This window comes from Trachemys scripta, chromosome 3, assembly GCF_013100865.1.
Source record: "Trachemys scripta elegans isolate TJP31775 chromosome 3, CAS_Tse_1.0, whole genome shotgun sequence".
Taxonomy (NCBI): domain Eukaryota; kingdom Metazoa; phylum Chordata; order Testudines; family Emydidae; genus Trachemys; species Trachemys scripta.
The window spans coordinates 148,869,720-149,013,898 of NC_048300.1; the positions used below are offsets into that span (position 1 = coordinate 148,869,720).

General features: G+C 42.4%; 1 protein-coding gene and 2 long non-coding RNA genes across 9 annotated transcripts; all 3 read left to right on the plus strand.

Moving 5' to 3' along the window:
- Positions 1 to 8,337: 8,337 nt before the first annotated feature.
- Positions 8,338 to 94,877, plus strand: LOC117875185. Of its 6 annotated transcripts, XR_004645201.1 has the most exons (6): positions 8,338 to 8,476; positions 9,167 to 9,361; positions 18,648 to 18,816; positions 19,302 to 19,403; positions 87,965 to 88,443; positions 94,748 to 94,877. It is a non-coding gene; the product is annotated as an uncharacterized LOC117875185 (long non-coding RNA). The 6 variants fall into 6 exon arrangements; XR_004645199.1 differs by lacking the exons at positions 87,965 to 88,443; positions 94,748 to 94,877 and adding an exon at positions 70,862 to 71,513; XR_004645204.1 differs by lacking the exons at positions 87,965 to 88,443; positions 94,748 to 94,877 and adding an exon at positions 31,500 to 31,534.
- Positions 9,368 to 10,011, plus strand: LOC117875186. Its single transcript, XR_004645205.1, has 2 exons — positions 9,368 to 9,644; positions 9,933 to 10,011. It is a non-coding gene; the product is annotated as an uncharacterized LOC117875186 (long non-coding RNA).
- A 24,707-nt stretch (positions 94,878 to 119,584) lies between the features above and the next one.
- Positions 119,585 to 139,959, plus strand: OGFRL1 (opioid growth factor receptor like 1). 2 transcript variants are annotated; one of them, XM_034766213.1, is made up of 7 exons: positions 119,585 to 120,055; positions 125,844 to 125,930; positions 126,348 to 126,429; positions 130,509 to 130,587; positions 130,684 to 130,750; positions 130,894 to 131,039; positions 133,067 to 139,959. In XM_034766213.1, the coding sequence occupies exons 1-7, from the start codon at positions 119,795 to 119,797 to the stop codon at positions 133,830 to 133,832; spliced, it is 1,488 nt and encodes a 495-aa protein (XP_034622104.1). In that variant the 5' UTR covers positions 119,585 to 119,794; the 3' UTR covers positions 133,833 to 139,959. The 2 variants fall into 2 exon arrangements, with proteins under 2 accessions (XP_034622104.1, XP_034622105.1); XM_034766214.1 differs by having other exon boundaries at positions 126,351 to 126,429.
- The last annotated feature ends 4,220 nt before the right edge of the window (positions 139,960 to 144,179 follow it).

The following is a 144,179-nucleotide window of genomic DNA, read 5'->3' on the forward strand; positions in this document are numbered from 1 at the left end:
TAGTCCTGACCTCCCAAGTTATCTCAGTGCCCTCAGTCCATAATCCTGATTGGCAGGAATGCATGTGTTCTTCCCTTTTGGTGTTTGTGATGGTCTGGCCTGTCCATGCGCTGTTGGGTGCCCTCCAAGCCTGGGACCAGAACTTTTGGAGTAGTCGCTGTTGCTCTATTCACCAGTCTGGGAGTTCAGACATCTCACATCCAAGGATAGTGTAGGCACATATCTGCATTCTCATCCCTCCTTAATGGGAGGGTGTTCATAAGTCCCTATTCAGGCACCATATGTAAAGGCATTTACAGTTCTTTTGCACCCCCTTGTGGCCCTGTGTGTGTGTTCGCCACCTTAATTTCACCCAGTTGGGGCAACAATGAGTTCATTTTAACAGCCTGGGGGCTGGGGCAAGGAGAAGTCAACATTCACTAACAAATGGAACATTCCCTTTTAATACAGTTTAAGGACAGGAGAAAGCACAATACACAGTTCATAAAGTCCTCACATCAGGGCCCTAGTTCAACACCCAAACTTAATGTTCACTAACAAGGTTTCTAGAGCCTGAGAGGAAACGACCCATGTATTCTGCATAGCTTCCATTCCCTTCTCCCTTGGTTAGCTTCCTCTTCCTGTTTATACAGCCCAGCCCTAAGGCAGGGCACGGCAGGGCCTCCTTGATTACATTCTCGGCTCCAGTATGTCCCTTAAATGGATAGTACACTCCTTCACACTCCCACATAGCAACCCTTATATAGGGTAGCTCTTATTTCCCAAAAATCTTGTTTAAATTCCTTCTTCCATTTAGTTCTGATGTCTTTTACAGCACAGTAACCCAAGCTTGGCAGCATGAGTTTTATCCACCAATCTGTGAGCAAAGATTAGATCTACTACCTTGTTTGGATTTTTAATGAGCTCTGTGGAGAATTATCACTTTCATCTTACAAGAAAAGTGAGTAAAAACACAATTGTTGTATCATCAAATCCACAGCCCAAAGATAAAGTTCTCTTGTTAATTAATAAAACCCCAAAGACTCTGAATGACTTCCCTGTGTGGATCACCATATGGATATTGTTGATTTCACTCATGACATATACCTATAATATAGAAAAATCCCTGTCTTCTAACACAAAGAGCAGTTCAGCAGACTGATTGTGAGCTCTCAGCTTCTGTTAACTATGCTGACATATTACCATAAGAGACAGCGATTACAAACTTTAGTAAATATAACCTTATACCTTTTAAATTTATATACATATAAAGTTGGCCCTTTTTTAAAACCAAAAGCATTTCATATATATATTTATTTTGAAAACAAATATATTCCATTGTTAAACACTTTGGTTGTTCCGGCTGATAAAGGGTTAATTGGGTTCTGGTGACACACTGAAGCAGTGGCTTAATCTCACCCAGATATAAAGGAGGTGAGCGTGGCTGACTAGAGAGAGGCTCTAGAGTATAGTTTGAGCAACACTGATGCAGGAACCCTAGAAGCAGCCAAGCCTTGGGAGAAAGTTTGAGCTGAACTTTCAGCTCAGGCCCAAGGCCTGGCTGGTTCTAGAGTTCCTACATCACTATTCAATGTCTGATAATTTGCTTTCTTTACTGTTCCCTCATCCTTCCTCCTCCCGCTGCCTCCCCCCATCAATCTATTGTATCTACATCTAATTAAGATTGTGACTTCTGGGATGGGGGAAGACTATCTTTTGTTGGGTGTCTGCAAACCAACTGGGACAGTGGGCTCTGCTGACAGATTGGTGCAGTCATGGCTGCAATACCAATAATAAATGAAATAATGATGTTTGTTACAGTTAAACTGTGCTAATAAACCAAACCACAGAAAGAGGTGAATTTGGAATCTGCTTAAGGGGCCAGAGATGTTCAGACTAAAGTACACTTAAGTCCACGCACAAGCTGAGGTTCTGGCCCAGCATGAGGACTGCTTTAGAGCTGGTTGGTAATGACATTTACTCATGTAATTCTCTATCAATTTGTTTATGGAAAAACATGTTAATGTAAGCCTCAGAACTAGAAGGCTTAGAGGGATAGGAAAACTCTGCTCTGGCCAGTCTCATTTACATAAACTATAATGTTGGTTGCCTACAGTTCCACATACTGTGTTTTGTTGCTTTAGTGGGAATTAATCTTTGTTCTGATTGTATAAATTATAACATATTGTTACAGTAACTGTACTCATAAAAGGTATTGTGTAAGACATGCTTGGAGTATGTGGGTCACCATGACCGTACAGGTCATGGACTCCAGTTTGGGAACAGGATTCAAGCTCACAACATTGACAGTTTAAAGGTTAATAAATCACGAGTCAGACCCTCAAAAATCATGAGATTAAAAAAAATCTTATGTTTTTTCGGCCAAAGATTATATTGTGTTTTAGGATCTGTCTTTTGAATTCCCTGTGTCCATCCCCTGTGAGCGCGTGAGTGTGCCCACTCTTCCAAACACATTAAATAAGATGATTTGGGCCCTTGTTGCAGGAGTTCTCACTCCCATATCTTCCTGCCCAGCAACTAATTCTGCCCCCAACCTCCAAATCAATCTTGCCCCCCGTCAGTTCTGCCTGCCTAGCCCTCCATCAGTTCTATCTGTCCCCCATCCCCCACATTTGCCCAGCTTCCCATCAGTTCTGCCCTCTAGCCTCACCTCTGTTCCTCCTGGGGTTTTTCACTCCCTGCTCCCAGGCCTGGGGGACAGCTGCAGTGGGGTCCCCTCTATCCCTTTCAGGCTGGGGGAACACTTCCAGGAGCTCTTCAACCCCCTCTGCCCCTTCTCAGGGGGGATGTTGCAGCAAGGGAGGGGAGAGAAAGAGGAGCTGTCTTGTTGTTCACAAGAGGGGGGTGAAGGAGGAGGGAGGGGAGCCGCCTTGAGCTTACCAAGTTCTTTCTGCTCCCTCCTTCCCTCTCTCCTCACTGAGAGAAGAGGATAGAGAGAGCACTGCAGCAGCCCAGATTGGCTACTCTTCCTCAGAAGATGCCCAAAGGGGAAAAGCAGCCAATCAGAGGCATGGTTTCTCCCAGGCCAGGCTGAAATTTGCTAGAGGTCTGGAGCGTGTCCGGTCATCAGCAGATGGGCTCCAGCCCATCCAAAATTCCATCACTTGCCAAAAAAGGAAGCTGGCAAGACTGAGCTCAGCAAGAAGAGGGCTCTGTTCCAGGGACCAAGCGCTCCTCTCCAAAGGCCCTGTTTTGTGCAGTCTCCCAGCTAGAGATTGGCAGGAGGAGTGGATCAGAGCTGACTTCACAGTGGTGGCAGTGCAGAGCTGACGTCACAACAGGGCCTGACTGGACTGGAAGCAGCACAGAGCTGACTTCACATTGAGGCCAGACCAACAGCAGCAGAGCCAATGTCTGGAACTCGACCAGATAGCTGCAAATCAGAACAGACTATGCTGGGGTGGACTTCACTGAAGTGGAGTAGAGAAACAGAAAAGAGCCAATCCTGATGCCCCTGACTACCAGTGAGTCTAACTAGAACTGTGAGTAAGATTTTTGGATAATGAGTAAGGCTACAATTTAGTCATGGAGGTCACTGGAAGTTATGGATTCCATGACTTCCAGTGACCTCCGTGACTTCAATGGTGGGGAGCTGCAGGTCCCCCACAGCCCATGGGGGCCAGGAGTTGCGGGTACCCCACCACCTCTGGTGGCCCTTGGAGCTCCCCTGCCACTTGTGGCAGAGTTCCCTGAAGCTTCTGGCCGCTGCAGGGGGTGACGGGTGGATCCTGAGCTTCACAGCTGTGGAGGAATCCCCGAGCTCCCAGCTGTCGTGGGTCCCTAAGCTGAGGGTGGTGGGGGTACCCTGCAGTTCCTGGCTGACATGGGAGCCAGGGGCACCCAACAGCTTCCTGCCCCCATGGGCAGCGGGGGACCCCTGGAGCTGCAGGCAGCAGGGGTATCTGCAGACCCCAGCTGCTGCAGGTGGCTCCTAGCCCCTGTGCAGCTGCCCCACTTCAGGTGATGTGAGGATCCGCAGATCCCCATTTTGTCCCAGGTATTTTTAGTAGAAGTCAGGGACAGGTCACGGCTTCCATAATTTTTTCTGTTTTTGCCTGTGACCTGTCCCTGACTTCTACTAAAAATATCCGGGACAAAACCCTAGCCTTAACCACGAGGTCTAACTGGACCCACGAGGTAGGTGGAGATTGTTTTGTGACTGGACCTCAACAATTCAAATTTGAACTGTGGGATGACCATACTCCTGACCGGTTTTTGTTCATTTGTGTGGGGGACAGGGACACGACAGGGTGTTTCTTTTGTTTCATGTATCCCTCTTCCCCCAAATAAACAGTATTTGTGATTCCATATTCCCAAACACTCCTTAGGACCTGTAGGTGGGGATGAACCACTTTCAAAAGTGACCAGGGAAATTAATTTTTAGTTTCCCTGGCCTGGAAGGATTACAACTCGGGGTAAGGGAGGTTCAAGACATTATTTGATTTACTTTAGAAAAGGACCCCTAGATGGACTGAACCCAGCCCTTGTTGCTGCTCTTGGCATCTGGCAAAAGGGGTACATCAGGGATTCTCAAACTGGGGGTCATGATCCCTCAGGAGGTCACAAGCTTATTACATGGGGATTCACGAGCTGTCAGCCTCCACCCCAAACACTGCTTCACCTCCAGCATTTATAATAGTGTTAAATATATTTTAAAAAGTGTTTTTAATGTATAAGTGGAGATCACACTCAGAGGCTTGCTGTGTGAAAGGGGTAACCAGTACAAAAGTTTGAGAACCACTGTTATATTAAGCTACCACTGACTTTAAATTAAGCACACAAATAAGTTCAGAGCTGGTAACACATGGAGCAGTAGAGATGAGAGGTGCAAAAGCTGGCATAACTCCTGGGGAGGTGTTCAATATGGTGAAAACAAACATAGCAGGATGCTGGCAGAAAGGCTGAAGGGACATGTCTTCGCTACAGGGAGTGTAGGAAATGTGGCCAGCTAGGATGCATTTCGTGATGATATAAGAACATAAGAATACAGGAACTGACATTCTGGATCAGACCCAAGATTGAGGCAAAGAAATCATTTAGCTTCTCAGAAATGTTCTTATCTTTCTTAATTGCTCCTTTTAAATTCTGTGGTGATCCAGAAGACCCAGCGACTCTTCTGCAGACTTCGGTTTCTAATATACTTAAAAAATTTTTGCTGTCTCTTCTTATACCTTTAGCTATTTGCTCTTTGAAATCCATCTGAGCCCTCCTTATTTCTCTCTTACATGTTGCCTGGTTTTTGCTCCTTTTTCTTGACCTCACTAGGGTTAGATTTCTAAACTTAAGTCTCTCTCTTTGGCTTATGTAACCTTTCAACCCCTGCCATTTAGCCATACTGGTTTACTTATTGCCTTCTTGGTTCCTTTCTTCTTGTGAGGTATATGTGCCTTTTGAGATCTATCATTGTTGGCTTAAGTAGCATCTCTGCCATGCTTTCCTTTACTTTTGAATTTAGGACTAATCTCTTCATTTTATCAAAGTCTTTCTAAAGTTCTGTATCACTTTTTGTAACTCACCACCAGATTGAACATACTTATAGTCCTATTGGCTACTCTCCAAGTGATTGTGTTGAAGACTGGGATAACTCATAGGATCGTAATACAAATCCCCAAAGTAACAAATTATAGGTTTAACAACCCCACTGATCACACACACACAAAACCCTACAGTGTTTAATTGTTTGTGTTAAGTTTCAGAATCAAATGCTTTGCCAGCTTGGTTTTAAAACAGTATATTTTGATTTATTCTGAAATCATTAATTTAAATTTGTATTTTCATCTAACAAGTCTGCAGTAATTACTTATAAATAACGGAAAATATAGTAAGTCTTTATGTGGAAACTAGTAGCTGAAAGCCTGTGCAACAGGCAGTTGGGCCACAAAATCCATTTGTGCAGTCTTCCTCATACAACTAATGAAGTTATTGCCTGTAAATTACCTGTAGAGTAAGGGTGGTGATTGGTTGAGTTACTGCCAACAGTTATCACAATAGTCTAGGACTCTTGGCATGCCTTACTATAGCTGTACAACTTACATCTGGGTGGTGTAAAGTCAAACTGTTTGAAAGCTTAAAAATTAATGAGAGTTTAAAAAATGATTGAACCTTGTGATATTCTGAACAAAGAGAACTCTCAACCATGTTTGTAGCTACTTCTATCACTTCACAGTGAATCAACAGACATTTTAGGCTTCAGCATAATACATGGAGTGATGTTCCAGGAATCTTATTATATAGATTATTGTGCAGTCCAATGAATGGCTTCCATAGGACTGCTCACAACGTGTAACTCTCTGCAGGCTTGGGACCAAGATTTGTTTATTATCAGGTTAATCCAAAACCATTTGTGTCACAAACCCATAATTACTAAGTACACCTCTACCCAGATATAACGTGACCCGATATAACACAAATTTCGATACAACGCGGTAAAGCAGTGCTCCGGGGGGGGGGGGGGGGGCGGGGAGGCTGCGCACTCCAGCAGATCAAAGGAAGTTCAATATAACGTGGTTTCACCTATAACGCGGTAAGATTTTTTGGCTCCCAAGGACAGTGTTATATCAGAGTAGAGGTGTGTGTGTATGTGTATATATATATATATATATATATATAGTAAATTTCATGTATTTTCTAAGAAATATAAAAAGAAAAGCTATAAAGTAGAATGAAAAGCATGTAATGAATCTAGTGGCTTGTTACTAGGTACCTCCCCCTGACTCTGGCTGACTTGGAGGGTTTAGCGCTAGTCAGTGGAGGCTACTGTTACCTGTTCAACGTCCAGCTAGTACAGACATCTATGGTCCGTAGAGTACCAAAGAAGGAAGTAACATCCTGAGACCAGTGGGGACCTGATTCAGGAAAGAGCCAGAGGCTGAGTGGAAACAGGAGCACCAGGGGGAAGACAAGGCAGTAAGGAGCTTAAGAGCTTGGTCTGGAAAGCTAAAAGTCAGGCAAAAACTCAGGTTGTTAGCACAGTAGTGGCCATAGCAGGAAGATACAAGGCAGTGGCCAGAAGCCAGGAAAATGGTGTAGAGGGATCCCAGTAATATCCTTATCTAACTTTGTATTCCTGTAGGATGCTGCCACTGCCCTTAGAGGATAAAGTTAGGAACTTAGTTTGATCCTTATTGTAGTTGGAGTTCTACCTTGGCTACTTGCATCTTCTATTTTTGCTAATTCTAGGTTTTTTTGTGTTACTTATTTGAAACATGAGTATTTATGGGAACCCTCACCAAGGGCTACAGCCTATACAATCTAGTGCATGGAGGACTCACAGAGCTAGTCTCCAAATTTATGGTAAAATGAGCATTTAGAAGGGACTACTACCACAGCATATCCTGCAATAAGGTTGCCAATTATTTTCTGCAATTTGGCTGTATAACTTTCTTTGTGAAGGCTCAATCATAGTTTCCATTATTTATCAGTAACTTCTGCAAACTTGTTAGATGAAAATAAAAATTGAGATGAACTATTTCAAAAAAACAAAAATAGTAGATTTTTAAACAGAATTGGAAAACTTGATTTTGAATTTTAACAAAACACAATGCTAAAGACTTCAGGGCTTTTTAATTATAAAATGTTTCTTCATTTTCTGCAAATTTCTATTACTTGTTTTTGTAAGTGAACAACATACAATCAAATCAGAATCTCTTAATAAAGAATGTATACAAAATGCATTTTAGTACAACTCCTTACCTAAAAAGCAACCTCAGATGCACAAAAGCTTATGTTCCAATACATCTGTTAGTCTTAAAGGTGCCACAGGACTTTCTGTTGCTTTTTACAGATCCAGACTAACAGGGCTACCCCTCTGACACTCCTTACCTAATTGGCTATTACATTCCAGAAAAGTTGCTTTACAACCCCGCCCCCATTACCCCTCTACGCAGAAAGGTTTGCAAATCGACAGCTTACTGCGAATATCTTAATCGACTTCCTCCCAGCTGTTCTGCGCATCTGGCCACAGCTGTTTTATTTCAGAATGGAGCTGTGTGGGGGCGGAGCTGCAGCCTCTTCTCTCCCTTCTATTGGCTCATCCTTATGGAATTCTCCGGGCTTGCTGGCATTTCATTGGCCTGGCTTCCCCCCTTCCCCCTGAGCTAATTGGAGGAGCCGGGATGGAGGGGACGGAATCCCCTTTGGTTTATTGGGAGGGGGAGCGGAGTGGAGTCATACCCGGTCACCTGCAGCTCGGGCAGCTGTTGTGTCTCCGGCGCCTCACCCCCACCTCTCGCTGCTACTGTGGGGGAGCTGGAGCTGCTGGGGCCGCCGCTGTCAGGGGAAATGGCCAAAGAAAAGCGACACACACAAAGAACATGGCGAGGGAAGGAGGAGTCTGAGCCGACGGCAGCTGCACTCCCCCGCCCGAAGGACGCTCCGGGGAGGGAGGACAATGCCCAGCCCACTCTGGCCCAGCTGCCGCCCGGCTCCCGGGGGAGGGGGGCTGTTTTCCCAGGGCTGGGCGCCCCTGGTGTCTCCGGTAAGTGGCTCCCACTCCTCTCCTTCCCCCAGGAGGGGGGGACTCGCCGCAGTGCGCCCCAAAGCCGAGCAGCCCCCCTGCCTGCGGGAACTTTGCCGGAGCCGGGAACTTTGCCGGGGGCTTGGGCTGCAGCCCGCTGGGAGCTGGCCCAGGTAGGGAGAGGGGGCGCTGCTCGCTCCTCTAGACCTGTCCCGGACGTGCCGCTGCTCTGGGAGGGCGGGCAGGCGCGCCCCGGACCTGCCCTGGCCGGGAGCAGGCACCAGTCCCGCCAGCCCGCGCTGGGACTCGCCCTGAGAGGCGTTTCCTGGGGGCGGCGGCGGCCTCTTCCCCCGCCCTTGGCTGGTGCTCTCCCACCTGAGGCGGGCGGCTCTGACCGTGAGAGCTCCGCTTGGGTGACCAGCCTCTCTCGGGGAGGGGGCAGCGGAGCCGCCGCTCGCGAAGCTGCACCCGGGAACGCGGCGGCGCTTGGGAACTTTTCTACAGGGTGTTCGCAACTTGTCTGAAATGCGGCTGAGCTCGGGGGCGGCTGGGCTCCTCGGATCCCCCTCTCGGGTCTGGACTGCCGGTGGCCCGGGCTGCTTCCCTGCCGGGCCGCTTCTCTGCAGCCCCGCCGGGCAGAGCAGCGGGGGCGAATCCCAGAGGTAGGAGCAACCTGTCTGCTGGGTCTCACCTGTTGTGTTTTGGTTCCAGCCTGCCCCACGCTGTAACAAACTACTCGCAAGTGCTACTGAACAGGACGAGCTGGAGTGAGATCTGCAGCGACTGGTACTTTAACCCACCCTCGCCTGCTTTTTGCCCCCAGCCCTGGTTTACTCTGCACTGCATACAGGAATTTTCAGTTTTCTGGCAGGAACAAAACCGGCAGCAGGTAGAAAGAAATTACAGGTAGCAACTATATTTTGAATTCCAATGTCCTTTGATGCCTGACACATCGACATTACTATATCGTTATAATTAGCTGAACCTGAGCTTAAGGAAGGCTTGAAAACAATTTGAAGAGGTGCTTAAAATGATTGCATAATTTCAGTCTTAAGGATATCTGACATCTGCATACTTGTGTTTTGTAACTTTAATTATGTGCATTAAACATAGCTTTACTAAAATATGACCAAACTTTAAATCATCTGTGGCTTTGATCCTCTGGCATACCATAGTAACATAGTCTTAGGTCTGGTCTATACTACCCGCCTGAATCGGCGGGTAGAAATCGACCTCTCGGGGATCGATTTATCGCGTCCCGTCGGGACGCGACAATCGATCCCCAAATCGGCGCTCTAACTCCACCAGCGGAGGTGGTAGTAAGCGCCGCCGACAAAAAGCGGCAGAAGTCGATTTTGCGGCCGTCCTCACAACGGGGTAAGTCGGCTGCAATACGTCGAATTCAGCTACGCAAATTCAGCTACGTGAATAGCGTATCTTAAATCGACTCCCCGCTGTAGTGTAGATGTACCCTTAGATGTTAGTTTGTGTGGATAACTATCCAGAAGAAAAATATTCTAACCATGCCTCATTTAGAACAATTAAAAGTTAGATTTAAAAAAAAAAAAAAATTGAGTGGGCATGCGCAGTCAACATCAGTGTGCAAAAAAAAAATCTCAAAATAAACAACATCAGATCTCTAACTCTGGAAAGTCTTTTCTTACATTTTCAGAGTAATTCTACTTGTATATATTTACTTCTATCATGTGATTGTTGACCATGTAAAGTAATCTTGACTGTTCTCAAGCCCTCTGGAATGTTTTTTTTTTGTCAGATTAATGTGTGCAGCAACATCCTTTCTTCAAATCCATTATTCATATTTGGAGTTAAAACATGCCTGTGGAGGAATGTGTAATGCATCACTATGTAGTTCTATCAAGTACCATTACAGAAACTGTATCCCTTTTTAATTACAGAAAAAGTGAATCTGCATTGTCTCCCTCTGTCCTCCCCTCACTCTCAAAAATCTTTAATATATTTTAACTTTATTTTGAAGGTCTTGCTGATGAAAACTGGTATTGATATGATTGTTTGTTTTTTGTGACAGTAGTTTCCTGAGATTAATCAGGGTTTGTGTCCCATTATGCTTATATAAATATATAAAGACCTACAATTTCAAAAATTACCAGTGATTTTGGGTATCCAATTTGAGCTGCCATTAGAGGCCTGATTTTCAGAAAGTGTTGAACTGGTATCCACTGAAAATCCTACTTCAAGATGTTCCCAGAATCTCTAGCCACTAAAAACTTACCTATGAAGATAAGTGACAGTGAAGAGGCAAAATAAAATACATATGTTATCTTTTAAAATCATTATTATTATTATTATTATTATTATTTATAATTGTGGTCACAGTCTCTTTTGACAAAGTTATATTCAAGTGTTACAGCCCTGTAATGTACTCAGTTGTGTTTATCAGAAAACCTCTTCATTCTAATGTTGTAATGTACTAGGCTTTCATCCTGTGAAACAAACTGTTTTTCCCTTGTGGGTTAGAATGAAATGAAAAAAGGGTGTCTCAGTATACTTGATTAAACCCAACTAATAAAAGACAGCTTAGACATATTAAAGCCAACAATATAAATACTAATTAATTTATAGAAAATAAGTTATCTATCCTGTATGTGCATACATAAATTTAGGTTGTGTACAATTTAAATGTAAAGATGACATTACTGATTTAGAGGGTGCCATTACACATTGACTAAACTTAAGAAGAATATCTCTTTAAAATGTGTTGACATTTAATTGACCTTTTAAAGTTCATTCTGTTAATCATACTCAAAGCGTTAAAGCTATGGTTGACTGCTCTGGTGTTCTTGCATTCAGTCGTGCTCAGCATATAAATTCTACAGCATAATTGCTACTTATTGAGTAAGAGTTTCTTTTCTTCTCTGAAAATGAGAAAGTTTTACTTTGCCTCAGGCTGGGTACTTGTTGTAGAGTTTTGATTCAAAATTCTTTCATGTCATTAATTGTTGTGTGGGGTGTGGCCTCTAGTTAGAGAGTAATGGAATTTCTTGTCTCCTTAAACTGCATTTTTTTCTCTTTCCTGAAGCATTTTCAAATAGGGAAAGGTAACCTTGAAAGGTTTGAAGGTTATATTTGTCTAGCACAAATCAAAATATGGTGCTTCAATATTTTCTCTATGAACCTTTACCTTAGTATCTTTTTTAAAGTAAAATCTAGTTGTCTTAATACTAACATTCTGAATATAAAAGATTGTTTTTGGAAAAAAAATTAGATCTAAATGCTAATAGTTGTATATGGGAGAAAACACTTACTACTGCATTATGGCTCTTAGTCACAGGACTCTTTTTAACCAAAAATTGTATAGATACTCAAAATAGCAATATTATTGAGAGGCTGCTAGTAAGGGATCTAATTAACGATTAATTTCTGTTACAAATCTGGCCTTTAGAACATAGATGTAACCGAGGTAATATCTTCTGCTGTATATCTTAGCGTTTCTGGGATTTTTGTTTGTAGATTAGAATTAAATTTTGTTTTCTTGTGTATCAGTTTTACAAGTAACCTTTCTTTATGGAAAGTAAGGAAAGCATTTAAATGCAGACAATGAAATCTAATACCTGTAGGTCCTAATATCAATAGCCCTTCATCTCTTGGACGCTACCATTGAAAATTAATTGATTCGTTAGTTTTCTTTTTAAATAGTCATACATTTAATTATTTTCTTGATGCTGAAAAAAGCAAAACCTAGAACACTCAATCCTGAATAGAATGCGTGCAAAATCAGAAATTGGTTTTTTTTTTTTTTTTTTCAAGCTCATTCTTAAGTCTTGATCTTGCTACTGCATGGATGCAGTCAGACTCCTGCCTACTTCGCTTTGTGCGGGGACTCTCCTTGGAAAAGAGGATCAAACACATGAGATGTATTTAAAAAAAAAAAAACCTTACAGATCAGAAAATTCTGATAGGTAATTAATTTACCACATCGCTAGTGATCTAGGTCAAACACTACAATTTAACTATACTGTGTCTATATATTGGTGAAGTTGATGAAATAAATTGAGAAAATCCCCAAGTAACTTAGTTTAATCGTGTTGGTGTCTATGGAAAGATGAGCTAAAATTCTCTGTGTATTCCATAGCTGATATACTTTCATTTTGTAGTACTCCTGGATTATACAAATGCAGCTAAGGAGGATGATCCTGCAGTCCTCACTGTGAGCCTGATGTGAGCTTTGGCAGAATAAGGACTGTAGTATCAGGCCAAAACTAATATTAATTTCACTGAAGTATGTAAGGTTGTGTAATTGGAGTAAAGTCATATTTCTCAGGAGGGCCTCCTGTTGAATAAACGGTTTAAAAATAATTCCTAACACTTCATGCTCTGCCTGGGTTAAAAAGTTTCTAGTACAAGATGGAAAATGGCAATATGTACCACATTTTCCTATGCCTGAGGATAGTATTCTTTCCATGCAGGCGGCAGGAGATTTGCAAGATATGCAAGTGATAAAATCTTGACTGACGGACAGGAATTTCCTCAAAATAGAAGTGAATATGTCTTAGTGCCCTGTTCTGTGTTTGTTTTTTGTTTGTTTTTTAACCAAAACACCAATCAGACCTATGTTGATTATGTGTCTAACAAATCTTTTTAAATCATTTACTATCAAAGCCTCTGATTACTATTGTTGGGAGATAATATTATGGGGTGATTTTATGAGCTACCTTTTGGAAATTAGGCGAAACTAACAAACACCTCTCTCTAGAATTCACACCCTGATAATCCTGACTGCAGGGCTGTGCAGACAAGCGCTTAATGAGGAAAATCCTCTATAAATTACTTACCAGTATATATTAACAGTTACATTAGAAAAGGGTTTCATTGGCTTTTTAAGTGGTACTAATTTTTTTGCATTTAGAACACCCTTTCAACCAAGGCTCTGGAAGCACTCTTATCAAGTGAGCATTATTGACTTGGACTTAAGAAACTTGGGTTCAATTCTTGATTCAGGCACAGATTCTTTCTGTGTCCTAGGAGAAGTCTCACTTAACACAGTGGTTCTCAACCTTTCCAGACTACTGTACCCCTTTCAGGAGTCTGATTTGGCTTGTGTACCCCAAGTTTCACCTCATTTAAAAACTACTTGCTTACAAAATCAGACATAAAACTATAAAAGTGTCACTGCACACTATTACTGGAAAATTACTTACTTTATCATTTTGCCTGTATGAAATATTTGAGTTGATGTACACCATGGAAGACCTCTGTGTACCCCGGTGGCGAACCACTGACTTAACCTACCCTGTACCTCCATTTCATGTCTGTAAAATGGAGACGATACTTTACTACACCATTGCGGTGTTTGGAGGACAAATCCATTAATAACATCAGGTACTCAGATACTATTGTGATGAGGGCCATATATAGATCGTAAGCACTTTGGGGAAGGGAACAGGGTCAAGGTTTTCAAAGCCAACTGGTACACTCCAACACACAATTTCAAAGTGAGGCCAAATCCCTTAGTTGGCTTTGGAAATCTCCACACTTCTTATGCATTTGTATGGCATTTAGAGCTCAAAGGGCCCCTTTTGTATTGTTATAATATTAACTCATTGGCAAAGTCAGGAAAAGAACATGGGTCTCTTGACCCTGCCTTTCCCAGCTCTAATCATTGAGCCATTGTTCTGCTATTCAACAACAAAACACTGTTCTTATGTCATCCTTCATAATTCTTTATCATGTTACTATAATAGATCTAAAATAGCATGTTATAACTAGGGGGGAAAGGGTTGGAGTAATAAGAGAAGAAATAAACAAGATAATTCTGACCTCCAGTGACTGGCTAAGAACATGACATAAAAAAAAATGGAGGCTCACTTGATCTTTTCACTCACCCCTTCCTGGTTTAAAACTCCGATGTGTCGGAACTGGGGGAAATGTGAGAGATGCATACTAGCTAGTGCCCAACTATGGCTTATTTAAGTGGCCCATTTAAATAGCTAACCCCCTTTACCTAAGTTACTTGATCTAATAGGGATTTTTTAACTGGTGCATTTTTTTTTTTAAACAGATAACTTTGACTCAGTTACAGCTTTTCTAGAGGTAGAAGAAAATGTAAGAAGTAACTCTTTAATCAGTAATTGCACTGGAGGTAATAGGAACTTAAAAGTATAACATTAACAGGATTTCAGGTCCATGACCCTGGCAATAAATGTCAACACTTTATCCCCAGGGTCACGGTATTTAATTACCAACCATGGGAACATACAGTTGTTAACTGGCTTATAGGTGTTCTCCTCTTCACCCTGCTCGCCTCAATGCAATATTGATACCCAGGAACAGGGAATCCTTCGTAAATCAACTGCAGGCTAGAATTCAAGCAGGTTTGGCCTGCAGTGAATACACCACTCTATATATTTGATAATTAGAGTTCATTTACTATGCTTTGTGCTTCTTTAAGGACAAGAATGTTTCCTTATTTTAGCTATACACTTCCCTATGAACAAGCCTCTTATAAAACCATTTTAATATGTGGTGTTAATGATTATAGTTTGTGCAGAACACTCAGGAAATCTTGGGCACTGCACTGACAAAGCAATTCAGCTATTTTCTATTATGTGTGGCACAGACTGGTACATAAATACCATGGATGTGAAGTTAGCAACCAGCTAATACATTGCACTACTTTTTTAGTGAGAGAACTTTGACTAAAGGCATTAGTTCAAAATCCTGCTCTTACAAAAGTGCTATGGGATCTGTGAAATCTCCACAGATCTCTGCTTGTTAAGATCTTGACTAAAAAACCTCTGTACAGTAAAAGAGTGGAAGTCAGCTTATCAACACCTAGTTATTTGAGACTATGTAGACCCTGCCATGATTTGAGCTAATTGTTCCTAGGTGTCTACGCATTCCTGTTCTCTGTTTCTGCACAGGAAGAGTGGCAAGGGAGAGGAAAAGGTGCTTTACACCACTTTGTATTCTCTCTGTCTTCATGGGGCAGCCAGGGGCCTGCCTGATGTAAATTTAGAGCTGTCTCCAGGCAGTGGGAAGCCAAAACTAGTTTAAGCATGGGTCACTCTGTAGTTGCCCACTCCCTACCCTGGAATGCTACTAAGCGGGGGCTGACATCATTGTGGCAGCTTTACGCCATCTAGAGAGTTCATGGAGTACACCTAGGAGCTACCTTTTGCCTCATTAAAGGCTCTTATCTTATGGCCCCCATTACTGGAGTATCTGAACACTTCACAATCTTAAATATATTTAGCCTCCCAACAACCCTGTGAGGTAGGGATGTACCATCCCCAGTCTGAAGATAGGCTTCTGTGCTTCGCTTAATTCCCCAAATGACTTGCCCTCCGTCACACAAAGTCTGGTGGAATGATGACTTGCACCAGTATCTCTCCAATCATAAATTAGTGCTCTAGCCACTAGATCTTTTTCTCTGGCAGAGTGGCGTAAAGGAGTCTTAGGCCTCGGTTTTCTTCTACACTAGGTATGTCAATATTTAACCATACCTAGGGCTTGAAATAGTCACTTGACACTTACCTGCCAGAGTGAAAAATATCTGCACCCCACCCCCATCCCTGAAATTTAAAAGAATAAAACAATTTTGTACTGTTCGTGTGTTCTGTAATGAACTGTAGACATTGCCAATCAAATTTACTATTTAATTTTAACTTACTGATAGGGCTGATCAAATAGCAGAAAAAATATTTATTGAATATATTCAGTGAATTTCATCTATATTCATCTAATGCAGGGGTTCACGGCTTGTTCAGGGCAAGCCCCTGCCGGGCCGCGAGAGACTTTGTTTACCTGAGCGTCCACAGGTACAGCCGCTTGCAATTCCCAGTGGCCGCGATTCGCTGTTCACGGCCAATGGGAGCTGTGGGAAGCGGTGCAGACCGGTAAACAAAGTGTCTCGCGGCCGTCAGGGGCTTACCCTGAACAAGCTGTGAACCAAGTTTGGGAACCCCTGATCTAATGTATTTTCTGTATAGCATTTGCTCACCTAGAGCTGCCTGTGTTTTACAAAAAGTGTTTGTTGTATAAAGTATTCACTGAATATTGGTGAAATTTGTAAAATATATTTCAGTGCTATTTAACAGTCATACTTCCTGCATTTCTCTTGCTTTTGTTGTATGGTTCACAGTGGATAATCCTGAGTGGTCTTATTTCTCCCTTTTCTTCTTTCTTTCTATCACCTTTTTTATTCTTTGTCCCTATACTTTGTTTTCTCTGCTGTCACCTTTTCCTAAAAACTCTCTCCTCCTCCTTCCCTTGCTCCCATACTTTTCTGTTCTAATTTCCTCCCTCATATGTCTATCTAGGCTCCTGTAGGACCTGGAAATTTTTACCTGACCCTAATAACCAGAGAAAAAACTTACTGGTCACTCCCTAGGGACAAATACCTATATAGGAGGGAGTTGAGATTCTTCTGACCAGAGATCTTGAACTCCCCTTGGGTGGCTCCATCTTTTGTATGAAACTCTTGCTAGTAGGTGTCTGAAACTCCAAGTAGCTCTCTCTGCCTCTTCTCTGGCTTTTAGAAGAAATAAGCAATATTCCAGCTGACCCCACCCCCAGTTTCCGTGCTCCCATCTCAGAGCCTCTCAGCGGTTTCAACAGTTGTTGGGGCTTCTCTGCTACTCTACCCCTTCCCCAGGTTCCTGGTTAGAGCTGGTCAGGAATTTTTGGATGAAACTTTTTCACTATAGAAAAATGCCAGTTCATTGAAGCAAAACCTTTTCATGGGAAGATTTGGTTTTGACAAAAAAAAAACTTACATTTTTTTTTATACTTGAAATGTAAATTTTTTTTTTTTTTTTTTTTTTTGGTTAGGAATTACTTTTCTTTTTTTTTAATGTTTTTACACTGTCGAGTAACTTAAATTTTGAAACAAAAAAGTTTAAAATCAAAACATGTTTTGAAATTCATAATGTTTCACTTGACCCGAACCAGTTCTTTTCCATGTGTGAAAATTTGAAATTTCAGCTCTTCATCTGATGAAGACGTTTTGAAATTGTGAAAACTGTTTCCTGCCCCACTGTACTCATATTTGCTGCAATAGAGGCATGTATCTTTGCTACTCTTGCCTTCCTCAAGTGTCTGGTTTTTGGATCTGCCTCCTCTTGTTGCTGCTCCAGGCTGTCTCGAACAGCAGTAGAATGAAATGGACTTGGTTCTTGTCACTTTAAATGCTGCTCTTAGGAATCTGGAAAAAACAACTCTGAAACTATAGCGGTCAGTTTTCACTCACTGCAGCCAGGGAAAGCTCTGAGCAGCAGGAGAAGCTCTGGAACTACGTGTCTGCAAGCTTAGTAACAAAGCATTTCATTAATTTATCCCAGGTTTGCATTTGGAAGGCTTTATTTTCAATCATAAGGGCTAGAAACTTAATTCTTCAAAAATCAAAGCTTAATTTCTGCAGAAAATAACATTGGGAAAGCTTTCTATTTGCTGTGGGCCAGTGGGGTTTTTTCCATCCCTGGCTATGCTTCTCAACTGTCTGAAGCCCAAATGTGGGATGCTGTGGGCTGAAGACACAGAAGGAGGGATGTAAGAAAAGTAGAAAGGAAAGCTTAAAATAAAATGAGCTCAATTCTCAAAGATATTTTCCATAACTTCAGTATCATGGTTAGTGCTTCTGATGTAAATAATTTACATTAATGAAATTAGTTTAATGTGGAAAAAGAAATAAACTTAACGTATATAATCCTGCAGTGCCTGTACTTTTTTTTTTTTTTTTCTCACTGCTTCTCTGTTCAGTTTTAGGCTCTGTCTATGCTGCAAACAAAGGGGGTGTGATTTCCCCTGCTTGTGTACGCATATTCACAGTAGCGCTCATTGAACTAGTGCAAGTGTAAAGAGCAATGTAGCAGTTGTACTGCTGTTGGCTGATGTCAAGGTACGGCTGAGCCTAAAACTGGTAGGTATGTACTTGGCACAGCTTAGCCACCACTGCTGCCAACGGTGCTACCACAGCGACACTGCTGTTTATACTCCCGCTGGCTCGATGAGAGCTAATGTGAGTATGTGTACACAGATGGGGTGTCACACCTCTAGCTTACAGTGTAGACAGATTTCAAAGCAAAAGACTACAAGTTACTGGGGCAGTTGGCAAATCTGGGAAACCCGTATCTATCTTTAGTTGATTTACAAAAAAAGCTATGCAAGGTACTCAGTACTGGCATTTCAGTAATTGTGTTCTTTCTCTTTGTAACAGTTCCACCAGAAGTACTGAAGATAGGATCCAGCTGTTGAGTGTGCAACTTCAGGAATAACCTTTTCCCCACTCCAAACTACTAGCCACAGCAACTTGCTATTTCACATTACCACATGAAAATTGCATCCACTTCATTGTTGATACTTCTGTCACAGATCATAGATGCAGAGTGAGTTACCTGGAAACCTCTTGAGTGTCTAGGAAACTTTATGTATAAATTTCCTAAAAATATGAATTGATAGGTTTTCTTAGCAGGTATTGGCACTAGGTCTGTGTGGTATTATCACTTACTTTAGTCCTGTGCCCCATAGGGTCTTGTAAGCTTTCTGAAATGGTCCCAAAAACTGTTTCTACACAAGCAGTTAACTTTTTTCAACACCTGCTGAAGGAGGCCAGGGGAGGCAGTTTCGGACAGCCATTATCTGCCAATAAGTCATATTCCTAGTGTAGTTTTCTAAAATGTAGAACAGTAAAGTGACACTTGCTCTCCAATCCAACTATTTGAATAGAAACTGTTTTTAATTTACTTCTAGAAAACAGTGTTAATGATGGGAGCCAAATGATATGAAATGCTAACTGAGCTTCTTTAATTACAATAATCCATTCAACTAATTTTTGTAAATGTATAATACAGTTCATGTCTTGAATTTCCAGGAATCTTCTCTTAATGGCCAGGCAGTGTGGTGGTCCCTGGTTGAGTGTGCAGCTTTCATAAATTATAATGGAAGTTGAAATAGGAAGAATTGGGCCCAACAAGTAAGTTCCTGGGTTCCCCCCCCCCAAATATTTCCACATGGAGACTGTTTTTAATACTTGTATATAACTCAATATATTATTCATCCTCCTAAATAAACCACATTTAAAAATGAAACTTACATCAGACAGTATGGGGAGGCATCTGACATAAAGCACTAAGTGTTGTTCAAACTGATAAATCTTTCCTATTAAGATGTCCGAACTGTCACTTTACCAAAGTGAGATGGAAAATACTGACAAGTTTCAGAGTAACAGCCGTGTTAGTCTGTATCCGCAAAAAGAAGAACAGGAGTACTTGTGGCACCTTAGAGACTAACAAATTTATTAGAGCATAAGCTTTCGTGGACTACAGCCCACTTCTTCGGATGCATATAGAATGGAACATATAATGAGGAGATATATATACACACATACAGAGAGCATAAACAGGTGGGAGTTGTCTTACCAACTCTGAGAGGCCAATTAATTAAGAGAAAAAAAACTTTTGAAGTGATAATCAAGCTAGCCGAGTACAGACAGTGTGATAAGAAGTGTGAGAGTACTTACAAGGGGAGATAGAGTCAACGTTTGTAATGGCTCAGCCATTCCCAGTCCTTATTCAAACCGGAGGTTTATGCTCTCTGTATGTGTGTATATATATCTCCTCATTATATGTTCCATTCTATATGCATCCGAAGAAGTGGGCTGTAGTCCACGAAAGCTTATGCTCTAATAAATTTGTTAGTCTCTAAGGTGCCACAAGTACTCCTGTTCTTCTTTTTATGGAAAATACTGTGCTGAATTTCACCTGTCTGTCTGCAACTGCACTCATGTTTGCTCAATGAATTGGAATCTGCATATCAACTCACAGCTCTAAAATATTGAGTCAAAGGCTTTGCAGAACAGGCACAAACAGCTTTTATTCCCAACTCCTGAGATATCAACAAATAGTGCAGCTCTTAGTCCAATATATTATAGAAAAAGTGAACGCCAAATTAAGTTGTAATTTCTCACTTATCCCTGCCTGTACTCTGTGATAGAAATGGAAAGATGAAGAATTTTGGATTAATGTTAAATATGAGAACCCAGTCTCTGCCCAGATAAGTTGTAATAAGTAGACAATGTACAGTTGGGGACTGGGTCGCAACATGCAAAGGAGTGACTTTTTTTTATCATGGGTCTTGTAAATTTCCCATGTTTTGGTTTGTATTATTTATTTTGTTAGCATTTTGACATTAGATTAATTTAACTGAAGGACTAGAATTTACCTTTACGCATTTGCCTGTGTCATTCTATCGATGTTTCAGGTGGTGGAAAAGTGGAGCCATTTTAGTTGCCCAGCTAACTTTCAATTGTAGCATGAGTTTAATTTGAGTGACAGTTTTGTCGCCCTTTTTAAATACCGATTCTCTCTCTTGCCCTTCTATAGTGCCTTCACCAGATAATTCATATAATTTTTATTTGACATTCTGTGAAAAACTCAATGGGCTTATGACCAAAATTTGCTTAGTTACACTACCACTGATAACATGGAAAGTTATCATGCTAAGATGTGAACATAAAGGCAAAAACAACAAGGAGTCTGGTGGCACCTTAAAGACTAACAGATTTATTTGGGCATAAGCTTTCGTGAGTAAAAACCTCACTTCTTCGGATGCATAGAGGCTCACGAAAGCTTATGCCCAAATAAATCTGTTAGTCTTTAAGGTGCCACCAGACTCCTTGTTGTTTTTTGTAGATACAGACTAACATGGCTACCCCCTGATACTTAACATAAAGGCACAAGTTTATGAAAACCATCCCAAAAGTGTATTAGCCTGTTGGAACACTCTTTAATTTCTCAAGTCCTAGTCGTTCAAAATCTCTGCATCTACACCACTAATACATAAAAAGCTTTAATTACCTGATACTTCTGTCTTTAACACATTTTATTTAACGTTTTAATTGTTACATTATCCTGCTAAATGAATTACTTTACAGTATACAAATTGTGCACAATACAAATTGGAAAATCATCATATAGTGGAAACACCTAATCTTAAATTGTCTTGTATAAATGGCCCTTACCTTACTGGTAAAACTGTCTAGCATTTTAGATGTGACCTTGCTTTGACTTTCATATAGAACTAATCTGTTTATCTTGCAATAGCTGAAAGGGAACCATACATGAGGAAAATGATATAGTGTATTGTTGTGACAGTGTCCTTCATCTAATAAATTCAAACAAAAGATCTTGTTAGTCTCTCTTCTCTTCCCCCACACTTTTTCTATTAATGAATTGTAGATATTAGATTAGCCTTTCATCTGTCAATTTATTAATCTTCAGTTTGTGACAAGGTATAATTAAACTGAAATCTTTGCCCTCTGCTATCACTGAATTATATCTAGTTCTGCACTCAGTGTGCATTGTGTTGTACGGTGTGTTCACTTGTTTTCTGCTTGGATTACGTTTTACAAGGGTTTTAAGAGTCGATAATCAAGGAAATATTTTCTTAACCTTTGTTTTGCTGTATAGACTCTACAAAGGGATTTATTAAGTAATTCTATCTGTAACTCGCTGAAGTGGGCATCTTAGTGAGAATTTCACAAAGTTAGTCTCAGTCATTCTGCTATGTTGAGGGAGGATCAATCTCTCTGGTCTGGAGTGTACGGCTGCCAAGTGCTAAGAATTCCTGGAATGTAGAATTGCCACAGCGCTAATAAAGTTTGCTTTGTTCCCTTAGTGACTTGACCCATTGAGGAAAATGTGGTTCCCTAGCAAGTTTTAATAGCTCAAAGTTGGTAGTGAATAAAGGGAAAGACCTCAACATAATTGTGCTTGTTTTCACCTGCTGCCTGGAAGATTAACTTTCTTAACCTTAGTGTAGAAAATATAACCTCCGTGTCTTTGAAATAATGATTTATGAGGATTCTTCACATTTTTTATAAATACCATAGATTTCTGCATTCCAAGCAGCTATATTCTTCCCATAAACTAGTTAGTTTGCTATATGGTAACTTCATTAAGGCAAGTTCCAAGGAAAATCATTTTCTACTTATGCCACTTTAATCACTTAACTGATTCTCTATGGTTTTGAATTAATTTGGAAAAATAGTTGAATTCTTAATCTTCAATTTTCCCCTTCATTATCTTCATAAGAAAACAGGAGTTAGGATGAAGAAACAACTGCACCACTGAGACGCATTATGTCAGATATTGTGTTTTTTGTTCTGTGGTAAATACTGTAATTCTAATAACTCTGTGTGATGTAGTGGCAACTGGTTATCCAAAACAGAAAATTAGTAAAGGTTTATTACTCATTTAAACTTTACATAAGCTTTCACAGAGCATGTTAACGCCCTCCCCCACGCCCAGTTATCTTCTGCAGTCATTCTGGAGCAAAGGTTGGATAAGTTAATTTTAAGATCACATAACTTCCCCCATTCCTCTTTGCAGAAAGGAAGAAAGCCAATCCAATCACTGTATTAAAACAGTCTTAAAATTAAATCTTCTGTTTCAGTGGATAATAAAAGATCTGTCACTATGTTTACTGATAAGTTTGTTATTGATAAGTGAATTTAGTAGATTGCATAGTAATGCAATAATAAACACCACCATGACTGTTCTAGTAGTGTCTTGGAGGCACAAATAAGTTGCAACAGAGCATGCAAGTCACTTCTTCCATAAATCTTTATTGTAATTCTACACCATAAGTAACACAGACATATTTCAATTATATAACATTTGAGTATTAACTATATCTATGTTTCAAACTATTCCACTAGAAGTCATACATTCTTATTAATAAAAATGTGTGAAAACAGGCTGCGTTATACACTTGCATTAGCAAGATGGCAACATGGAGAGAGTTTGTACCAGTCTTCTTAAGCAACTTGCTTGGATCCTCCTGTTGGTTAATAATGTGACGTAAACAGCTAAAGAATGTGTATTGCTGTTGACAGTGAGCGACTGTAAACATCCTCGACTGGAAGCTGTGAAGCAGCAGATGGGGCTTTCAGTCGGATGTTTGCAGCTGCCAACTGCCACAGACTTCAAGAAATGTTTGACACCTAAGCATAGTAGTCTTTTAAAACTTCTAGTGTGCTAGGTTTCTGTCTGTTTCAGAGACATGGAATTAAAACAGTAAGAGTGGAAATGTTTGACTTCTAATGTATCTTGAAATGTCTCTATATTAAATATCTAGTAATAGTTCATAGGGTTTTTTTTGAGGGAATGATGTGAAATGTAAACAAGTAAAATCTTGGATGAAACAGGAATTCCTGGAACATTGAACTATTATAGTGAAGGTGAGATCTTTGACTTGGAAAAGTGCTTGCTCAACTTTGTGTTCAGCTAAAAGGAGGCTTCCTACAGCTAAGTGTTTATACTGTATGGCTCATATATCAGGTCCCACTAAGCTTTATAAGAGGAGTCTGTGTATTTAGCTTATCTTTGATAGTTCATATAGAATTTCAAATGACGCCTTTTAGGAAACTAAGTGAAGCCTGCAAGATTTCAAAAGGGAAAAATATACCAGCTGTAACAGTAAAGTAAGAATTCAAAACTCAGCATTCTTGAAGACAACACTTTTAACAAAATAGGGGGGAAATGGCAGCATTTCACTGGACTGTTTTTTGTGGCTCATATACCATGTTGTGTCTCATATATCGATATTTTAAAAAAATAAAATCTAATGATATTTCTTCCCCTTCCCCCAAAACAAACAAGTCAACTAATTGGACTCCCCAAAACAAACTGGCTTTTAAGACCATTGTAGCCCCCGATCTTGCAGACTTCTCTGTGCTTGTGGATCCCTGTGTTTGCATAAAGCTCCAGAGGTTCATCTGCACAAAACAGTTTGCAGAATTGGGGTTATAGTCAGCGAAGTCATAACTTCATCATAGGCAAGAAAGGAAAAATAAAACTGGGTCAGAAGCTCATTCTTAATTGAAATTGATAGGAAAAGCACTTAAATTTTAAGATGAGAGATGCAAAATATATCTGTGCATAAAATTAGTTTAGATAAACATAGTTCGGTTTTAACGCATCTTCCTTTTGTCAGTTTCCTTTCTCAGAAGAAAATATGTATGTTTTAGTATACTTCACTATATATTTATATAAAAATAAATGACCAAGAAGACATTTGAACCCTACTATAGCTCTGTGTTATAAAGGAGTTAATATTTCTGGATGCGATACTCATATTGACATACTTATTCAAACCAGAAGCAGTGCTAGCCTTTTGGGGGCCCTAAGCAGGAATACATATGACACACATTAAAAAAGCAAATAGGGGGCCCCCACACAATTGCTTTGTCTGCTTATGCCTAGCACCAACACTGATTCAAAGCCATATCTCTGAGGTCAAGGAAGTGTGATCTATATTTGACACAACGTCACTAATCCATGCTTTAGCACACAGCTTTAATGTAGATTTGCAGGCTTGCTGTTCATTCAGTTTGTTTTATTTTGTATTTCAGTAGTGCTTGGAGGCTCCAATCAGGATCAGTGCTATACAGTGTACAGGGAGCTCTTCAGGACTGAGATTCCAATCTAATTTTAAGACAAACTGCAACAAAGATAATTGGAGGGAGAGAGAGAAAGAGGTTAACCATAAGAACACATTGCATAAATTAGCTATCTGCATTACATTAGATGGCTTTGAGTTGTCCGTCTTTTCGTTCTCTTATTATTAATTATCCCTGCTAGCCATCTACCTAGCCATTGAGTTAAGTTTCCCATTAAATATTATGCTAGAAGTAGGCCTTGAGTTGAATGAGGGCAGGGTAGAGGCTTTGGTTCCATGGATATGGGATGGCATGGAAGCATATGCTTGTGAAAACTGGAAGAGAAACTGACCGATGGCTGATTTGTGGCTGACTTCATTAGTAGAGCAGAGGAGACATGTGGCAATGTGTGTGGATAAGCAGAGAGAGGCACTGTTGTAAAGGGCCTTAAATATGAGTATAAGAACCTTGACATTTTTGCAATGGGTTCAAAGAGGTAGGTGGGGCCACAACAACAGAGCAATCAACCAAGGAGATAACAGCACAACTTTGAATAGATTGAAGGGGGCAAGATGGATATCAGAAATGGCAGAGAAGAGGAAATTGTGGGACTCAAGAGGGGAAACGAGGGCCTGGATTACAGTTTAAGTGATATGTCCAGATAAAAGGTTAGATCTTGAATATGTTAGGGAGGAAGAAGCAGCAAGACTTGGGTTGCAGCCTGGATGCCCAGGGAAAAGGCAGAGTTAAAGATAACTGCTATGCTATGATTCTGAGTGACTTGGAGGATGATGATATTGTCAATAGAATTGGCAAGTGGGGAGACTTGTAGAGGAATGATGAGTTCAGTTTTAGTTAATATAATTGTTGAATTGACAATGAGCCACATCAGAGATCCAAACTGTGATGCAAGATTGGATGTAGGAGACTCTCTGGAAGAGAAGGGAGAGATCTATGAGTAATCCATGTGAAAAATTAAGATCTACTGAAGTGGGGGTGGAGGTGGGGGACGGGGGGAGGCGAGAGAGAGAGAAAGTGGGGCCCAAAGGGCTAGGTCACAAGAGACTCCACAGATAGTGGAAGTTGGGGGTGGAGGGGAAGGAGAGTCCACTGAAAGAAATGCTGAGGAAATAACTAGAGACATAAGAGAACCAGATGTAGATGGTCACAGAAGCTGGAAGTACGGTGCAGGAGAAGGAGAGGGGTACAACAGGATTTCAAGAAGTCTCTGATCATTGGTATTTAAAGCAGCCAAGAGATTAAGGACAATGACAATAGAGTAGAAGCCTTGAGACTTGCAAGAAGAGATTGTTAGAGACCTTGGTGGGAGCAGTGTTAAGTGGAGAAGTGAATCTGAGTTGGAGAGCAAGAGAAGAATGAAGGAAAATGTAGGCCCTCTACTTAGTGGGGAAGGAGAGCTAATAATGGACAACACCCGAAGGCTAAGGTGTGTAATGCCTATTTTGCTTCAGTCCTCCTTCAAAGATTAACTCTGACCAGATGCTTCACGCAATTAATATTAACAATAATGGGAAAGGAACACAAGCCAGAACAGGGAAAAACAGGTTAGGCGGTAATATTGCTGACAAGAATCTGTGGGTTAATAGTAGATCACAAACTGAATATGAGCCAACAATGTGATGCAGTTGGGACATATTATTATTATTATTAACAGGGGTGGCATATTAAGACATGGGAGGTAATTGTCCCATTCTGCTGAGTGCTGGTAAGACCTCCGCTTGAGTTCCATGTCCAGTTTTGGGCACAGCACTTTAAGAAAGATGAGGACAAATCGGAGAGTCCAGAGAAGAGAAAAAAATTATTAAAGGTTTAGAAAACCTGACTTATGAGGAAAGATTTTTAAAAGGGAAAAAAGAGCATGTTTAGTGTTGGGAAAAGAAGACTCAAGGGGAGCCAGATAAGTCTTCAAATATGTTAAGAGTTATTATAAAGAATACTGTGATCAATTGTTCTCCATGGCCACCAAAGGTAGGACAAGAAGTAATGGGCTTAATCTGTAGCAGGGGAGACTTAGCTTAGATATTAGGAAAAACTTTCTAACCATCAGGATAGTTAAGAGCTGGAATTGGTTTCCAAGGCAGGTTGTAGAATCCTTATCATTGGAGGTTTTTAAGAGGAGGTTAGACAAACACCTGTCAGGGATGATCTAGGTTTACTTGATGCTGTCTCAGCATGGGATGCTGAACTGTATGACCTCCCAAAGTCCCTTCCAGCCCTACATTTCTGTGGGCATTTGTTGAATTTAGAGGTGAAGAAGGGGAAAAGAGAGATGAGGTAGTAATTGGAGAGGTAGGTGAGGCCACGTTGGGATCTTTTTATGGAAGGGGGAGACAAAAGCATGCTTGTACTGGGAAAGCAGGGAAGGATTGAGGAGAGTAAGGAAAAGGGGAATAAGAGACGTAGTTATGACCTCTGGCTTTGAGGTAGGGGAAAGTTGGGGTTACTGGGGTAGGCAGAAGAATTAGAGGAGAAATGTCGACAAAATCAGCATTAGTGACAGCAGATGAGAAAGGGTGATAAGGGAGGTTATGGGATGGGCTTTCAAAAGAGAAGTCTGGCTTTCATCAGTCAGGAAGACCATGTGTGTCCTAGGAGAGCAACAAATGTGGTGAACAGGTATTTGGGATTATGGGCATAGGAGTCGGTCAGAGTAGAGAAGTAGTGCGGCTTGACCTGGAACAGAGATGGCAGTACTGAAGGAGGAGAGGACAAACTTGTAGTGGAAGGAGTCTGTAGGTCATGAGACTTCCTAAAAAGTCATTTGGCAACATGGGGCCAGAGGCAGCAGATGTGGGAGATGAACCTATGCTGAGGATTAGTGAAGTAGGTAGGATAGTGAAGTAGTAGAAAGTGGAGGGGAGAATGGAATGGGTGTGTCAGTGGATGAGAGGGTAAGGGGCCTGAGAGTGGTAGTGAACTAAAGAATTGTGGAATTAGAGATCCTGGAAGAAGCACTAGGAGACAGATTTCGGGGAGGGGACAGGTGAATGATGCTGAAGGAAATGTGGAGACTGGTGGCAGGATTCCAAGGGCAGGGCCAGTAAGGGTTACGGTTTGCTTTTCAAACCAATGAGGGAGTACTACCTCCACTTCTGGCCCTAACACCTTAAAGAGCTAGAACGATTGCTGTGTTCCTCCCACTGTGGCTGATGGTGAGAGGCTTAAGTTCTGATGCCAAATTAAAGTAGGACAAGGGAGGCTTTTAGCAAAATCGCACTATGGGTATGGCTACGCTTGCAACTGTACAGCGCTGAGAGTTAAACCTGTCTTCGTATAGCTGAGTAGGGAAAGCGCTGCAGTCTGTCCACACTGACAGCTGCCAGCGCACTGTCGTGGCCACATGTGCGGCACTTGCAGCGACATTGGGAGCTGTGCATAATGGACAGCTATCCCACAGAGCACCCCTTCCCATTCTGGCACTGTGGGTTGTGGGAAGGGGGCGGGGCATTCTGGGTCCTGTCCCAAAACCCTGTGATGCATCGCTTTGCATCCCAGCAATCCCTGTGTTTCCATCCACATTTGGCACCATCTTTCAATGCCATCTTTCAACAGTTTCTGTGCAGCGCGATCTGTGTTCCGTTTCAGTCTGCGGGAAATGGAGCCCGAACTGTTGAGGAGTATTCTGATGAGTCTCTCCAGCATGTCATGTTTGGCAGTCGAGCTATTCCTTAAGATCCAAAGTGACAGTGAGGAGTCTGACGATGATAGCGAGTCACATAACTGGTACGACACGAAATTGCTTGTGGCATTCACGGACATGCTCAGCACCGTGGAACGCCGCTTTTAGGCTCGGGAAACAAGCACTGAGTGGTGGAATCACATCGTCATGCAAGTCTGGGATGACGAGCAGTGGCTGCAGAACTTTTGGATGAGAAAAGCCACTTTCATGGGACTGTGAGAGGAGCTCACCCCCACCCTGCGGGGAAAGGAGACTAGAGGAACTCGGTTTGTTTACCTTAACCAAAAGAAGGCTGAGGGGGGATATGATTGCTCTCTTTAAATATATCAGAGGGATAAATACCAGGGAGGGAAGAGGAATTATTTCAGCTCAGTACTAATGTGGACACGAGAACGAATGGATATAAACTGGCCGTCGGGAAGTTTAAGCTTGAAATTAGACGAAGGTTTCTAACCATCAGAGGGGTGAAGTTTTGGAACAGCCTTCCAAGGGAAACAGTGGGGGTGAAAGACCTCTCTGGCTTTAAGATTAAGCTTGATAAGTTTATGGAGGGGATGGTTTGATGGGATAAAGTGATTTTAGTCAAAAGGTCAATAATATGCCATCGCTGGTAATTAGTAACAATGGTCAATGATGGGATATTAAAAGTTACTACACAGAACTTTTCCAGAGGGTCTGGCTAGAGAATCTTGCCCACATGCTCAGGGTTCAGCTGATCGCCATATTTGGGGTCGGGAAGGAATTTTCCTCCAGGGTAGATTGGCAGAAGCCTGGGAGGTTTTTCGCCTTCCTCCGCAGCATGGGGCAGGGGTCGCTTGCTGGAGGATTCTCAGCAATTTGAAGTCTTTAAATCATGATTTGGGGACTTCTCTCCCTTGACTCAGCTGTTGAATTCTTCCAGGAGTGGGTGGGTCAGCTTTTGTGGCCCGCATCATGCGGGAGGTCAGACTAGATGATCATAATGGTTCCTTCTGACCTTAAAGTCTATGAGTCTGAGTCTATGACACGAGATTGAGAGCTGCCCTGCTGGTGGAGAAGCGGGTGGCTATTGCAATCTGGAAGCTGGCAATTCCAGACAGCTACCGATCGGTCGCGAACCAGTTTGGAGTGGGAAAGTCGACCGTTGGAATTGTGTTGATGCAAGTTTGTAGGGCCATTAATCTCATCCTGCTCAGAAGAACCGTGACTCCGGGTAACGTGCAGGACATTGTGGATGGCTTTGCACAAATGGGATTCCCTAACTGTGGAGAGGCGATAGATTGGACGCACATTCCCATTCTGGCACCATCCCACCTAGCATCTGAGTACGTTAATCAGAAGGGGTATTTCTCCATGGTTCTCCAGGCGCTTGTGGATCACCGTTTCATTGACATTAACACAGGCTGGCCCGGAAAGGTGCATGATGCATGCATCTTTCAGAACACTGGCCTGTTCAGGAAGCTGCAGGCCGGGACTTTTTTCCCAGAGCGGAAGATCACCAGAGGGGAAGTTGAAATGCCCATTGTGATCCTTGGAGATCCTGCTTACCCGTTAATGCCGTGGCTCATGAAACCCTACACAGGGATCCTTGACAGCAGCAAGGAATGGTTCAACTACAGGCTGAGCTGGTGCCGAATGACTGTGGAGTGTGCTTTTGGCCGTTTAAAGTGCCGCTGGCGATCTCTGTATGGGAAGCTGGACTTGGCCAAAAACAGCATCCCTGCAGTTATATCCACGTACTGTACCCTCCATAATATTTGTGAAGGGAAGGGTGAAAGATTCAGTCAGGCATGGACCTCTGATGTTCAACACCTGGAGGCTGAATTTGCACAGCCAGAGAGCCGGGCTATTAGAGGGGCCCAGCACAGGGCTGCAAGGATTAGGGATGCCTTGAGGGAGCAAATTGAGGCTGAAAACCAGCAGTAATGTCTGGTGCCCTGCACAGGACTGAAGTGCAGTGGTTCCAATGTTAGTAGGAATCTGTGTTTGCTAAGCTGATTTGCGGTGCCTTTTACTTTATGCAATAATAAAGAATGTTTTCAAAGCCAAAAAATCCATTTATTGACAAGAAAATTTTTTTACTGAAAAGAAACACAACTGTTTGGGAATCAGAAAGGGCAAGGGGATGGGGTGGGGAACGGTACAATCACAGATTTGCGTATGTTCTGTCTGGAGTGCTGTGCAATGAGTGCTGCACTTCAGAATGGCTATACTGCATGGTGATGGGGGTTGAGTGCAGAGGGTAAGGGTCGTAGATCTCAGGGCTGCTTGGTGAAGATACAAGTGTTAGAGGCAGCTGGTGGCGGTAAGAACCCAGATAGGGAAAGTGGGTTGGAGGTGACATGAGGGCACAAGGGAAAGAGTTTTGGGACCAGGGCTGCAGGGGGGGGGTCGGGCGCGGTAGTGCTCCGCCTGCATGGCTACGAGCGCCTGGATAGAGTCCACTTGGCGCTCCATGATGCTTATCAGCCGATCCATGCTTTGCTTCCGGTGCGCTGCATTTTCCTTGCAGATCCTGCTTTCGCTCTCCCTCCACTCCTGCGCTTTTTGATTCTCTGTAAGAGATTGATGCATCACTTCGTGCAGCATGTCTTCTTTTCTTTTTCGTGGTCTCTTCTGGAGTTTTTGCAGTCTCTCAGCCGGTGATAACACAGACGGCTGAGATCTCAAGGTTGCATCTGTAACGTCAAAATGCAACACTTAACAGAGGCAGCATTGTTTATACCAGACAGAGTAAGATTCACCCGCACTTAAGGAGGGCGCACACAGTCTACACAATAGCATACTTTTCCCGTCCCAAAGAGAGTGCACATAACCCATGGGAGCCCCAAAATAAGTAAGGGGGACTGATTGTTTCAGGGCTGTAGTGTCCTCTGGGTTTCTGTGCCTTGGGGAGAGCCAACAGCTGCAGGGGGCACCTACACTGAACACTGTCCCAACATTTTCCACAGGAGTTCATCCTGGAAGAGATCTCGCTGCTGAGGGTGACCTGGGAAGCAAGGGAGGGTCTTCTACTGCAATGCGGCTTCCGCCCTGGCCCATATGCAGCTTGCCTGTGTGCAGCAATGGTCTCCCCGCCCCTCGCAGCACAGTGGCACGGACACGTTAGCCTGACTGGGACAAGCACCACGGTGGCTCTCCCAATAAACTTGCACAAGCGCATTGCCCACGTTCTGGATGAGACTTTTGAAGAGATTACCGAGACTGATTACCGCGATGTGATAGACTACATCAATGCGCTATTCCGCATCTAGGCATGCATGCAGCACTAACCCTCCTCTCCCAAAGAGCCCGCACCGAAAAAATTCCTTCCCGAAAAAAAAAAAAAACGCTTACCGGGAACCTGTTCTTCTGATTGTCCTCCACCAAGTTCCGGCCACTGCAACTGGCTACCTTACTCCTGGCTCAAGAAGAGCTCCTGGCTGCATGCCTCCAGGGATTCCGGGGTGTCTCCCCTCTCCCCAGCACCCTCACTCCTGCTTTCATCCTCCTCCCCCTCCCCCCGCTCTGAAGTGTCCATGGTGATGCTTGGAGTGGAGGTGGGGTCACCCCCAAGTATCGCGTCCAGCTCTTTGTAGAATCGTCAGGTCGTGGGGGAAGCACCCGAGCGGCCGTTTGCCTCGCAGGCTTTGCGGTAGGCACTTTAACCCTGCACTGCAGTGCGTCCCGGTCATGGCCCCTTTCCATCATGGCCCTTGATATGTGCCCAAAAGTATCGTAATTCCTATGGCTGTAGTGGAGCTGGAACTGGACAGCTTCCTCCCCCCAAACACTGAGGTCCAGCAACTCACCATTGCTCCATACTGGGGCTTGCTTGGCACTTGGAGACATGGTCACCTGGTAAGATTCGCTGATAGCACTCCATGGCGGGCTGAGCAAACAGGAAGGGGATTTTTAAAATTCCTGGGGAATATAAAGGGCGGGTCTGACGGTTGGTCACCTTAGGCCAGGGCATTAGAGTTTGAACTGATGACCAAAGTGGCTAGAACAGGCATTGTGGGATACTGCCGAATACTTCTAGAGGCCAGTCAGAGTGCATTGGGCGGCCACACTGGCACCGCAGTGCAGCAGCGGCAGCACAATACTCTTTATTCCTCTCGGGGAGGTGGAGTACCAGCAGTGCTGTAGCTGTGGAGATACAGCGCTGTACGTGTCTTGCCAGTGTGGACAGGGAGTGAGATACAGCGCTCTGGGAGGCTTTATTGCGCTGTAACTCACAAGTGTAGCCAAGACCTATGTATGTGTCCTTTGACCAGTTGAAAAAAGTGAGTCTGAAGACTTCTGCCATCACTCTTATATGAGTGAGGGAGGATTGTCTCTAACTCTGCCATTACTCTTCAGCAAGCAAGCAGCAGTCACTCTTACAATGACTGTATTCCTGCAGCTGGTCTGAGTGCCATGAACAGCACAGACAAGAGGAAATGTACGAGCAAATTTAACTCCATGTTAATTGAAGCCCACCAGTGTGTTGGCTTGGAGGTAGAGCTCAAAATGCATGGCCCTGTCAGATTCTTAGGCAGGTGGTATCGCACTCTTGCTATGTTTCAGGACATGTAATAGAATGCATATGTGACTTTACAATTAGGTTATGAAGATTTAACATGCTTAAGCAACACTTTATTTAAATAAGAATTAGCATAACACAACCTGCTTATCTGGAAGTTTTACTATATTTGAAGACTGGGCAACTGGGGAAAAAACCTATAAAGTCAAAGTATTTGATATCATGATTATTAAGTACTGCCTGTGAAGGTTTACATATTGATAATTCTTGTGCTTTGGCATGAAATTCTTTCAATACTCATTCCATAACTCCTCTTCCGGAATTTCATAGTGTCTCAAAATTAAAAGTGCCCTTCCTCTGGGAAAATTACATAATATGTGGGGATTGAATTTCTCAATCTCAAATCTTACCATGTTCAAATGTGTGTTTAGTAGAAAATCTTTTTTTAGCTCAGTAGAGGCTCCCTAATACCTGACATCCTTTCAGTCTCCTAAAAACCTATTTCTGCATCTACCAGCAGGCAAGTGTTATCAAGCTAGACACATAGGCAATGATTTTCAAGGCTGGTTGCCTAAAGTTAGGCTCTGAAAGCCTTATTTAGGCACCTGAAGAAATGGCCTGATTTTCAAAAAAGCTGAGTACCCAGTAACTCCTACTAAAATTATGGGTATTGTATCTAAGGACTACTAGATTTGACCCTGCAGAGTCTTGCATACTGTTACTAAATGAACCAGCACCACTTAACCATGACTATTCTTTGTGGAAATTATTTGTAAAATGACCGGGCAATTGCCAGAAATAGCATTATAGTCCTGCCTACATATGCGTTTGCTATGAAGATAATACAGTTGATGATGTGAAAGGCAAGCTTTCAGTACTGGACTTTTGTCCTAACTCAAGCCTCACTAAAACAAAATGCATTTTAACTTTTTTTTTAAAAAGAAAGCCATGTTATTGTTATGCACAGCTAAACTCCATACTTCTTAAATCTATTAGTGATGTGAGGACTAGATCTTCTAGAACTAAAATATGTACTTTGCATATTAACACAAAACATACAACATATCCTTTAGAAGTATAACAAAACCCACCAGAAGTATGTTCTATCTAGGAATTGTGCAGTTATGGAAATTTTCTCAAGGTGTGCCTTTCTCATAAAGATTGTGGACTGGAGTAGGCTTTTTTCCCCTCCGTAAACAATATTTTTGTAGATTAAGATGAGTAAAATCTTAGGGCTAGGGGCCTTCCTTTTACCAATACATAATATCAAAACTATAGGCACATATTTCTGACTTCCTATTGCTTTAAACAGTTAAATTATTTAAACTGACAAAGGGTATGGGGAGAAAACCATATACCTTGCAATTAGTGGCTTTCCAGATAATGGCCGTAAGCATTTCTTTAGCTTCAGGTATTAAAGTAACTTCCTTAATTGAAATCTCTCAAATTAAATAGCAAGCATAACAGTCACTCTTGCATAAATTCAACTTTGTTGTGTAGCTGCTAATTCCTATTATCCATAGTATATTACACTGAATTTTATTTTCTCTTTTAAAAAATTAAAAATAATGTTGTGATCCACCTCTTCCTTGCACTTGTTTTTGAAAACGTTTGATAGCATCTTACTCAACATGCACTTCAATGATATTGCCAGTAAAGAAGATACTGACTGAGCAGCCCAATGCTCACATTTGGTAGAGCATGAGTGTGTGTGGTAGGGAAGGAATTTGCAAGGAAACTATTCAATTTCAAGGAGTGGCTCTAAAGAGGAGTTGGTGTGTCTGGGCATTCTCCTTTATTCTGCTTTCTTGGAGTTTAAATTACAAAAGCAAAAGTTATCTTTATTATGTAAAACTCTTGAAGAAAATTACTCTGATCTCTAAGAATTTTGGCTGGCACTTAGAGATTTCTCCCCCAGCCTCCTTTGCATAGCCCGCTTAAGGGCCGGGCACACTTGCCGTCTTCGGCTGCCATTGCCCTCCATATAACTGGAATTAGTAACTTCTTACCAGAATTTCAATTATACTGTGATGTGATGGTTAGATTTTTTTCAATGTATGCTGCCATTGTTAGCAAAATTGTCTACCTCTCCTGTTTTTATGAGAGGTGGTGAAAACACTAATTACAAAAAATGGCAGCATAGCTATAACAGTATTTTTATAAACTCCTAACAATTCTTTGGTCCCTTAATTTTTTTTATAATGCTACTCCATTTCATCTTGTGTTAAAATTGTTTATTCCAAACTCAGGGTGTAGAGTTATGAATGAGATATTAGTTACAGTAACAATTAAAAAGAAGTATCAGAGGGGTAGCCGTGTTAGTCTGAATCTGTAAAAAGCAACAGAGGGTCCTGTGGCACCTTTGAGACTAACAGAAGTACTGGGAGCATAAGCTTTCGTGGGTAAGAACCTCACTTCTTCAGATGCAAGTGTCTTGCATCTGAAGAAGTGAGGTTCTTACCCACGAAAGCTTATGCTCCCAGTACTTCTGTTAGTCTCAAAGGTGCCACAGGACCCTCTGTTGCAATTAAAAAAAAGTCATTTGTTAATGATGCAATGCATGCCTAACAACAACAACTTCAGGTGTATTTGGAAAATTTAACTGGTATATCTAGTTTGTCTACATGAAGAACAGTATAACACTTTCTGTTTCTCTGGAACAAGATAACTTACCAATGTGCCAACAGCATAATACAGAGGCTGGAGTGTATTACAGATCAAAAATTCTGGCATATAAGGGATTTTATAGAATGAGCTATCTTGATTAGTGGATATTATGTAATTGTAAAGCTTCCTTGCATATCTGATGTGATTAAGATTTATAGGCGTGAATAAGATTACAGAAATATTAGGTGCTGAACATTAAAATGTAAAAAGTGTCACACTTTCTAAAGATTTTCAGATCTCACCCTAACCATAATGTAGACTTACAACCATGTCATATAATTCTCATATATAGCCATCAAACATACAAAAAAGAAATTATACTTTGACAAATTTACTGATTTCTTAATTCTCCTTCCTAACTATAGTGAGTTGAGCAGTTAATGCTATAATGTAAGTAGTAACCTTTAAAAGATTCCCTTGAATGGGTATGGCTCCACAGAATTACAAAGGAAATAGTGGAAGGCGGGTAAGTGATGAACAGATTAGTCTACTTTGGAGCTTGACAAATGCATTTACCTTGTCTTTCCTTGACAAGTGGGTGGGCTTGCTCATCAGTTTCTGCACATTTAACAAACAAACAAACCCCTTCCATTAATGTAAATGAATGCAATACTGTCTGCCTGAATCTGAGAAATACTAGAGATGTGAACTCTCCATTCCTCTCAGTGGAATGTGCGCTCTCCATTTTGACTCCTGAACACTTCTGAGGGGCTTCCACTGTTTCCCTTCCCATAAAACCCAGCATGTATTTAAAGCACTGGCAGCGAAGAGGATAAAACTTCATGGCCTAGTGGGCCACTTGTCATGGATTATATAGGTGTCCCTTTTCTAGCAAGAAAGTAACGCACCGATTTTTCTAAGATTATTTTCTTCTTCCTAAATTCATTTCCTTCCCCCACTTCTTAATTGTGGCAGGTCAGTTTTCCCAGTCCTCCACTCTTCTTCAGTGTGATATAAATGGGTTGAAAAATTGTTGAAGAGGTGAGATTGAGGGTCCAATTGGGAGGAGGGATGGAACGTTTACATGTATAACAAGAATTTCCAGGGTTATAGTAAAAGTTTTAGTTCAGGGTTTAATCAAATCTCTAACTATATTAGGAATTAGGAGGAAACTCCCACTTCTACCTACAATGGCTATTTTTTTTCTCCCATCTTCCTCAAAAACATTTGGTACTGGCTACTGTCATGGACAGGATACAGGACTAGGTGGGCCAGAGCTTTGATCCAATATGGTAACGCCTATGATTAAAGATCAAGGGGGTTGGGGGGAAGGAAGAGAGGATTGTTGAAGAGCATGGAGATAGAAGAAGTTGGATTGGAGGGAGAAGGATTGACTTATTGTACAACACTACAAGTTGTCCTCTGCACTTATTGCAGTATCAGTAAGGCTGTTTAAACATTTTGACTCTAACCTACTATTTCTGAGTTGCTCATTACTTTCATCTATCATGCTTAAAATTTTGTGGGTTGACCTCTGCCTAAAAATTAGGTTTGTTTCTAAAGTTTTTGAGCAAAAGCAGTTTGAGTTTTTGAGTATGGTGGTGAAAATTGAGACTTGAATAGCCTAGGACTGAAAAACACAGGCCAAGATCTTAAAAAGTAACCGATGATTTTGGGTGTCCAACTAGAGACCTCTTAAAGGCTTCTACTTTTTCAAAGGCTGGGTGCTCAATGTTTTCTGAAAATCAGGCCTATTTAAGGTATTTCCAGTTGAGCACCCAAAATCATGTCAGTCTTGAAAATCTTAACCATATTCTGGGGTTTCCAGAAGCCATTCTTGAGGTTGTCTCATGAGCCTATCCTGGGAAAACCAGTCTTTTTAAGATGTCAGAACTGTTGTCTGCTTCTAACAATTAGATACAGTTCTGGTAAAATGACCCTTACTTGACTTGAGCTTGATCATAATTCTGAAAAAAGCTGTATTTATTCATATAAAATCAATACTTTTTTTCAAAAAGTCTCATTTAGAGATTGCGGACTAGTCTAGTTTGAACTCTCAAGTTCTGACATAGTTTAACTTATTTGTATAACCTCCAATGCGTCCAGATATTGGTAATGGAACAGTGAGGTCAGAGTAGGTAGATCAAATTTCTAAATCAATGTGTTTCTGATTCATCTTTGAAGCACAGTTCCAGATCTTCAGAGTAAGCCAAGTTCTCTGCAGCAACAAATGTTTCTATTTCCATGGGTGTATTGAAAAAGTAGGTATGTCCAGTGAAATCCAAATGCAGTTTGGCAAGCTAGAATATGGAGATGATGCTGCCTGCCAAAATTTAACCTTCATGAAAGCTCTTCTCTGTTTTCAGTAGACCTGGAATATATGCATACAGGGTCTCAGTCACCTACACATGGAAACATAGCAGATGTCTTAAAATATTCATATTAAGTGACTTATGTGTAATAAACAGCTGTAGAGACACTTTTTTTAAACCCTGGGTAGTTTCCTTGCTTGCAATTTCTGTTCAGGCTCTAAGAATTGTATTATAGATGTGAGAGTAATTCAAACAATTGTTAAATGAGCAGCAAAGAACACCAAATCTCTGGTTAGATCTGTGTGTGTGTGTGTGTGTGTGTACAGTCTTTTTGTAAAACTGTTTTATATAGCACCAAAAGTGTGCTAGCTGCTTTGTTGTTCTGGCCTTGGAGAATAACTGGTGGGCCTACAGACTGAATCCAGCAAGCAGACATACTGTGTGTGACAGACAGAAGACCTGTGGGCAGCCAGAACTTAAACATTTCTCTGGGAGTCCAGCCTCAGAACGTAGGCAGTGGGAGAATCCAGAGAGAGGTGCAAAGAACATATAGGATGTGTCTTCCTGTAAAATTTCCTGTGGTTGGAACTGTACTGGTGGTAGCACAAGTGTAGACTAGCCACTGATACAGGAGGGCCAGGGAGCAGTGGGAAGTGGTAGAAGGGAGGTATATAAACCCTAGGTTAATTCAGGTGTGGTTCCCTGTAGACAAGGGAGGGTTGCTACAGGTTAATTGGAGCACCTGTAATCAATTAAGGCCTTGATAGGAACCTAATAAAACCCCCTGCTTCAGGCGATCAGGAGGAAGGAGAGAGGACTGGAGCTTGGAGGTATGCTGTGAGACTTGGAGGAACAGAAAACCGGAGTAAGGGAGACCTTGCCCCAGCAGGGGAGGGACATTCCCTCCCCCAGCGTTTAAGGACTGAAGGTAGCCCACCCAAGGGGGAAGAGGGTAAGAACCTGCAGGGGTTGAGAGGGGCTGGGACTCAGAGTGAGGAGCAAAGCCAGACCCCTCCCCCGCTTCCCTCCTTTACCACCTTCCTGGGCCACTAGTGGGGCCCTCGGTGCCCTAAGAGCAGGGGTAAGGGGTGATATTTTAGCCCCCCCACCAAGAAAAGTGCAGGACCCACCATACTATACCAACCATCTTGTCACATGTGGTGTCAGAAGTGGGATTTCTGCACCGTGAACATAATCCAGAGTGGGGCACAACCACCCTACCTCAAGATGGAGGATCTGGTCAAAGCACTGGTGCAAGCCACTGCTGCCCAGCAGGAGGCTACCCGGGTCCGGGCAGCTGCCCAACAGGAGGCCATGTGGCTGCAGCAAGAGACCAATCACCTGCTGATGACCCAGGCCACCCAAGATCGGGCCGTGCTGCAGGAACTAGTGAACCAAGTGAAGGCCCTTACGGAGCTGAGCCGCGGGTATGATGGGACACAGACCATATGGGCCAGCTACTGTCTACAGAAAATGACCCGGGAGGATGATGTGGCGGCATACCTCCTGGCTTTTGAGAGGACAGCTCTGAGGGAGGCGTGGCCCCGAGACCAGTGGTCAGGTATCCTTGCCCCATTTTTGTGCGGGGAGGCCCAGAAGACCTACTATGATATGACCACAGAGGAGGCAGCAGATTACCCCCGACTGAAGGCGGAGATCCTAGCCAGGGCAGGGGTAACAACGGCCTTGAGAGCCCAGAGGTTCCATGAATGGCAGTACTGTGAAGACAAGACACTGCGCTCACAACTATTTGACCTAATCCACCTAGCCTGGAAGCCAGAGGCTCTCAGCTCAGAGAAAATGATGGAGCTCCTGGTACTGGACCACTATACGAGGGGACTACCCTCGGGCCTCCGAGCCTGGGTAGGCCAGAATGACCCCTCCACCTATGACGAACTAATCACCCTTGTAGAGAGACAACTGGCAACACGTGAAGTGTTCGAAACCCCTGGAGGTGAAACACGGCATTTTAGGAAACCAGTCCCAACCCCGAGGCCCCAGATCATCGAGAACTCCGGGAAAGCCATAGCTGGAAGAACAGGCACCAAGGAGCAGCCTGAGGCCCCAAAGGGACCTGAGGGTCCGGGGGGAGAGGGTTGGGGAAGCGAGTCAGAGGGCCCAAGACAGAGGGCAACCTCCGGAATGAGATATCGCTGTTATGAGGGTGGGGAGTTGGGGCATATTGCAGCCCAGTGCCCCAACAGGGACGAGCCCATGCAGTGTAATCTGGGAGAGCCCGGGGATCAGTGTGGCCTAATCAGCCTGGTAGGGATTGCGATGGCCCAATATGAGTACACCAGGCCCGTAAAGATGAATAGCATCCAGACCATAGCTTTGGTGGACTCTGGGAGTGCTGTTACATTGGTCTCAGGGAAATTAGTGGGGCAAGACCAACTGAGCTGGGCCAGGTGGATTGGAGTGACGTGTCCATGGCACAGTAAATTTCTACCCCACAATTCCAATACGGATTGAGATCCAGGGAAGTACTACCAAGATGACTGCAGGAGTGGTCCCCAAACTCACCTACCCAGTCTTAATTGGCAGGGACTTCCTGGGTTCGAGAGCCTACTCCCCCGCTTTGAGTTAGGGAAGGGAAGTAAACCCCGAGCAGAATGTGAGGTGCCCATGGATGATCCTACCACAATTTTTGCTGGGTTTTCCCCAGAGTTATTTTCACCCCCTGGGAAGTCCCGGAAATCCAGACTGGAAAGGAGAGGAGACAAAAGATTAGGAACCAGGATCTTGGCAGCAAACCAGAAAGCTGCCCTGGTTGTGAGGAACGCTCGGGGAGACCCAGAGATGGCCCCCAGCACGAGCAGAAGCACCCCAAAAGAAGGAGGGGAACCCAAGTCAATAGAATCAGGCCAGATTGGTCCCACACGGCAATGTTTTGGGCAGGACCAAGCCGATGACCCACTATCTGCAAACGTGAGGGAGGAGGTGGTAGAGGTAAATGGCGTGCCAGTAGAAGGGAAAACCAAAGGCACAGGGCCATACTATATAATCAAGCAGGATCTGTTGTACTGGGTAGTGCCAATACAGGGGGAAGTAGTAGAACAGCTCTTGGTGCCATGGAAGCACACAAGGGCTGTATTAGAATTAGCTCACAGTCATCTGTTTGGGGGACATTTAGGAGCAGACAAGACCCTGGATAGAGTTCTAAGAAGGTTCTACTGGCCGGGGGTACGGGCAGAAGTCCAACACTATTGCACCTCCTGCCCAGAGTGCCAGCTGCATAGTCCCTGACCTCAGTTAAGGGCCCTGTTGGTACCCTTGCCCATAATTGAAGTTCCTTTTGAAAGAATAGCAATGGATCTAGTGGGCCCACTAGAAAGAACAGCCTGGGGCCACCGAAGCATACTTGTCATCCTGGACTATGCTACACAGTACCCCGAAGCCATTCCCCTAAGGAACCCCACGTCCAAGGCAATCACAAAAGAACTGGTGCAGGTTTTTGCTAGGGTAGGCATCCCTAAGGAGATCCTGACAGATCAAGGGACTCCCTTCATGTCGAGAGTAATGAAAGACTTATGTACCCTGCTCCGCATCCAAGCCTTGTGGACCTCGGTCTATCATCCCCAAACAGATGGTCTAGTTGAGCGATTTAACCGTACTCTCAAGAGTATGAGCTGAAAGGTGGTGGCCCAAGATGGAAAAGATTGGGATACCCTCCTACCATATCTGATGTTTGCAATACGAGAAGTTCCCCAAGCCTCTACTGGTTTCTCCCCCTTCGAGCTACTGTATGGACGCCACCCACGTGGCATATTAGACATCGCAAAGGAAGAATGGGAGGAACAACCCAACCCAGGGAAGAATGTCATTGCACATGTAGCCCAGATGAGAGAACAAATAGCCCAAGTGACCCCCATAGTATGAGAGCATTTGGAGAAAGCACAAGAGGCCCAACGAACTTACTACAATCGTCGGGCAAAAACACGGAAATTTCAACCAGGAGAACGGGTGCTAGTGCTGATACCAACAGCAGAAAGTAAGCTCCTGGCCAGTTGGCATGGATCCCATGAGATCGTGGAAGCTGTTGGGGAGGTGACTTATAAAGTAAAGCAGCCAGACCGCCGAAGGCCAGAGCAGATCTATCATGTCAACTTACTGAAACCCTGGCACGATTGGGAGACGTGCCTGGCCAGCCTGCCGGCCACACCCCAGGCAGATGGCCTGTAAGGGCAGGTAAGGATATCCCCCGAATTAGCCCCAGAACAACGAACAGAGGTCATCGAAATGATCCAGCGGAACCAAGATGTGTTCTCCATACAACCAGGCCATACGATGCTGATCCAACACCACATTGTCACCTGTCCCAGAGCAAGGGTGACCATAAACCATATCGCATACCGGAGGCAAAAAGAGAAGAAATTAGGGCAGAAGTAAGGAAGATGCTGGAACTTGGGGTGATTGAGGAATCCCACATCCAGTGGTCCAGCCCTATTGTCTTGGTCCCCAAGCCTGGTGGCACCCTGAGATTTTGTAATGACTTTCGGAAGTTAAATGAGGTATCCCAATTCGATGCCTACCCGATACCACGTGTTGATGAGCTGGTGGATCAGTTAGACAAGACCCGATACTTGACCACCTTGGACTTGACAAAAGGCTACTGGCAGATCCCCCTGGCTGAGGACGCCAAGGAAAAAAACGCTTTCTCTACACCTGATGGCCTCTTCCAATATACCGTCCTCCCTTTTGGGCTCCATGGGCCCCCGCAACTTTCCAACGATTGATGGACAGATTACTTCGACCCCATGCCAAATATGCTTCTGCCTATTTAGATGACGTGGTAATCCATAGTCCTGATTGGGAGACACACCTGGGGAAAGTGGAAGCGGTACTAGATACTCTTAGACAGGGGTATGTCTACACTATGAAATTAGGTCGAATTTATAGAAGCTGGTTTTATAGATATCGGTTTTATACAATCGATTGTGTGTGTCCCCACAAAAAATGCTTTAAGTGCATAAAGTTGGCGGACCGCGTCCACAATACCGAGGCTAGCGTTCACTTCTGGAGCGTTGCGCTGTGGGTAGCTATCCCACAGTTCCCGCAGTCTCCGCCGCCCATTGGAATTCTGGGTTGAGATCCCAATGCCTGATGATGCAAAACAGTGTCGCGGGGGGTTCTGGGTACATGTCGTCCGGCCCCTCCTCCTCCGTCAGAGCAACAGCAGACAATCGATTTGCGCCTTTTTACCTGGGCTACCTGTGCAGACAACATACAAGCATGGAGCCCGCTCAGCTCACGGTCACCATATGTCATCTGGGTGCCGGCAGACGTGGTACTGCATTGCTACACAGCAGCAGCCCCTTGCCTTTTGGCAGTAGATGGTGTATTACGACTGGTACCCGTCATCGTCGTATTCCAGTTCCATCAGAGGCACCTGGGCAGACGTGCTTTGTCTCCTGGAGACTCAGTCCTGCCGGCAGTCCTGTTGAACTGTCTTGACGATGATGGCTAGCAGTCGTAGTACAGTATCTTCTGCCAAGCACCCAGAAGATTCCGAGGGCTATCAGTCATGCTGCACCGTCTGCTGCCAGCTTCAGATGTAAAAAATAGATGGACCAGATTTGTTCTGTATTCATTTGCTTCCCCCTCCCTCCATGAAATCAACGGCCTGCTAAACCCAGGGTTTTGAGTTCAGTCTTTGGGGGGGCCATTCTGTGTGACAGTTGTTTGTGTTTCTCCCTGATTCACAGCCACCTTTGATTTTAATTCCCTGTACCTGTACACCATGTCGTCAGTCGCCCCTCCCTCCGTCAGTTTCGCACCTTTTTTCAGACCAGACACCATAGTACTGGGATCATGGAACCCGCTCAGATCACCACGGCAATTATGAGCACTATGAACACCACGTGCATTGTCCTGGAGTATATGCAGAGCCAGGACATGCCAAAGCAAAACCAGGACCAGCCGAGGAGGCGATTGCAGCGCGGCGGCGAGAGTGATGAGGAAATTGACGTGGACGTAGACCTCTCACAAAGTACGGGCCCCAGCAATGCCCAAATCATGGTGTTACTGGGGCAGGTTCATGGCGTGGAACGCCGATTCTGGGTCCGGGAAACAAGCACAGACTGGTGGGACCGCATCGTGTTGCAGGTGTGGGATGATTCCCAGTGGCTGCAAAACTTTCGCATGCGTAAGGGCACTTTCATGGAACTTTGACTTGCTTTCCCCTGCCCTGAAGCGCCAGAATACCAGGATGAGAGAAGCCCTCACAGTTGAGAAGCGAGTGGCAATAGCCCTGTGGAAGCTTGCTACGCCAGACAGCTACCGGTCAGTCGGGAATCAATTTGGAGTGAGCAAATCTACTGTGGGGGCTGCTGTGATCCAAGTTGCCAGGGTAATCAAAGACCTGGCGATATCAAGGGTAGTGACTCTGGGAAACGTGCAGGTCATAGTGGATGGCTTTGCTGCAATGGGATTCCCAAACTGTGGTGGGGCGATAGACGGAACCCATATCCCTATCTTGGCACCAGAGTACCAAGCCACCGAGTACATAAACCGCAAGGGGTACTTTTCAATGTTGCTGCAAGCCCTGGTGGATCACCAGGGACGTTTCACCAATATCAACGTGGAATGGCCGGGAAAGGTACATGATGCTCGCGTCTTCAGGCACTCTGGTCTGTTTCGAAAGCTGGAGGAAGGGACTTTCTTCCCAGACCAGAAAATAACCGTTGGGGATGTTGAAATGCCTATCATTATCCTTGGGGACCCAGCTTACCCCTTAATGCCATGGCTCATGAAGCCGTACACAGGCAGCCTGGACAGTAGTCAGGACCTGTTCAACTATAGGCTGAGCAAGTGCCGAATGGTGGTGGAATGTGCATTTGGACATTTAAAAGCGCGCTGGCGCAGCTAACTGACTCAGATAGACCTCAGCGAAACCAATATCCCCATTGTTATTGCTGCTTGCTGTGTGCTCCACAATATCTGTGAGAGTAAGGGGGAGACATTTATGGTGGGGTGGGAGGTTGAGGAAAATCGCCTGGCTGCTGATTACGCGCAGCCAGACACCAGGGCGGTTAGAAGAGTACAGCAGGGCACGGTGTGCATCAGAGAAGCTTTGAAAACCAGTTTTGTGACTGGCCAGGCTACGGTGTGAAACTTCTGTTTGTTTCTCCTTGTTGAACCCCTCCCCCCACTCCCCCGGTTCACTCTACTTCCCTGTAAACTAACCACCCTCCCCTCCCCCCTTCGAGCACCGCTTGCAGAGGCAATAAAGTCATTGTTACTTCACATTCATGCATTCTTTATTAATTCATCACACAACTAGGGGGATAATTGCCAAGGTAGCCCGGGATGGGTGGGGGAGAAGGGAAGGAAAAGGACACACTGCAGTTTAAAACTTTAACACTTATTGAGGGCCAGCCTTCCGATGCTCGGGCAATCATGTGGGGTGGAGTGACTGGGTGGCCAGAGGCCCCCCCACCGTGTTCTTGGGCGTCTGGGTGAGGAGGCTATGGAACTTGGGGAGGAGGGCTGTTGGTTACACAGGGGCTGTTGCGGCGGTCTCTGCTCCTGCTGCCTTTCCTGCAGCTCAACCATACGCTGGAGCATATCATTTTGATGCCCCAGCAGCCGGAGCATCGACTCTTGCCTTCTGTCTGCAAGCTGACGCCACCTATCATCTTCAGCCCTCTACTTGCTCTGTTCAGCCCACGATTCATCCCGCCACCTCTCCTCTCGTTCATATGGTGTTTTTTTGCACTCTGACATAGACTGCCTCCACGCATTCTGCTGTGCTCTTTCAGAGTGGGAGGACATCTGGAGCTCCGTGAACATATCATCCCGAGTCCATTTTCTCCTTCTAATGTTCACTAGCCTCTGCGAAGGAGAAACATTTGCAGCTGGTGGAGGAGAAGGGAGAGGTGGTTAAAAAAGACACATTTTAGAGAACAATGGGTACACTCTTTCACGTTAAATTTTGCTGTTCACATTACACAGTACATGTGCTTTCGTTTCAAGGTCGCATTTTCCCTCTTATATTGAGGGCCTGCCGGTTTGGTGTGAGAGATCACTCATGCAGTGCCAGGCAACAGAATTTGGATTGCAGGCAGCCATGGTAAGCCACACTCTTTTGGCTTTTTTAACCTTCATAACATGTGGGAATGGTTTCAAACAGCAGTGCCCTCATTTCCCATACCAAGGACCCGTTGGGTTGGCCATTTAAAATGGGTTTGCAATGTAAAAGGAGAGGCTGGGGTTTCCGGGTTAACATGCAGCACAAACCCAATTACCCCCCGACACACACACACACACACACAATTCTCTGAGATGATCACTTTCCCCCCCCCCCCCACTGCATGGCTAACAGCGGGGAACATTTCTGTTCAGCCGAGCAGGAATGGGCACCTCTGACTGTCCCCTTAATAAAATCAGCCCATTTCAACCAGGTGACGGTGAATGATATCACTCTCCTGAGGATAACGAAGAGAGATAAGGAATGGATGTTGTCTGCATGCCAGCAAACACCGGGACCATACGCTACCATGCTTTTTTATGCAATGATTCCAGACTACGTGCTACTGGCCTGGCGTGGTAAAGTGTCCTACCATGGCAGATGGGATAAGGCAGCTCTCCCCAGAAACCTTTTGCAAAGGCTTTGGGAGTACATGAAGGAGAGCTTTCTGGAGATGTCCCTGGAGGATTTCCGCTCCATCTCCATACATGTTAACAGACTTTTCCAGTAGCTGTACTGGCCACGATTGCCAGGGCAAATTATTCATTAATCATTAAACACGCTTGCTTTTAATATTACTATGTGTAATATTTACAAAGGTACACTCACCAGAGATCCCTTGTGTGCCCTCAGGGTCTGGGAGCACGCCTTGGGTGAGTTTGGGAGTTACTGGTTCCAGGTCCAGGGTGATAAACATATCCTGGCTGTTGGGGAAACCGGTTTCTCCGCTTCCTTGCTGTGAGCTGTCTTCATCATCATCATCATCATCATCTTCCGCGTACCCCGAATCCACTTCCCTGTTGCGTATTTCTCCATTGACGGAGTCAAAGCACACGGTTGGGGTAGTGGTGGCTGCACCCCCTAGAATGGCATGCAGCTCTGCGTAGAAGCGGCATGTTTGCAGCTCTGCCCCAGACCTTCCATTTGCCTCTCTGGCTTTGTGGTAGGCTTGCCTTAGCTCCTTAATTTTCATGCATCACTGCTGTGCGTCCCTGTTATGGCCTCTGTCCTTCATGGCCTTTGAGACTTTTTCTAATATTTTGCCATTTCGTTTACTGCTATGGAGTTCAGCTAGCACTGATTCGTCTCCCCATATGGTGAGCAGATCCCGTACCTCCCATTCTGTCCATGCTGAAGCTCTTTTGCGATCCTGGGACTCCATCATGGTTACCTGCGCTGATGAGCTCTGCATGGTCACCTGTGCTCTCCACGCTGGGCAAACAGGAAATGAAATTCAAAAGTTCGCGGGGCTTTTCCTGTCTACTTGGTCAGTGCATCTGAGTTGAGTGCTGTCCAGAGCGGTCACAATGAAGCACTGTGGGATAGCTCCCAGAGGCCAATAACGTCGAATTCCGTCCACACTACCCCAAATCCGACCCGCAAAGGCTGATATTCGCGCTAATCCCTTCGTCGGAGGTGGAGTAAAGAAACCGGTTTAAAGGACCCTTTAAGTCAAAAGAAAGGGCTTCGTCGTGTGGACGTGTCCAGGCTTAATTCGATTTAACGCTGCTAAAGTCGACCTAAACTCGTAGTGTAGACCAGGCCTTAGGCAGGCTGGCCTCACCACTACCCCATCCAAATGTGCAATAGGGCTGGCCGAGGCCAGATATCTCGGGTATGTAGTCGGAAGGGGCCTGGTGAAGCCCCAGGGGAACAAAGTGGAGGCAATACAGAAATGGCCCCACCCAATCCGCAAAAAACAAGTTAGAGCATTCTTAGGGATAGTAGGGTACTATGGCCGGTTCATCCCTCACTTCGCCACAAGGGCAGCACCTCTGACAAACCTGATAAGAGCTAGGGGCCCGGAGATAGTTAAGTGGACCGAGGAAGCAGAGGAAGCTTTCACAGACCTAAGGACAGCCCTTTGCAGCTATCCAGTGCTCATAGCCTCAGATTTCACAAAGGAATTCATCCTACAGACACCTCGGAGGTAGGACTTGGGACCGTCCTTTCACAGATGGTGGGAGATGAGGAGCACTCAATCCTTTACCTCAGCCTAAAGCTCCTGCCCAGGGGGCAACGGTATGCGGTAGTAGAAAAGGAATGCCTAGCAATTAAATGGGCCATGGAGATTCTACGGTACTACCTATTGGGCGGCAGTTCACCCTTGTGACGGACCACGCCCCACTCCAATGGATGCACACAAATAAGGAGAGGAATTCACGAGTGACTAGATGGTTCCTGTCCCTACAACCTTTTCACTTCCGGATCCAGCATAGAGCCGGCAGCCAACACAGCAACGCGGATGGCCTATCACAACAACACTGTCTTTCGTCCCAAGTAGCCCAACCCCATGGTGTTGAGCAGGGGAGGGGGATATGTGATATAGGAGGGCCAGGGAGCAGTTGTAAGTGGTAGAAGGGAGTATATAAATCCTAGGTTAATTAAGGTGTGGTTCCCTGTAGCCTAGGGAGGGTTGCTACAGGTTAATTAGAGCACCTGTAATCAATTAAGGCCCTGATAGAAACCTAATTACACCCTCTGCTTCAGGGAGTCAGGAGGAAGGAGAGAGGACTGGAGCTTGGAGGTGTGCTGTGAGACTTGGAGGAACAGAAAACCGGAGTAAGGGAGACCCTGCCCCAGCAGGGGAGGGACATTCCCTCCCCCAGCATTTAAGGACTGAAGATACCCCACCCAAGGGGGAAGAGGGTAAGAACCTGCAGGGGTTGAGAGGGGCTGGGACTCAGAGTGAGGAGCAAACCCAGACCCCTTCCCCGCTTCCCTCCTTTACCACCTTCCTGGGCCACTAGTGGGGTCCTCGGTGCCCCAAGAGCAGGGGTAAGGGGTGGTATTTTAGCCCCCCCACAAGAAAAGCGCAGGACCCACCATACTATATCGACCATCTTGTCACACCACCAGTATTCTAACTATTATCATCTAGACCGATATTTGCACTGGTAGAGCTGTGCCAGAGTTAACAATGGGAAACTTGAGGGGAGAAAAGCTAATAAAGACAAGATCTGAGATTGGAGATCAAGACAAGAAGAAAGGAAGGGAAGTTAAAGGCAAAAAAGAATGAGAAAATGCTTTCAAAGTGAGGAGAGAGATAAATAGAATGAAAGTGGGGAAAGTAAGGAGACAGGACTAAAGAGAGAAAGAAAAGCAGTATGTAGCTTGAAACTTAGTACAGGTCCTGTTTCTTCATTCTATTGCATTTCCCTAACAGCTATGATCAAGCCCTAAAACTATAGCAAGCTGGTGTGGCCCTCGATGCTGCATCAGTTAGACACACTTTCTCTAAATGCATCCAGTGTAGAAGAAAGATCTATTCTTCTAGATTAACACTTCAAACCACAGAGCAAGGAAGGTGTTCAACACACTGAATTCTGCGAGACACTTTCACCCTGTCTCTCTGCTACTGAAAGTCACCTTTGACCCCTAAATGCCATCCAAAGATCCACTTAATTTAGGCACCCTTAATTTAGACCCTCCTTGTCAATGGAAAGCTGAATGGTAAAGCCACCGACTTTAAGTTGCTGAGCTACATTGGGAGGGAAGTGTATTTTTCATAGATTATAGAGAAAGGAGTGACTGTTCTGATCTAGTTTGACTTCCTGTACATCCAAGGTCCTAGGACTTGTCTGAATTAACTCCTGTTTTCTTAGAGCAGGTTTCCTTTCTAGTGGTCTGACTGAATACAGTTCCCTCAGGCTGGGTATTGGTACGGGAAACCCAATCTGGATCACTATCCAGTAACAGCAGAAATAGGAGAAAAAACTAAGTACCAAATTACACACACACACAGTTTCCAAGACTGCAGGCCACACATAATTTAGAATAAGAACTCTTCCCCACTGAGTATATTTGAGTTGTGCAGAGAACTTACTTCTCATGTAACACAAAATTAGAATGTGGTGATGGTTTACACTTAATCTACCTGTTGCAATGGCACTACGTATATGTCATGACTAAAGTCATTTCAGTGCCAAATGACATTGTAGCTGTACAATGAACTACCTGAAGAATGTATGGTGACTGAAGGTCACAACTATGGATATCCTGAATTCCATAGAATCCCTGGTTCAAACACTGGTGTCCTCCTTGGAATGATGCTATTGTGTATAGACTTACACGAGGCCCTTCAAAATGTCCTCCTTTTGTTACCCACATACACGCTATCCAACTCAGCTGTCCAGATTAAAATACCACAGAGAGTGATGGATGAAGGACAGTTGGTATCTGAGAAGGGCATCAGATTGTTAAGCCACAAAGACTGTGACAGATGCCAATCTAAGCAGCTGTGGAGAACCTGCAAAAGGGAGATATGTACAGAGAACCTCTTCAGGAGATGGGAGAAGATGGCATACATTGGCCGGAACTCAGAGGAGTGTGAAATGGCCTTGGAGTATAGCTGTTCCCACATTGCATAACAACGGTATCCCAATAATGATGGATGACACATCTACCATGCTTTAAATCAAAAAAGCCTGGAGGAACCACTTCTTCAACCCTACCGCAAAAAGCTGCTCTCTTGAGAAAACAGTCTCTCATTGCTTCATGGCTTCCATGTAGAGGGGAAGCTCAATGTCAAGACAGTTTGGCTCAAACAGGTGATTGATCAAGCCAAATGGAGTCTCCATCACAAAGTGGTCAGACTTCTAGTCAACTCTTGGCAATGCAACAATTGATTTAGCTATAATGTTCAGGTTCTTCTCCAGAAGACAGGACCAAAAGAAAATGGTAACAGATGCTCTCTCCCAGAGTTGACCAAAATCTCTTATAAATATCTATACATTCTGAAGATCAGGAAGGAGAGTGATGTTGATAGCTCCTTGCTGACTGAGGAGAACCTAATTCTGACCTGAAGAAGTTGGCAGCTTGACTGCCCATGCAGGAATTGTGCTCACTTGCTCTCTGTCTCTCCCATAGGATTTGATCCTGCATCATGGCTGCATGCTGACCCCAGCTGCATGGTATTTGAAAGGAGAACGTTCAAATGAAGGGGGACTTAGCAAACTCGTCACCTAAGAGCATCTGTAAAGAAGTTGTTCCACATCACATACTCTTGGACCTTACCAAACATCAGGATCATCGGTCAGGTACATAATGTAGTCTCAAGTAAGTCCAATGTCTGACATGTCCTGGAATTCTTGCAATACAATCTGACCACAGATATTAAATTTTGGACCTTTAAAGTGAAAGTGGCAGCTTTATCCACCATACTGTTGACAACTGTCAGAAGAGGATGAATCTCGCTATACCCAGACACAAAGAAGTTCCTTGTGGGAGGGGGAGTTTCCAATCAGTCCTCCTTTGGTGCATATAACACAACCCTGAGGCTTGTCTACTCCCTTCTCAGGGTGTCTCCCGTGAGTAGCACAAAGTGAAATGAAAATGGATGAAAATAGAAGTGTGGAACAAATGCTCCCATTCTAAGTGACATTGAACCCGGAAGAGACCCCCTCGAAGGGGACTCCTTTCAGGACTAGCGCTGGTGGTGGTTCTCAAGATGCTACATTTTAATATTGAGGGGAAATCAGTGGTGAAAGTGGGATATCTATTTCCACATAACTACAAACCTTGAAGCACATGAAATCTTGCTCCAGGAAATGCACTCCACCACCAGTGCATAACTTCCAGTTCTAAGCTATGCTGTCGTGGCTCATCACCATCACAAGCCATTTGGGATGTCATCTTACAATGGACAACCTTTCTCTAATATCACTGAATTGACATCTATTCATAACATCAATCCAGAGAAATCAGTCTGGCCACTTTTCCAAGTATCTTTCCTCATAATCATGATTTCAGCCAGAAGGATGTCAGACTCGGGGTTCTGTCCATAGATCTATAGTACTGACACTTCACAAAGAGAAAGTAGTGCTCAGAACTAATTTGGCCTTAATTCCCAAGTTGATCATCTTTATACAAGAGTTAATGCTGTATTCTCGGAAACTATTACATTGCTCAAAAAGTCTCTGCCGTATGCTAAATGTCCACAGGGTTCTCAAGATCCATATAGAACACACAAACTTGCCGAAGTGTCCTGTACAATCCAGCAGCTAAAAGCAAGAAGCCCGGGGCCGGCTCTAGGCACCAACGTTCCAAGCATGTGCTTGGGCGGCACTTTTCAAGGGGTGGCATTTTGGCCCTTTGGGGGCAGCACTCTGGCTTTTTTTTTTTTTCTTTCTTTGCTTGGGGCGGCAAAAAACCTGGAGCCGGCCCTGAAGAAGCCTCAAGGGTTTTCAGTTTCAAGATGGATCAAATGGAGCACACTGGAAGCCTGTAAAACAAGACGTCTGACCCCCTGCTTCAAAGTCAGAGCCATGGCAACTATCTGTGTGGAAAGACTTTTATGCATTATGCGAGGAAACATGGAAGGAAGATGTTTCATGCTTTGTCCATGCTTCTCACAAAACAAAGATTTGCAACATAGGTGTGTGTATGTGATGCTGTTTTGGGAAGAAGAGTGCTACACTCTGGAACTTCCATGATCAGAGAGACCAATTGTAAATAGCAATGCATAATATAATATGTAGGAATTTTTTTTCTTATCTAACACTTGCCTCCCTGGCTATACACTGCTGATAAAATCCTATGATAAAGGATCTGTACACCTTCCTGCACAGAAAACATGAAAATTTATCCCTGCTTACCTGCACATTTCCTTTCTTTCTTGTAGGAAGGGTCACAAATCTGCCTCACCTTACATAACTTCTTATAATGTGGGACAATATTGGTAGAACCAAGAGGAAGAGGACACATGCTTTGACAATTTTTTTTTTTTAAATAAAAACAATTTTTAGTATCTCTGATCTCTTCCACACTGCTGCTTATAGAAGTAACTTATTTCATAATGGCTGGGTTGTCAGTAACTGGGTCACTGCTGCTCTGTTGCTGACTTACAGGGCTTGTTCTGCCCCTAAATAGCAAGCAGGTTGAAAACCTATTGCAGAGGAGCCAATTTTTTTTAGCTAACGGTGGAGGCAGAAAACTATGGTAAGTGCTCAAATCTTTTTGTTCTTGTATGGTGTTAATTGGGTTCAATTTCTAAAAAGCTACACACATCTTACAGCTTTTCAAGCCACTATTTTGTGGGGCTCTTGTTCCATTTATCTTGGTTACATTGATTAGAATGTTTTCCACCATAGGCTCCTTGTTTAATATTGCAAAATTCGCTAATGCCATAACTTTCAAAAGTGTCTACTCCTTTTGTGTGCCCTACTCCCATTCTCACACATGACTCTCAGATGGTGCTGAGTGTCTGCAGCTCCATTGGCTTCAGTGCTAGATGTACTGATTAAACTGAATTAAAATGTACTATTTTTGAAAGGTTTGTGATTGTGGGTATGGTATTTGGTGCTTAAAGTCCTCGTACAGATACTTAGCACGCAATTTGACATTTAGCACTATTGTAACTACTGTTCTGCACTAGATTTTAAGGGTTTCTTTTACAGAAGAAAACCTTTCTAAACAGATGGCAGACTACACTTGTTAGATGTGTTGAATTACCGGATAAGGTGATTGTACACAGAGATGCTTTCTTTTCCATGAAAGCTGTAAAACAAGCAAGCACTCTAACTGGATCTGTAAATAGGTTGTCTGCTGTCTGTTTTCATTGGTGAAGTCTCTTTGCTTCTAGTGTCCTTAATGAGATTCAGCAGCTGCTAATGGGATTATATAGTTCAGCTTCTAATGTATGAATACAGTGATTTTTTTCTTTCATTTTAAAAGATGCAAGCGGTTTTGCTTTTTAAACTTATTTTATTAACCACAATTTCTAAATATCCTTTTCTACTCTTTTTTTAAAAGTTTGATATTGCAGGGTATGAGCAGAAACAGTGTGGGCTAATGTTATCATGAGCCATATCAGGCTGTGACATCATATTCTAGAAAACACATTGTGCCAGTACTGAATTGCAGTCACTTACTGAAAAGGTTGTCTAAAGGTATAAATCTCACAGCCTTGTATCAGTATAATGTAAATCCTCTCTCTGATTAGACTGAAATTTGCATTTTACTAACTCTTATGGAGGAATGACAGGTTCAGAGACCTAATTAGCTGGCCTTAGAGCAACATATCAGGGTATATCTTCAGAATGAGCAGCTGCTGGGCAGGATTTTCTGCATTGTAGAGGGTGAGTATAGGTAAGCTATTGTGCCTCTTGGATTTGAGTCTGAGCCTCTGCTAACAATGGTGCTAATTGTTGCGACCGCTTATTTTTTGTATGTCCTCTTATCCTAGTCTCCAATAATTCCAATGCAGCATGTTGTAGCCCTGTCCTACCAAGAGGCAAAAGTGTCAGTCATGGGAGACTCTAAATATCCATTCCCCATTCTTCATTTTAGGGTTATTTTTCTCCTTCATTAAAGCTAGAGAGATAGAGTCCTCGGTCTTCTGTTCCAACAAATTGCAGCTTTTTTTCCCGTTTCTCTCTTATTAGACTCACTAAGAGGAAAAGGAGGATGGGAGTAGAGGGGAAAGGGAGGGGACAGAAGAGAAACAAAGATGAGAAGTCCACTGTGGAAACTACACTTAGTCTACAGACTTCCTACTGATACCTTCTGTCAATGCCTCCTCTAATTTGTATGCCAGTATAGTGGCTTTAAATTAGTGTATTGTTGACCCTTTGATACAACCCAGCAGTTGGGTCCTGGTAAGAACTCTGGAACTGCAGCACTGATGAAAAAATCCTCTGTATAGGAAGTACCTGTCTGCATCCCTACAACCTTTGGCAGGCTTCTTTCTTTGCTTGCTCAGGAGGTTAATACAGTGAAGTAGTTGGATAGGTTAGTTGCATCAAGTAATGGCTTTTGAATACTAGCTGGATGCTCTCAATTCTAGCCAGGAAGAGCATGAAACAGAGTTGCAGTTAGTCGTTTGATTGTCCTGCAGTGCTTCTGAGATGTTCTGATGTTGTGAAATGGCCCAAACTGAGAGAGGAAGATGTTGTATTATCAGGCCTAAATCCATGGTATGGTATTTGATACCTTAAAAGGCTTTCTTGGGTGCAGGTTACTTATCAGCTCAATTAATTGTTTTAATGGGACATGCCAGATTCTGGAGGTGAAGGGAATCGTTCCATTTTAACAAGATGACTCATAGTCCAGAATAGTACAGCAATATGTGATTTAGCAATTACTATGGTGGAGGAGACGTGATTTTTTTTTTTTCTGGCTGTTTCCATTGCTATGGCATCTGCTCACAAAAATTCCTTGTGCCAGAGCCTGTCCCTGTCTGCCCTTATCTTCCACAGTTAACACTTGGTTTCTTCCTTTCTGCTTCTTGGGTGAAGCTGGGAATTTATATTGTCCATGACTGGCGGTTCTTTGCTGCATGCTTTGTAGTAGACAGAACTGCTAGAGAAGATGACAAATAGAATTACAGTATAACAGATATCTGCTAAGAATACTAGACCAACTTATTTTATGTGAGCAATCAAAATATGAATTGATAACTTTCTACCACTAATGTCTTGGATTCAATTCAGTAGCCACATGATCAAAACAGCACCTGGCTTTAAGAGTTGACCATTGGACTTGCTTTTTCAAAAGTTGCTATTCAAGTAAATTTTGCAGCACTGAAAGAGTTAATTTGAAATGTCCTATTCCAGGATTATAATTTTATTTATTTATTTGCCTAAGCTTGGGGTACAGCATATACTATCATGATGTGAACAATCTTTAGCAGTTCACTAAATGTTAAAGGATTGATTGCTCATTAAATAAATAGAATTGTCAAAGCATATGTAGGAAGAATTGTAACTGATGCAGTATTTTATTACCCCTGCCTCCCACTGCCAAAACTTTCAGTCCATGAAAATATTAAGTGTCTCGGTCTCATTTCAAAAAATTCTCCCTTGTTTTATGTTGCCATCATGTGGGCTTGTTCTATTGTGTGTTTTCAAAAGCAGGCAGGAGGAAAAGGGAGGGTGGGGACAAGGAGGCAGAACTGGAGCCAAATCCAGACTTTTTAAATTTCTCTGCTTGAATAAACACTACCAGAGTCAAGGAGATAGATTTTTTATATAGGTATTTATTTAAGTAACTAAAATATATACATCTTTGATCTAATGTATGGTATGCTCTTTAAATGGTGACTCTTTTTTTTTTTTTTTTTTTTTTTTTTGCTACAAGTCCCTTGTTATCAAGTATTAGTTCTCCGAAACTGTCGTATCAGTGATATTGCTGTCTCTGTAAACATAGTATATATGAGCTGGCTCCATGGCTCTGTTTGTGCAGAGATTTAGTTGGGAGACTCCCTTCCAGCAGAGGAAATGAGCTGATGAGTATAAGCTCTTGCTCAAGATTGTTCACATCTACAGAAGCTGTACTCTCTACAGGGGAAAAAAGGACTTGGAATCTTGCCACAATGTGTCTGATGTTAATGAGTGGGAGAAGCCACATGTTCTTTGCCTGCTTCAGCACTAATCTGCTAATTTGGTGAAGGAGTGAGAAAACTAAAAAAATGGAATTTGATTAAATGTAATGATAAATTAGATGTATTGCTGTTAAAACAGACTGGGTTGTGAAAAGTACTGTCAGTGCATGCATGCTAAAACCGGAACTAGAGAATTCACCTGAACCCTTTACATTGGGAGGGGTCAGATAAAATGGGACTGGGATCTAAGCCTCCCTTTCTTTCAGCTGAAATGGCACTTACTTGTGTCCCTTAACAACTGTTGTTTTACACAGATGAATAACTTGATCTTTTAGGCAATCAGATACCATGGTGATGGATATCATAGAAATACCTGTAAAGAAACTTTAATTGGAATGTCTGATCAGGAGAATGAGAGTATGTACTGGAGAGTTATTTTTTGAAAATCGTTTTACAGATATATCATTTTAACTCTTAATAATTTGTAAAAATTCTCTCAATTTCAAGTTTGAAATTTTCAAAAAAATTCTGTATTTGTTGCTTATTAGATCTTGCTTGTTTGGAAGCCTGAGGTTCTTCAGTAGCAATTTAGAACAGAAACACTTTTGCTTAGCTTATCACTAAAATTAAGCTCTTAAAAGTCCAAAGCTCTGATAAAATAATGTTAAATAATCTTTCCTTCAAAGTGCAGTTTCAAACCTTTTATTAAAGTGACCCTATGAACTTAAAAATCACTCCTGTCTTAAAATGTTTAATTATTATTGCTAAAAATATGATCTTATAAATGAAATATTAGATAAATGTTTCTGTATTTTTTCATCTTGTTTGCTTTGCATCTTTGATAGTACTTTGTTTATTTTTTTTATTGTCCATTTCACTTTGTCCTATTAGAGTCTTTCAGGAAGCAACACGGGGACTGGAAACAGGTGTATTATTTGAATCTACTTGTAACTTTTTTAACAGATGAGATTTCAAGCTGACAATGTCCCTTTCTTAAGTGCCTCTTTATCTAGAAGAACTAGGTCAGTGGGAAAAAGATGCATCCCTGACATCACTCCCCAGCTGTTCTGTCACACCAGTGGTGCAGTGTTGAAGTGCAACCACACACAAAGCTTTATAGGCTTGACTGTGGCAAAATGGCATTCATTCAATAGCCTAGCTAGTTTGGTTAGTGTGTGTAGTACAGTGTTAATAGCATCTGAGGGTGGGGGCTAGATGGTGAGGAGAAGAGTGGGAATAACTGGCCTAATCCTTCCAAGAAGGTGAACTTTGATTTAAAGGTAAACTGCTAAAGTTATTTTAAGAAATAAAATTGAGTAGCTGTAAACCTGCACATATTATGTTATTAAACAGCTAATGCACTTGTTTTGTTTAAATGCTTGAAAAAAATCTATTTTTTCTTTGCTCACCTGTCAGTTTATTCAGAGTTTGGTCTGCCCTGAAATGTTTGATTTACATCACCACAACATATCAAAACATATCGGTGCGTTCATGGTTTGCAATGTTGTTTGTAGGGTAAGTTTGGAATGCTACTGGCTTTTGCCAATCTTAAAAGAAAAGCTGCCGTTTTAAATTCTGAGACTAAACAAGTCAGCACTAATTCTGTTACTGATGCAAGGTCTTCAGCAGGCTTTTTTTTTTTTTTTAATTTAAATAAGCTTTGCCATTTACCTTTTATAGAAGCTAAAATTCCTTTATTACCGTGTAATAAAAGATCTTTGAGCTCAACGATACAGAATAGTCTATACAGCAAAAAAAGTGGACTGCATGTTAACTATTCCATTATCGCCTTTTGATTCACATACTCTAGATACTAGTAATGTTCTTAGTACTTTCTGAAGAGAGGTTTGACAGTCTGAAGTTGTGTGATGTGCACCTCAGACTTTCAATATGCAGAAGGAATGCTTAAACTTTTGAAGAGTTTATTTTTGTTACATATTTTGAATGCATCAAAAGCCATTTCAGATTTTTTTTTAAAGGGGTGGGCAGGACCTGCAGTACTTAGCTAAATGTTTGTAGAGGACATATGGTAGACACAAGTGTTTGGATATGGCAAATTTGAGATCCTCAAAGAAAAGTTAGTGTAGAGAGGGGGGGAAGCTTGAGTTTCAAGGGTCCTTGTTCATTTAGGAACAAGACTGAAGAACCAGCAATTCCAGTTTGCAATCTCAAAACACGAGTTAACCTAGGTAAACATGACAAAAATTAACAGTTCTATGGCATAATAAGAAATAAAGATGTGCAAAAGTTTCACAATTAATCCCCAAACAAGGTGAAAGTCCCTTGTGGACCTTTTACCATATTTAATAATCATTCAGTCGAGTTTGTCAGTAGAAATTCAGTCTTCCTTCCTAACTTTGTGAGCAAGCACCTTGGACGGACTCTTTTGAAAACATCTTGTTCCCACTAGGCATGCTCAGACACTTAATACAAGCCTTAGCATAGTTGTTCCCATTCTGTGAACAGGACACTTATCCTTGGTTATGGCAGCATAACAGCCTGCGAATTGTCTGAAGATCAGTGAACACTTGGGGCTACTGAGTTTCAGTTTGGGGTACATTTGGCCCAGCCTGGCTGGGTTCCTCTCTTTCATCAGGTCCCTAGGGTGCTGTTAGTCCCCTCTTCTCCTCTATAGAATGGTACGACAAGGTGAGATTGAACAACCATGGAATCTTCTGGGTGATGGTCATTTGTCCCTTCTCCTAATTTCTCTCCCACTCCTGTTTCTGAACTAGCTAGCAGGATCCAGTTTGATCCACCAGTGTTTCTTTTACCTCATTTTAGATGGTAGAGATGCTCCAGACTGAATTTCTGTGTATTTATCTGATTTGGTTTATAGATTCTATCTATGTTGCCTCCCAAAAAAGGTAAGGCAAAACTTAGGAGTCATGGAAAATATGCACAATAAATATACCAATGAGGTATATTTGAAACTCCAGTGCATTGAAACTCTTGGCTTTCGCACAACCCCAAATATGAAACTAAATATTCTTAGACATTTGCCCAAAGAGACCTCTTTCCTATTTATACAAAATCTAACCTTGACATTGATAAATCATTAATGCTTTTCATTTCCCAAGTCCTTTACCAACACAAATGAATTCTCACAATATCACTACATTAAGTATTACCTTTTTTACACGTGGCAAGAGAAGATAAGTGTATAGCCCCAGGGAAGTCAGTGTTGGAGCTCTGTCTAATCTAGTTCTTTATATGGCTACTATCACTGTAATATCGGAGCCCTGGTTAGAACTCAAAAGTTCATGGCGCTCATTCTTGTGTCATTAAACAAACCATATGTTAACATACACTATCTGCCACTTTGATTACCTGAATATTGTTTGACATTGTAAATGACACCTTTTATCTGAAATTGATAAACACCTTGCATGCTTTGCTCTAGTTCAGTAGAAACCTTTAGCCTGTATTTTTGAGTCACTGACCAGTTATCTTTATTTGATGTGTACTGTTCTATTAGTCTCTTAACTCATACTTTTACTTTTGAGGAAGATTTTCTATTTATAAACAAACAAACAAAACCCATACACACAGTGTGAACCACCGAATCTGCAAATTCTTGCAAAAACTGACCAACTAACTATAGATTAAGCATTTTGTTTTGTTTTTAATGTGTGCATTAAAGTTCTAGGTAGGCCATATGATCTTTGTAAGTGCCCTGTGAAACAAACTGAATATAATTATTTTAGGTTGCAAGATAAGAGCTATGTAGTCATAAGAAACTACTGACAATAGATTATATGTAGCAAAATATTTTGCTGCAGTTTGCCTGGCTGAATTATAATGATAGTTGTATAGAATGGTTGGATGCCCATTTGAGTGAATTAGCTGAAGCTAAGCTCTGCTACTGGAACTTTCCAAGTACACTGATCCGATCTTAACCCGAAAGTCCTGTCAAGCCATTTCCTGCAACTCTTCTGGAAAGCCAGGGGCGTGTGGGAAACAGAGCTGCTACAATAGTTAGTATGTGTCCATCTGAATAATGCAATGCTCCTTTCAGAGGGAAGCTATATTTAGTTATCATTGTAAACACCCACAGGCAAGTAACAGTATAGTCTGAGGAGCTTCAGGGGGTATTTGTGAAAGAAGAGTTGCTGCAAAAACATTTGGGGCTTTGGGCAGCGGGGGAGGGGAACAGGGGAAGAGGACTGTAATAGGTTGTCATAGTGAAGAGATCTATGATAACCAGTGAGGGGGAGAAAAGGATAATTTACCCAGAAGTGAGCCCTAATGCTGATTCCTGATGCCTTCAATAATGGTGAAGGAGGAGGAGGATGGAATGAAACTTGAGCCATTTAACTAGCTTTGTTTTAAAATATATATATATATATATATATATTATATTTCCCTTTAACATCTAGAAAATGTGCAAAACCTTTTCATACGGTATTGAAGTGCAGACCTTGAGGAATCATCTACTCTTCCAAGAGTTTAACTTTCTAATTGATCGTAGGCTCCTAACTTGTGCCAAACCTATTATATTTGTGCATGCTAAGAAATAGGTAAAAAGCCTTAGTAACCAGTTAAAGGGGCGACAAATAGCAATTTTTTAGGTTGTACTGACACCTGGTGGTAGTCAGTGTACTAATGTTTAAAACAGGTTGTTCCACTCAAAGATGGGGAAATAACTTTATAAATTTTCAGCTCTTGGTCTTTCCTTCACTGAGCCAAGAAACCGTTTGGCTTTTCTGCTAGCTATCCTTCCCTACTTCAGACTCCTGCAAAGTTATTTCAGAGTGTTTGTCAGGGCTGGCTCTCGGTTTTTTGCTGCCCCAAGCTCTCCCCCCCCCCACCCGAACCCCCTGCTGCCCCAGCACTGGGCTTCCAGAGAGCGGGACGCGGGCCCCGCACAGCAGCACCCCGGGCACCGATCCCCACTATGGTGCTCCTGGCCGCCCTGCTGCAGTCCCTGGGTGGCTTGGCCGCTTCGCCCAGCCCCGGCTGCATTGCTGGGGGGCGGCTGCCCTGCGGCACCTGCAGGCGGCTCTGCCCTAGTGTCCCCCGCTCGTATTCCGCCCAGCCATAAGGTGCGGTCGCTGCTCCCCAACGTGCACTGCAGCACCCCCAGGGCACCCCCCATGCAGGATGCACTGCTGCTGCCAGGGTCGGCTCTAGGCTTTTGCCGCCCCAAGCGCCAAAAAAAAAGGCTGGCTGGAATGCTGCCCCTGAAAATATGCCGCCCCAAGCACGTGCTTGGTTTGCTGGTGCCTGGAGCCAGCCCTGGTGTTTGTACAAAACTTAACTATAGCTGTTCCTTTCACACAAGCTTGTGCAACCATCTGCTGAACCTTTATTTCATAAATTTGTCTTATGTAGTTTGTCCTCCCAGCAGTTAGTGTTAAGAGGTGTTTTATGTCTGGAGCCATTTTTTTTTTAAGTGCTCTAAAATCCACAAACTTAGTGAAACTGGCCTGAAAATGAGCATGCCAGATTAGGGTATGAAATAGTTTGTGGTGCAAATTTAGGATTACTTGGTCAAAGGTTTTCTACAGGCCCAACTCCAAAATGTCCTGTTTTTAAAATGACTGGTGCATGCCATTGTCACGCAGTGCTGGGATTCGTGTGTGCAGCAGAGAATAACCATGCTGATTTCATGATGGTTACACAGTGTAGTTAAGTCAGTCTGGGTCCATTCCATGGGTAGACTGCTGTGATACTGGGAGGGGCAAGGAGATGTATGAACTACCCCCAGGCATCTGCATGCCACCAGAAGGTGGGTGCACAGCTGCCTGGGGGTGCCTCCCAGGGCTTTGGAGACACGTGAGGCATTCTGGAACTTCCATTTCCCTTTCTCCTGAGCTCCTTCCCTAATCAGGGGAAGAGATTCTGGCCTTCCTCATAACCACCTCAGGAGCCAAGGGGTGTGCAGAGCTCCCTGCCCCCATCTAGGTCCCAATGTAAAGCAAAAACTCAGCAGCTCTTCACTGATGCTGCCTCCACCTAGAAGATACACCCCTTATCCTGTCAGCTACCAGGTTCACTCCTTAGCTTGATCCTTCCATTCCTGCCCAGAACGTGGAGGGGGCAGGGTGGAGCTGATGGGTGGTGAGATCTGACTAGGAAGCCACATCGTGCCCCCAGCCCAGGATGCCTCCTAGTCATACCTTCCTCAGTACTAGCACTCTCTCATTATTTAAAAGAAGGCAGCAGCTCAGTAACAAAAGTCTCTGTTAATGGGGAATTAGGGTTGCTTAGCAATGCCATGCACCCTTCCAGAAGCTGGCAACCAAAAGCAGACCTATCTGAGAACCAAAAAAACCACTCAGCCACACAATAAAAGCATTAGAAGAAAAGAGGAAATGCAGTTAAGGTCGTGCTTCCCACCCAGCCCAAAAGCCTTAATGGTGGCTCTAAGGGTGTGGCCATGTACACTGGGAGTACACTGCACCCACACCCATCCCTAACAGCACCTGCCATTTTCTCTGTGCCCGCACACAACTCCAAATCTGCACTCTTATTCATATACTCTCAGAGACCTTCACCGTGCTCCCAAGACATACTGTTGATCTAGGGGGTGCTAGCAAGGTGTTTGGAAACATCTACCTGGATGTGAGGACCATGTCAGGACTAAGGTAACGCCATCTCCCAGAGGGACTACTTAGAGCAGGGAACAGATTTGAAATATTTCAGGGTTTCCTTGAGACTGTTGCTCTTCGCTCTCCCTGCTGACCTCTAAATGTCTTGGGGAGGGCTACAGCACTGAATCTGCCTGATAGAGCTGATCACTTGCCTCTACTCTATTCTACCATCCATACACCTATGGTAGAGGTGAGTTTTTTTCAGGGGGGGGGACTTGAAAGTGGGCAAGCTGTCAACTTCACAGATTTTAATGGGGAGCTTTCCCATTCTTAAAATACAGCATGTGGGAGCTTAAAGTCTAACTAGTGCTGCCTCTGCCAGTGCCAGACTATCCAAATGAGTCAGTGCCTCCCCTTTCCATTTGAATGGTGGAGTGTGAGGGAAGCAGAAGTATGGGTGGGATATGACAGGGAGTGTAAGGGAGCATGTAAATGAACTGTGATCTCAAATAGTTGTGAGAATGTCACATATTTCAGGTGTGTATGTACTTGGGTAATATACAGTTGTCCCCATGTTTGCAAGCTCAGGCCTAAATTTCCTCAGATACTTGATTTAAATTCCCACTATCAGGATACAGTTTGGCCCAAAGATTAGGAAAAACTGCTGTGTGTATTAATATACTAAGTGTTAGGTTATTAAATATACCAAACACGTAACAGAATTGTGAAAACATTGTATAAGAGCGCACCTAACTTTAGATTTTTGTGATGTCTTAACTTACCTAAAAGAGAGGAAGAACTAGAGACTGGGATTTTTTTTAAGTGCTTCCCTTTAATGCTTAATGTGGAATAAAAGCTCATGAAAAGACCACAGTCTCTTTAGATACAGGCTGTCTGTATCTTGCAAATTGGGGTCTGTGCTGGGTGGCCGTGGTTCACTGATTTGATTTGGTTTTGTTTTCTGCTTTCTTCAAATCACTCTGTAGTCTTTCTCTTTGATTCAAATCTAGTGACGGATAGTGGGTTGGTGGGGTAAATGGAAGGGTAAACGTAATGAGAACAGACAGTTTGGGGCTAACCCAGGCTCAGGCCCACCAGTACTGTGCTACTTTAAGTATTGAGGAACAAGCTTTTCTTCCAGCAGCCTACCTTCACCCTCCCCACTTCCCCAGACCTTAATTTCTTCTGCTAAGCTGTAGTCCTATACAGTTGCTGCCTTACTTTAACCCCAATAGGTCCAGCCGTGTCAGTACTAGGAATTCCTATTTCTGCTGCTCTTTGAGTTCACCATGTTGTCATGCTGGGCATTGAGGCATCCTGGATAACACTGCATAGGTTATAGTGAAGTAAAACATTGAATTCAAACAGCAGTTGGCCTGGATAGTGACCTTTTTGAAGGTCCTGGGCCTCCATTCCACCTTCACATCTCTGCTCCCTCCCCCATAAAAGCACACAGATACTCTGCCAATCCACAGTTTTAGCATGTGAGGCTCCAAGATGTAGATTAATAAATCTGCCCTTAATCTCCTCCCTTCCCACTGCGTGCTATCTTGAAAATACTGTGGATTTCTTGACTCTTCCAGAAGCACATAAGTGTGACTTAAAAATACATCTTTCTACCTCTAGACACTTGTCCATTATTTACATTTTAAAACAAAAGTCTATACCACATTCTGGTGCATTGATATCCAGAATTCCAAGATACCATAAATTCTCCTTTATTTCTCACTTCTACAGTAGTTGGTGAAAAGCTGAAAGAATGGGCATTTTGGGGAATCTGGATCTTTCTGACAGTGGAGGTGGAATTAAGCTCCAAAATAGAGGACTCTCCACTGCAAATGGCCTGCCACCCTTCCTTTCCAGTTAAAATGAGGACTGTTGGTTCAGGTGTCCCAGCTGATTCCAACTTTGTAGTATTTCTGTAAGTTATGAGACAGTCTCTCTACTAGTTGGAGCAATCACCCTTGAGGCCTTTATAGGTCAAAAGCAACACCTTTAAACATCACTCTGAAGCCAAATGAAAGTGTGCGTATCGCAGAGCATAGTAGTGTAATGTGGCACAGCACTTATATGCAACTTATAAGCAACATCTGCAATCTCTAAAATTTCAGATAGGGCTTAAAGGTGTGCAGCCCTAGGTAGCATCTGCTCCAGTAATCGAACGTTGGGGTGAGATTGTTATGAATAATAGCGGTGAACTCTGCATGTAAAAGGAAAGGTTGCAGTATTCTTACCAGACAGATGGGGGGAGAAATACCCTTAGCTACTGCTGCTACCTGGACATGTAGTAGTAGATGAGGAGCCAACATAACCTCCATTTGCAAACCTATCTAACAAATGGTAGTCATGCTACTTCAATTAGGAGGGATGATACAATCTCTATTATTTCTCCTTTGTCTTTCCCCCAGCCCACAAACACTACCTCCATTTTCGTAGGTATTAGATAAAATATCTGATAATATGCCAGGGGTAAACACTGATTATAATAAAACCAAAATTAATGGCATACCCTACAGGCAGTAATAGGTGCCTTTTCCAATAGAGTACCCGTTCCCTTGCTATCCATCTCAATCAACTCCTATGTAATATAAAGAAGAATGAAGGTTGAAGGGAGATGTGGTAAATAGATAGAAAAGTAATAAAAATACAAAATATATGCTCAGTGCAATCATTTCACTGCTACCTTGTCCTCTACCTGTTGTCTCTTGTCACTTGTGTTGATTGTAAGCTCTTTGAAATGGATTGTCGTTCATTATGTGTGTGCAGTGTGTAGCACAGAAGGTTTGATAGTGATTGCAACTGGGGCTTCTAAGTGCTACTGTGATATAAATACAGTGAAACCCCACTATAACACGATAATTGGGTCCAAAAAATTTGATTGCGATAAATGCAGGGTCGCTTTATAGCGGGGTTATGAAAATTTACCATTTCAAGCCGGTCAGTTTAAGTCTTGTAAAAAAAAAATGGTTATCCCAGCGTGTTTTAAACACAAAAGTAGTAATTTAATTACATGTACATGAAAGAAACGTGAAATCAACTATACTAATCATTGCGCAGAGTGCCAAGTCAATCTGGTTGCATGACTCCATAATTTTAAATTTCATCACTTTTTAATAAAGCTATCTAGTGTGGTCTGCTTATTTGCCGCAGACTGTTGACTTCTAGCAAAGTCAAGAATGCTTTTGAGTTGGAGGATTTTGATGCTGTCCACGTCTTGAGTTTCAGCCACCTAAAACTGGCTTCTAGGTGCTTTACTGCCTCGGACACTTTTGGTGGGGGAGTTGAGGTGCCATCATCGTTGTCATCACTAGCGCCACTGGTTTCGGGCTCTGGTGGTGCAACTTCATTCTTCCTGCTGACATTTGCAACAATTTCGTCATCTGAGATGTGTTCATTTATGGGGCAAATGTCATCTGCTGAAAACCAGTTGGGGATATCATGACTGTGCTTATATTCTCTGAGTGCTTCTTCGGCTAAACATACATCTATTCAGCGAATCTTGTAAATTCAGGCTCGTCATCATTACCATCATCGTGTGTAGTTGATGGAAAAGCTGGACCGAGACCCTTTATCCAGCATCATTCAATCCAACGTGCAGAGATAGCATCCCAGGCTTTCCCACTGAGGTGACAGACTTCTTTCAAGTTGAGTGATGTGTCGATGGAGGAGTTGTTATCCGCTACCATCTGCTTGATCATTTCGCGACAATAGTTTTGCTTAAATACCGATATGATGCCTTGGTCCAGTGGCTGGATTTCTGACGTAGTGTTCTTTGGTAGATGAGACTTTAATCTTGCCATCATGACTGACAAGATTTTCCACTTGAGGGGTGGGCAGAGCAATTATCCATCAGGAGGAGAGCTTTTTCCTCCCGCTTGAGTTTTCGCAAATGAGCCCGAATGGCTGGAACGAAAGTTTTAGGGAACTAGTCTTTAAATATGGAGCTATTCATCCGTGCATTCTTGCTGTTGGTGTATTCAAAGAGAAGGGCCTTCATATTAACATGATGAAAACATCTGGGAGACCTCGCTTTTCCGATCATCAGAGTTCTAACTTTGTGGCTGCCAGACTTGTTGATGCAAAACAAGAGAATGACTCGGTCCTTCCTTTGCTTAAAGCCTTCTCATTTGTGACTATCAGTCCTGGTTGTGAAGGTGCGATCGGGTAACATTTTAAAGCATAAACTAGTCTCGTTGCAGTTGTAAACTTGATCAGGTGTGTAGCAACCTTCCTCCAGCAACTTTTTAAGCTCAATTGGGTAGGAATCGGCAGCCTCTTTATCAGCTGAGCGGATTTCCCCAGACACAAGAACTTGGCTTATAGTGTGCCTTTTCTTGAATCTGTCCAGCCAGCCGTTACTCGCCTTAAATTTGGGTTCATTTCCATTGATAAGGCGATCAAATTTCTCTGCTTGAGCTTTCAGAATAGGGCCAGAAATGGGAAGCCCTTCTCAGTGAGCCTGGACAAACCATTGGTACAAGGCTGAATCTAGGCTTTTGTCATTAGCAAACTTGACCTTTTAATGCTGTAAACCAGTTTCCTCTTGAAGAATGCAGGGTAGGCTACAGAGCTTTTCTCCTTCTTTTTTCCATCCTCGCAGAGTGGACTCGCTAATTCCTAGATCTCTAGCAAGCTGAGTTTGTTGTTTGCCCTTCTTTAGTTGATCCAAGGCGTACAATTTTTCTTGGGCAGAAAACGACTTGCGTTTGCGAACTGGCGTATCCATAACGATAAAATATTTTTAAAAATATAGGAAATTAATAATAAGTTCATAGGCAAACACCATACACATGTACAACCCGAGAACTAAGTGCAATGGGCCTGCAATGGCCACGAGTCACTTTATCCTATAAGACCGGAAGAATGCAGTTTATTTATAAATGTCGTAAAAAAAGTATTCTGGCAAAACGCGAACAGTATTATGTCCTTAAAGGGGAGCCAACTTATGATCACGTTATATCCGAATTCGCGTTATCGTGGGGCGCGTTATTGCGTGGTTTGACTGTAATAAATAAATAAGATTCTGATGGGATGCTGTTAGGTAGCCAGAACATGCCTAACTTTAGGCACCCAACTTTGAAACTATTCTCCATGTAGAATTCACTATTAGGGCTGTCAATTAATCACAGTTAATTCACGCAATTAATTAATTGAGATTAAAAACATTAATCGTGATTAATTGCACTGTTAATAGAATACCATTTGATTTTTATTAAATATTTTGGATGTTTTTCTACATTTTCAAATATATTTATTTCAATTACAAGGCAGAATACAAAGTGTACAGAATTGAATATCTCCTGCTCTGTTTTACCTGCATTCTGCCATATATTTCATGTTATAACAATCTCGGATGATGATCCAGCACATGTTGTTAGTTTTAAGAACACTTTCACTGCAGATCTGACAAAATGCAAAGAAGGTACCAATCTGAGATTTCTAAAGATAGCTACAGCACTCGACCCAAGATTTAAGGATCTGAAGTGCCTTCCAAAATTTGAGGGATCAGGTGTGGAGCATGCTTTCAGAAGTCTTAAAAGAGCAACACTCCCATGCGGAATCTACAGAACCCAAACCACCAAAAGAGAAAATCAAGCTTCTGCTGGTGGCATCTGACTCAGATGATGAAAATGAACATGCATTGGTCTGCACTGCTTTGGATCATTATCGAGCAGAACCCATCATCAGCATGAATGCATGTCCTCTGGAATGGTGGTTGAAGCTGAATCTTTAGTGCCTGTTCTCACTTTCAGGTGACATTTTAAACAAGAAGTGGGCAGCATTATCTCTTGTAACTTGTTTGTCTGAGCGATTGGCTGAACAAGAAGTAGGATTGAGTGGACTCATAGGCTCTAAAGTTTTACATTGTTTTATTTTTGAATGCAGTTATTTTTTTTACACAATTCTACATTTGTAAGTTCAACTGTCATGATAAAGAGATTGCACTACAGTACTTGTATTAGGTAAATTGAAAAATACACTTTTTTTTACAGTGCAAATATTTATAATAATAAATATAAAGTGCGCACTGTACACTTTGTATTCTGTGTTGTATTTAAAAATGTGGAAAACATCCAAAAATATTTATATAAGTGATAATCTATTATTGTTTAACAGCGCGATTAATCACGATTAATTTTTTTTAATCGCTTGACAGCCCTATTCACAATGGATATGTGAAAATAGTCATAACGGAGCTGTCAGACTATACCTATTGAGGTAATGTCATGATACGTAATCTGATGATTTGGGGTTTTTTCTTTGTTTGGTCGGAGCCGTTGGAAGAACTAACAATGTTGTCCTCTAAAGTTATAATGAAACCCCATCAGAGATGTATCGACAAAAGGGTTGTGTTCAAACTACCATGGGAATCTTCAGCTGAATTTCCTGACTTCTTTCTTTCTCCATTTAATAGAAGTGTGGTCCCTTCTGACATACTGATAATTTAATTCTGAGAAAAGTCTCATCTTTTTACCTAGCAACCGATTACACATTTTATTCCCTTTCTTCTTTCCTTTTTCTGAGCTTATGTCTATTAATTTTCTCGTTTAACTTGTATCTGGTCCAGCACCAGGCCATCCTGTCTCTTGAAAGGTGGCTGGCACACCCAAAAGATTGGCTTCCCAGCTGCGGATCAATGGTTTCTCTTTTCACCAAGTGTCTCTGACGGGCACTCAACCCCTGACCTTATTAAACAATTAAAATGAAAATTTTAGGAATTGATATATTCTGTGAGTTAAAAATTGAAAAGTTGCATGGTAGCTTATTTAGAATTCGTGTTATTAGTTGCTAATTAGAGATGACTTACTCCTCATGGAGAGCTTAAGATGAGCAGTAAACCTTTTAATTCTTTATGTACCTCCACATTTGCCAGCTGGTTGCAAGTGTGGCACCTAATCCCATCTGGAGGCAGTTCACCTGGCCTTGTGGACATGATCTAAATGTTGGACGTGATCTAAATGTTCAAGTCCCTTTGAACTTTTCAGACTTGCACAATTTTGTGACCCTTCTACATATGCCAAAGTATCAGTCTGCTACTTCATAGCCACTTTCTCTCTCTCTCAATGATATAGTCACCTCTGTCTTAACTGGGGTCAAGAGTTCTAAAAATGAGTGGGAAAAATCAGGCTGCCAAATAACTGGCCTGATTTTTCAAAAGTGATGTAATTGATGATATAGGAGTTATGCATGAATGGTAAACTCTGGTCCAAATAAAACGTAGTTCCTGCCCTTATGCTGATGCTTCAAATTTCGTCCAGTCTTCTCTGCTACAAGTGAACAGCTTGATTAGAACAGTGCCAGAGCCAGTCCTGAAATGAGTTCAAACCTTCTGTTGAATAAGCAGAGTATTGTAAAGCCCTCTCTTGCCTCTTCAGCAACAGGCAAATTTTTCTCTTCTGCAGGTTGGTTTAAAATGAATCCATAAAATTCCCCATATTGCATCTCTTTGGCAGTAGCAGTGTTATGAGTATGAATGAATACTCTTTGTTTACATCATCTAGCACACAGTGGGTGCTTCCAGAAATAAAACATTACAGATAATACAGTATGGCCTGTTCTGCAACTTCATATGTGCACTACGGGCCTTGATGGCAAACAACACTTAACACTATATATTTTTCCCATCCCGCTTCCTGGCAGGTAGGCTGAGTACTTAGACTCACTGGGTGGCTATTTCTAGTAGATAAAGTAGTTTTCCACTAACCCATCACTCTAGGTCTTTTTATTACTACTAATTAAAAACTTTGAATCCTGTTTGGACAGCATATTGTGTTCTGTATTTTCCTTTTGTTAACATGCTTTTGTGCACTCTAATTAAAATGGTGAAATATCTTCTGTCTGCAGGCACAGCTTCGTCAGAAGTTGAGCTGGCATGAAGTCTTGAAACACAACTGTCAAACTGATGGTGGATATCCTCTGAAGATGCCAAGCTAAATGTTCTTGTGGACTTTCCTCTACTATTCCTCCCCTTTCACACACCAAGAAAGGACAAATCTTGAATTTAAAAAAAAAAGTGTACGAATTTTGTGGTATAAAAATGTAGTGGATATTTTTCTTCCATTGACTTGATGTCTGTATATTTCCTGCAGTTTTAGTTATGAAGGCTTTACTTGGCCAGCTGATTTGTGATTCATTCTTGAGAGCTCTGAGTGGCAGGTACTGTAAACATCCTACACTCTCAGCTGTGGAAAGTAAGGAAGCTGGGAGAAGGCTGTTTACTCTCTCTGCCTTGGAAAGCAGCTGGAGGGAAGAGGATGGAGAGTATTGCAAGTTCAAATATGTCTCTGCTCTGATTGTGTTGATTGTAATTCTGAAAACTTGCATTTTGTATTTTACATTTTGGTGTCAGTATACAAGTAATGGAATTATGTAGTGATGTGAAATTTTAATGAGAAAGGAACGTGAAAGGAGGGATGTGTTATTAATATGCTTCTGTGGTGTTGCTGGTATATGAGAGTGCTGACTGGTAGCAATTAAAACAGCATGGCACTTACAACCTGATGTGTGGGGTGTTGTTTTTTTTTTTTTTAAATAGAATGACTCCAAGACAGTAGTTTTACTTTTTGCTTATAAGTATAATGAAAATTAAAAGTACTAGTGTAGCCATCCTCTAGTACAGCGGTTCTCAACCCAAAGTGGGGCAGTCCTTGGGGCAGCTCCACCCTTCCTCTCCTCCTCTTCCTTCTCTCGCCCCAGCCCCCTTCAGGCCCCGCCCTCTGGCCAGGTCCTAGGTGGGAAGCCAGATCCAGGCAGCACAGGGCAGCTGCTCCTCTGGCTGGGGGTGTCATGGAGCAGGCAGCTGTGGCATTCCCCGTTCTGCTGCTGGTGCCCGGGGTTGTGGTTGCTCCTCAGCTCCCAGCCCCCTTGGACTGCTCACGCAGCTGGTCAGAGCTACCCGGGCGGCTCTGGGTCCAGCAGAGCCCTCAGGGAATAGCCACTGGCACACAGCCCCAGATGGGTGGGTGGCCTGTTGCGGTGGGTCAGAGGGTAGAGGTGGTGCTCATGCATATGCCCAAGGATTCTCACCCCTGGCCCGGAGCCCCGAGTTCACTCCCTGCTGGGCCCTGGAGTTTTTCTAGCATGTTGAGGGAGGCTTCAGAAAGAAAAAGGTTGAGAACCCCTGCTCTAGTGTTCAAAAATGAATAAGGCTCCCAAAAATCATGCTTTTTTTTCCAAAAAGCAACAAAGAGTCTTGTGGCACCTTATAGACTAACAGACGTATTGGAGATAAGCTTTCGTGGGTGAATACCCACTTCATCAGATGAATGTAGGTATTCATCTGACGAAGTGGGTATTCACCCACGAAAGCTTATGCTCCAATTCGTCTGTTAGTCTGTAAGGTGCCACAGGACTCTTTGTAGCTTTTTACAGATTCAGACTAACACGACTATCCCTCTGATACTTTTTTTTCCAAAAGAACTTAGGATACTTTTTGTCTTCTGTTTAATGAGCCTTTGGGGTTCACTTTCAAGCTTTCATGGTTGTGGAGCTTGAACTTTTTTTTTGAAAAACGGGAAGTTAAGATTTTTGTCAGGGTCTCACTAAGGGTATTGAACAAATACCAGTGTTTGCTACCTCACAACCCACCCCCATTCCTTCCTTTTTCCATCATTGACCACACCCCTAGATTGCACATGTGGACACCTACTTATGGCTTTTTGTCCAATCATGGTTTGGAAAAAATGTATTTTGAAATGAATTTAAAGTTAGATTGACTTGAATTTCGCTTCCTGTTCTCAGTGTCTGCCTACAGGTTTGAGTTTGTGTTTTAGGTACATTTTACAATAAAAACACATGTACTGAGTGTTTCTCTCTCTGCTGCCTCCCCTGCTCCACTCTCCTCACTTCATCACAACCCCTCAGCTGTTTTATGTTTAATTTTATATTTAGTAAAGCTAAAATGGGAGTCTTGTTTATCCAGCCCCAGCTGTCATGATGGGAGATGTGAGGTAGTCTTAGGATTCTGCTGCATCATGAAGAATTTCTTGGCGGCAGCTCAGGGGTTATTCCCCTACCCCTGTGAAATATTTCCTTCTGTCCCGGCTTCGGCAAGTGCCACTGCTCTGTTCCAGAAGAGCTGCAGTCTGCTCTCCATCAGGATTGAGATCATGCCTGCAGGATATTGGATTTGGGAGAAACAATGCCTTCAGCTTCTTCTAAATTTAAAATGATAAAGTCTTTGCCCTTGGCTAAAGCACAGAGTGGAAGAAATATGGGGAGGGAGAAGTGTTGGCAGGCCGGAGTCCAAAGAAGAGTACAACCTGGAGGGCAAGTGACACAGACAGAAAGTAAGTTTCAGTAGAAAGAGTATAAGCTAAAATGGTATGTTCAACTTTTAAAAATAATTCAGTCAATGTAGATACATGGGACTGATCACTACTGATACTCACAATTTAAATTGCAAGTCTTGTTTCCTCAAACACCTCCTGCTGGACTCAAGATATTGTATGAGCATGTAGGATATCCTAATGCATGTGGTATTATAAAAATAACTATATTTAAGTGACTACTTCAAGTATAATGTAGATTCAGCTGTCACCATTCTCTGCTCTATGAATGTATTTTTGTGGGTTATACTGTAAAACTTTGTGTATCATAATCCCCAGTTTACATATGGGGAAACTGAGGCACAAGGAGGTCAGTGACTTGCCCAAGGCCACCCAGGAGGCTAGTGGTAGAGCTAGGAATAGAAAGCAGCTCCTGAGTCCTAATTCAGTGCTCCACTGGGCAATACTGGCCCTCAAATTTGATTCCTTTGAAACTCAGATTTGCCTTAAAAAGCCTCTAGACCCAAGCACTTTGGTTTCTGTCTCAGGTGGAAGAACTTCAGTAGTGCTACAACCAGAGATGTATCCATTCAGCGTGAGACACTGAGTATTACCTTACTCTTCCAGAAGCCATAGTCGTTTCAGGGAGATTATTGACAGAATAAAGACTCAGTGCAAGTAACAGAGGCAGAATCTGGCCATAAAAAGCTAGTGTTTTAAGTCTGACCTTTCTCCAGGAGGGGCACAGTCGTGGCTGCTAGGGATGTTACATTCTGACTAGTGGATGGAATCCTTATTTAATAAAGGGGGGGAAATTAGGGGGGTTTTGCATATTAGTATTACTGGTATTCTAACATTGCCTGTGCTAACCACAATTAGGAATGAACCCCTGCCAAACCTACCCAAAAGACTTGGATTCATTTGTCCTGGAAAAAGGCATTTCAATTAATGTTGCCTACTTATCTCAGTTGTTACGTGTGCTTATTGAAAAGCCAGGTCTCCTCGCTGTCTAGTGCCTCTCTTAGCGACACTTCACAGATCTGACAAACTGTGAGACACTTGACGGTTTGGTAATCTGGGTCTTCCAGCAGTTTCACCCTCTGCAGGCCTTCAATTTAAAGCATTAACTGAAGGGCTTTTATCTGACTGAATGCTGCATGAATTATGGTATCTGCAGGTCACCGATTTCTTGTAGGGATCGCTCTCCCAGGCAAAATCCTACTTCCTTTTCTCCAGTTCATCTCCACTTGCCTTCAAACACTGAAACTTCTTCCAAGACCATCAACCTATTGTAAAACTTCCCCTTCATAAAAACATATAGGCTCTGATCCAAAGACCAGTGAAGTCGTTCAGTGGTCCGTAAAGAGGCAATCTGGATAGCTATTGCAGCAGCTTCACCCGGAGAATGCCTTAAACTGCAGTGACCAGCTTTTATTACTGACCCACATTCCTGAGATAACCCAAAACACCTTGCTGCTGTCAATCCATTGTACCACCTGTGACCGAATTATTCTCATTTGTTATATAACATTGCTGGGCATGATTAGAAATTGTTTATTACAGTATTTCCTAATTCCTAAATTTAGGATAAGTGTGAAAATTTACAATACTTACATTGCAGGTGTAAGTGGCTTCAGAAGTCAATTGAACCAATACCCTTATTTGGGGTTTCATATTTGTTTATGTAAACCCAGTTGGGAAATTATCATCAAAGCTGGTTGTTGGGTAAAGGAGATGCCTGTGGGCAGAAAAAAGGCTTGTGAGTCCTTGGAAGGAATTGGTGGTGGTTCAAATATTACTGCCTGCCCTTGGAGGTTCACAAATGGAATGTAAGAAAAACACGGGATGTTTTTTCCTATAAAATGTCAGCTGTGAGTGAGGGAAAGGTGGTAGTGTAATCATAGAATCATAGATTATCAAGGTTGGAAGGAACCTCAGGAGGTCATCTAGTCCAACCCCCTGCTCAAAGCAGGACCAATCCCCAGACAGATTTTTGCCCCAGATCCTTAAGTGGCCCCCTCAAGGATTGAACTCACAACCCTGGGTTTAGCAGGCCAATATAGTGGAGGTGGAATGATGGCTTAGTTGTCATATCCCAGAAAAGAAGTCTTCTATTGACTTTGTAAGTATAAACATTCCTAATGATAAAACTTAAGAGGGGCATTCTTTCACTAAGACTCAGACTTTAAGGTCAGAAGGGACCATTATGATTTTCTAATCTGACCTCCTGCACAACACAGGCCACATAATCTCACCCACCCACTCCTGTAACAAGCCCTGACCTATGTCTCAGCTATTGAAGTCCTCAACTTGTGGTTTAAAGACTTCAAGGTGCAGAGAATCCGCCAGCACTGTTGATGATGCCTATGTGCAAAAGTCAAATTTTATTTATTACAGTAAATTTAATCACAGATGGTTTAAATTTTGGTATTTGTGAATTTAGAGCTCCTGAAAGGTCTCTGACAGAATCTTGTACTTCGAGGTCTTGGAATGAAAGCAAAATAATAAATACTATGGATTTCAGTCATGATTTCCAATTAAATGTTATACTGGAAATAAGGCAATGGCCCATTCATATTGCATGTCCTAGGTCAGGAGTCGGCAACCTATGGCACTCATGCCGATTTTTAATGTCATGCTCTTCTCCACCCTCCGCTCCTCCCCCCCATCCCCTCCCGTGGGGGCAAAGGACACGGGGCAGAAGCTTGGTCCTGCCAGCTCCCATGCCTCTTCCCACAGTGTGCTGGGTTCCTGCCCCTCCCCTCTTCTCCGTCCCTCCCTCCCTGCCGGCCGATCAGCTGATGGCCCTTGCAAGGGTGGGGGAGGAGCGGAGTCAGCGTGCTCGCTGCTCCCGGCAGAGGCAGAGAAGAAGTGGGGGCAAGGCCTTGGGGGAGGGGGTGGTGGAATAGGGGCATATCCCCTTCAGCCCCCTGCTGTGAGCACCCCACGACCCCAGCCCACACCCCCAGCCCTCTGCCCTGATCCCCCCTCACACACACCTAGCCCTGAGCCCTGCAGCCCCACACTCACCCTAGGCGCCTGCCCTGAGCCCTGTATCCCCCTCACACACACCCAGCCCTCTGCCCTGAGTCCTGCGCCCCGCACATCCCCCAGGCCTGTGCTCTGAGCCCAGCACCCCCCTCACACACAGCCAGCCCTCTGTTTGACTCCTTCACCACCACCACCATGACCTCAGCCCTGACTCTGGCACCCCCACACATACCCAGGCTCCCCACACCCAATGCCCTGACACCTGCACCCCCCTCACATGCCCCTAGCTCTCTGCCCTGACTCTTGCACACACACCCACATCCTGAATCTTGCACCCCCACATCCCCACTCCCACCCTGAGCACCAAACGGGAGCTCCTGCACCCCTCACACCAAATGGGAGCTGCCCAGGTAAGCGCTCCACACCCAAACCTCCTGCCCCAACCTTGAGCCCCATTCCTCATTCTAGCTCCTGGCCAGACCCTACACCCCAACCCCCAGCCTGCTCCTTCAGCCCCAGCCCTGTGCTCAGTGCACTCCCACCCTCAGCTCAGTGCAGAAAGAGAGGAAGAGAATGGGCCAGAACCAGGGAGAAGATAGGTACCCACCAGGGCCGGCTCCAGGCACCAGCTTGGCAAGCTGGTGCTTGGGGCGGCCACTCCGGACAGGGGCGGCAGGTCCAACTATTCGGCGGCAATTCGGCAGACAGTCCCTCACTCCCGCTAGGAGCGAAGGACCTTCCGCTGAATTGCCGCCGCAGATCGCGATCGCAGCTTTTTTTTTTTTTTTTTTTTTTTGTGTGGCTGCTTGGGGCGGCCAAAACCCTGGAGCTGGCCCTGGTACCCACTGTATGTGCGCAGGGCCGGGATCCCAGACCGGCAGCGAGCTGAGTGGGTCGGGCAGCCGGGATCCCAGCTGGCAGGAGCTGGTGAATGGAACCCCTGAGCAGCAGTGGGCTGAGCCGCTCAGCCCATTGCTGGTCTGGGGTCCCGGCCGCCGGCCCCGCACAGCCTGCTGCCAGTCTGGGTTTCTGGCTGCTGGTCTGGGGTTCTGGCTGCCGGCCCCTTGCCAGCCGGAGTCCCGGCCGCAGGCCCCACTCAGCCCACTGCTGACCTAGGTGAACAGAACCCCAGACCGGCAGCGGGCTGAGTGGGCCAGCGGCGTAAGATCAACATTTTAATTTAATTTTAAATGAAGCTTCTTAAACATTTTGAAAACCTTGTTTATTTTACAATACAACAATAGTTTAGTTATATAATATATAGACTTATAGAGAGAGACCTTCTAAAAACATTAAAATGAATTACCGGCATGTGAAACTTAAATTAAAGTGAATAAAGACTCGGCACATCACTTCTGAAAGGTTGCTGACCCCTGTCCTAGGTGTTTGAGTCCAGCTGGAAACATGTAAAAACTATTCTCTGTTGGATCGTACATGAACTTGTTTGGAACATCAAGTACAATACGGACAATTACTCATGCAAAAAATTCCAATTCGGAAAGCTTAAATGCAATGCTCCTTTAAAAGCCAGAACTAACTATGCCAGTGTTAGTAACTTCAACATAAAGCAAACTTTTCTTAGTATATTTTTCATATTTCCTGAATATCTTTAAAAATTGCCTCCTAAAGAACTGTTAATTAAAAGAGGAGGGAAAAGCTGAACCGTCTCATACTCTTGTGTGAAATTTGGTTCCAGTTGGCTCTCAGCTTCATCCAAGACCTACTTAGCTACCAGTAGGCCTTTGTTTCCTTCTTTTGCTTTGGTTATAAGGATGTTATTGTGAATTAAATGGAGATAGTTTTGTCCAACATCATTTGAGACTTGTTTTGTAGCAATGATATATAGATAGATTAGATGTACTAAGTAAGCTTAACTAACCACTACAGTCTATGACTGCAGAGTGCCTCAAAGAAAATTATCAGTCTTGTTTATCTTAATGAGTAATCTGAAAGTCATCACATCTTGTTTATCTCTGCAGGGAAAGGTGGCTGTGCAACTTGTGCTTACATCTTATATATGAAATAACCTATACGTTTTACAGTAGTCCAGTCCTGCTCCGATTGGAGTTAATAGGAAACTTGTCAACGACTTTAATGGAAGCAGGATTCAGCCCAGCTGATGTTGATGTGAGGCACTGAACTGATACTCTAGGTGTAAGAGATCTACTCATAGCTTTGCCACGGACACTTTTTTTGTGACCTAGGGCACGCACTCTGTGCTTCAGTTCCCACCTGCAAAAGGAGTAATACTACTTTTCTTCACAGGGCACAGTGAACACAGACCCCCATGCTACTTTAACAAGTGTCACTTTTCATACTAGAACCACACATCTTAACATCCTGTCATAAACTTGCTCTCCCCATCGCCCTCCAGTTCTACTGTGATTTACGTGTCAGTGCCTTCTACACTCAACACTACTAGGAAAAAGAGCAGTTACTGCAAGTCTCAGCGAGGGGTTGCAAAGATGATTATAAGACACTTTTGTGTTTGATGCCATTCTGACATGGGTCCAGTCCCAGGCAAAAGCTAGAGCACCCTTTGTAGTAACTCTAATTTACAACTACTGCCAACAGCTCCCAGAGGCCTTTAGGGCAGCAGAGGTTGCCAGGACAAACAGGTTCCCTGGCAGCAACTTCTTTACTATGCCTTCTATGCCAGACGCTAGGCAACTGGTATGAATGAAATAGCTGGCCTCCACTTTTGCCTGGAGTTCTAGATAAACAGGCTGTGGAGTCCAAAAACAGTGGTGCTCATTTTTATACAATTGTTATTGGTTCCTTGTGGCACTTCCTGGTTCCTGCCAAAATAGCTACCCCAAAGAGAAGTGGTCTTAATGGCATTTCTTCCCTAGCTGGAAGTGAAAAGTAAGGGAAGTATTATGAGAGCCTGTTTTTGTGACAAATCCAGTCCAAGTCTGCAGACTCCAAAAAGTTGGATAAGCATCGAAACTTAGGGGCACCACCTGCTGGTACTGAACCTTTGGAGAGTCTAATTGCTAATGAAGAGCTCTTGCTTGTCATTAGAAGTGATAGACTTTATTTATTATGACAGTTCATTTTACATGTGTGCATCACTAAATATTCACTACCCTATAAATTCTTTCCTCGGGCAGGTGGGAAAAGGGTTTAAATGGCATTCAGCTTTGTTGCTGTTTAGTTTGAGGAGACCATCAGTTAGAGCTACACAAGCTTATGCTTCCTAGAGTCTTCATCAAGGGACTTTCCCGTTAGAATAGAAAGAAAATAGGAGAGTGAAACCTCTGGGGCAAGAGGAGAAAAGAAAAACATTTCTGGCAGGATTATTTTTTTTAAAACTTGCTGAGCGCTTTCAAGTGGCGGAGGAAAGGATTAAAAGTGAAGAATGTTAAAGACAAATTGAAGTTGATGCTTGAATTGTCAGTCTCCAGAGTTTCCTGAACTGACTGAATGAAAAGTTTTTTTCAGTTAAAATCCACAAAGAATTTAAGAAGTGCCCAAATGGAGAACAGCAAGGATTTACATCCATGAACTGAATAATTACTGTCAGACAGGAAAGAAATTCAAGATTCTTGGCAGTAAAAGAAAGTGGTCCAGCACAATGTACAGGCCTTTGACTGAGAGAGACTTTAAAGGAACTATCTAAGATGCTGGACATGTAAAATATAATGAATGGTATGGAAAAGGGGCTCATGTGAAAGCTGGAGGTGTGGGGGGCAGACTGACTGACTTTGGTTTCGCTGAAAGCATACTAAAGATTGGAGAAATGTTTGATCATTTGTCTACAATTCATTTACTACAATTAATTTACAGCCAGCAAATTAATTGCATAGAAATGAGCACATTATTTCCTGCATTAGATTAAAACCCTGTCATTTCATTTGAAAAAAGCAAAACTTCCTTTTTGTGGATGATTAAACAATCTTCCAGGTTTTCTCACATTTTGTTTTTTTCAGGTGGGGGGAGAGGGAAGGTAGGTTAATCTTAAATGCTAGGAAAGACATTTGATATTGTAATTATATTCTCATATGGTACAATTTGACCAGTTTGAGGAATTTGTCTAGATTTTATATTCAGCGTTGTACTGAAACAACATTGCTCAAAAGTTTATGGTGCTCATGTAGATGGGGTGTTTCTTTTCTTTATTGGTTTCCTTGCGCCTTTTGGCAGCATTTGGTATGGTCAAACCTGACATTCTTTTGTTCTTTTTGAAATAACTGGTATAATTGTCTGAGACAGCCTTGGGCTGGTTTTATTCCTCTCTCCCCAGTGATCTGTAATTATGTCAGGGATGAAAAACAGTGTGGGGAGGAGAGGAAGGATTTAGGTGCGATCCATTTTGACTTGCATTCAGGTCTCCTGTGGAGGTTTATTCTGAGACCTTCACAGTTGCTATTGGGATTTTTTTTTTTTTTTTGGAAGTTGAGTTCTTACCATTAAGCAAATGATGCACAGATTTATTTAGCGCTGCAATCTAATTCTGAGTGTTCACAGGCCTGGATGGTAGAGACTTGTGATAAGCTAACATCTCATATGAGCAAGTGTTGCTGAATTGGTCCTAGATATCTTCTAGGCATCAATCCCTCCTCTGGACCAGTCCTCTACAGTGTTTTGGACAGACCAGTGGAGTTTCTCCAGGCCTCTTCCGCCACCTGCATTTTTCTGTGGAAGAGAAGAATCTGTCATTTCCTAAAGGGCTGGTCCAAGTGGTTTACCATCTCTGAGATATTTTTCCAAAGCTGCTCCCTCTGCAGGGGGAATTAATACAATAGGCTAAATAAATTTGTTAGTCTCTAAGGTGCCACAAGTACTCCTGAGCTTTTTACGGATACAGACTAATACGGCTGCTACTCTGAAACCTACAATAGGCTAGAGGGCTGAGAGAAATGAAAAGCCAATGGGGAAGCAGCGTTCAGAAAGCTAACTGCTTTCTGTAGGAGGGAGATCCAGCTGTCTGAGGAAGCTCACCATGGGCTGGGCTAATGTGATTGCCAGCAGAGCTGGGAGTGGAGCTTGCAAGGCATTTGGCTGTCAAGGCCTGAGGGAGCTGTAACCAGAAAGAGGCATCGCATGAGGTGGCTTTGGGAAACAGAGGAAAAAGGCAGTCTTGGGTTGGGGCAGACATTGCCTTGTGATATTGGATCTCATAGTAGAGGGGGAGAGCACATTCCCTTCTCCCCATAATGCCCCCTAGGATGTAGGTACAGAAACCCATGCGCCAAAGGTTAAAAGGACAGTTAAGGCCAGGGAGATTGAAGGACTACCAAACCGTGCAATACAGACTGTAGTTAGCCCCTGATTGACCATTGCATAGACGAGTGAAAGATTATTCAGCATAGGAAGTGCAAAAATGGTTGTTGGGTTCCAGAAGGGCCAACTACAAGGATTGTTCACCTAGGGAGGGCCAATGACTATTGAGCCAAAGGATCTGATTTGTGCTTTCATTTGGACTCTGATTTTGCCCTGGAACAGGGAGGAGCCTCTGCTTTGCCAAAAGGGCAAATGGTCAACATCACCTTACCATCAGGGAGACAGCAGAGCAGGGGAAATTAAGGCCTACATACATCCAGATTCTGGGGGGAGGAGTAAATCAAACCCTTGCATCACTCTGTTCTCAGCGATCCTGAACAGAGGGAAAATAAAAAGCAGCAGAACCCTTAACTTTGTTCTGTGCAAGCAGTGCTCCAAACTGAGCTACTCTGTGAACTGATTTCTTCCCCTTAATAAAGAAAGACCACAGGAGGCTTCCTTTTCATACACTGCAATAGTTCAGAGCAACGTTTTTTAAGATAGCTTTATAACTTTTCCTACAGCATTCCTTAAGCAAAGAAATTCTAAAAGGAAACTGTATTCATTCCTTCTGATTCCCATGAAATCTGAAATTGGTGTCTAAGGCAAGACTAGAAGCTCCTGGAAAATGTAGTAGAAGGTACCTTTTAATAATGTGGATTTTTGGTTTTGTGGGTTTTTTTTGTTTGTTTTTTACATAATACCTATCACTTGTGTTGGCCTTAGAATGTAATGATCAATATGTTTAATGCAAGACTATACCCAGTCCTGCATGAGGGCGCAAATATTAGCAGGGGACCGGAGGAGGATAAAAGGAGCATTTCCTTTCTCTTCCCTGTGCAGGGGGAGGCACAACTGCAGCCTCTGCTCCCCTGCGTGTAACAACTGCATTAGGCGGCTGGTGCTAGCAATGTTCTGTCCCTGCACCAGTACTGACAATGGAACTGACTCTCAGCAGAGGGAGGGCAAGTGCATTCTGCACTCTGTCAAGGACAGAGGTGCAGCAGTCCCACACCCCTTGCTCTCCAGGAGCCCCTTTGCTTGGTTGAGGCCTAACACCTCCTGGAGCTGGAGCAAAGTACATGCACCATCCCCACTGACCATGGGCTGAACCTTAAAACTGTTCCACAAAAGATTTTTTTAAATTGGATTTGTGCCTTTTTATTTAGCTTCTTTATTATGTGTAAGAAGAGCTAAAAAGTGGTTATTTTAAACTGTGGGTGAAAGGTTTGGGAAGAGGAAGGTGGGATTTCCTGGCTCTCTTTACTAAAAGGTCAAGTCTGGTCTTTGTAAATGTCACAGAGAACGTGTTGCAGATGCTTTGTGCATCTGAATTGAAGATTCAGGGGTGTTGAATGTGTAACAGAGGCTTCCTTTCTCCAAAATATTAATCGGTCATTAAAAAAATCGAAATGGTTGGACTGGGAAGCTAATCTCCTCTCAAAGGATCAGCTTTGTCTTTTATCTCTTGATGTTTGTTTACCTCACAAGTTCCCTAGGTACCCATTTATCTTTTGAGCTGGTCTACACCCAGTTTCCTTGCCTACAAGCTCCTATATCCATTGAGTACCTAACGGGGGGCTTCCATAGATGGAGGGAGTGGGTCCCCTTTTGCCTTACCCTCGTCTCTCTTCAAATTTGCTGCTGTTTTGTTCCGCTGTGCCTGCAGAAGTATGTTGGAGAATCAGGCCCTCTGACATCATCACAAATAATTAATTACCATGGGCACCAGTAGCACTGTGTAAATAACAGTCAGACCATACAGTAATTTTGCTGTCAAACTGAGCCCATTCCTTCTGCTCTACCCTGGAGATTGTAGTAAGTATAATAAACTTGAATTTGTTTTCCAAGCACTGAGTGTTAGCTATAAAATGCATATTAGCTAAATGACCAGAGATTCATGTCCTCAATATATTGTTTTAAGAGGGTTTGGGACTTTTTTTTAACCCTTAGAAGTGTTTTATAATATGAACCTCTAAAATGGACTCAAATTCATAGCCATTAAAGACATTAAATGTATTTATATTTCATATTTCTTCAAACAATGATTGTCAAATGAATGTTTTACTCAGGTTGAAATGCCACGAGAGGGCACTATAGTTCTTGTACAAAATCCTAAAGTATGTGGTTCCAAGAATGATAATGCCGGGGGGGGGGGGGGGGACGACAAACCAAACAGCTAGATCTAAAGAGTGTGAGACTAAAGGAATGGGTGGGTGGTTGGCTTGACTTGGCAAAGTGACTGAAAACCAGTGTAAGGAATGGACAGAATATTCCCTTTCACAAACACAAGAATATCTACTTTGCCTTGAGAGATGTAGGTTGTCTGCAGCCTGTTTGTGGGGAAAATGTTTATCTTGATTTAAATGTGGTAAAATTCACCCAGATAATACAGTGAACAATAATATGTCAACTACCTTGTTATTTTAAATCTTCTGACATGTATTCACATATACCTTGATGTTGTTATGTTTGTTACAAATATTGGCATAATCTTCAGGAAAATAAAATACTGGCATCCATTTTGTATGGGTAACCTCTCCTTTCGTTGCTGAGTTACCCAAACGAGGGGTCTCGAGGGTAAAAGAAACAGGTTTTGAGGAAGTATGATCATTGCAATTAATTTTTTTTTTAAACTTTGTAGAGGCAGGGGAAAGAATACAACCAATAAATCGTTTCAGAGAGAGGGAGATGGTTTCTGTTTGTTTGGGGGATGAATTGATTCTTATATAGTTAGGGAAAGGGTAAAATTGTCTCTTCGATTTTAGCCACACTGTGCACAGTTTTGGATTTTTGAAATGTGTAGGTTGGTAACAATTAATAAAAGAATAACATTCCAAACAGCACCATGGATTGAAAAAAATAGAATGCCACCTATGTAAAGTTACAAGAAAATGCAAGCAATGAAATCCTTTTGCAATGTCAAAGAGGCACATTTAACATAATGGGGCAAATTTTTAAACATGCCTTTAGTCAGCAAATGTAATGAGGTGCAGACACAATTTATAACATTTTGATGTCTAACAACAGGCATGATCAGTTAGACATCTAATGCTACAGTCCCTTTCCCCCTGCCACCCTTGTGTTAGTATCTGCAGATGATTGTGGATGCCAAAATGTAAATGTAAAAATTAAGGCTGGTTTTTAAAAACTTGGCCCAATATTCCTTGTGACTAGTGCTTCTTATCACATCATTCTCATCACTTTGCGTCCTAGGCTCAAAGAAAATATCTAAATATAAATCAAATGCACAAGCATAATTGGGAAGAGCTCATTATAAGCACAATCTTCCTCACACCTTAGGTAGTTGTATTTTTTCACTTGCTCATGTGGCATATTGGTTACGCACAAGGTGCTCTAGGTGCAAAACAAACAAAATCTCATATGGGTTGGGGGAAGATACTGGACTGCTTTGGAACTCTTCCATGTTGAAAGCATGTTAACTGCCCACAGTGGCTGTATACTATTATACATGTGTCTCTAACTGTATGCGGAGTAGCTTTCATATATTCCTGATGGTGATGACTAACCCGCCACTGGGGTAGCACTGCATTTGGGAGTAGGAATTGGTTAGAACAAGGAGGCAGAGAGGGAGGAGGAGTCTACCACTAGCGTTCAGATAGAGGAAAGAACAGAATTATTGGGGAACATCAGAGCCAGCTAAAGTGCTACTGTTATGTCCAACAATGTAAAAAAAATGATAAAGTGAGGCTTCAGAATTGCATGTGGGATCTCTTTTTATGAGCTAAGAGGCCTATTACGCAGAGATTTGTGTTGGAGGTAATTTCACTGCCAGGAAAGAAGGGAGAATGGGTGATGGGTGAGTTTTACATCACGTGCAGGATTCATAGGCTTATATCCATCTAAGAGTTGATACTTTCTAGCCCACCCTACTTCCCTCCCACATCAACGCAAGCAAATGTGTATTGTGCCTCTGCAAGGATGAATGGGGAGTATGTGTGAGCAGTAGTTTCTCTATTCATTATTCTGACAGATGTCGTCAGGCTTTTAATTTTTGTGCATCACCTGTGCACATCATTCTCTCTGAGAAAGCACTCTGTCATGACACCCAGTTCAATTCCATACTACAGCAGTTTCCTAGGTAACCAACACACAGACTTCACACAATGGAAGGAAACCAAGAGATGTGCAACATTTCCCATTCTTTCTTGGTATCTTTGAATGTTAGAAATACAAAAAGTTTCAAAGATACCAGTCTTAAAAAACATTGTGGTAGAAAGAACATAAAGAGCAGGTGGCCAGGGGATACTCTCCCCAGTGACAATGGCTCACTCTAAAGATGGTGGACTATTCCTGCTGTGCAAAAAAAAGAAAGAAAGAAAGACACTTTGTGCCCCCCCCCATTTTTTTAAGCAGGATGAAAACTTGCCCTTTCCACCTCTGCACTGTCTTCTGCAATATCTAGCTGAAAAAATGACACAAGATCCCAGCCCAAAGATTAGGTTTTTTTAAATCCATTCACATCAGACCTTCCTGATTTGCTGCTCCTAGATTCTGCTCTTCCCTGGCTCACGGTGTATTAATACCTTCAGACTGACTTGCTGCCTGAGATGGAGTTTTAAGCTTAGGCACACGGCAAGGAGCTAGCAAGCTATGCTGGTGAGAGAGGTTGAGGTTTGTAATCTTCCCAAACTGGCTATATCCATGGCAAAGAATTTACAAGCTCACTGAACACATTTATAAGCTTCTCGAGCCAGATAGCCCTGAATATTTTTTTCTTAAAAAAAAAAACAGTTTAAATATGGGGGGGGGGGAAGCCAACAGCCCCTTAATATTAACAATAAGGATGATAAATCAAGTACACAAAATTCAGGAAATTCCAAAATGTATGTCAATTCAGTTGTGCTTTACATGGGTAGTATTTGCTGTTTGTATTTGTTAAATGTAAATATTAGTCTTATTGTTTGTAATTGCGGTGAGCCATACAATATATAAACCTATGTAACGTGGTTTATATCATGGGTCATATGTGTAAGAAACATTTTACAAGTCAAATTAGGCCCTCTATGATACATGTGCAATCCTGTTGCTTTCAATGGGAGTTCAGGACACTTAGCAGCTTACTGATCAAGGTGCTAAGGCTCCAAGCAGCAAAACTCTTGAAGTTGTCTTTAAATTTAAGATATTAACCCCACACCCAGATTAGATCCCAGAACTCCTGTGCACCAACCTCCAGTCACACTTCCTCCCTGTGGTAGTGATTGATAATCATCAAGTGCACAGTGCCTTAGTTTACGCCAAGAAAGTCGACTCTAACTTGTCTATCTGGAATGCTTATCACTTCAGACAGAATAGATATAACGTTGTGTTGAAAGAATTTTATATGGCAGATGTTCACCTTATCCAGTACTCCTCAGTGTAGGATTATTAAATAGTCTGAAAAGAAAACAGTGAAACCAGAAAGGATGCATTTTTGTCTTTTATATGTTTACATCTGTAACATAACTAAGTTTCAGTAGAAGATGCTACAGCACTTCGGCACAGCCAGCACTTGGGATTTACTCCACGGGAGGTGGAGGGGGAGAGGGTGTGCAAATTAGCAGGCAACAGCAGCTGTTCTTAAGGAGAAGGTTTATGTCAGCAGAACTTACACAGCCTCTGTTCAGAAAGTTTGTGTCAGCAGCCATAAATACTAGCCTGTCAGCATTTCTATTTTATTTCATACACAAAATGCACATTACTTAACAATTATGCCAAAGGCAGTGAATGGGTTTTTGATAACTCAACTTGGAAGGTAATGTCTTCCTATGGGAGCAATTCCTGTCATACGCCACAGAAATCTAGTGTTTATGAATGCAAATCCTTAGTGTCCATATGAGATAGACGCTCATTGACTTCAATGTACTTTCAATAGGCCCTTAAAGTGTTTTATATGGGGGATGATGAGGTGTAATGTTTGGACCTTTCCGATTCTTTTTCACCCCATGGAGTTCAGTAAATACTTAATTTCAATCCAGCAATTGTAACAGGTAGGGCAGAGAGCACTTGAAGATAAGAGGACATGGAATATAGATTAAGTCCTGGTCTTCACTACGAAGGTAGGTCAGTGGAAGTAGCATTGCAACAACCTATTTGTGCACATGTCTGCACTTATATTTGTCCCCATCTGATTTGAGCGCCTTATTATAGTCATGCAGTAAAACTAACTCCCTTAGCAGCATAGCACCATGACTTGTGTTGACCCTAGCAGTCCTCCAGCAGCTGTCCCACAATGCCCCATTCCCTGTGACAGTGATCATTCTGCTCATAATTTTAAACTCCATTGCCCAGGGGTTACAGAGACTGGAAGCCAGCCCCCCTCCCTTAAAGCACTTCATGTGGTTTTTGAAATGCCCTTTTTTGATGGCCTAGCTTGGTAAAAACACCTAGCAGCTCATCTTTGTTGTGTGCAACTGTCCAACAGATCTCCAACTGCTGCTACCTGGAGTAGACAGGGAGTATTGGATCTCCTGGGCCTGTGGGGAAAAAAGGCTGTGCAGGCACAGCTATGGACCAGTTGCAGAAATGTGAACATATATGAACAGATTCCATCGGGATACGACAGGAATTAGCAGCAGTGACTCGTAAAAACGAAGGAACTTTGCGCTCCCTGGCCTTGTGGTATCCCTGGCAATCTAGTGCTGTGCTGCAGACCTGGTGATTTTACAACAATTGGCATACTATGCTTGGTGGAGACCTCTCCCCAGAACCCCTCATAGCACTGTGGATACCTCAAAGGAGCCAAGACAGAGACCCGGGCCGAGAACTGGGAGGAGAAGGAGGGAGACGGAGTGGGAGACTGCAACCAAGCCACTAGCTAGGACCAGTTTGAGACTCCTCCACAGTCTAGCCCGTCCCACCAGGCAAGCACAGATGAGCCTGATGAAGGGGAAAAGACATCGGGTAAGTGTGCACATGCGTTTTTCTTTACAGTGTTTAAATTTTAAAATGGCCCAGTCCATCCGCATGTTAATGCAAAGGTATCAACTTTTCATTGGTCTACTCATGCGAGAAGAGGTAGAAGGTACCACAAACAGAGGTAGAGTTGGCAGCAGCTTTTTATTCCCATGTTGTTAGGTGGGGATGGGGCATGAGGAGCACTTTGTTTGTGTGAATAGGGATGGCTCCTTTACCCTCTTGAGAGATCGCGATGAAACTTTCATGGAGATACTCTACCATCCTCCCAAAGTTTTTTGGGGATGGCAGCCTTATTTCTTCCTTCGCAGTAGGACACTTACCCACGCCACTCTGTGATGAGTTCAGCTGCCACCATTGCAATAAACAACCTAGCAGCATACGGTCCTGGCAGTCTCAGGACACCAGCAGCAGCTGTTGTCTCTGTATCTTTGTGACCTTCAGAAGTGAGATATCACTAAAATCACTGATGCCTGTGGAGAGTAGTGCCAGTGTTCTGTGCCATTTCCCTATACCTACGCCCATGAAATAAGGACCAACATTTTACAGCTTCAGACAAGAGGAAATCCTGCCTCTCCCCTTTCTCCCCCCGCCCCGCCCCCCCATCCATACTCATGATGGCTGGGGCTGGAGAGCAGTGCTGTGCCAAGGCACTCCAAAACTGATGTGTCAATAAGTATTTCTTATTAAAAGCATTTATGGGAATAAGGGAAGGGATTCTTGAAATGTATGTTTCTCTTTCTGTTGTGATATGTGAGATCGCGCAAGCCCATGCTGCATCCAGGCCATGGACAAAGGGCTTGGAGGACCAATATAACCAACACCACGGAGAAAGAAGCAGTTAAAAAGGCCTAGGAGTCCCAGCATGATAAAGAGCAGGAAATGCACTGGAACATAATGGGTCTTCTCAGGCAACAAACCCAAATGCTGCAGACCCTGGTTGACCTACAGCTCTAAAAATCCCAGATTCCTCACTCTTTGCAGCCCTTGGAGATCTCTATGGTCACAACTCCCTACATGACCACAACATATCATGTGACGCATCATTACCCCTACCATTCCATACCAGGGGACATTAAGGAAAACCACAGCTTCACACACAATGACCTGTGAGAACCACGATGAGTGTATGTGTAGCCATAATGGGTTACATTTGTTTACTCAAATGGGCATAAATATTTACTTCCTTTCTATTTTTTTCATTTCACCCCATTAAATTACATTAAAACTTCGTATGACAGTGCTGGTGGGGTTTTTTGCACATTGATTTTTTTGCACTGCTTTTTTTTTCTGTTCAGTTAAGTTCTCTTTTTGGAGAATCAAATAATTTTTATTAGTTCACGACAAATATTGCATAATGCCTAGTGGTAGTCAAAGAAAATAGTACTTGTAAATGCACATCAACCACCACAGAATTCATCGCTTCAGGAAAACATCCAGCCATATTTATAAGTGTACAGCAAACACTACACAATTGTTAGCAGCACCAAAAGTTCCAGGCCCAGAGAACATTCCAGCAAAGAACACAACTGTGGCTGACCAATAAAGTGCTCTTTCAAAGCCTCTCTCAGCCACCTAGCTCAGCAGTGGTCTCTTGTAATAGCCCATGTGTCTGGCTATTCAAAGTCAACTGATAGCTACTCCCACCACGCTGGTGGCAGCTTTTCCTCCTTTGCTTCACAGATATTATTCATGGGGTAATTCTGCACTACTGCACAAGCACAGAATTAATGTCCCCTGCACATTTTTTCTTTGCAGATTCTGATAGAAAGGCAAAGGAAAGCTGCAATTACACCTTTCATCCGCCAGGTAGTGCCAGAAGAGAGCAGTAGGCTCATTGGCTAGAGCAGTCAGCCAGGGAGAGGGAGAAGGAGAGGTAGGCTGCCTTCCTCACAGCACCCTGCTGGCAGGGCCAAGTGAGGAGGCATGGGATATGGGGGGATGGACAGAGTAGGGCACATAGGGTTGCTGGGGGATCACACAGACTGGGGTTCAGAAGGGCTAGTTGGGAACAGACTGGAGCAGGGGCACAGGAGCTAGTGGGGTGATAGCATTGAACCAGGGGCTGAATGGGAGTGGGGGTGCGGGGACACATGGGAGTTGGGGGAGAGGAGGTGCAGAGGCACATGGGATGGGGAAGTGGGGGGTGGCTGAGTTGGGGTGCAAGGATAAATGGGGTTGAGGCAGCTATGCCTGGCAGAATGGGGAGTGCGGGTGCAGGGGCACATGGGGACGGGGCAGATTTGCCTGACCAAATTGGAAAGGCTAGGGGTCAGCCAGGGTCTGCATGGGCGAGGCTCTACAACTTCCTAAGAATCCCTCCCGCACCCCCCAAAAAACCTGGTTCCATATTTCTCCAGGTTCACTCCCAGGCTCCATCCCAGATTACTTCCCTCTCCTTCAGCTCCTCCATTACCCCTGACTCTCCCAAACCTTTGCATTGCTTCTGAGGGGAGCAGGAAATACATTTCTGTATTGTAGTTTAAATGAATTATTACTCAAAGTTCCGTATTAATATGCCTAGTAAGGAATCTATTCGTCAAAAAACATTTCATGGATCTGTTGTCTGTATTGTTGCAGACATACAAACTTTATGGTGTATAGACAAATCTCTAGATGTAATGAGATGGGTTACCAAAGGGTGTTTGAGTTGAGCGGAAACTGGTTTTCAACACAAATAATGAGAAATGTGTCAGTATTGCCATCTCCAAATGTTCATGAAACATGAGATTGTCTTAAAAATCATGAATGTTGAGTATGTTTTATTTGCCTTCTGGCTTTTGAGCCGTTTGGGTGCACTTGCATCATGTTTTGAAGCTTTTCTCTGCAAGCATAAGGGCTAGAAAATTATTTTTTTAAAAAAAACCCTGGAAGCTGATTTTTTCCATGTAATATGATTCCAGCAGCTGGGGTTTAAGAACCGCCCCCCCCCCACACACACACACACACACACTAAAAATCACAAGAATTGACAACACTGTTTTGTTTCAAACACATACACACAAGTTTAACTTCTTGTTGTTTAATCAGCCATATTTGATAGCACTATAATTATTCCATAGCTTAATTTATTTTGTCTTTTGTGCATGCTTGTGTGTGTTTTAACGTGCAATCCTAGAAGCATGAAAACCTGTTTTCCTTTAATAGTTTGGAAGTTTTTCCATTGATTTTAAAGGGATGGTCTTTATTTCCCTCCTCCCTCCACCCCATTTAGGGGATCATTGATCTTTCCTTGTGTTTTAGATAGAGCTGATATTGACACACTCATTTTAATAAACAAAATACACCAGCCCCTCATGACTACAACTCTTACCAAACTCATCTTTGTTCAGCATCATCTAGCCATTAATGCTTTGGGAATAGTATTCATTTAGCTGGTGCTGTTACAGATGCATTGGGGAAGAGCACAATTTTGCTTTTCTGAGAATGATAAAATAGCTGCAGTTGATTTTTTAGATGTTCTTGGTGGTGAAGTGGCTGAACTATTTTTTTGACTAAACAAATAGGGCAAAATTCTGATTTCCTCATGAAGTCCAAGTAAATAGTCTTATGATTGGGTGGGGTGGTGTTTTGTACAGCAACTGGGTAAAGAAATTCTTAAACCACAGAGCCACTCTATGGCTAATACTGAATTTCTCAGGCTAGGTTATCTATCACAGCAGGTGACTCTTCCCTCCAACCAGATATTTAGGTGATGGATTCATATTCAGTAGTTCTAGATCAGCCAGGCCCCCCTCCCCCGAACAAAACATCTTGTGCAGTGGTGGAGAGAAGCGCACAAGGAGCATAGCACCATTGATGGGCAAGCGGTGATGGAGCTTTTCCTTTGTGAGCTCATTATAACCTGCTTTACCCCTATATGACAGTACCACACAGGTTTCATTGCCTTCCATGCCCATAGCAGGGGGAGGCGCAGGCAGGGGTTTTACTTCCTAGAATCTGGAAGATGCTCTCCATTGTATGATAGCAGTTTTAAGATAGGTGAAGTTGTGTGCCTTCAATTCTTGACAGTCTCTCTTAAAATGTAGTCTTTTGACAATCCTAATTATCTTAATGACTTTTAAAAAGATAGGTTGACTATTTTACTAACAAGGTTTTTTTTTTTATTTAATTTAAAGGCAGAGACTACCAAAACCAACAAATTATAGCTGGAAGGGTTGAAAGAGCCCTATTTAGTTGTCCAGAAACAATCAAAGATGATATTTTCTAAATGCTGTGCTGTACTTATCTAGCTTGGGTGGCTTATATTCGTTTAATGATTGTGACTCAAGGAAAACATCCTTTCTGTCCAATTGTCCTTACCTCCCTCAGAAACTTTTTTTCTCTAATATACAAGTTAAATTTATCCTTTTTCAACTTTAATCCTTTACTGTTATATTTGTGGCTTTTCAATGCAAATTATTTTCTTCCTTTTATTATTTTCTATGAATATTTATATTGTTATTCTGTTCCTCCCTTTAATTCTTGTTCCTTAGGTTAAATAAATTGAATTCTTGTCATCTTCCTTTCTAAGTCATATTGTTAAATAATAAGTCAGAGTTAAATGCAGTTAAAAACAAAGACAGCAGACAACATAATGGGTGTGTGATTTTAGAATAATTTCAGGCATTTAAAGACAATGATGCCTAATTTGCTAAAACCAACAATCCAGAGTTCAAGAATACTCCCCTCTATGAACAAACTGTGAAATGTATTTGAATATTTTAAAAAAATAAGTGTTTTTAAATAATTTCTGGTGGTGGCAACGGGAAGCTCATTGTCTGACACTGTAAAAAGTCCCCATCCTATTTTAATACTAACTTGAACAATCATAAAGAGAATTTCAGTGTTTAATTTTTTAACATTAAATTAAGTTTTCCTTCTGCTTGTTAAACCACTATTAAAACAGCCTGAAGACTCTTTGCAGTGTGTGGCACAGGACTCCCATGCTGCCAGATGGAAATTGGCTTATTTTCTCTCCCATTGGGCTCCCATACTGTCAATGCTACTGATTTTTCAGCAAGATGATTCCTATTAGGAATCCCAGCTGTATCAATATTTTCCCATGGGAGCTGTATTGCTCATGGGATTAGTAATGGAATATGGAGTCTTTTGCTTCTAAATCACTTGTTTAAATCCAGCCTAGCTAGATAGTAACTGAAAAGCTTTATAATACTACATATATATATATATATATATTATAGCCTCTTTGATACAAATTGTATCCCAAAATGATTTACCAACTAATGATACCATGTAATAAGCTATTTATTAATGTATATTTTATGGACAAATCCTATAAAAATTACTAGAGAAGTAATCACTAGGATTCTAGAGCCATTATTCTTTAAAAGTCTGTAAGATATAATTTTCTATTACGTTTTTCTATACAAATTTTAAACTAACCTATAAATACTAAGTGTAGGTAGCTGATCACCCCAGTAGCATATGAATGTCTTTTGTTTGTTATCCAATTCTGCTGTTTGTTTCATAACTCAAAGCCACTCAAAAAGTGCTTCTTAAGCGATGTCATGAGTGTAGGAGATTTGTACTTGATCCCTATATTAAGAACTTGACTCCTACTGATTAAAAATTGAGTTCTAATGAACTTCAAGGCAGAGCTATTCAGTGAATTACACCAAGACCAAAAATACTTAAAGCTGGAGCTTTTCAGTTGCTTGTCCAGAAATAACCTTGAAAATCTATATATTTGATTCCAAACGCTGGATATTTTGGAACTGGCCCCAAAAGAGTGAAAGTTGTCCTTTCTGAGTGACACTTGGGACACTTAGCCAATATGACTAGTTTAAATGTACTAAGGAAGGTAAGGAGTGAAGTAAGTCCTGTGGAGTATATAATATTCCAACTTCTTAAATTTATTATAAATAGATACATGACTAAGAGATACTTTACACTGACTTTCTGATAACTCTGTGCCAAGATCTGTATTCCAGAGAGTTCTGTAGCTTTTATTGTTAGTTTCTAATTTTAGTCTAAACATTTTATTAAGTATGATATTGTTCCTTTTGGGGATTTTAAGATGTATACATTTCTCTAACTCACAGGTTTCTCTGATTCATTTTCTGAGGCTCCAGTAATTAAGATGAAATTCTTTGTCTGTATATACAGAAAGTGTTGTCTTGTCTCAAGTCTTCAGGTGATTTGATAATGTTCTCTGAATGGAAAAAATGTTTAATTTTTGCACAAGTTCAGGAAGCCTGTACTGTGCATTCCATGTTGGAATAAAAGGAGTCTTACTGTAATTTTTGGAGAGAACTGAGTTTGACTTCCCATTATTTTATATTTATTATAGTAGGACCTAGAGACCCCAACAGAGATCAGCACCCCATTGCACTAGTTGCTGAATCACATGTGCAAGAAGAAGTCCCGGCTCTGAAGAGCATACAGTCAAAATAGAGAAGACCAAAGACTGAAGGAAGTATTAATATTCCCATTTTTGCAGATGAGTGAATGAGACAGAGAGAAATTAAAGCTATACATCTTTAAAGATATTCACCTCTTGCCTGTAGACTAAAAGCATTTTCTTTAGACAAAAAAATAAACTCCTATAAAAACATTAAAGAAGAAAAACCACACACTTTTATGTCAAAGGAACTTCATAAGTGTGCAATTATAATAGCAAATAATTTCAAGTGACCTCTAATCAAAGCAAAACAGCAAAGCAGGGTTAAGCACTAACTCAAAGATGTGTAGCCCAATTATCTTTTTGTTGTTGTTCCTGTCATGTCTCAGAAGAAATTACTACCTGATGCCTTTCTCCACTCTTCGATGGTAGAATGGGGATAATAGCAGAGACAAACAGCTGCACATTGCAACTTACTTTCAGGTGTCTTTTTTGGTACTTGGCACTCTTTCCAAGGTTAAATTTTGCAAAGAAAACTTTCCAGCTGAGAACCATACCAAAGCTTGTGCTAATTTGAAATTTTGGCTCGTTAGTAGAACTGCTGCCAGGACCACAAGGATCCCAGTTCTAACTTTGGCTCTGGTAATATCTGGGGACAATGAGTTTAAATGTTCAACCCCTCATCTCCTTAGTGATGTCTGCAAACAATGCACAGCTAGTTGAAAGAAAGGAAATCCTATAATTTGATATGTATGTTAGCTAATTGGGTGCATTACTGAGTATTTGTATACATAAATACCAACAGTAGCGTGTGAATGTGTGGGGTTGCTGCTGAGCACAACTTAAGTTATGAGGTATGAAACGTTTTTGTTCTATGAGTCCAGCCATCAGGTTTACTCTGCGAGTTAAGTCTGCTCTGGTTTTTATCCACAGACCGATACATAATCCACATCTACCTCATCAGCAAGCTGACACACACACAGAGTCATGGCACTGCCTCTTTTTATCCTTTCTTTTCCTTACTGCTTAAGCATTTCTTACTACTCCCAATGCCCTTCATTTTTATTTTGTTTAAATGTCTTGGGAATTTAATGGTATTTAGTACAAAAATTAAGAAACAAGTGAAAAATCAGTGCAAAAAATTAACTTCACAAGTTTCTAGATAAATATCATGGTTAATATTGGGGGATGGGAGGACAGGAAAAAAGGCAACAAATACTGATTGTTAAGAAAATCTAGTACATTATATTAGGCAGGTGTGTTTATATTAATAAATTAAGTGTAAATGTGAGGCTGTCTGCTGAAGTAAGGCAATGTAGTGGAAGATGCATACACATTCATGTGTACAACAGTGCTCAAGCCCTAAAAAAAGAAGTGCCAGAATTACCTGGACTTGACTCCCTACTTCTGGCTGCTCAGGTTACCAAGGATAAAAAGCTGCATCTCTCACTCCAGAGTTGCTCACGGTCCCCCACCTACAGATAGTCGAGTTCACTGCTGTCCTCCTTTCCCTTTGGCAGCAGGGATCCTAGGGAATCCCTGCTGGCAGCCTGCCTCTCCTTCACGGAAACTAAAGACAGTTAGGTGGAGACTGCTGTGGCCAGTTCCTTCCACTGGCAGCAGAGCTCTCAGAGGAGGACAAAGCCTTTTTTGGCAGCGGAAGTACTTGGTGAAAGTTATGAAAACATCAGGCTCCTGACTACCTAATCAAACATGTAAGTATCTATGAACTGGCATTGCACTTCAACCTGACTTGAATTCTGACTATTCTTAGCTGTCTCTGTCTCCCTCATCCTACTGCATATACTCAGTCTGCAGTTGGGAGTGTGGGTGGCTGTTCTTGTGGGCATACTTTGAAATGCTAAAATGGAACTTTGATGTTAAAAAGTGTGTACAGTGCCTAGAGCCTGGGTTCAGTACTGCTTCCTCTCTCTCAGTTTATTATTCTAATCCTAGATATTGTATTTTCATTATTGTTAGCTTACTCCTAAAAGATTCCCTTGTGTAGAATTACTGTATGTAGTTACTTACAAATACCAATACAATGCTTATAAAATGAAAGTGCTGTTTATTTTATTTGCCTTAGGCAGTTTCTTGGCCTACTTGCTCAACCTGTGAATGAAACTTTCCCACCAGCTTGTTCCAGGCTCTGCTCACTCTCCATGTAGTTGTCACTGGTTACCTTTACTGTTTTTCAGTTGACTCGAATATTTGAAAACACCTGTTGCTAATCTAAAGAAATAACTGGTGTCTCTGGTTCCTGCCAAGTACATCAAGTTTGTAGTGCAGTGATAAAGCTTACAGGTTTGATTAGAGAGTTAGGAGCCTGGTGTTTTCATTACTTTCACCAAGCACAAGAGGTATAGGTGGTACAAAAGTACACATGTTCATAAAAGCAATACTAGGATTCCAGGACTCTATTACTTTGGTTCCTCCAATAATGGTGTATAAGTCATAATTATTTTTTTGCAGGAAGAGACTATGAAATAATGAATAAAGGAGCACGTGTGATTGTACATCATTCTATCAGGGTTTAGGAGTGACCCTGTATTTGATGGTATGCTCTACTGGTACCTTTCTGATGGCCTTATCAGTATCTATTGGTGTGACGTTATTGACATGAACTGTGACCGTATAGACCATTGTTGCAACCAAGGTCCTATAGTTGCACCAAATCTTGTACAAAGGAGGTCCAGTAAGGTGTCTAAGGAAAGGTTGTAATTTGCTAGTTATGATTATGCTGTCTGTATGTGTGTATCATTTTTGTATTTGAAGTTATGAATATTGACTATGTATTTATATCTCAGTGTGCTTGATTCTAAGTAACAACAGTGAAGCATTTGGTCAGCTTCTTGAGAAAGAACTATTCTGAGTAAGTGCCCAATCAAGAAACACTTAACTGCCAATGGATTTTGGGAGACACCAATCCATATCTGAGCTTTCCTGGGAACGTTCAAACTAACATGTAAACAATGGCATCGGCCTGCAAAAAGGTGAATCATTCATGGACGTGGTGTCCTGCCCAGGTGGCTACAAACTCCATCTTGTTGCTGTGATTTTGCACAGAAGAACAAAGGGGTTTCCACCCACAAGAGAGAGAATATAAAAGGCCCTGGAAGCCCCTCCATTTTGTCTTCAGCTGGCTCAAGAGATGGCCTCTCCACCCCAAAGAGATGCCTGAAAGAAACTGGGACAAAGGACTGTAACTACGGGGGTGTGAGTGATTGCTGGACCCAGGTCATAAATCACAACATTGCTCTGAAAAGGATTGGGCCTAAACTAGGAAGGAGTCTAGTCTGTGAAAGAAGCTTATTGGAACATCTCTGAGAGTGAGATTTACCTGTATTCAGTTTCCTACTATATTAGCCTTAGACTTCTGTGTTTTGTTTTATTTTGCTTGGTAACTTACTTTATTCTGTCTGTTATTACTTGAAACCACTTAAATCCTACTCTTTAGTCATAATAAAATCACTTTTGCTTATTAATTAACCCAGAGTAAGTAATTAATACCTGGGGGAACAAACAGCTGTGCATATGTCTCTATAAGTGTTATAGAGGGTGGACAATTTATGAGTTTACCCTGTATAAACTCTATAGAGAGTAAAACTGATTCATTTGGGGGTTTAGGCTCCCAGAAAGACTGAATACTGGGTGCTGGGAAAGTCCCTGTTAACTGAGAAGCCCCTGGGCTAAGTGAATCTTAGTTTATGTGCACTGCAGGGGGGCGTGGTCTGTGCTGTAGCTGACTGGAGTGTCTAACTCAGCAAGACGGGAGTGGAGGGAAGCCTTCTCTGGCAGGGGGGGTTTGTTCTCAGTGGTATCCCAGCACATCTAGTGACAGTCTTGAGGGAGTTTCTGTGACCCGACCCCATCACAGTATGCTCTACTGGTACCTTTCTGATGGCCTTACCAGTATCTATTGAATTAAAGTGTTAATTTTAAGAGTTTCTTTCTCTTATGAACATGCCCTTGTGAAACTTCAATTTCAGTAATCTAACTGATGGAGCTTTAAAAGTGTTGTGTTAGGTTGTCTGCAGCTACGGAAAAACCTACAAACAAACCTACAAAATCTTTTAAAAAGAAGTGTATATATATTTATGCAAACAGGTAAATTAAACTAATAATGCCAAATTAACAAAACAAGTATACGTATAAAATGATGGGGTCTAAATTAGCTGTTACCACTCAAGAGATCTTGGAGTCATTGTGGATAGTTCTCTGAAAACATCCACTCAATGTGCAGCGGTACTCAAAAAAGCTACCAGAATGTTGGGAATAATTAAGAAAGAAGGGATAGATAATAAGACAGAAAATATCATATTGCCTCTGTATAGATCCATGGTATGCCCACATCTTGAATACTGCATGCAGTTCTGGTCACCCAACCTCAAAAAAGAGATATTAGAATTGGGAAAAGTACAAAGAAGGGCAACAAAAATTATTAGTGGTATGGAACAACTTCCATATGAGGAGAGCTTAAAAGCCTGGGACAGTTCAGCTTAGAAAAGAGGTGATGGGGGAGGGGAGATAAAATATAAAATCATGACTGGTGTGAAGAAAGTGAATAAGGCAGTGTTATTTACCCCTTCATATAACACAAGAACATGGGGTTACCCAATGAAATTAATAGGCAGCAGGTTTAAAACAAATGTAAGGAAGTGCTTCTTCACAGAGTAAACCAGTGGAACTTGTTGCCTGGGGATGTTGTGAAGACCAAAAGTATAACTGGGTTCAGTAAAGAATTAGATTAGATAACCAAGATGGTCACTACACGACTGACTGCCAGAAGCTGGGACTGGATCACTTGATAAATTGCCCTGTTCTGTTCATTCCCTGTGAAGCATCTGGCACGGGCCACAGTTGGAAGACAGGATACTGGATACTGGGCTAGATGGACCGTTGCCCTGACCCAATATGGCTGTTCTTATGTTCTTAACCAATGTTATTGTGCACTGTAATAAAGGAGAAGGAAGAATGTTTGATGAAGTGAAACATAAGTAGGAAAAACTGTTTTACTTTAGTGTGATACCCATTTACAGTGAGTGGTTCTGCTGTAAAAGACCCACTTACTATAGATGTCACAGACAATCAATTAGATGGACTATTCTAAAAGTAAAGTTTACACAATCATATTATTTTTCCTTTTAAAATAATTTTAATAAGGGTTATTCTGATTAGATGGGTCAAAAAGTGGAGAGCCCCAGATGTCCTATATATGTATTCTGATAAGCCAAAGTGATAGTTGAATAGAAGTAATTAAAAGGACCATGTTATGAATATCTCTAGCCTCAGATTTGGAGGAGGGAAGAACAGGTGGCCGGCAGGAGGTGGTGGTCTCATGTGACAGTGGCCCTGGATCACAGTTTTCTGTGAATTTGTCCCTGGCTCAGGGGTCCCTCATGGATGCAGTCCTCTTAGTGTGGCACTCTGTCCCTGTCTACTGATGGCTGGGCCACAGAGAGATGTTGATGAGTCTACTACAGCTTTTACTAACAAAGGTGCATCATTTAGCTCAAGCAGTAGAAAATTGTGCTTTAAGAGCTAAATCTCCAGGTTCAATTCCCACAACCCAACCAAGGGTATGACACACTACTTATAACTATAATATATGAAGGTGACCACTAGAGCCTACCGATATCATGAATATCTCTGATGTATTTATGTTTTTTAAAAAAATCCAAAAAACCTACCCCTGAAGCCTGCAAATTGTGCACATAGTTTAAGTAAAAACATGGCATCTTATGTTACCCATACCCATTCTGCTTGTTTGTTACACATACTTGTTGCAGTTTATCTTAATTTAGACCCACACGTGTGAGCAACTTTAATGGGACTTTCATGTATATAAAATGATTCTTTTTGCATAAGTGTTTATAGGCTCAGGGTCTTAGTGGATGGTCTCTTGCTGTGGGTTTAAACGGTGTCCAACACAATGGGGTACTTTCTGATTAGTGATCCTGGATGTTACTTTTAATATAAATAATAATGAATTCATTAATAAAAAGAATTAGGATGATGAATACTGTTGTGCCTGGTAGGCCTAGAGGAGGGTGCAACTTTTTGTTTAGGATCTGAGGATGCATAAGAGTTGATACAAATGTACATGGGCATGTCCCTCCTCTTTGCCTGGCTTCTCCATTCTTGGGGGGAAAATGCATCAGAGAGCAGGATTCTTGTTTATTTTAACGGACTGCCTTTTTACAAAGAACAAAGCAGCTATGCAGAATGAAGGTGCAACATGACAATCAGGTCTGCAATCATGTGGGAGGTGTGGAATCTCAATCACTGGAGATTTTTAAGAGCAAGTTAGATAATCACCTGTCAGGGACTGGACTAAAAGACCTCTTGAGGTCCTTTCCAGTCCTACGATTCTATCAGTCACACAGGGACACCCATAGAGAAACAGAGCTCCCTGTAGTTGTTGTTCCATTACCAGTCAAAGAAACTGTAATTTTTTTCCTCATTTGATTTGAGTGGAAATAGAAATAGTTTTAAAATAAGATCATATGGATTATTTTACACTGCATTTTAAAAGTAGATTAAACTATTACTGCATTTACCTAACTCTGCCCCTCTAGATATTCTTAGAGCTTTTGTATAGAGCATCTAAAAAAAGATCCCAACCCTGCAGTTCTTTATACAGGACATGTATTTAAAGAAGCAGTAAAAAAAGTAACTATAAAGTGTAATCTCAGAAAGTTCAGCACAACAAAGTTTTAAACTTTTATAACTAAATAATTCAAACAGTTCTATAAAAAGGATTTTTTTCGGCTTGACACCTCTTTGCCAGTGTAAACAACAGATGAGATATCTTGGTTCCAATATAAGACACTTTTTTTAAAAAGTAGTAGATACTTCATTGTGTAACAGTAGGTATGGTAAAAGATTAGGCAGAACAGCCTTCCTTAAAAATCTAAACACAAAACACTTTCAGCATGTTTTTCTTCTGTCTTCCCTTGTATGATAAGGCTATCTATTGATCTTAAATTCTATTCTCCTACCACTGAGTGATAGTATCACAGACCATCAGACATCATTGTCTTCTTCATGTGTATCAGTCCTAAAAAGAATGTTCTTTGTCTTCTGCCTCTAGTTTGTTACATTTCCTGCATTTATTTATTTATTTATTCATTCAGTGCTGGGCAATTTTCCTTTTGGTTGTCATTATGACTCCAGCAGGTATATTTCTGACATACTCTTATGCTAGTTCCTTGCTTTTTGATCATATTCCATTTCTTCTCTGTCTTTGACTCTGCAGGCTGACCCAGGAGCTCACTCAGCTCCTTAGCGGTTCCCTCATCTGCATTTTGCTTCTTAATGAGCTTTGAGTGACAAGCTATTTGGATAGCTTTCTCCACTGTCACTTCTGACTCCATATGTAATTGAGGTGACACTGCTTTTTTTTTACAGCATTGCAGTTATAAATGCATATCTCATTTGTGCTTCTTTGTCTGCTCCAAAGTTAGAGTGTTTGCCAGTTCACACAGGATTCTTCTACCGAATGCTTCTGTGAGTGCTCCAACAATCATGGTGCAAGCAAGGACTCTCCTATGTGAAGTTGTCTGGGGAGAAGGTATCATTTGGTCATTTATTAGTTGCATAGCCTAATCATAGATCAGGACCCCACTGTGCAAACATAGAACTAAAAAGACGTCCCTGCTCCAAGGAGTTTACAATCTAAACATAAGACAAGAGAGAACAGGTGGATACAGAGCGATTGACAAGGGGGTACAAGGAAACAATGAGATTCAGCATGATAAGCCGGGGTATCTGCACATCAGCAGCCTAACCATTGTCAAGTTGTATGTAGGCATCATGGCAAGGGAGAGTTTTCAGGAGGGATTTGAAGATGGATAATGAGGTAGCTTTGTGACACAGCATTATAAATATTTCCAGCTCTATTTTCTCACATTAAAAAAAAAGTATAAATATGTTCAGTCTCTTTCCCCTTTGAAAAGGAGTTAACTCGTATGTCACTGGTTCATCCAGCTTTGTCAAAATATAGACCTGAGAGGATAACTGTCTTTTCAGGGCACAGTGACAGCTGTCAAGTGGATTGTAATAAGGCATATTGCACAGCTAGGATGTGCTAATTCTGGAATGCTTCATATGTCACACAGGGCTCAGATAATTCGTGATATTATGTCACCTGACAGATGAAACATAGTAACATTTTTAAGATTCTTTATTTGCTAGCATATATAATTCAGCTCCTCTGGCAAGGAAAAGATTTTCCATGTACTTGCATGATGGTATATCTCTGTTCAGTACCCTAGTAGCTGTACCCTTAAGTGGCACCTACTGTAGAATGTTACTCCCTCAGTTTGCAATCTTATTTACTCAGCACAGATGACAAGTGCAGTAAGGCAATGAAGATTTGGGGAAAACAAATTGGAAGTCTTTACAGAATCTATTTGTGATGGGTTGGACCCCCCTTCTGGGAAGCCACCTCATGCACTGGGATGTCACTCAGCCCGCCTGCTCCACTAGCCTGGGCTCCCTCTCCCTGTTTTGCTGAATTCGGCTCTCCAGCCTCTGGCAGCACACACACACACAGACTGGTAGGGATGGACCAGCTGTAGAATCACACAGAGTCTGCAAACAGCTCTCTATAAGAAGACTCAGCTAAGAAATCGCCCAGCACTCAAGTGCAGTTCCCCTCTGGAAAGTACACCCAAAATAATATTGTCTTGCATTGTAGAGAAATCTATACAACGTAAGCTCATAAATTCGCCCCCTCCCTCAAGGTGGACAAAGATATGCACAACTTCTTGTCTTCCCCCCCCCCGTTATAAATTGCACAAATTGTTTTTTATAACAAACAAAACAAGTTTATTAACTATAAAAGGTATTTTAAGTGATTATAAGGGATAGTAAACAGAACAAAACAGATTACCAAGCAAATAAAACAAAACACGCATACTAAGCTTAAGATTTTAAAGAAACTGGTTACAAAATATAATTTCTCACCCTAAATGTTGACTTAGGCGGGATGCAGAGTTTCTGTAGCTTAGAATTCCAGTTATTTCTCTTTACAGACTAGATCCTCTGTCTCGGGCTAGGTCTACACTACCCACCTGAATCGGTGGGTAGAAATCGACCTCTCGGGGATCGATTTATTGCGTCCCGTTGGGACGCGACAATTGATCCCCGAATTGACGCTCTTACTCCACCAGCGGAGGTGCGAGTAAGTGCCATCGATGGGAAGCTGCAGAGGTCGATTTTGCCGCCGTCCTGACAGCGGGGTAAGTCGGCTGCAATACGTCGAATTCAGCTACACTATTCGTGTAGCTGAATGTGCAAATCTTAAATCGACCCCCCCCCCCGTAGTGAAGACCTGCCTTCAGTCTGGATTCAGACCTTGCCTTCCCTCAGCTTAGTTCCTTTGTCTCTTCAGGTACTTTTAGCAGTCTTTCTTCTTGTGTGGGAAGGCAGTGAAAGGGAGAGTCCTGTTTGCCTTATTCCCCAGCCTTAATAAGATTTACATAAGGCAGGAATCTTTTGTTTCCCAGACTTGACCTCCCTCTCCATTTTGTGGAAAATTACTAGAAGTCCAAGATGGTGTTTAGTACCAGGTGACAGGACCATCTGACCGAGTAGTGTCACAGCTACATCCCAGGATGCCTTTCAGGAAGGAGAGAGATTAGTATCTTCAAAGTCTTATTGTTTCTTCCTAATAGCCCATTGAGGCTGATGGCCTGTTGTCTAGTTGGTGTCTCACAAATACACACACAGTTGTAATTGTTACATAGTCAATATTCCTAACTTTAGATACAGAAATGATACACGCATACAAATTGGATAATCACATTCAGTAAATTATAATCTTTCCAGTGATACCTTACAAGACCCATCTTACATAAAATATATCTCAGTTATGCCATATCCATATCATAAGCATATTTCCATAAAGAATATGGGGTGTAACATCACACTATTAAGTCTTTTTTTTTTCCAGAACAGAAAGAGTTGCTATGGCTATGGTCCTACAGTGGTCTGAAGGAGCCTGTGACAATGAATATAATATGGGAAACAAAAGAGAAATGAAATTCAAATTAATGTTTAAATATTTCATAGAGGAAGTTGTGTGAAGCTGGGTGAAATATCTTGTGCTACTAGTTTTTTCAACCAAAATTGTAAGTCCAGGTCATCCAAAACTATTTGTGAATTTGGGTCAAATTCAGCAAATTAGTTTTGGCTATAAAAAAAAAGGAAAAACCTGGAATTGTCAAATTATTTTGTTTTGGCTTTTCTGAAATGAAACATTTTGACTTTTTGTTTCAGAAAATTTAATTTTAAACAAATTTAAATCCTCCACCTCCAGAAAACAAAACAAAACAAAAAAAATTGTTTTTGATCCAACAAAATATTGATTTGATCCAAAACAATACTTTTTGGTTTTTGTTTCAAGGAAAACTGAAAAACCATCATTTTGGTTTGATCCTAAATGATTTTTCCCGCCAATTCAACCACTGATCTGAAAAATCTGTTATTTGCCCAGTCTAGCCAAGACATCAATTGTTTCCAATAGTCCCACCAAGACTTGCATTTATGAAGAACAAAAGGCGTTTGAAATGAGATCTACTCACAGTTTGATCAGTTTACTAATATCAGCTATGGGCTGGATACTCCGCCCCTTCTCAGTCTTCTTTGCACCACTCCAGTGTAGGAAAATTCTTAGTTTGTTTAGGGCTAGTGTAGCTCCGCCCCCCACTCCCACCTCACCTAGCACTGGAAGGATCCTAGAGCAGGCTGGGTGTAGGATTATGTTGGGGGTGGCACTGGAGCGTGATGTGCTCCTCCAAACCTGGTAGCACAGCAACTCCTTGCATGAGCTCTGCATTAGTGCACTTGGCGATCTTGCCCTATATTTTTTATTCCATGCTTAACATTTAAACAAACTAGTCCAAATTCCTGTAAAATCATTGGGCCTGAGATGAGTGTATCGCAAAGCAGAAGTTAGTATTAAGTCTGATGCAGTGGGTTTTTCTCCTTAATCTCATTAAACTAACAAATTCACCAACTAAAAGCATCGTAGAACACCTGTGACCTAATTAAAGAAATGGCTTCATTGAATTTACTCCCAAATATTTGTAATGTATTTATTTTTTGCTACAGATGACATATCAAGCATGATGTAGAAAAGGTAGAGAAAAGCAGGTGGTGTTACAGATGTTGCCGACAATTATCCCAGTCATGCATCTTGGCACTGTGCCAACTATAGACTGGAACTAACTGTTGCAGAGTTTGTCAGAAAGATTGATGGGGTTAAGCCTTTTAAAATTGTCCTTAATCAATTATATAAAATCCACAGTTCTCCTCCAAAGACAAACCACAAATTGCAAGAATGTGCATCAAACTTAGTGCACACTTTTTTACTTGTAGGAATTCTGTGAACTCAATGAGTCACATCCAGCATGAAGTCAATTAGATCTTAGAAGTAGCTTTGCTGCACTCCAGTATAATTCATACAAGCAGACAAAAAGCAAGTCAAGAAGGAACAGGCAGAATTTGCTGGTTTAAAATAATTATTTACTAACTTTTTTTCCCCATACGCACTGAAGGTGTTTGTTTCTGCAAAACTTCCATTGATAAAGTATGATTCATTTAAGTATGGGCCAGATTCTCAGCTATGACTTCAATGGAGCTACATCAATTTACCCTAGCTGAGAATCAGACCTAATGAGTACAATTGTAACATGACAGGATTCCCTACAGCCTCCACATTTTAATTAATCAGCAAATGATGGATGGTCACTCAATAGAGTTTCTTGACGTGTCAGAAGAGAAAATAAAACACTGTGTAATTAAATATCAAGGAGTTAAGTGGCACAATGGAACACACAAATCAATCAATTCAGTAGTGTTCCAAGGCTTTTCCTTTTACTACAGAGGCTTAATATTTGGCCAAATATTTGACATGCTTCAACCTTTGCCCATCAAATAGCAAATTAATAATGTTCGGATTTGGCCACAATGGTCTTCTCCAAAGGGCACATATGGATAATTTTGTATGGATGAGCCATGGACAGTTGACTAGATGTACATCTCCCATTATTGTTAAAGGGAGCTGAGAACATCATAAATATGTAGCACGCAGCATTGTATTATCCCATTGCATTATCCCATTGTATTCTGTGTGGAATATCTAAAGATGATGGCTGCAATGCAGGGAAAGGAGAGTAGTACCTGTTTGGTGGGTGGGACCAGGTACTATATTTTTATATCCACACATCACATATACTACTATAGGCCATATTAAAGGCTCATAAATAAAATTATAAATAGGCTAATGTTTATGATATCTCTTTGCATTGATTCATATTTAGCTACTGGCTCATATTAATTCAGTTCTTTTTCAGGCTTTATCCAATTAAAGTTACCTTCTTTGACGCTACATTGGATCCATTTCTTATTCAGCCGAGCAGTGGAGAAAATGTGAGTAAACCACTTGCTTAGCCTACTTGTACTTTGGGTCCAGGTACGGTGCAGAGCAGAATCCCTGATCTCCGGATACTCCCCACTGTCAGTTGTCAGCAGGGAATGGTGGAGTGGCTGACAAGTGGGTGGAGCCTTGACTTTGATTTTATTACTCACTGGCTACAGTAGCTGACCATGTGCAAAGAAATAACTTGCACCCTTCCAAGGGCTGCAGTAGTTACTTTCCCCCATTCTGGAGCAACAGGGAAGCTGGGTGTTAGTATATAGGCTTGTTAGTCAGCCTGAGAGAGAATTTTGAGTTTGACTTTTTGATACTCTTATATCTTATACTAATATGTGTGAATAAAGGACAAAGACACTGTGTATGTTGCTTCTGCCTAGCCAGACGGGTTTGTTAGTACAGTGGGAATAGATAAGAGCAGTTAGTGTTATTGGAGCTCACACTTTAAGATTGTCTCAACCCCTATCTCAAGACAAGGTCAAGCAACCAGTCGGGAGAGGCAAAGGGAGATTGGGGAAGGTACAAAACACTAAAAGTCCAAAGAAATGCCTGTCCCTGACCATAGCACAACTCATTCTTCACCCCTCCCATGGAGTACAAAAGAGGTGGGATGAAGACCCCAGACTCACAACCCCCCAAAATGGAACATAACCATAAATTGTAAGGGGTGGGACTGTGGGCATGCATTGCAGGTATATTTTGGCCTGCTAAGAAGGAGGCAGTGGGAATGGGGAATAGGGACACAGGCAAGGCTCTGCGGCATCAGAGCTGGGAAGGGGGACCCTGGGAAACAGACTCTGCTGGCTTATAGAGCTATGGATATGCTTGCTTGGAATTAACCACAATAAACATCACATTGCCTGCATTTTGGACTTCTGGTCATCTGCTTTCTGTCTGCGTGACGAGAACCATGGGAGAGGGTGAAGGGAAAGCCCTCTAATGCTGGGGAAGCCTGTGAGACCCAGTGCCCCCCTGGGCTACTTTGGGTGGTGCAGTTTATACACTATGCTTTGCTCAGGTCCAGAGTGGCTCAAGGAGGAACCGGTCAAGTAAATCTTCACTTTGAAAGACAGAGAAAGAGAGAGAGAAATATAGAAGAAAATGTTAGAAGCTTGTGTGCGTGTGTGTGTGTGTGTGTGTGTGAGAGAGAGAGAGAAAACAGCAGCAGCACTGGCATACGTGAAAGTGGAAAAAAGAAAAAGCAGGGAAACTGGAAGGTGGACTGAATTAGGAATGTATCCTGAGCAAGAGGGTTTGATCGTCAGATTTGATTACATCATTTTCTGTATATATCTTTTATTGTCTTTTTATATTATCATCTATTCTCCATGATAATTATGGCACCTGTTAGTAACAATTACCATATTGATCTTACCATTATACTTTGTTATTTCAGGTATGCTTTCTGCTGTTCTCTGGTTAGAGATTGCTATTTGATCATTTGAATGTGATCATCCCTTGAATGTGCATAACATCCCAGTGAATGAAAAGATGTAGGTTGCACTGTTCTGCAGAAGATGACTGGCAAATTACAATGCTGTTAAGCTGCCCTTGAGTACATAACTGAGAGTAGAAAACTGTATCAGCAGCACTCACAAGTGAAGAATGGCAAAAAGCTGGGCATGGCCCAGCAAAGGCAGGTACAAACAGATGAAAAAAATACTTTGTTGTTTCCCTGCTGCGTCCAGAGTTGGCTTCCTGAGACTGGGCTGTGCTAAGGTATGCTTTAGTGTGGATAGTACTCTGTTTTCTTCAAAGATGATGTTGACACTTTGTCAGCTGTGGCCCTTGGTGCTCCCAGGCATTTTTATTTTAACTCACACACCAGCCACGGTAAATATAAGTTCAAATCAGAAGAGGGAAGTATTTTCCTTCAGCACTTGTAGGATGTCTTGATCTGTGAATTCTTGAGGATGGGCATGTGAGGGGAGAAGATGTGTACTACATGTTAATTTCAGTCTACAGAGGCTACTGTGCAGACAGTGTGTCCTGGATGCTAGTGACCGTCTGTGATGAGTGTTTTGATAGTTGCTCATATCTTTCAGAGCTGGCTTGTGGGATGGCATGGAGACAATCTGGGTTGACAAAGCAATTTACAATCTGAAAAAGTTGTTCAGGGTAGGAGTTAGATTCTGTGATGGCAGAAGAGATGGCTCATTTAACTTTATCATGGCTGCAGCATAGGACTTTAGGAAAATCCTGTGGTTGCTATCAGTACTGGCCTTTTAACCAAGTGTCACAGAGCGCATCACTCATCACCGGACTGGCGCCTCCTCCAGGTCACTCTGGGATTAGCTCAAGGCTGATACCTCCATCCACAGTCTGCACACTGTCACTCCTTCTCCATAGTCCTGCAGCCCGTCTCACAGTGTCAGGAACCACAGTGTCCTTTCTGTGTCACTGTCTGTGTTCCCTCCTTCCAGGGGAAGTTTAGCTTCTCAATAGACCTGCACCTCAGTGGCGACCGCAGTAAATTGTCCTGCTACTTCCCAAGTGGCGAGTGGGGGGACCTAGGCCCACCTACTACTCCAGGTCCCAGCCCAGGGACCCTGTGGATTTCAGCATCCTGCTGCACCTCTCCTATTGCTGCATTTCCCGGGGCCACTTCCCCATGGCCACAGAACCCTCCTCAGTCTCAGCAGCCTGTCAGGAGCACCCTCTCTTGCTCCCTGGGTTCCTGCTAGTACTGCTCTGTCCAAGGTGCTACCGGATTCCAGCCCACTCCACACACAGTCCTCAAGCTCCAGGCAACTACTGACTCTGCTCTGCCCTAAGGCTCTTTTTATATGGGCCTGCTGGGCCCTGATTGGCTGCTTCCCACAGCCCCTCCCCTATTGGCTGCTTCTAATGCAGCGTCCCAAGAGTCTGTTAACCCCTTATTAGCCTGTGTGAGATGATGCTCCATCACACCAAGGATACCCTTAACTCTCAGGATAGTTGTTGCCCTGAGGCATATTTTCAACCACTCTGTTAACAACCTTATGTCCTTATAGTGGCATGTTGCAGTCTAAGGAATGTCAGTCATTCCTGGATGACAGCAGCCAGTGTCCATGATTTTTGCAGAGACAGTTGCATCTTAGTTACAGTGCACATTTTCAATGAATTTTTACCATTACTTTTCTCTTTGCAAGCTTTTCTGCACATAAAAGAATTATCACGCCTTTAAAGTTAATTGTAGACTCAGGGTATGTCTATACTGCCAAAAAAAAAAAAAAAAAACCACAATCCTGCAGCAGCAAATCCCAGAGCTTGGGTCAACTGACTCAGGCTTGCAGGGCTCATGTTACCGGGCTAAAAATAGCAGTGGAGACATTCCCGGTTGGACTGGAGCCTGGGCTCTGAGGCCCCAACTGCCCTGGCCAGTTTTCAGAGCCCAGGCTCTAGACCAAATGGGAACATCTACACCACTATTTTAGATTGATCCAGGCTCTGAGACTCGCTGCTGTGGGTCCCCCCCGCCCCCAGTGTAGACGTACTCTTATGTGCCAAACCCATCCCTGGTGTAAATGGCTTCAACTCTTTTGACAAAAATGAAGTGGCAGCTGCATACACCGGGGTGAATTTTGCCTTAGTGTTTATATATTTTTTTCTGAACACTTCTAATAGAACAAATTATAAAAATAAAAAGTTGCTAGTTGGGCTTGTTCCATACTGTACCCAGCAGATGGGGGATAGGAAAAAATCCTGAAACTGAAAATTCTTACCCAGAATTATGGATTTAATTATTCTGTGAAACATCATTTGTTTAGACTAAGGCACCTGGTACAGAGCTCAAATCTTGACACTTGAAAGAAATTCTTGGTATCCATCACACATTTTTTAAATCAATTTGCTTACATATTTTCTTTCCTTTATACCAGCAGTGCTATGGTACCAAAATTCTCAGAAAATTATGGTTATTAAAGCTTATATACTGTGTCCTATGTAATGGCAATGCTTTCAAAGTTACTCCCCTAGAGTTATAGTTTATCCCTATATAGCCACATTATACTGTACATCCTTGGACACTCAAGAAATAAACCACTAGCTCTTGTAAATGGCTGTACCGTCTATTAGAAAAAATACCCAGGATCCTAGTACAGTGTATTGTAATAGCAGGCTTTTAATTTTATTAAAGGCTTTTGGGCCTGATCCAAAGCCCATGGAAATCAGTGGAAAGATTTCCATTGACTTCAGTGAGCTTTGGAACATGCCATTAGTGCACAGTTTTGTAGTATTTTATTTTAATCTATGTGAAATCTTTCTACCTGCTGGGATTAATTTTAGAATCCAATAGAAAAGCTGTTTACTCTTTTTGTTCTACACCAATTCACATACAGCCCAATGCTGATACTGAATACCCTCAACTCCAATTGATGACAATAGAAACAAATGATAAAGACTTTATAAATCAAATGTGCCCTTTTTAGTTTTTAAACCATGACTTGAAGGTGAGCAAATTGGGCTCTATCATATGAAGGGAGAGAGGTAATAGAGAGCACTACATCCAGAATGTCCTTCTCCCCAGTTCCCAGATAAACTGATCTAGGGATGGATTTCAGTGGAATATGAGGATGCTAAGCACCACACAGGAGGCCCTGAACACTTTGCAGAAACATGCCAAAATGATGGAACAAATCCTAGCCTCTCCTAAAATGACTGATCTTTGAACTCTAATGTACATTGATCATGAACTTACCTATCTGACATGGGAACCTTTCAACATTTTTGCAGTTCTTTTAAATCTAGCTAGAAAGTATTTACTGAATGAGTCTGAATCAGCTACTACAAACCTCCATTTTCTTTGCCGTACTGCTGTCTAGCCAGCATTTCCCAATTCTGCATTTGTGCGTTTGAATATCCTACATGAATCACTTTACATTAGCTTGACTGAATCTCATTTTACTGGGATTATTTATTCAGACCATTTCTGCAGTTTATCAAAATAGTATTGTATTTTGCTCCTGTCCTCCAAGGACTGCATAACCCTTCCCAGCTCTTTGTCACCTGAATTTTGGATTTGTGTGACTCTCCACACCATCCTCTAAATTTTTAATGCAGAATAGAATAGACCCTCTAGGATCCCATTCAACACCTCCTTCCAATTTGACAATGAATTATTAATAATTACCCCATATTTAATTTTTAATCCAATTCGGTATCCATTTTGTAGTAGTTCCATTGAATACACTTTTCATTAGCTTCCCTGAGAGGAGGTTGTGCCCAATACTAAGTCCATTGTATACCCCTTATGCAACAAGCTTCTATTCAAAGAAAAATTATGAGTTTGGTATGATTTATTTTTGGACAAATCCATGCTGCCTATTAAATATGTTCTTCTAGATAATAACTAACTGATTGTTTTGTTATCTGTTCTAGCAATATTCCACATATCTGTAGTCAATGTTAGTGGTCTGTAATTTCCCAGGTTTTATGCCATTCTTAAAAACTGAGGTGAGATTCTGTGGCCAGTGTTATCCAGCAGATTAGACTAGATGAGCATAATGGTCCCTTTTGGCCTTAAAATCTAAGAATCCATTAATTTTCCAGTGTACTGGGATGTCAACAATCCTCCATAAGTCCTCGGAAATGATTGCCAATCAAGGAGTTATCCAGTGTGGTAACCCACTTTGCCAATTCTGAGTGCCTGCAGCCCACAACAGAACCAAGCACAATGAAGAACTAACATGTTCACTGAAAAGATCATCTATATTTGGGAAGGCTCTCAAAAGAGTATGAACCTGCCCCACCTTATACCAGCAAAAATACTCAAAACAAAATAAGAAACAAAAAACCCCCACAGCCCACTGAATTCTTGAAGGTTTGTACAGTCACTGCTCAAGAAATACTGAACACCTAACAGAGTCTCAACCCAAGAAATGTGTACCCAATCTATGCCCTGCCTGGCTGGTGAAAGACAGTCATGAGCAACTGGTGTATGCAGTGTGGTTGTACTCGTGTTGGTCCCAGGATATTTGCGAGACAAGGTGGGTGGTGTAATATCTTTTAAATATCTCTCTAATGAGCAACTGGTGATACTTATGACAAAAATAGGCAATTGCTCACTCCGGGAAGGAATCTTCTGTTCCTCCTTTAAACATGCAATAGTGTGATCAACAGAGTATCAAATCTTTCATTCCTGAGCAAGCTGATAGAGAAACGAGCCAAAATCCAACTACAGTCTTGTCTAATTTAAGCTAATACCCTAGCCTAGACCCACCACAGTCTGGATTCAGGCCATGACATGGGACAGAAACATCTTTAACAGCATTGTTGGATAGTCTCTTCCTGTCAATGGGTGGAGAGCAGACATGCATTCTCATCCCTCTGGAACTGTCTGCAGAATTCAGCACTGGTGAACGTGAGATACATCTGTCCCACCTGAGAGAGGTAGCAGTGGTCCTGACAAGGTAGTGTGGCTTAGTTGATAAAGCACTGGCCAGGGACTCAAGAAATGTAGGTTCTAGTCCTAACTCTACCACTGTCCTGCTTTGTGACCTTGGGCAAGTCATTTCACTTCTGGATGCCTCAGTTTCCTCATCTGTAAAATGGGATAATAATACTGACCTCCTTTGTAAAGGGTTTTGGGTTCTACAGATGAAAAGTACTATGTAAAAGCTAGGTATTATTAATATGGTTTAAATCTTTACTTGCAGGACTCACCCAAAGAGTAGCAGTGAGTGCTACTACAGTCTTCACTTGTTGAGTCTCCCAAGAATCAATTCTCTCTCTGGTCCCATTCAACATCTACATGCAGCCACTAGATGAACTGCTCAGACAACATGCACTAAGTGCCAGGCCTATGCAAATTGCACATTGCTTTATCTTTTCTTTACCACACATATGCACATCACTACCATCAAGATGTCTCAGTGCTTGGATGAGATCAACTCATAACATAAGAACAACCATATTGGATCAGACCAATGGTCCATCTACCGCAGTACCCTGACTTCCAACAGTGGCTAATGCCAGGTGCTTCAGAGGGAATGAACAGAACAGGCAATCATCAACTGATCCATACCCTGTCATCCAGTCCTGACTCCCAGCTTCTAGCTGTCAGAGGCTAGGGGGAGCCAGAGCATAGGGTTGCATCCCTGACCATCTTGGCTAATAGTCATTGATAGACCTATCCTCCATGAACTTTTCTTTTTTGAATCGTGTTATAGCTTTGGCCTTTAAAACATCCACTGGCAATGAGTTTCACGGGTAGACTGTGTGTTGTGTGAAGAAGTGTTTGTTTTAAACCTTCTGCCTGTTAATTTCATTAGCTGACCCCTGGTTTTTGTGTTATGAGAAGGGGCAAGTAACACTTCCATATTCACTTTCTCTACACACTTCAGGATTTTATAGTCCTCTATCATATCCCTGCTTAGTCGTCTCTTTTCCAAGCTGAACAGTCCCACTCTTTTGAATCTCTCCTCATATGGAAGTTGTTCCATACCCTTAATCATTTTTGTTGACCTTCTAGGTACCTCTTCCAATTCTACTATGTCTTTTTTGAGATGGGTCAACCAGAACTGCACGCAGTATTCAAGGTGTGGGCGTACCATGGATTTATATAGTGGCATCATGATATTTTCGTCTTATTATCGATCCTTTTCCTAATGGTTCCTAACATTCTGTTAGCTTTTTTGACTGCTGCTGTGCATTGAGCAGATGTTTTCAGAGAACTCCAAGTTCTCTCTCTTGAGTGGTAACAGCTAATTTAGACCCCATCATTTTGTATTTATAATTGGGATTATGTTTTCCAATGTGCATTGCTTTGCATTTATCAACACTGAATTTCATCTGCCATTTTGTTTCCCAGTCACCCAATTTTCTGAGATCCCTTTGTAACTCTTAGTTAAGTCCAAAGCAGACAGCTATCTTGAGTAGTTTTGTATTGTCAGCAAATTTTGCTACCAAACTCTTTACTCCTTTTTCCGAGATCATTTATGAATATGATGAACAACCCTGGTTGCAGTATAGATCCCTGGGGGACACCACTATTTACCTCTCTCCATTCTGAAAACTGACCTACCCTCTGTTTCCTGCCTTTTAACCAGTTACTCATCCACGAGAGGACCTTCCCTCTTATCTCTTGACTGCTTATGTGAATTAGCAGACACATAGATAAACACGATTTGTTAGTGAAGAGTCAACACAGCTTTTGTGAAGGGAAATCATGCCTCACCAATCTATTAGAATTCTTTGAGGGGGTCAACAAACATGTGGACAAGGGTGATCCAGTGGATATAGTGTACTTTCAAAACTCATGGATGGAAAAAACCTGGCTGAATCTGAGCAAAACAGAGGTGTTGGTGGACAAAGGAAAGCATTTTGAAGAGTCTGCAGTCACAGGGGAGTCTTCTTTGGTTGAAAGCATACACCAACAAATGGTGACTTCAGATGGTAGTTTCGGAGTGCTCTTGGTTTCCTTGCTAACACTAAGCTCACATAGCAGCATCCATGAGTAATGCCTTCTAGCATCTCCAGGTGGCTAGGAGGCTCCATCCTATTCTGGTCCCATTTATACACATCTTTGTCACCTCTCAGCTGGACTACAGCAGTGCAACATACTTTGGCATAAAGCTTTCAGCAAACTCCAAATAGGACAGAACCATGGGCAGCAAATATCATAGGATGGGGGAGGCTCAGCCTCTCCAAACAGCCAGGTGTGACCCCACCCACATTCTGCCCCCAGGTCCCTTCCTGCTTCCCACTCTGCAGCTCTTCCCCAGTGCCGTGGCCCAGGCTTGGGTTGGGGTTGGGGCTATGGCCAGGGCCGGTTCTAGGTTTTTTGCCGCCCCAAGCAAAAAAAATTTTGGCTTCCCCCCGTCCCAGCGTTGGGCTCTTCGCCGCACCCCCCACACCCTCCTTCCGCCGCAGCCCTGGGTCACTGGTAACTCGCTCCCAGGGCAGGTCATTCAGCAGGAATTTTAGGTGTGCACAGAACACAGACAGGATTGGTTCCCATATGGTTACAGAACTGCAGTAAAGTGGAGCAATTTTCAGCTTGTGTGATTGGAGGATATCTGGATGCATATTATAAGGCTGTCCTACATAAATGAGGAAAAGTTGAGGTGCCTTTATTATTCTTCTGTTCCATTCTTTCTTTCTATGGGGAATTTGCCAATGCAATATCACTGTCTTCCTTTTAAACAAACAAACAAACAAAAAAGGCAATGGCTGTTGAAAATAGCAATTCCAGTCCTAATAACCACTGGGAAGCATTTCTTGCTCAATTTTATCCTACTTTTTCTATAGCAAGTTACAGTGGATCAGTATATTTGATTTGGGAGAAATGAAGTAACAGCTGCCCAAACTGAGCTTGAGCACTCCTGAATTTTGAGGTGTTCAAATCTGGAAGGCAGGTGCTGGGGCGGGGGGCCTGTGGCTCCGCAGGGGAGCACGGCAGCATGTATGCAGCAGCGTGTCTGGCACTGCGCGAAGCCAGACACGCTGGCCTGAGTGCCACGGTAAAGGGGTAGGGGGATTGGAGAAGGGGTAGGGAGTTCCAGGGGGCAGTCAAAGGACAGGGAGCAGGTGGGGTTAGATGGGTCAGGGGTTTGGGGGGGGCAGTCGGGGGACAGGCGGCAGTTGGTTCTCAGCTCCCAGGCTGGATCCCTGGCGCCCCTGCAAATGGGCTGCCCCAAGCACGTGCTTGCTTTGCTGGTGCCTAGAGCCGCCCCTGGCTATGGCCGCACCGCCCACCTGCCCGGCACTTGGACCACACAGCCTGCCCAGCGGTTTGGGGCTGGGGGGCGCTGGGGCCACGCTGCCTGCCCGCCTAGCACTCCAGGACTGGGGGAGCCTGCCTGGTGCATGGGGGCTCGGGGGTGCTAGGGCGGTGCCGCCTACCTGCCTGCACTCTGAGGCTGGGGGTGCTGGAGCTGCTCCACCCACCCATCTGGTGCTCCAAGGCTGGTATGGCCTGAGGTGGGAGGCAGATGGCTGTGGTGGGGGGGCTCTGGGCTCTGGCAGAGGGGGCAAATGGGGTGGGACTGGGGGATAGCCTCCCCGAACCAGCGGTTCACGCACTGCCCTGGGACAGAACATTCCAGCAAATCTCCTCAGCAACAGGAGCTACTGCAAGCAGAACAAATCTGACTTCTGCTCTTTCCCCTGGTTTCCCAAAGAATATCAAGTCAAGTTCAAGGTCTTGGTCCTTATCTTCAAAGCACTCAATAGCCTAGGCCCAGAATAACTAAAAGACCACCCAAAGCTCAGGAATGAAGACCATGGTTGACAAGTCTACTGCTCAGGCACATTTGGTGGGAGTTCCTTCAATCATATTGTTAAAATACTACTTGTTGGTAGGGATGGAGCTGAGCCATTACTGTTCAACTACTTTCCTGGACTGGGAAACAAAAAGTCTTTCCTAGCAGGATTGGAGAGAAAAGAGACATTATGGTGATGGGTGGCTGTATAAGTAAGTAGGCAGGTAGGTAGACACAGATTGGCATACCAACACATTAGGATAATAGGGCCAAGGGAGGTTGAGGAAATGTGACATTGAGGAGCACAGGGTGGAACTGAAGCTAAAAGGTATAAGGCATTTAGGATGTGGGAAATTTTGGATAGTAGCCTGGGCCTTAGGGGCAGCCATCAGATGGAACTGGAATGCAGGTGTTAGGAGCAGACTGGAAAGCCAGGTATCAGGGAACAAGATTGTGGAAAGGTTGGGGGTTTGTGGCAGGAAGGGGATCTTGGATTATAGGGTCCTCATTTTGGGGACTGGGAATAGATTGTTTGATCTAGGGGTGGGTTGGAAGAGCTGGGTTCTGAGGACAGCAGGTTGCTGGGATGATGGTATGGAAGGGTAGCTGGAGAGGCAAGAAGAGACTTTGGTCTTTGTAGAGACTAGAGGAGGTCTGCATCCGGCAGGCCATGGGGGAGGGGAGAACGCGCTTTCTTGCAGAGAACTGGGTACACAAGCTGGGGGAGCTGGTGCTGCTGGACAAGGCTGGGCTGGGCTATTGAAAGGCATAACCCCTTACAGCTCTACCCAGCAGCACCAGTGATCAGGCTAGTGCAATCCTTGGAGGTATAAGCAAGAGACTAATGAGTAGGAGTAAGGAAGTGATTTTACCTGTGTATATGGCACTGGTGAGATTAATACTGGAATAATGAATATAGTTGTCGTGGATGTTAATAAAATTGAAGAGGTGCAGAGAAGAGCCACAAAAATGATTTACAGTCTGGAGAAAATGCTTCACAGTGAGAGACTTAAACAGCTCAATCAATTTAGCTTACCCAAAAGAAAAATGAAAGGTTACTTGATTATAGTGTATAAATATCTTCACGGAGAGAAACTATTGGGTACTAACGGGCTCTTTAATCCAGTGGAGAACGGCATAACAAGAACCAGGGCCGTCCCTAGAGGGGTGCGGAGCCTGGGGCGGAAGCGATGGAGTCTTCTCTTCTGGGACCGACCACGCCGGCCAATCACACCAGCCTGCTGGGCCCCCCAAAGTGCAGGGCCCGGAACAGGGGGGCCTGGGGCAGAAAGGACAGATTAATCTCCTCGAGGACCGACCGCGCCGGCCAACCACACGGGTCCGCCGGGGCCACCAAAGAGCAGTCACCCCAATTCACCCTACCCAAGGGATGGCTCTGACAAGAACCAGTGGCTAGAAGCTGAAGCCAGACAATTAAAAAATAAGGCACAAATTTGTAATAATGAGGTTGATTAACCATTGGAACAAAATACTAAGAAAAGTGCTGGATACCTTTCTGGAAGATATACTTTTGCCAAACACAAGTTATTGGACTCAATACATGAGTAAATTTAATGGCATGTGCTATACAGGAGGTCAGACTAGATGATCCAATGATCCCTTCTGACCATAATCTATGAATTTGTGATGCCCTTTCCTGTTGTTTCAATCTCATTCCCAAACATGTCCTGGGATTCAAGACCCAGCTCAGACTGGGCGCAGAAGCACCAAACACTGGTTCCTCTAGCTCCAATTTTCTGTCTTCTTGCTCTATGGGTTCCTTGCTGTCCATCTGACTCACAACCCTGCACAGAACCCTTAAACTGTCCAGTGTAAAATCAGGGTCAATGCTTGTGGCACTGCTAATGAAGTAATCCATTTCCTCATAGTGCGGACATGTCTTGGACGGAGCCACCCCCTATACCACTAGCTGGAAATTACAGCTGCAGAGTAGCCCTACCTGTTGGGGAGAGGGCTAGAGCTCGACCTCGTGCTAACCGGCTAGTGCAGGCGAGCCCACGAGGGAGCCTGAGCTAGACCCTGCCTCATGTGTCTCATTCATGCAGGAGCGGGGGGAGGGAAGGGGCGTGCTCGAGCGCTTTCTGTGGAAATCCCGAAGCCTCCAGCTCCTCCCTGTGTGTGTGTGTCTCTAGGCTGGGGACCGGCTGAGGCGCAGGCAGCCACGGCTGCCGCCTTTGCCTTGCTCCCGCTCTCCTCCTCCCTGGGCTCCCTGCCTGCGGCCTCCCCGCACTGACATGCCCCAGCAGCAGCCGCTGCAGCCCTAGCCCGCCCGCGGCCCCTTCCCCCGGCTCTCCGCGTCCTCCCGGAGGAGGCGAAGGCGCTCGGCTCAGGGGCTGTCATCGCGCCTCCCCGATGGGCAGCCTGCTGAGCGGGGTCAGCGTCAAGGAGCCCGCCACGGTGGAGGACTGCGACTCCACCTGGGAGACGGACTCCGAGCCCGAGCTGCAGGACCCAGGCGGGGACCAGCAGCAGGAGACGGTCGGTGGGGAAGAGCCAGCCCCGGAACCGCCGGCCCCGCTCTCTGCCGCAAGCGCCCGGCCCGAGGAGACCCAGCAGGAAGGGGAAGAGGTGGAAGGGGGCCGAGAAGCAGCAGCAGCCCCCGGCCCTGAGCAGGTACCCCTGACACCGCCAACTCCAGCAGGCTGGCTAGGAGCCAGACAGAGCCCCCCGTGCCCCGGCAGCCCTGGAGCGGCTGGTGTTTTCTCACCGCCCCCAGCCAGGGCTGTGGGAGGTCTCTACGGTCATGGGTGTCCCATGAATGCAGCAGGCGTGGGGCGCTGAGGCTTTGCTCTGCTTTCTCGGCACCCTTCCCCCTTGTGTTGTAAGAGTAAATTGGGCTGGATCTTTGCCTTGGAATAAAGCAGCACAAATGGGGGGGGCGAAGGGGGCTGAGTGGCACCCCCGAGCTGGGGGAGGCAGACCCCGCTTGGGTACTTCGCTGCTTTCTGTGTGTGCCGCCTGCTGCTGCCTGGTTGCTTGTTTTCCTCCTGGTGACGTGTGCTCTGTATCAAGCTGAAAAAGGAGGAAGTGTGTTGGGCTGTGGGGATTTTTTTTTTTTTTTTGTATTTGTATTTCCCCTAATGCACAGTTTGCTTCATAGCTCATTTCTACTGGCCTCAAGGGCTGTTTGAGACCAAGATTGTCTTGATATCCTCTTAGAAATCTAATGCTCTGGTTACCAACCATGGGGAATGTGTGGCTAGAGCAAAGGACTGGAAGCCAGGAACTCAGGAGGTCTAATCTTGGCTCTGGTATTGACACCTTGGTGTGGCCTAGGGCAAGTCTTTTGATTTCACCTCTCTGTGAAGACTTAATCTCTCTTGAGATGGAAAGTTAGTTAATATTTGTAGAGTCCTTCAAGATGAAACATGCTAAGTACAATAATTATAGTATTACTTCTAGTACTTTCTGGCACCCGTGATTGGAGTTTTATGCTCCCCTTTCAATAGTGATCCTCAGTGCAAGGTCACATTGCTTTGCTACCTATTTCCCATTCATCTGTAAGTGACCTGCAGTGGCAGCTTTGCTGCTTTCTCATGATTGCATCTGTCTGAGGTTTGGAACAGCTCAGGGTCCACAAATTGTGCACAAAAGGATAGAAAGTGATGTGCACTGGTTGGTATAACCAAGGTATTATGCTCCTGAACCTACGACAGGCTGAGTGACTTTAGTGAGATTTGAAAGTGCTCAACATCCCTAACACAGAGCTCAGCACGTTACCAGACGTTGGGATCAGTGTCTGCTAAACTAGTACAGTTGCTGAAAAGGTTGAGAATTGTTAGTGTAGTAGAGCAGCTGTCAGGCTCAGCAGCAGTGGCTTATTAAGAGATATAAGACTAGTATATTGATGTGGTCTTAATGTCTCTGAGGCTTCCATGTTTGTTTCTACACTAAGATTTTATCTATAGTAGGAAACTTTCCCTTAAAATTATCACCATTACTAGCATCTGTAGTGTTCTACGAAGAGTAGCGACAGTGGGAGCCTTTGTGTAGATTATCCCTGCTGGCACCCAATCAATAGGCGGACCAGGGGCCAGATCCGGACCGCTAGATGTTTTTGAATGGACCCCAAAATCTATGTATTTACTTATTATTATTATTATTATTATCATTATTGTTATTTTTTTATTATTTTCTTCTCTGGAATATGAACCTTGACTAGATCTTACCCAAGAAATGTGGACCTTGCCAAAAAATAATTGACTACGCCTGGGTGCCAGTGTATCAGCAGCTGCCAATATTTTAGTTGCCATAACACGTATACCAATTCTGAGCAGGGCTTGCTGCTAGCTGCTATGTATAGCATCATTCCTACCACTGTTACCCCCAGAGTAGCAGAACTGGTGGTAGCAGTGGTGGGAAATTTGAAAGGGGGGGGGAAAGACTAATGTAAATAAAGCCTAAAGGCCGAGTTTGACCCTCAGTTACTCACGTGCAACTCCCATTGACATTAATAGGAGGTGCACCTGCACCCCATGTAACTGAGGGTAGAACCAGTGCCTAGGAGTCTAAACGGAAGATTGTCTCATGTTTGAGTGACTGAGATGAACAATTAGAATTAAATGTTGTGTATCATAGATGGCACTAGGAAAATTAACAACATAAGATCAATCCAAACACAAATATATTGCACAGCTTGCAAGTGTCTTGTTATGGTAAGCATTCTTACACTTGGATGTCCAAAACAAGTCAATTTTTTTTTCAGATTTACTATAGTAGCAAATATTTGTAAGCCATAAAGTGAGAACTAACGTATATACTCGTTCATAAGCCGAATTTTTTTTAGTAAAAAAGGGAAGCACCAGAGAAGGGGGTCAGCTTATGAATGGGTATAGAGAGGGAGAGGTGGGACACAGCTCCTCCCCCCAACAGAGGGGGCAAGGAGAGGCAGTACACGGAGCAGAGACAGAAGGGAAGAGGCAGGGCCAGAGTCTCTCCGCTTCTGGCCACGCTGCTCCCCCCAGCCTCCAAAGCAGCTGCAGCTCCGGGGCTGGCATGCTGAAGCCGTGCCACTTGGCCCCGCCCCCCAGAGCAAGCTGTGTCCACACCGCCAAAGTACGCTGCGGCCGTGCCACCTGGCCCAACCTGTGGGAACATGTTGCAGCCGCGCCTCCCGGTCTGGCCCGCCGGAGCAGGCTGCAGCCGCGCTGCCCAGCCTGCTATAGTAGCTCCACCCAGGTCAGAGACATCCTCCCCTGGCCCTCCCCAGATAAGGTGGGAAGGGATGGGAAGAGTGTGAGGGTCCCAGGCTACGGGTGGGGTCATGTGGGGGGTTGTCACGGGGGTTACTCCCCTGACGCCCAGCTTCTCCTCCCCAAAAAAATTTCCCCACCAGTTGCTGTCCTGGCCCATCAGGATAAGCAGCTGGCTGCCGGGACACTTTGTTTACTTAGGTTTATCTCCGTGCCTGGGACGCTCGAGGTAAACAAACCATCTCGTCCCACCAGCAGCTTATCCTGATGGCCCGGAAGCCAAAGTTTACTGACCCCTGAATTATAGGGTTGGCTTATGAATGGGTTATAAAAATTTCAATTTTTACTTATCCAGCTTGGGCGGTGGGGGGTCAGCTTATAAACGAACCGGCTTATGATCAAGTATATATGGTAACCCTTGCAATGTGCTTACAATTTCAATCAGAAAGCCTGCGCTAAGTCTTTGCTGACATCCACAGTGAAGATTATTTTTTAAATTTTGAAACACCAAAATTAAATTTGTTTCTAAACTGAACCCCTCTGTTGAAGGGGTTGAGGATAGGTATAAGTATTGGGTAATATACAACTTAGATTTGTGACTTCGTACTGGACCTGATATCGAGAGTTTCAAGTACTGAGTTCTACGTTTAGGAACATAGGATGAAGTCCTGACCCAGTTAAGTCAATGGCAAAACAGTTATTGATTTCAGTGGCATCAGAACTTCATCAATGAGGTCCAGCTTTTTCTTAACTTTGTAGAAGTGTTTAATTTTTGAGGTATACGTAAATGAAATAAGAACTAGAATTTTAAAATTTACTGGTTTCAGAGTAGCAGCCGTGTTAGTCTGTATCCGCAAAAAGAACAGGAGTACTTGTGGCACCTTAGAGACTAACAAATTTATTAGAGCATAAGCTTTCGTGGGCTACTGCCCACTTCTTTGGATGATATGCATCCGAAGAAGTGGGCAATAGCCCATGAAAGCTTATGCTCTAATAAATTTGTTAGTCTCTAAGGTGCCACAAGTACTCCTGTTCTTTTTTAAATTTACTGTCATTCTGCTTCATGTATCATGGTGGAGCAGCTAATGCCTGGTATTTAATTATCAAAGGCTATTTCCTGTCCAAGTAAGCATGTTTTATCTTTAGTTGGAGTCAGAGCCAGTCTGTCATCAAAGACAGTTTGTCATCAAAGCATCTTGTAAACAATGTATTAATGGCAAGGAGTTTGGAGTACAGTGGATGGAGGATATCCTGTGTAATCACACAGGAGTAAGCCTGGCTCTGTCCGTACTACCACAAATAAGGTGTAAAGGAGTGTGTGCTTTCTCCCCTCCCCACCACAGTTTGTGTATTGATTTCTGTAAGAGAGTTTTATTTCAGGATCTTAAAACAAATAGCAGGATTTCTGATTACAGTATTGTAGAAAACAAAATGGTGTGAAAAATAAAGTGCATAACAGAATTAGCAAGTCTCAATATATGGATGCTTTTGGTTGGGTTTTTGTAAAACGTATACAGCTTGATCCAGCACCCGCCGCTGAAGCCAATGGGAGTCTTTCCATTGACTTCAGTGGGCTCTTAATCAGGCCCATAGATTCCAAAACAGTTGGGATCTGCTACAAGCTTTCATAAATGCTTTTTTTTTTTCCCCAAGAACAGTTTTGCTTTAGGGGTTTAATGACGCTTTTCACTGGAACGTAAACTTATGTTCTTGTGATAAATGAAGGGGGGGAGGGAGTAGTTCCCTTTTACGGACACCCAGCCAGCCAGTCAGCTATAAAGTCCCTCTTGGTGGCTGCTTGCTTTACCTGTAAAGGGTTAAAAAGTCCTCCAGGTATAGAAAAGGGAGTGGGCACCTAACCAAAAGAGCCAATGGGAAGGCTAGAACTTTTTAAAATTGGTGGAAAGAAGCTTTCCCTTTGTGTTCTGTGGTTGTTCTCCAGAGAGAGGGGAACAGAGTAAGTCAGGGATATGACTATGCTGTAAAAAGCTTTTTGCCAGGCATGGAAATCATCAGATTATACCTAGAACTACCCAAATATGTAAGTAGATTAGGAATGTCTAGAAAGATGCAATTAGGTTTATTTATTTTATTTTCTGTAAGGCTCTGTTCTAACCCCAGATGCTTTTGTTTGCTTGTAACCTTTAAGCTGAACCCCCAAGAAAGTTATTTTGGGTGCTTAATTTTTGGAATTGCTCTTTTAAAATGTAGCAAAAGCCTAAGTGCCAGATGTATTTTCTTTCTTTTTATTTTTAATAAAATTTACCTTTTTTAAGAACAGGATTGAATTTTTTGGTGCCCTAAGAGGTTTGTGCACATGTTGTTTAATTAGCTGGTGGCAACAGCTGATTTCCTTTGTTTTCTTTCTTAGCTCTTCCCTGGAAGGGTGTGTGTGTGAAAGAGCTTGAGGGTACCCCCTAGGGAGGAATTCCCAAGTGCTCTTTCCTGGGTCCAAAAGCGGTTTGCATTTGAGTGGTGGCCACATTTACCAAGCCAAGGTCAGAGAAAAGCTGTAACCTTTGGAGTTTAATACAAGCCTGGAGTGGCCAGTATTAATTTTTAAAATCCTTGTGGGCCCCCACCTTCAGCATTCGAAGTGCCAGAGTGGGGAATCAGCCTTGACAGTTCTAAACACTAGTTTATTGAATTATATAAAATAGTTTGACAGTGCTACAAATATTCTTGTTTGCCATTCAACAGTTTTCTTCCACAGGATGCAGTGGTAGCTATAGGTATGCTTTCATGGTAAGATATGACACAGATTTATGAATAGTCTGATTTCACTAACATAAAGGTATAGTTATGCTTCACTTTCATGTTCAGCCACTTCTTATTTTGTCATGATAAGCGTTTGCGCTTTTTAAATAATTTCTAGATAAGTTTTACATTCAGTAAATAAATCACTGGCCGACCTACTGGTCCAAATTCAAGAAATTATAGAATTTATTAAAGCATCTACCATGTGTACTAGCCCTGCTTTTGTTCATATGTTAAAGTAAAGTTGTTGTGTTAAAAATATCCTTCCTGTCACATATTTATATTGTTTGATGAAAGCTTAAGTAAATTTATGCAATTGTAGATCTATGTATTCAGAATTGTTGAAGCCCATTCAGCAAAATAATTATTTTAAAATGTCTAATGCCATAATAATACAAATCAGTGTTCAGTTTGGCTGTAGGTGGATGTTAACTACTCTTTAAATGTTTCAGAGTGATGATGCAACTGAGCTGACAACGAAACCAAAGAGGAGCTTTTATGCAGCAAGAGACTTGTACAAGTATCGACACCAATATCCAGTAAGGGCATTTTGTGGTTTAAAAACACTCTTTAAATAAAGAACAATAACCAACAGAACTCATTAAAAGAGGCTTTATCTTTCCCTATTAAGTACGAGACAATGAAAAGAGTAGAATTTCTGATGTAATAGCCAAAAGAAAATACCAGAAGGAGACGACTGGACCCGATGTACCATTGTTTCCTCCCAAATCTATAAAACTTCTTCATGCCTGAGGAGCTTACAGTCTAAGGCCCCGATCATGCAAACTCTTATGCACATGCTTAATTTTAAGCACGTGAATAGTCCCAATGACTTAATATTTTTAAAGGCCTACCTTTTTGGTTCTAAAATCTTTTTAAAAGAGCTGAATGCCAGCATACTTCCACTGTTGATAGTTTTATTGCAGGCTAATAATGCTTTGTTTGTTTCTTTTCAGCAGAACTTTAAAGATCTCCGGTATCAAAATGACTTGTGCAATCTCCGATTTTATAAGAATAAAATTCCCTTTAAACCTGATGGTGAGTAATCTGACATTAGTAGTAACAAAAAAAATATGAAATAATAACATAAAACTGAACTGATAATTACTAAGTACTAAGGACTAGGTTTGTGTAATACTTATGTCACAAAAATATTCACACAGTGCCTTTTTTAATTGACTTTTCCTGTAGTGTAATGCTAATGTACTGAGAACACTGCAGTATACACCATTCCTTAAAGGTGGATGTATAACACAGAAATTATTTATTAAATTACTCTCTGTTCTACAGTGGAAAATGTCAGTCATGACTGGAAATTCTAAGCAATGCATTCCCAATGCAGTCATAGGGCACTAACCGCACCTTTCACGAACACCAATGGCAGTTGCTTATGTTACGAACTGCACATCAAGCTGCAGTGATATCCTTAACATAGAAATAAGATATTCCATTAAGAATAGTTTAAGGGCTGCGTTATGACTGTTACAAACAGAGTGATGATGCAGTAGGGCTGGAGGAAGTGCCTCTTGCAAGCACCAGCACTGGACGCATTATACCTGAGAAGGCCAGGAGCAGGCTCAATGCCTCCAGTGGTCCTGGGGTAAGAAGAGTCACCAGCAGCACTTGTTAAACCTTTAAAAATGGTTAAGAAGGTGCTTTTCCAGCACAACCCTCTGGATGCTTGCTTATGCATGGTAATTATTAATATTTGTATTACTGTAGCACCTAGGAGCCCTAGTCATGGACCATTATCCTATTGTGCTAGGTTCCGTACAGACAAAGAACAAACAGACAGTTCCTGCCCTAGAGAACCAGTAATATAAGTATAAAATGAGAGACAGAAGGCGACAGGTCTGGAATCAAGAGGTAGATCTGTGAGTTGTCAGCATAGAAATGGTAATTGAATTTATGATTGTGGATGAGATTACCTAGAGATAAAATGTATAGCAAGAAGAGATGTGGGGACCAAGTACAGAGCTCTGTGGCACCTCCACAGGAAATTGGAGGAGGAATGAGGTGGATCCTCTGCTGGGCATGCTGGAGGAGTGATTAGAGAGATAGGAAGAGAACCAGGATCATGGAAGCCAAGGGAAGACAAGATTTCAATAAGAAAAGCATGGAGGACTATGCCAAAGGGGGCTGACAGATCAAGGGGGATGAGGATAAAGTACTGGTTCTGATCTTTGGCAAGGAAGTGTTCCAAAGAGAGAATAGGAAGGATCTCCCAATCCAGCGTGACTCCATATAATTTTGGGTGGTGTCCATAGGGAGTGCAAGCACCCACTCTATGGGGCCAACTACTCGCGAGCATAGTGGGAAAGGAGCTCCCTGCCTCCACCTGCTTACCACAACACTGGCTCTGAGGTAGCCATAGTTTGGTGCTAAAGGCTATAGATTTAGGGTGTGTTTTTTTTTTCCAGAGTCACTCAGAATAGGCCTTCCCCTGCTCCCCTGGAATTTGGTGGCAGTGCTGCCAATCTCTTGAATCACTGTGAATAACATCATTTTGGCTGGTACTAAAGCCAGCATGGTAATAATGTGAGGCGTTCCTGGTGATTTCTAGCCCTACTCATGAGAAAAACCCCTTTCGCTGGCTACCTTTCTCACTGCCCCATGTCCTGTGGAAGAGCATCCAACCAGGACTGCAGGAGGCAGGCTTAGCTCTCCCCTCAGGAGTCAGAGGTGGTTTTGGATAGGGGAGTGATGCCATTCTCACAGGAGGGGAGTGTGACATACCAGTCACACCCTGGCAATCCAGACCAGTGCGGGGGGCTGTATCACCCTTGCCCTGCAACATGTGGTGCCTTGCAGTGCCTTACTGTTGTAGCTCCCAACTTGGACCTCTTACAAACAGCTTGCCAGCATGCAGGTCACTCCCAGATGTGTTTCTGTAATTGCAGTCTGTTAGTCACACCCTGGCTCTCATCAGCCTTGGTTATACCGCAGGGTGACACCAACACATTCCCAGTTACATTTTTAGAGAGAAATCTGGATGTCTTGTACTGCTCAGCCCTCTTCTGGACAGTCCAAATATATTGAGTCTGTTATTCCTTTAAAAGAATAATATACAACTTGCTACCTTAAATGGAGTTACAGACACTTCTTAAACACACTGGATTAGATAAAACAATAAAACAAGTTTATTAACGATAAAGAGAGAAATTTTAATTGAGAATAAGCATAGGAAAAACAGTCAGAAATAGTTACAAAAATAAAGATAAAACACTTACCAAACTATATTAGATTTAAGCAAAATTTCTCACTACATGCTTCCAGGACCTCTCCCCAAGAATCCAACAGCTGCTTCTTTTGTCTTCTCAAATACGAAGAGTGAGATGGACAGGAGGAGAGGAGACTCTTGAGGTGTTTTTCACCTATGTATGCTCACATGCAGGTTTCCTCCCTTCCGCTTTCTATTTAATGACTCTGTTTATTACTTAAATGCAAATTAAAACAAATACACACTGTTCAAGACAGTCTTGTTTGACCAGTTTGATGCGTTGTGAGTTTTGAACATGTACTTTTAACATCTAATGCTGCTATACACATTTTACCATGATATTTCTGATCAGCAAGTTGAGTTTTCAGATGATATCTCACAAGTCATGCTTTGTACAAAGATTATTACAACAATGTGTAGGGTGTGAATATAGGGGTGCATTCCATCACAGGGAGGAGGTAGTGAGCAGAAAGATCCTAGTAGCTCAAGGCAGCTCTGCTCCCTCCTTCCCGCTGCCCTTTTGTGAAAAATGGGTCAGTCTGCTCTCTGCATCCCCTCCATGCAGGCCTGGGCAGAGACAGTGGGGGTGAAGAGCCTCTAGAGCTTTTCTCCTTCCCAGGGCTGGGGGGAAAGGAAGAAGGTCCTAGGAGATGGATGAAGAACCCTTGGAACTGCCAGAGCAGATAAGGGAGGCTGTGGGGAGCAAAGCTGATGTAGGCACAGTGTTTGTATTTAATTTGTTGCTGGGCTGGGAGATGGGCAGATGTGGACTGGGGCAGGCAGACACAGAAATAATGAATTAGAACTTTGGTTTGGGGAGAAGCTGGAAGCTTTGCACCATCAGGTAGCCATGTAGAGATCCTGCAGTGGGGGCCAAAATCAGCGTGCCCTATAAATTTGGGAGAGTTGGCAGCACTGTGACATGAGAGAATCTTTTTTCTTAAATCTCATGTTTGTTTTTTAGTTTTTCTCATGGTTTTTGAATTTGAGGGTTGGCAATATTTCAGTGATAAAACTGCCGTTCATTTCAACCAGAGAAGAGTTAGCAAAGAGTGCTTTTGAAAATCCCACTATATAATTAGAATGTAAGGCTTTGGGCAGAGGGTCATTGGTTTGTCCTGTGTTTTGTTCAGCACCTAGCACAAAGGGGTGCTAATGTGTGACTGGAGCTCGTTCTGAGGTGCTGCACGGTATGAATGATTAATAATAATTCATAAATTCCATTTTGGTTTGGTCCCCTACTGTTGGTTTCTGTTTGTGCTTGCCAGTAGGACCCAAATGCATTAATGTGATGAGACTAATAAAAGTGGAAATTCTCCTGGAGTGTTGTGGATTTTTCCAGTGTGACTTGAGAAACTCCATTTAAATTCTTGGCAGCACTAGTGGCATCAGGAGTTTCAGGCACAATTAATTGAAACAAATTCCCAGATTCTAATGCACCTGGCAACCAGAGAGATTCTTGAATCAATGACTTCCTTGCAGTATTCATGACATATGCTACTAGACTAGGATCTCATATATGCAGAGTTGCGTTAATGTAGTGACTACAGATTTCACCCTGAAGATCATCAGAGTAAATAGCTTGTTTTAGATGTGATAAGAAATCTACTCCATTGAGTAAACAATGGTCAATATACTTTACACAGGTTATAGTGCCATATCCTCAGCTGGTATAAATCTGCATCTATTGAAATCAATGGAGCTATGCCAATTTACACGAGGTGAATAGCTGGTCTATATTAATTAACATCTGTGTATGGACAATGCTAATTATCCTCTTCTTTAATTTAATGGCATGTCTTTAGCACAAAGCACAATATAGGCCTAAAACATTTGTGATATATTTGAAAGATATTTTTGATTGCTACCTAATAATTTCCTGAATTTGTTTATACAGGAGTTTACATTGAAGAAGTCCTGAATAAATGGAAGGGAGACTATGAAAAATTGGAACATAATCACACTTATATACAGTGGTTAGTTACTTATTAGCTATTTTTATTTTAAAGCATTGAAATGATTAAAAGTGTTATTTTGTTCACCATAAACTGAAACTATTTTTTTTTAAACAGGCTTTTTCCACTTAGAGAACAAGGTTTGAATTTCTATGCTAAAGAATTAACTACATATGAAATAGAGGTAATGTAAATTGAGTTTACTGTCAACTGTCAGATTAATATTGAAGTATGACTGTTTGTTATTGTATCAGGTTGTTGTGTACAATGCAAAAGTATTTGTTGTAGAGCCATTTAGGATTTTAGATGAACTTCTTGTTTTATTAGGAATTCAAGAAAACAAAAGAAGCAATTAGAAGATTCCTGTTGGCTTATAAAATGATGTTGGAGTTTTTTGGAATAAAACTAATTGATAAAACAGGAAATGTAGCTCGAGCTGCTAATTGGCAAGAAAGATTTCAACATTTGAATGAGTAAGTAATGGCATGCATTAGATGCCAGTGTAATTGCCTTAGAATTTTTATCCTTTGTTTTCTAGAGAAAAGCAGGACATATTTTCAAAAGAATGCCAGGAAAGTGGGAGAGACAAAAAGCAAGAATCAATGATTGTTTTGCGTCTGTATGTGTGTACCTCTTCCACACATTCTTGTGACTATGCTCCTTACCTACTGTCAATCTAACCAACAGCCATAAATTCACTGACTGTAGTACTTTCAAGTCAGAGGTGAAAGTAAGCCGGTACGGTACAGCGTACCGGCAAAAGCCAGTACACCATACCAGACCAGCTTTCCCAGGTTGGCGACTTAAAGGGCCTGGGGCTCCCTGCAGTGGCTGGAGCCCAGGGCCCTTCAAATCGCTGCTCAAGCCCCACTTCCGGAGCCCTGGGGTAGCGGCGGCAGGGCTCCGGCGATGCTTTAGAGGGCCGGGGGCTCCTGCCGCTGTGGGGAGCTCCAGCCCTTTAAAGCGCCGCCTGAGCTCTGCTGCTGCTACCCTGGGGCTCCAGGAGGGGAGTTCCGGCAGCGCTTTAAAGGGCTGGGAGCTCCTGCCGCTGCGGGGAGCCCCGGCCCTTTAAAGTGCCGCCCAAGCCCTGCTGCTGCTACCCCGGGGCTCTGGCAGGGGGACTTGGGCGGCGATTTAAAGGGCCCAGGGATCCCCGCCGCCGGAGCCCCGGGCCCTTTAAATCGCCGCCTGAGCCTGGCTGCCGGAGCAGCAACAGGGCTCTGTCAACGATTTAAAGGGCCCAGAGCTCCTCTGCGGTAGCGGCGGCCAGAGCCCCGGGCCCTTTAAATCGCCCCTGAGCCGTGGGGCTCCCGGCCGCCTCTGCAGTTGGTAGCTCCAGGGGTGATTTAAAGGCCACGCCTCTTCCGGTTGAGGCCACGCCCCTGCTCAGCACTCCGGCATACCGGTAAGTCCTTTAACTTACTTTCACCCCTGTTTCAAGTACTATTTAATAAGAACACAACTCCATATTAGTTTGTCTAACCCGCTACTATACACATTTCTCAACTATTCCCAAAATGATGCTTCTAGCCTATTAACAAATATTGGATTATCTAAGTATTCACTTTTCTTTACTTTTACAAGGAAGAGCAAATTCTCCACACTTTTACTAGGGCTGAAAAAGCGCAGGCTTCCATCCTCCCCTAAAAATTAAATGCTCTATCTCAACTATAACACTACCTGAATAGTTTTAACGTACACTGGACCGAATTTTGACCTGACTCTCACCCTGTGTAATCCCATTTCCTTCGCAGGGATTATCTGGGAGATAAATCTGAGTTGAATTTGGCCAACATTTATCTCTCAATTTTTTTTTTAAGTTTGATACTACTTTTCTAATACCACTGAGTTTGAAATTGAAGTGTGTTTTCTTGCAATATTTTCTCCTGACATTATGGGTGCACACTGCTTTCTTAGGTTAGGGTTGCTTATAAATAAATCTGGTCAAATAATTACCTTTTTTTGAAAAAAATCATCAAGTACTTTATTTATCCAGTAACTTATCTGAGTCATCTCATTGACCTTAGTAGACTTAGAATCAGGCCCTAAATAAGTCGGGCAGCACAAGAGCCAAGGTCTCAGTCACTGCATAATTTACAAGCTCAATTCAGGTGTTCCAGTGCTAGCTAGCCAAACAGTTTTAATTCAATGTATTGCTAAAATAAACAGATAGTAGTGATCAGATTCCATACTTACAGCTCTTCATTCAGGAGTCTCCCAGCATTTTACAAACATTAGTTATCACTCCCAACTGTCCTATGAGGAAGGTACTATTAAGTAGTAGTATCTGCATTTTACAGATGGTGAAAATAAAGCACAGAAAGATTAAATGACATGTCCAGGGTGACACAATGGCAAACCAGATAATGGAACCCAAGACTTCTGGCTCTAGTCCTATAACCACTAGACTATACTCTATCTCTCACTTCAGTAGAATTTATTTTTAAGTATTTCTTGTCCCTGTTAGTTTTATATAAGTTCAGTGAATCTTTTCTTGCAGGTCCCAACACAACTACTTAAGAATCACTCGCATTCTGAAAAGTCTTGGTGAGCTTGGATATGAGAGTTTCAAATCTCCGCTTGTAAAATTTATTCTCCATGAAGCTCTTGTGGAAGACACAATTCCCAACATTAAGCAAAGTGCTTTGGAATATTTTGTATATACCATTAGAGACCGAAGAGAAAGGAGACAGCTCCTGCGATTTGCCCAACAACATTATACACCTTCAGAGCATTTCATCTGGGGGCCACCAAGAAAACAGAAGTTAGAGGGAAACAAAACAGGTAAAAAGCCAACATCCCCAGTTTCTTCTCACAATAGTTACATTTCTAAACATAAGAAATGGAGAGATTCCAAGAATACATCCATAACTGGTAGCTCAAGTAGCAAAACAGCTGAAGAAAAAAAGGTAGAACTCACAAGAAATGGAGAAAAAAGCGACCAGTGTGGAACAGAAACCAACTGTGAAGCTGCTAAGCAGAACAACAGTGAAAAGAACAGTGATACTGAAAGTCAAAATTCCAAATCAGAGGAAGCACTCAATTCGTCAGACAAAAAGGAGAATATTTCTCATTCCAAAAAAGATAAAGGAAAAGATGGCGAAAATCTGAGCCAAGATTGTGGAAATCCGACAGTTATAGAGACAGAGCCATGTGACAGTGAGAACTGTTCAAATAATGTATCAGCAGACGTGCAAGACAACCTAGGTCAGGATAAACCTCCAGTGGAATCCACCATAAAGAACAAAGATGAGATACAATCATGAGTCCAAATTTAAAACTAGTTATGTTTCATACTGAATGAAACAAATAATTCATTGTTCTTTCATTTTGGATGATATTCACATCTAGTGTAATGTAAGGAAGATCATGGGACCAGGCTGGATTTGAAAGCATCAGATTAAGTTTTTCAGGGGTTGATTTTTTTTTTTTTTTTTTTTTTTAATTTTAACTCAGTTTATAGGGCACAATCCAAAATGGTTTAAAAATATGTATATGCTAATTTGAAACAACCATATAGGATTAAATTCTATACATTCCCTTCTTCAGCTAGATTGCCATTCATTTCTGATATCACTTTGTTCATCTATTATTTAAAAAATTGGATTAGAATGTTGGTGTTTTAAGATTTACAGGAAAAGACTGCAATATTGATTGCCTTTTTCAATATTCTGCAAATTATTTTTAAGGGCCCAGGCCTGCCAGTGTTTGAAGTCAGTGGAAGTCACGCATGATATCCAAGGGAAAAATTAGGTACAAAGGTTTTAATTTTTTAATGAGCATTTTTGGCTGAGACTTTCTGAACTGGATATCAAAATGTTCCATTTTGTGAAGCATCATTTTAAATTAAGTGGAAGTGTAACTCATGATTAAACTGTACAAAATCTTAATATGTACAGTCCTTGTCACAGTTGCAGGGTGAGCTGTGCTTTAGATCTCTTTCAGTCTCTCTCCAGTGTGTCCCTCTGGTGACAGGTTTTGCTTCTCCCATCTACTGTATAAAAAAGAAAATAAATCTGGTTCTGAGTTTTCAGTTGTTGGGCTCAGGATTGTTGGGATGTGAATCCAAAAAGTTTATAGTTGCAGAAATATATTCTGTCATTGTGACACTACTTGCACATGCAATAATGACCATCCATCCATATTTAGACACCTAAAATAAAAATGGCCTGATTTTTTACAGAAGTGCTGAGAACCTGAGAATTATCTCTGAAAAGACAGTCAAAATTTTAGGTGCTTAAATACAGATTTAACTGCCTAATTATAAACACCTAAGATTGAGCATTTTGGTCAGGTCTCATAAAGATGAAATGCAATGAGAGATTAATTTCCCACAAAGTGTCATGCTACAGAAAAACTAATGTCTTTGTGCCTAATAGCACTCCTGGGCTCCATAATGTTTGTTTTGTAACTTCACCAATAAAGCAATTCCTACATGGGCACTTCAACATTTAACTAATAAATGCCATTATATGTAAAATATTATGGTATGTCATAATTTTCCTGAAGGAAGGTGGTAAAAGTAAATATAATCGTGTTGTACATAATACACCTTAAGCAGAGGAAAACTCCTTGTTTCAATTTTTGTAAAAATTCCAATTGTTTCATGCTGTGACAGTAGACCACTATTTATAAGGATGTTTTTGCCTCAACAAAGCATTTCAATATCTAGCTTTAGTCTACGGATATGCTATGGAAGAACATCAAAATTTGTCCCCCTATTTTGGAAGTGGTTAAAGAATAATTCAGCTCAAGCCACAATCCTGCAATGTGGAGCCCCCTTGAAATCAGTGGGGATTCACGTGGATGCAGGGGTCCACCTGCATGCATCTGCATTGCATTGAAAGATCAGGGCCTTAGGGCTTGCCTATACAGAGACTTTAAGATATATCTGCACTACAGAATTATGTTGACCTAAGTTATGTCGACGTACAGCCACCTCAATAATTAAATCGCTTTTGCATGTCCACACTATGCTCCTTGTGTCGGCAGCCTGCAGCCTCGCCAAGAGAACTTGTGCTGATTTAACTGTCAGTGTGGGGCATTGTGGGACAGCTTCTGAAAGGCAGCAGCAGTCGATATAAGCAACACAATGTCTACACTGACACTGCGTCGACATAACTACATCAACCTAAGGGCTATGCCTCTTGCAAGTAGCGTGCAAGTTACGTCTATGGGAGTAACATTTTAGTGTAGACACTTACAGAGTTAGGTCAATGTACAGCTGCCTTGCATCAATCTAACTCTGTAGTGTAGACCAGGGTGTAAATCTGCTGTGTGTTAAGTTGCCATGTGGACCCTGCTGCCGTTCACTAAAAGTTCCATAGTGCACTTGACTTCTGCTGTTTCAAATATGTGCTTTCCATTCACACCCTGGCTTGCCATGCACTAAGTCTCTGTGTGCATAAGCCCATAGTCTGTAAAAGCACCTGCCAGAACTTGCATACATGATTTTTAACACTTGGATTTGGTTGGTTCAGGATTAAAGGGCAATTCATGTTGAAATTATTGAAAATGATTGTGTATTCATAAATGTAAGTAGTTAGTTATTCACCAGTTATTTCAAAATCTAAACAAACCATAACATTTACCAAAAAAACAAGGAGTCCTTGTGGCACCTTAGAGACTAACAAATTTATTTGGGCACAAGGACAAGGTGCCACAAGGACTCTTTGGGTTTTTTTTGCTGATACAGACTAACATGGCTACCACTGAAACCTGTCACCATAAAATTTATAGGTTACTGAACTTGTTTAGTCTTAAATGTTTCGGACTTTTTTGTGTGCTTAGTACAGTAACTTGCTTCTGCCCAGTATTAAGGGGAGTTTGATCAGCTCATGTATAGATTAAAGCGTCCTTCCCATTTAGGGGTCTATTTTCTATTAAATAGATATGTTTAACTCTTAATAATGTAACTAGGAGTTATATGCATACATAGACAGGTGGGAATTTGATTTATACCGTAGTATTTTATTCTAATATCATATGAAGGGGCATATCAGTGCGTAACTTGACAAACTTTCTACTGGGTACACATGCGCAAGTGTAGTAGTTTATTTTACAAGTTCTGCAGGTATGCTTCTCTTTGTATCTGAAATTGGAGTTACAGCTCACCTCCCCACCACCCTGAACCTAATCCTGCCTCAATACATGGAAACCCTTTAACACAGAATACATAAAAACTACTACCCAGTAAACAAGAAATGCAGCAATAAATGTGCATATGTCTAGGAGCAAAACAGTGTCGATATTTCTGGTAATTAACAAACTTATCCTGAAGGTTGCTGAGTACTTGCAATTCCCCACTGAAGCCACTGAGGGTTAGGCTTGCTCAGTTCTTCTCAGGATCAGACTCTTAAGATTCTAAGGATCCTATGTACTAGCTGTTTGTATAATATTAATTTATATTTCATGTTACCTAGATATAATCCTGCTTGAATTATTATTCTAGGGTAATTCTAATAATGTACAGTTGCATATATCTGTACAATACATGGAAAGTTTACATCTGCAGTATAGTTTTGATGGATGATCCAATAAGATAAGTCAATTGAGGTATAATAGATTTAAATGGAAAACGAGTCTTGTTTCTTTTAAAATAAAGTGTATTTATATCTGCTTAACAAAATTATTTTGTGAAACTTTTTTTCTATTGAGACTGAGGGTTGTGCTGGTAGTGATCCATGCAATGGGGTTTGGGGCATTTTATTTTTTTTAAGCTGCATGTAAACTTACATTATAGCATGCATACATTTATAAACGTGGCTAGAGGAAATGCTGGTTTGCCTCTAAAAGACTGATCACATGGTTACAGCCTTGTTTTGTGTGTGCAACATACTAACTTTAACTTTAATTTGGGGGGGAAATGAAAACACAAAAATTTTGCTTTTTTAATGAGTTCTAAAACCATTTTACACTGATTTTTTTTAAAATTCAGTAGCATCTCTTATTCAAAACTTGATAAAACTTGACAATATTGCCATTTAGAAGCTACAAAAACCCTTTATTCTCCTTACAAAGGAAATGATGGTGACTTTTTTTTCCACTGGAAAATGAATAATAAATTATAGTAAAATTTAATGGACTAGACTTCTTTCTGTTCAAGTGAAAAACACAACTTTATTGTGCATGTTTGTCAGAAGTATGGAAAATATAATTTTGAATTTCATTGACAACTGCTAAGTTTATCTGGTTTACACTAGGAAATCAGCAATCTACCAGTAGCTTTCCCCATTAAATAAATGGAAAGCAATTTGTGGATTATACACTTTGACCTATGATATCATTTACTAACTCAGAACCTGCCACTGTACTCTAACAAATACATTAAAAGAATATCGTGGGTAAAGTGAATGTTAGTCACCTTAATTTTAGTGTACAACAACCTTGATAAATTGTAATGAAAACTTACCCGCCCAGCAAAATGTATTAATTTGTCCTTATTATGATGAGGACCGTAAGGATATTTTACTTGACAGCCAGAAAAGGATGACTCGCCTCTGGTGAGTAAATAGTTACAGAACTGTTTCAAAATACAGTGTTTAATGAGTGAAGTATTAAAAATAAAATTCCCTCTTCAGAACAAAATTAATAATTTTATTTGTCTAATGGTGTAAAAGTAATTACTCAAAGGCAAAGCGTAATCCTAGCACAAAGCCCAGTGAGGTAAGATTTATGTTTTGAGAGAATAGTAGTGGTGGTACTATGGCACTGTTTAAACCAATGTCAGATCTCTTAGGTAAAAAATTAGGGATAGGAAGTGGGTGTAGAGTTGTGATAATGCAGAAGGCAAAGATACAATCCTGAGCATGTGACAAGCGTAGTCCCCAGTTTAGGTAATAGTGGTGACTGTCCTAGTACGTATCTCCCGTTGCTAATGCAGCTGCACAGAAGTAACTATTTTACCCAATCTAGGTGCTGAATGCTGGACGGTTGAGGGTCAAGAATGGTCCAACAAGGCCCATTAATAGCCACCTCACTGCCCACATACTAACTCATCCTCTTCTTATGTATAATGGTACAATTTGAGAAGAGCAGTTGGGTCAGGAGAGTGTGCATGGAGAAGATTTTGTGCAGGATGCAGATTGACAAGTTCACTGTGCCTCTTTGTGAACCTAATAAGATGCTCAAAACCCCTTCTCTCCCCCTTTTGAACCATGAAAACTAGTGCCCTATCTCCCCATTAGTTTGTGATAATGTATCACTACTTTGTGATGGATGTGCTGCAAAATGAGGGTGGCTTAGCTACTAACATCTAACTAAATACAACATTGCAGTGTAATTTAGACCTCTCTCTCTGTGATCAGTCTCTCTTGGGCACCACATTATCCTACAAACCATTTTTTCTCACATCATATGTTACTTGTACAGCTCAAATCCTAAGAATCAAAGAACATGGGAAAGATACAATACACTCTTTGTTAAAAAACTGCTTTATCCTTGATACATCTGATGAAAATAAGTTCTAATCCGATGCAGTCTGAAAAATGTAATTCAAAATCATATGGAAATCAATTAAATTGAGACCCCTGTGGTTTAACATTTATAATCGCTTCCATATTTGTTTTAGAAAGCATAAAGGTGTTTGCTGTAAATGGCTGAATAGAAGAGTGGGCAAATAGTTCTAAATAATTTCTTATTTCCTAGGGAACTCAGCACCTTTTATTCTAACATGCTTATAAATTTGAAAGTATATCCATTAACTAGATTATACTGAATGTGTTTACTACTGTAGTTAATGATGTGAAATTTACTGTCTTCATAGTAAATAAGGTTTTAGCACTTATTTTTGGAGGGACCTGCTCAGGGCATGTTTGCTAGTCATTAGTTATTCCTTTCCTGTGACTTAACTTCCTAGTTGTTCGCTCTTTCTGAATAAGTTCAGTGACAGATGGTTGGATGTGCTTATGCACAAATAAAATTTGGACTTAATGTGTACATGGTTATTAAAATGTATTTCAGGAAAAAGTGCAGTAATTGTAAAAAAAAAAAAAAAAAAATTTTTTTTTACTTGTAACATGAAATGGCAACATGTTATTTTTAATGTATGGGCCTGCTCTGTACTCTGTATTCCTTTGCAGTGTTAAATTACAGAATGCTGTGCATGTTTGTTAGTACCAATACCATATGTATGTGGTAGAAGTGGTAACCAGTTTCTGGATTTGTAAGGTACTATAAAAATATATTTTATAACTCTGTAATGGTATGGCAATGTTTTATGCCAAAAATGTATAAACAAAAAAAGCAATAGTTTCTGTTGCTTATTGCAGTATTTTAAATTATTTGTTTGTAAAATTATATACTTGGAGTTCCTTCCTTTCAGGTAAATATATTTTTAATAACTGCAGCCAAAATCTATAATAACAATAATAAAGCCTCTTCACTTTAGCAGCATTATTTTGGCAATGTGTTGGAATGTTATGTAGATCTGACTATTTATTCAAGTGCTTCAGTATGTATAGTCTCCTGTATTTAATGTGTGTCTATATAAGCACTTTTCAGTGATGCAGTTCTGCTCCTTTTGTTGTCAATGGCAAAAACACCATTGATAGGAGAACAGGTTTAAGCCCAGAGTGTTTCTTTTTCTAAAAGTCTTAATATTTTTATTAAAGAAATGTACTCTGAAAACACTCCTTTTGGAAGCATTTTAAGAATTGCAGTTTAATAATAACATCGCAAGATGATCCGTGTGTACAGAACCCTATTGAAGTCACTGAGGTTCTGCGCAGGGCCTGTGGGTCTGCTGCCACAGACCCAGTTGCAGGATTGGGGGCATACGTAAGGTATGTTTACATTGCTGCTAGAAGCGATCCTTCCTGCCCAGGTAGAGAGACTTGCACTAGCTCCACTGGAGCTATTGCATTAAAAATAGCAGCATGGACACTGTAGCACTGCCAGCAGCTTAGGTTAGCCACCCAAGTCCAAACCCACCCAATCCCCTGGGTCCAAGCCGGGTGGCTACTCTGAGCTGACACCCATTCTGCAACATCCATACTGTTATTTTTAGCATCATAGTGGGAGTGGTGCTAGAATGGATCTGTCTACCCAGACTGGGAAGCAGGCTTCCAGCTGCAGTATATTATTGAAGGCATTACATTTTCAAACCTGTGTACAATATTGACTACTTAAAGAGCTAATGCTGTGAGGTATTGAGCACCACCAAATGTCATTGACTATAACACCCTCTAGATACTGATCCTATAATAGTAAACAGTGATGTTTCCAAAACTCTTAATAGGAGAATATTCAGCTTCAGTTTGAGCTAAAATTCTACTTTTAGAGAGAATTGGCCAACTTCTGCTCAGATCCTCAATTTATATTGCGTTGATATTTTGTACAGCGATGTCATGGATTTACATAGATGCTTTTACATGGATTTATCAGAGCATAATTTTGGTCAATTTGTTGAGTAATTTAAAATAGTTCAAAGTTCTTTCTTCTCAGATGTTTATTTCCAAACAGGGAAGAGGGTATTTGCCAGATAGAAAAATTGATGGGGAAAGAATACTTCACACACAGCCCATATCTCTAACGAAGCTTGAAATTAACATGGCTATTTTAATTTACTTCCTTGTTGGCATCCAGGGGTAGGATTGAGCTAGTGCTCAGTAATACATTCTATAGGCAGTGTGGTGGCCCCATCAGTTTCTTTGTAAAGAATTAAGTGATAAAGAGAACTTTCTGAATGAGAATTGAAACAGTATGTAGTTTTTGACTGTAGACTCACTCTCAACTCGGAGAAATGGAATTACATAAGAACGGCCATCCTGGGTCAGACCAAACGTCCATCTAGCCCGGTATCCTGTCTTCCAACCGTGGCCAATGCCAGGTGCCCCAGAGGGAATGAACAGAACAAGTAATCATCAAGTGACCCATTCCCTGTTTACCATTCCCAGCTTCTGGTAAACAGAGGCTAGGGACACCATCCCTACCCATCCTGGCTAATAGCCATTGATGGACCTATCCTCCATGAATTAATCTAGTTCTTTTTTGAACCCTGTTATAGTCTTGGCCTTCACAATATCCTCTGGCAAGGTGTTCCACAGGTTGACTGTGCGTTGTGTGAAGAAATACTTCCTTTTGTTTGTTTTAAACCTGCTGCCTATTAATTTCATTTGGTGACCCCTAGTTCTTATGTTATGAGAAGGAGTAAATAACACTTCATTATTTACTTTCTCCACACCAGTCATGATTTTATAGACCTCTATCACAGTGTTTCCCAAACTTGGGACGCCGCTCGTTTAGGGAAAGCCCCTGGCGGGCCTGGCCGGTTTGTTTACCTGCCGCGTCCGCAGGTCCAGCCGATCGCGGCTCCCACTGGCCGCGGTTCACTGCTCCAGGCCAATGGGAGCTGCTGGAAGCGGCACGGGCCAAGGGACGTACTGGCGGCACGTACTTCCAGCAGCTTTCATTGGCCTGGAGCAGCGAACCGTGGCCAGTGGGAGCCGCGATCGGCCGGACCTGCGGACGCGGCAGGTAAACAAACCGGCCAGGCCCGCCAGGGGCTTTCCCTAAATGAGCGGTGTCCCAAGTTTGGGAAACACTCGTCTATTATATCCCCTTTTAGTCATCTTTTTTCCAAGCTGAAGCTTTTTTACCTCCTACTATCAGTGGGATGTTAAACTCTGAAGCCAGGTATTCTAGATATTTCAGCTGCTCTGGATTGTGGGCATAGTTCAGTAAAATACCACCACACTTTTTTATTCCAGTCTGAATCCTGTCCATCAGTGACGTCAAAGCAGCTGTGAAAAGTTGCCCCGAGCCACTGCCAAAAAGCAAGAGCATAAACTAATGATTTTCTATCACATCTTCATTAATACTGGCTCTTCCTTTTAAAATTTGTCCTCAGTGGCAGAATGCTGGATGTAAATATATGCACAACACTCAGAAGTGTTAACTTCACTACCTTTTTGGGTACTCATTGCCATTTCATAACTGTTAGTATTCAATCTAAGAAACACCATTAGCTAATGTCAAGGTACATTTTAACATATTGCTTGATTTTCTAGCTATGGTGTGTACAAATCTCCCCCTGACTTTAATAGGCACTCTACCTGTGGGACCAGTACAGAATAAATTAAAGTAATTGTCTTTGTTATCCATCCTTTTCACCAGGATGAGCTGTTTGTCTGCTAATTATTCAAAGCTGTACACTTTTGCCTCATATAAGGGAGGAAAGTTGAAGTTTCTCTGTCCATTCATCTTTCTCTTTTCCCTCTCCTTACCATTCTGTTGTAACTGAAATGGAAAATGGACACATGGCTCTCACTTTAGTAGTTGTAGGCAGCACCTCACAAAGAAGTGCTGTAAGATCACAATGCCTGCACCTTGCCCCTAGAGCCTCAGCAATTGCCTTTACTATACAAAGAGCTGCGTAGAGAAGATTCATTTAGAATTTAAACTTGTTGACGTAGTTATACAGGGAGGGATCTCTGTTGTTTTGAGATTTTTTTCTAGCAGGTACCTGTTTAGTACCATTTTATGGAGACAACAACATCACTTTAATTTGAATTATCTAGGTAATTATTATCAAGTACCAAAATGTTAATGACAGTTGCACTTAGTTTCAAAAGTAGTTCTTTTAAACTAACAAAACTGGGGAAAATACTTTTAACAAATTACATTTCACTTTTTCTATAATCATTCACTGGCCCTGTTTCATGGGGTTGGATAATAAAGTGCAAAAACAAAGTCTTAGGAAACGCTACCATTCTCAGAAGTCACCTACCTTTGCACTGTTATTTGAAAGTTAAATTGCCAACAATGAGTATTTGCAATTTAAACCTGATCCATTGAAGAAATAACAAAAAGGATTTTATCAAAATGTTGTGTAATTATAAAGATTTGTGGAAGCATCAGCTTCTGATGTACTTCAGTACATAACTTTATAAAACATAGTGTTTCAGAGGTGTACTCTATGGATGTTAGAAGTTCATTGTGATTGTATTGCATAGTTTATTCCCTATCCAAAAGCTGCTCTCAACCTTTATCCATTGAGCCTCTTCCTTAGTGTGACTCTGTGGGGAAGGAAATTTTTGGGACCAGGACCATAATGTGGTTCCCTGTTTGTGTCTCAAAGGATTCTATATCAAACATGCTCCATTTGCAAGTAAATCGATGTTTTTTCCCCCAGCTGTTCAGACTTAGCATGGGATCTAAGTGTCAAGCTGGGTTATTTCTTGTGCATCGTAACCAGTGATAAAGTTCCTGCAGATCAAATTGTGCCCGCCATGATCTGTTTGGGCACAGGTGTCTGCACTAGTGCAATTATTTGGAAGCTCACACCTTTGCTTAGGATTGATCCTGGTCAACATATATTGAAATGAATTTAAAACAGTACTCTTTCCCTTGGTTCTTCCCTATGAAAATCTGCATTACACACCTCCATATCACATTTTATTTGTATTATAATTTTTTTTGCCAAATGTTTGTATCGTTAGAAACTTCTGCAATGTTGTTTTTTTTAAATGTTCATAAGGTCAATGTTCATTTTACACTTTTACAAGCATATGTATTTATTTATATTCTATATCCACAATGGTTTCAAGACTTATTGAATATGTGGAAAAAAATGTTTAAACCCAGCTATTTTTTTCCTTTGTGGTTTAACATAT

Bases quoted from the DNA above. Each gene is read 5' to 3' on its own strand.
- OGFRL1 (XM_034766213.1), top strand. From the start codon at position 119,795: ATGGGCAGCCTGCTGAGCGGGGTCAGCGTCAAGGAGCCCGCCACGGTG. The intron at 125,931-126,347 runs GTAAGGGCATTT...GTTTCTTTTCAG, and splicing joins AGTATCGACACCAATATCCA to CAGAACTTTAAAGATCTCCG. The intron at 131,040-133,066 runs GTAAGTAATGGC...CTTTTCTTGCAG, and splicing joins AGATTTCAACATTTGAATGA to GTCCCAACACAACTACTTAA.